The sequence below is a fragment of the Schistocerca cancellata genome, chromosome 8, assembly GCF_023864275.1.
Source record: "Schistocerca cancellata isolate TAMUIC-IGC-003103 chromosome 8, iqSchCanc2.1, whole genome shotgun sequence".
In the NCBI taxonomy this organism is placed as follows: domain Eukaryota; kingdom Metazoa; phylum Arthropoda; class Insecta; order Orthoptera; family Acrididae; genus Schistocerca; species Schistocerca cancellata.
In genome coordinates this window covers 198,914,394-199,058,572 of record NC_064633.1, presented here as the reverse complement: position 1 = coordinate 199,058,572, position 144,179 = coordinate 198,914,394, and the positions used below count along the sequence as shown (strand labels likewise).

The window sequence follows — 144,179 nt, the reverse complement described above, 5'->3', positions numbered from 1 at the left end:
AAACTGCTTCACCTTGTAACATAAATAAAAAACCAATGGTTGATTTTCTCCCCATCCCAGTCAGCATCTGTGTAAACTGTGATGTCATGATCTTCTTTGGAAAATTGTAGCTTGAAGTCTTTAGTTCCATTTATATACCTTAGGATTCGTTTTACAGCTTGCCAGTGGGATATTCCAGGGTTATTATTAAACCGACTCACAACACAAATTGCGTACACTCGATCTGGTCTAGTACCTAGTTGTGCATACATTAAGCTACCTATGGCTTCTTTACATGAGACTTTCGTCATGGCATCTCTTTCTCTCTCTGTTTTTGGGCTCATTTCATTACTTAATACTTCGTTATTGTCAAGCGGAGTGGAAACTGGATTACATGTTATACTTTCGTAAAATGTTGATTTATATAATGACTCTGATCCAACCATAAAAGTCCAAGCTTCCGATCTCTTTGTCACTCGGATCCCTAGCAACTGGATACTTCTCCAAGGTCCTTTAGTTTAAATTGTTCCTTTAGTTGTTCTTTAAATGCAATTTTCGGTTGCATATTGTTTCAAAATATCAGCATGTCATCTACAGCTACAATTAATATATCACTTCCTCGGTTTCTGTGATAAATATGTGGATCAGCGGTGGACCTGCAGAAATTTAAACTTAGCAGAACTTTGTCCAGTTTGAGATTCCAACAGCAACTTCCCTGTTTAAGTCCATACACTGCTTTCTTGAGTCTTTTAATACCTTTATATTTGACTGTTTATGTCACGTAGTTAACTGTGGGAATTTTAACATAAATTTCTTCTTTCAAACCGCCTTGCAAAAAAGCTATCACAACATCACAATGATCAATGTACAAGTCATATTTAGCAGCTAGTCTAAACAAATATCTGAGTGAACTGTATCGTATCACTGGTGAGTATGTTTCTTCATAGTCCAAACCCTTTAACTTCTGAACATCCTTTAACTAAAAGTCGAGCTTTATGGTGAATTTTCGGTCCTTGTAAGTCTCTTTTTATCTTAAAGATCGACCTAGCATCAATCGCTTTTTTGCCTTGAGGCAGGATAGCTGATCCCGAAATTTTATTTTCCGCTTGTGACTTCTATTCTTCTTCCATTGCTTGAAACCATTTCTCTGAATCTTTGGATTGCAAAGCTTCTTCCACAATTGATGGCTCTGATTATTGTGAATCTTCTTTAGTACAATAGGTCACATAATCATCCACCTTCTTCGGTATGGGTATTCTAGGAGATCTTCTGAGCACTTGTTGAGGTGGTTCAGATTCTTTTTCTATTTCGACTGAGCCTGTTTCTTCTGATATTCTGTTATCTGATCTGTTGTCCCTTAAATCATCTTGAATCGTAATGTTCTCCTCCTTAGTTTTGAACGGAATAGATATCTGATTTGGTTCCAGCAAATGATCACATGTTTCTGTCTTGTTATTATTCTCTTGAATTAGTTCATCTTTAAATATCACATCTCTGGATTTAATGATTCTTTGTTGAACCAGATGGAACAACTAGTATGCCTTGCTGTCTTCACAGTATACGACGAGTATGCACTGAACACACTTCTCGTCCCATTTGCGCCTAATGGTTTTTGGTATGTGGACAAATGCCTTACTGTCGAATAATCTTAGATGTCGGATGTCCGGTTTCTTTCCTGAGAAATCTTCCTCTGGCGCTATGTTGTTCAAAGCTTTTTTCGGTGATCTGTTAATGTGATAAACTGCGGTGGAGACTGCTTCTCCCCAAAAATTCGTAGGTAATTTCGCTACAAATAACATACATCTTGCCTTTTCCATGATTGTTCTATTGTACCTATCTGCAACATCATTTTGTTCTGGTGTGTAGGGAACAGTGGTTTCATGTTTAACTTCTTCTTCCCTTAAAAATTTCGTCAGTCTTTCGTTTACATATTCTTTTCCATTATCAGTTCGCAAGATACAAAGAATTTCGCCTGTCTGATTCTTTATGAACTTTTAAAAGTTGCGTATAATGTCAGGTACTTGGTATTCATTGTTGACAATATACAAAAAATCTTTCTAGAGAAATCGTCAATCAGAGTTAGAAAATATTTAGCTCCACCACTCGATGTGGTTTGCATTGGATCACACAAATCTGAATGCACTAACTCCAAAATTCTTTTACCTCTAGAAGTATAGTAAGGAAATGAAAATCTAGTTTGCTTACCTTCTAGGCACGTAACGCACGAAGTCCCGACGACTCCTCTATATTTGATGCCATTAGCCAAGCCGTTTCGTAATTCTTCCGTCGCATCTGAGTGTAGGTAGCCTAATCTTCTGTGTCATAGATTCGCATCAATATACAAGGATGCATATTTTGTTTCTGCACTGCGATCACTTGGTTGGTCCAACCTATACGGTCCGATGACTAACGATGCTGTAGTTATCAATTTCTTCTCCGTATCTCGAATGCGACAGCCTCTATTGCTTACAGAAAGTAAATTTGTAATCAGCTGAGGAACATAAAGTACATCTGTCACCTTAATATTTATTTTCTCTCGGCCTCCCACAGCTTTAATACGAGTGCAACCTGTCGCTTTAACGAATAAATTTTCGTTGTTGGCCACGACCACTTGTGAACTGGGAACTGACGCTACGAACTTCACATCACATGGATGGTTTGACATGTGAGCTGACGCACCAGAATCCACAAACCAGTCATTGTCTATAACTCGTGTTGACGATGGCATCATGAAGAATGTCTTGTAACTGGTTTCTATAATTACTGATTTTTCGCTTGCCTTGTTTTTACTGCGACAATTTTTCGCTATGTGTCCATATTTGTTGCAGTTGTAACATCTCGGACCTCTGGGATTGTGCTGTGAGCTGATTCGCTTTTATTTTTTTATTCGCCTGGAGAGCCACGTCATTAACATACGAGTTGCCACACGCTTCATCCTTTACTTCCTGTAGTAATTTGTTTTTAACGGAATCGCCCGTTATCAGCGTGTTATGAGTTCTCTAAACCCATTATCATTGGTTTGCACTCATTAGGCAGCCCAGCTACCCAATCGCCTTTCACTTAAAAGTTAAAATCATTCAGGTTATTTGAGGTTGAAATTATTTTCGACACATATTCTTCCACAGACGAACAGTTCTCTAATCGTGTTGTTAAAGGCGTTCTCGACAAGGCTATTCTTCGATAAAGTCCTGAATCCTCGTAAGTTTGTTTTAATTTATCCCATGAATCTTTTGCAGATCACGTGCTCTGCAGGTGCACGTAAACAGCAGAATCAACTGATAAGATTGATCTGGCCCGTTATACACTGCCACAATTGTTCGTGCTGTAAATAAGTTTTCATTGCAAATTGCCATTTATTGTAATTTTCTCTTCCTACCGGTTTTTAGTTAACGGCAGCGAATTAGCACTGACTGAACTCATGATATCGGCGTTCTGTATCTGCGTCTTGATGTGACGAAAAAAACGTAATTTTTATTCACTTCAAATAAACCACTGGGTGACTGTGCCTGGGCCCATAACCTGTTGTTATTGAACTTGAAATAAACACGCGGTTATGGTTTGAAAGTGAACATAAATGCTTTTATTAACACGTTCAGAACGAATGTAACACAAGGGTAGGAAAAACACAACCATGTTAATAGGAACGTCTATAAAAAAAGTCGTCCGTAGCAACTGCTGCAAGTAGTTTCTAAATTCCAACAGAAATAAAGTACGCAAAGGAAAAACAGTTCGTATGTCAATCGGAAGTGGCAAAGAAATAAAACACCGGACGCACTAATAAGATTCTTAAGAGTATTTATTAACGACAAGATAAATACACACACATATTTCTTCATATAGTAAATTCAAACATGGCACAAAACTGACTGTTGTAGAAGCATGTACCCTCATTGTTGAGTCTTTAACACTAAAACATGTTACATAACAGGACGACTACACTTCAGTTCATATAAGATGTTAAGAGGAAGAGGAAAAGTAAACACTGTATTATACAGGCAGGCAGCGTGGGGTTCACGCCTGAGCCTCTGGACGTCCGCTAGCAGCGCATGCCGGGTGTTTCAAGCGTCAACTTCGCGTCTTAATATCTCGGGATGTAATGGGAATATTGCGATGCAATCAACACCATTGTGTATGTGCTTTGTCATGCTATGGATTGCTGAAGAAAAAATATAGGAGGTAGATTTAAAAAAGACATAAATTTGTCTTAAAAAACACATATACTTTCGTTTTAGAATGTTTCCAAATATGTACATTCATGGGCCCCAGCCCTACATTGATACCGGTGAAAGTCGTTTTCCAATAGCTGTTATTGTTCCAGAGATATTTTGGGTGGACAAGATAGCTGAGACACCATGTATTTAATTGAAACACATATTAGAACGTTACTGACTTTAGAAATATAAGATAACAGTGTCAAGAGTATCATATATTCAACAGAAGGATGTACTTGTGATAGAAGTAAAGGTACAGTAAATGTGTCTATTAAACCATAACAATTGTCTCTTAACACTATTGCCGTAAATAATTTTTGTGTGAGAGAAGAAAAAAAAACAACCTACACGCATGTACCTATTACTCCACGGTATATGCGCTGTGGACCAAACCATTGTTTTGAACTATTCGACAAGATATTCCTCAAAGAGCACTGGGGGCCGCGACAATGTTCACATCACCTGATGTGGCAATAGGGGCGTGGTCTGGAGCGGTCCGCTGCTGCTGTGATTAGATTAGATTAGTACTTGTTCCATAGACTATGAATATGACACTTCGTAATGATGTGGAACATTTCAGGTTAAGAAAAGGTGTCTATACAAGACATTACATTACACAAAATATTATATGACACATGTGTGGTGCGATTCCTCTAACTCGCACTGCATAGCGAGCGTAGTTGATGAGTGTTGTGGATCTTCTGCTGTGTCCTAGTCCTGCAGTATCCACGCTGTTTTCAGCCTGTGTAATGAAACTGTTGGCCTTCTGGGTAGGCTTATGTCAAACGCGTTATCTACTCAGAGTAGCTCTTTATGTGGAGCCAAATATGGCTGTTGGAGCGATGGGCTCACTTTATCATCACGCAATATTACAGAATTGCAGTGTTTCAGTTCTTTGTGTAGAAGTACTCAGGGAGAACTGTGAGATTTCAGAGGAGGGATTTGAATCTTGACAGTATGCATTTTTACTCATTGGGCTAATTCAGGCAAATCTTTGGAGTCCAGTGAGGCTGCCCGTTTAATGAGTTCTGTCAGCAGGTTTAGTACTTGTCAGTACAGAACTTTCGCCAAGGAATTTGTAAGCCCTACTTGAAAGCTGATCTCATGCCTAATAGACTTCCATGCTACTCCCTCTCCCCTCTCCCCACCCTATCTCATTAATGCTACTTTTAAAGTGCAATGCCGCCACTCTAGCAGCCCATTGCTTCGAGGGCGGCAGTTGGTGGTTCAAAAGCGTTTCACTCTGCACATTTGACAAAGGTCTGAGAGCAGGAATGACTCAAGCTGACGACACAGGTCTGTTGTGATTGGATTGCTGTGGAGCATGTAAAATGTGCTGTCCACATTTCTACAAATACTTTTGCTGTTGATTCCGCCATGATTTCTGGCTGTGGAGTGGCATCAACCCATCTCGAAACTCTGTCAATAGCCAATAAGATATCTTTCAAAATGGTTCAAATGGCTCTGAGCACTATGGGACTTAACTTCTGAGGTCATCAGTCCCCTAGAACTCAGAACTACTTAAACCTAACTAACCTAAGGACATCACACACATCCATGCCCGAGGCAGGATTCGAACCTGTGACTGTAGCAGTCGAGCGGTTCCAGACTGTAGCGCATAGAACCGCTCAGCCACCCTGGACGGCAAGATATGTTTATATCCCCTCCACAGTGGAAGGGGAACAACCAAATCCAGCTGTACATGCCGTAATCATCTGGCTGGAATTTTAGACGTGCCAAAACCAGGGATCAAGAGTCATCCTATTTTACCTCTGACATTCCACACATGCCTGTGTCCAAAGTCAGCCCTGTTTTTTCATAACAGATCTTACAAAACGTTCTGAAACAATGAGTAATGGGCATATGCCTGGGTGAGCCAATCTGTACAAATTGCTAAATATGGTTTTTCTATAGTCCATTGGTACAAACAGGAGGACTCATCCTTGCTATACCATAATCTGGTTACTGTACTGATCATTTGTCAATGCTCTAATTATAGACTTGTTGCACTGTTATTTAATAACACTTGGAATTCCTCATTGTTCTCTTGTGCTGTCACAAGGTTGTTAAAGTTGGAAACTGACATAGAACTGTTTCTGGAAAGGTAACCGGAGACCATTTTATCTGCCACCTTTATGTATACGTCATCTGTGGAGAATTACTGATCAAATCCAAGCGCCTAAAGCGTCATTGTGAAAAATCCTTACAGAGGTTTATGATCGCCTCCAGTAGCGAGCAGTGATCAGTAAATATTATAAATCTTCGTCTTTTAATGTCTTTCTCGAAACATGTAAAGGCGTAATAAACCATTCCTTATCAAATGTGGACCGTTTGTGTTGGGCCGGATTCAGCTTTTATGAAAAGAATCTCTCGGGGTAGTGTTTTCCGCCAGTAATCTGGTGCAATATAGCACCAGTCACCACGTCACTCACACCAGTTATTAACGTTAATGGGAGACACTCTACTAGGTGTGCTAGTGTAACAACCTGATTTAAAATGGGTTTGATCTTTTCAAATGCTTGTTGCATGTCATCTGTCCATTTAAGCACTCTGTTCCTGTGATTAACCTTCCCAGCCATAGCATGTGCCAAAGGAGCCTGAAAGTGTGGTGCTAGAGGGCAAAGTGTGTTTTAAATGTTTAAAGCCCCTAGGAATCGACAAGCTCCTGGAAAGCTGTAGGTCTAGGCACAGAACCCACTGTTTCAAATCGTCCATTTGGGAGTGTTACTGGTGCTACTTAGAGAATGACCCCCAGACTGTTACTTCATTTTTCCAGGTTGGCACTTCTAGTTAATTACATACGATGCCTTGGTTTCGAAGAATATCAAATATTGATTTTAGGTGTCTTTCATACTCTTCAGCAGTTTCTGAAAATAAAACAGGATATCATCCAGATAGCATAAACAGAACGAAAAACCTCTTAATAGTGAATCAATAAAAAGCTGCCAAGTGTGGGCAACACTTTTAAGCCCATAAGGCATTAGTATGAGTGCAAACATATTCATGGTACATCGTTAATATTATCTTAAAGAAGCAACACTGATTTTCTTTGATTTGTGTTATCATTTATTCCTTATATGCTTTGACGTTTGCTGTTTATTCTGTGTGTGTGTGTGTGTCGTTGTCCGCCATTAGTTATAAGCTGTTACATATTTCAATAAACTCTACACAAACAGGCTTATTTTCATGCTTCATATACTGTATAAGGTGGTAGGCCTTCTTACAGTCTATCACGCTAAATGTGTTCATCCCTGCCAGAGCATGTGAAAAATCTTGCAAATTTGGGATACAATCTATCCAGTAATGTACAGGAGTTAAGGGCGTGAAGAATTGTCCACTTTAGGTGCAAAGTGAATGGATGACTCCCATTGGTTTGCTGAGAGCTGTAATACACCTGTCTGCAACAGTTCATCTACGATTTGTTTAGATGCTCTGTGTCTATCTAGTGCCAGTCTATGTGCATTATCATAGTGCTAAGTCCAATTCAAACTGTTCAAATGGTTCAAATGACTCTGAGCACTATGGGACTTAACATGTATGGTCATCAGTCCCCTAGAAGTTAGAACTGCTTAAACCTAACTAACCTAAGGACATCACACAACACCCAGTCATCAATTCATACTGTCTGTCATGTCAAGGTGTGTTCACACTGTCCATCACATCATGGCACCAGGACCATTCAAACTGTCCATCACGGCACCGTCATGTCAAGGTGTATTCACACTGTCCATAACTCCATGGTACGTCAAGTCAATTCAGGTCATGCGATCTCAAATCGCATTGCTGTCCTCTACTGTTCTTTTTGCGGGAATTCCAAACTTCACAAGATAATTTTCAACTGTTTTTAGACGCAAAGTAAACATACACACCACAGTAGCTTATATGCGGGGATGCTGGAGTTCATTAGCACATTAGAGGTGGTGTGGCAATTTATTCCAACCAGTCACTCAATTGTACAATAACCAAACTGGACCTAAATTCCTTGTGTGATGAACAGCACTTTGAAGTTACAGGTATAATCATTAATAGTCATAAGCTAATAGTAGTATCCATGTACAGATCACCAAAGGGAAGCATTAACATATTTTTAGAAAAAATGGACATGCTATTGAGTGAATTAAGTAATATTAAATGGCCACACTATGATATTGCAATAGGAGGTGATTTGAATGCTGATTTTGATGTTACTAAATGTAAGGGTAGTGTTGCAGATCTGGAAAACTTACTAAGACAATACAATTTACATCATGTTAATAACAGGCCCACAAGAAACAAAGCATGTTTAGATAACATCTTTGTAAACTTCAAGACCACTGAAAACACATGCGAAGTTGTAGTGTTCCCATTCTCTGACCATGACTCTGTATCTCTAAATCATGCAAACAGACCTGTCCCAACAGCTGTGATTACCAGACCCGTAACTGAGGATAAAATTAACACATTTCGTAATTCCCTTGCTGACAGAGACTGGTTTGGCCATTGTAGTGTCGATCGACATTACACTTCAAGTAAAGACCTGTCAGCCAAAATAATATTTGATAGATTTTTTAATGCATTCTTGACCCTATTTAACTATAGTATTCCCATAAAGAAAATCAAAATAATGGACAGCAGCCACAAATCCAGATCTCAAAACAGACAAAATATATGGTACACTAAACAGCTGACAGATCTAAAGAAACAAGTTTTGTTACTGTAGAACATATACAATAGTATGAAGTCTGACTGTGCCAAATCAGCCTGTGTGGAATGCAGGAATGAATACAAAAAAGCCATCCTGCAGGCCTAAAAAACCTACAATGCCAACAGCATACATAATCCCACCAATAAATGCAAAACCGCTTGGAAAGTAATTAACAGTGCTGCCACAGATACTAAAAAAGACAAAATTAATATCCCACCACAAACACTCAATGAGTTTTTTATTAATTCAGTGAAAGAAATAGGATACGCAATTATCAAACCAGACATTAGTCCATCTGAGTTACTCTCCCAAAATTGGGGTAGACAGTCACTAAATACAAGCATGCTAACCTTCTCCAAAGTAACACCTAGATATTTACAAGGGGTCATAAAACAACTGAAATCATCTGATAGCTTAGATATATATGGCATATCATGCAACCTGCTAAAAAAAAGTGTGTGATTGGATTCTGTACCCTTTAACCCATTGCATAAACAAGTGCTTACGTGAGGGATATTTTCCTGATGAGTTAAAACTGTCTAGGGTCGTCCCAGTATACAAAAAGGGAGATAAAGACTCTCCATCTAGTTACAGGCCTATTTCAATAGTACCCGCATTCTGCAAGGTAATGGAATGCATCATGTACCAACAATTATCATGTCACTTTGAGAATCTAGGAATAATTAATGCTACACAATACGGGTTTAGGAAGAATCTGTCAACCATTGATGCAATCAACACGGTAGTCAGTTACATCCTCAAAGTTTTTGAGAACAAAGGCTTTGCTCAGGTCTCATTCTGTGACCTAAGCAAGGCCTTCGACTGTGTTGAGCACACGCCACTACTAGAGAAACTAGAATTCTACGGTGTCAAAGGAAACAGTCTCAGACTATTAAAAGCTTACCTCAACAACCATAAACAGGTAGTTTGTGTTGGTAAGGAAATGTCAAACATAGAACATGTTAAAGTAGGTGTGCCTCACGGATCTGTACTGGGGCCCTTCCTGTTTCTGGTAATGATCAATGACCTCTCCTCGTTTATTAGATCCACCACTGTATTGTATGCAGATGATACGACTTTTCTTCATAGCAGTAACAATCTTAATGATCTTAAAACCTGTGCTGCAAATACACTCACCAATGCAGCATTTGGTTCATAGCAAATGATTTCCTGCTAAATGAAAATGAAACTCAGCAGATAATCTTCACTCTAAGAGACAAGCCACTATCTGATGACCCTAGTTCTGTTAAATTCCTGGGAGTTTATTTAGACGATAAGTTATCCTGGGGCCAACATGTAAACTATATTAGTAGTAAGCTATCTAGAGTAATTTATTTATTAAGACAACTCAGAAATTGTGTACCTGAAACATACATCAGATCATCTTATTTTGCATTTTTCCAAAGTATAATATCCTATGGCATTATCTTGTGGGGTAACTGTAGTCATATACATGACATCCTATTATTGCAGAAGAAAGCCATTAGGATAATTACAAATTCTTCACATAAGGCTCACTGCAAACCCTTATTTACCAAACAAAAAATTATGACTGTAATAAACCTCTATGTATACAATGTCTTAACCTTTACAAAGAAGAACCTACAAGATGTGAAACGTAGAGAAAATGTACATTGTCACAACACAAGAAGCATCAAACACAGACTATCAAAATCAATAAATAGCTATGAAGTCACAGTGCACAAACTATTTAATAAGCTCCCACATGCCATACAGGATCTTCCTGAACATACATTCAAAGAAAGACTGCATGAATGGTTTATTGCCCACCCATTCTATGATATCAATGAATTCTTCCACTGTAAAATGCAGTAATCCAACAGATGACCCACTCTACATTTATTGTAATATAAGCTAAAATATTTCAGTAGTCAATACCTTATCACACTGTATTATAAATTGTAACTTCATTTGACGTTGTCAATTGCTGTAATGGCCTAAAGACAATAAAATCTTTATTATTATTATTATTATATCATATTTGTACGAAAATGATATTTATTGATTTGCAACTTGCACGGATAGCTTGCATATTAGAAAAGGGAGACAGAAGTGTAAAACAACACATAGACTGTGTGTGAGTCCACAGAAATGCAGTTACAAGGCACAGAAGAGGAATTTCATACATTGAACAAGGAGCTTGAGGAAGAGGAATCTATATTTTATGTTTTGGAAAGTGGAAGCATCAGATTCTTTCATTTGTTACATCAAATTGCACCCACAATTACTAAAAGGAACGCAGTGTTACAAGCTGCCATCTCATAAATATTGACCAATAATGCTTGCAAAACTGTTTTGCACTTAATTCAGAGAGGTGCTTAACAATAAATAGCCCGTCACAAATACATATCTAAACAAAACATTTGCAGTGTCTGAAGGTTATCAGTGCATTTCTTTATGTAGCACTCAAATGCCTGACAACATACCAACAAATTCCATCTACTTATCAGTCTGACTCTACCTAATGTATTTTTTTTCATTTAATGTTGCAGTCGTGTTGCAATCCATTTCATTATAAAATACCAAGTACAGTACTGGTATTTATCAAAATCAACTTTAAAAATGTAGTAGAAGGTAACTAATTTCGTGCGCCCATGTCATACAATCCAGACCTATGTCTCACTGCTACACTAATTTGTCGTCAGTTATTCTAAATTTTAACAAAAGAAACAATTTATAGTAAATAACGAACAACAAATAAATGATATCAATCATGAAAACCAGAATGAAACGAAATATGGAGATCTGCACATGGTCATGTATTGAGAGGAAACGAGTTTGTGGGTCATGTGATCAGCAATGGACAGATGATGTCAGCTGTCAAAATTTTCCTCCAGAGAAAACTTAACAGTGCCATGATATGACGTGATGGGATGACTGCCAGTGTGTATGCCATTATTTAAAATGCATTGCAAAATGTTTTGACAAGACTGGATGTGACAGGATGTGGTGGCCAATGTGTATTAGCCTTTATTGGTGCATCATTAATGTTGTCGTAAAATAGCAGCCCTGTTTTCTTCTTTGATTTAAAACTTCTGTTTTTCAGATGTTTATCCTTTGTGGCTTTATTGTCATCTGGCATTGAGTGTAAACTATTACACATTTAAATAAACTCTCTACAAACAGACTTTTAGTACAGTGTCATTTACTGCATCTTATTATATGTTATGGGTCCATTTGCATAAGTCTGATCTTAAGTGTAGTGGAAGAGGTTGTTGGTCATATCATAAGTAACAGAAAATTTTATGTTACCAGTGTAGTGTTGGCATGGCACAGTCTACATAGTGTTTGAAGTTGTCTGGAGGGGACGAGAGGGTGATGTGGAAATTCCAAACGGCAGTGATATTCAGATACATACATACATACATACATACATACATACATCAATCTTTGCTCCATAGATCATGAATATGACATTTCGTAATGATGTGGAACATGTCACCTTTACTTAAGTTTTCTTTACACAAAATAATTAATTAATTAATTTTTTTACAGTTACTACTTCATATCTAAGAATTCATCTATTGAGTAGAAGGCCTTGTCATTCGGAAATTCTTTTAATTTGCTTTTAAAGGTTGGTTGGCTATCTGTCAGACTTTTAATACTATTTGGCAAATGGCCAAAGACTTTTTGTGGCAGCATATTTCACCCCTTTCTGTGCCAAAGTGAGATTTAATCCAGAACAGTCAATATCATCCTTTCTTCTAGTGTTGTAGCTATGCACTTCGCTGTTATTTTTGAATTGGAATGGGTTTTTAATTACAAATTTCATAAGTGAATATATGTATTGCGAAGGTACTGTGAATATCCCGAGTTCCTTAAATAAATCTCTGCAAGGTGATCTTGGGTGGGCTCCAGCTATTATTCTGATTGCACCCTTTTGTGCAATGAATACTTTCTCTCTTAATGACGAATTCCCCCAAAATATGATGCCATATGAAAGCAGTGAATGAAAATAGGCATAGTAGGCTAGTTTACTGATATGTTTATCACCAAAATTTGCAATATCCATAATACCACAAGTAGCTTAACCTCACCATTTCAGCAGATCATCAATGTGTTTCTTCCAATTCAGTTTCTCATCAATGCACAACCTTTGAAATTTTGAGTATTCTACCTTAGCAACAGACTTCCGTTCATTGTCTATATTTATCAATGGTGTTATGCCATTTACTGTACAGAATTGTATAACTGTGTTTTCTCAAAATTTAGTCCATTTGCAGAGAACCACTTAATAATTTTCTGAAATACGTTATTTGCAATTTCCTTAACTGATTCTTGCTTCTTGGGTGTAATTACTGTACTTGTATCATCAGCAAAAAGAACTAACTTTGCATCTTCATGAATATAGAGTGGCAAGTCATTAATACATATTAAGAACAATAAGGGACCCAAGACTGAATCCTGTGGGACTACATTCTTGATACCTCGCCAGTTATAGTCTGTCGGTAAACTGAAGAGCGAGCGAGCGAGTCCCCACTCTGCCTACCCATCTACGCCACAAGGCGCTTCTACAGGCTGTTTCACAACGTAGTGCCGACCCTGCCACGGCGCGCGATTTAAATCTGTGGCGACGCCATGTGCAGATATGTTCCGGCTGCGTTTATTTTTAGACAAATGCGTTAAGACTATCAGGAATACAAAAGACGATAGCTTCTTCCGAAACACAACGTTATAGAGCTAATAATATTAACAAAGGACCAGAAGTCAGAATTCTACTACAAACATAGAAGTGAATGCTTGTTCATGTCAATGTGTGTTCCTCTATTGCTATCCGTAAAACAAATCCCATATAGTGCAGTCAATATGTAGAATTTAAGGTTTGTTCGTACTTTGTGTCTCTACTTAACGTTAGAAGTTTCCTTTGAAGGGCTGCATTGAAACTTAAAAATTCTTGCAATACGAAGTGTGTTTAAAAAGCAACCAGAAATTTATAATTTCGTGTGTTGTATTACTTTTTTTGCCTGTCTTCATAGACAAGTCTGAAAAGTGTCTGTACAATGTTATGCATATTGGGTACTTACTCTGTTATCAGTTGTCAAAAAGGTTTATGTGTTTTGATAGCAGCAACGATTATTTGTTTTGTACAAAAATAGATTAGAGAATCTGTATTACAATTTGTTATAAGAATGCCTAGCTCCGTTAAATTCCTCACTTGGATCAGATACTTACATCTCCAGTCAATTATGTCCGTTCTCTCTACCAGAATCTTTCGTTTACTTACAGATCTTTTCTAGGTAAATCCTATTTCACGTAGTGTCTTGTGTAAAACATCTTTCTCCCAAGGAAAATCAATTTTTTGTTTCACTGCAGTAAGCAATTTCCGTAATGTCGGCACTAGTTTTTGGTCCATGTAAGAGTCCTCCATCGTTTGTTGTGTCACCGACTTTGTGAAAATGTCTATAACGATGGGTTTCCTCCCGAAATTATTAGTTTTCTTTCGTGGCGATTCCAGTAAACCATGTGGCTTATTTTCGCGTTCCTTCTTTATGTATCCTAAGTGGCGAGGCTGACGTTTGCATAAATTGCAGGCCTTTGATTGGGACTGGTAAAACTAGCAAACATTTCTTTTTGTGTCGCCTCCTTACACACGCTGTCATAACATTACAGACGACTGAACGCTCGTTACACCGCTGATACCTCATCTTCCTATTCTGCACATTTTCTTGCAATGCAGGGCCATTATCCATCACTTCCGGATACCTAAGTATATCAGTGAGTATACAAATTTAACTGACTGGTACTGGAAACTACGATCCCCGAACGGAAACAATGTATACCTCTACACGCCGATCTACACTGCTGTACAGGTAACGGGTAACTGATTCTGGGTGCCCCTGTAGGCCAGTGAGAGCGTTCTTCAGGGAAAGGGCACTTCCCCCACCAAAAGCGCTGCTCGCTCTTGAGTTTACAGACAGACTATAGACGACTCTGTCGGTTTTTGTAGAGTATCTGTAATGTTAATTTCAACCTTCTGCATTCTTCCACTTAAGTATGAATTAAAGCGTATGAGCACTGTCCCACTCATACCACAATACTTAAGCTTATCTAGAAGAATTTCATGATCCACACAATCAATAGCCTTTGAGAGATCACAAAATATCCCAATGGATTATGTCTGGTTATTCATTGGATTTAATATTTGATCAGTGAAAGCATATCCAGCATTTTCTGTTGAAAAGCCTTTCTGAAAACCAAACTGACATTTTGTTAGTACTTCATTTTTACAACAATGTGATGCTACTCTTGAAACATTACTTTTTCAAGAATTTTGGATAAAGTTGTCAGAACTGAGATTGGGCGGTAGTTGTTAGCATCAGATCTATCCCCTTTTTTATGCAATGGTTTAACAATAGCGTATTTCAGTCTATCTGGAAAAATTCCCTGTTTCAGTGAGCTACTATATATGTGGCTGAGAATTCTACTTATTTGTTGGGAACAAGCTTTTAGTACTCTTTTGAGAGCGCCATCAATTCCTTGTGAGCTTATACTTTTGAGTGAATTTATTATTTTCTTAATTTCAGTAGGAGAGGTGTGTTAAATTTCAATTTTATCAAATTGCGTAGGTACTGTCTCTTCCATATACTGCCTTGCATTTTCTAATGAATAGCTGGAACCTATTTTCTCTACAACACTCAAAAAATGATTATTAAAAATGTTTTCTACTTCTGACTTCTTGTTAGCAAATTTTTCATTGTGTTTGATAGAAATACAGTCTTCCTGAGCTCTCGGTTGTCCTGTTTCCCTTTTCACAGTATTCCAAATTGTTTTAATTTTATTATAAGATGTGCTAATCTCAGACATACTGCACATACTTCTGGACTTTTGAATAACTTTTCTTAATACGTTACAGTAGTTTTTATAATGTTTCATTGTTTTGGGATCATTACTCCTCCTAGCTATAAGATACATTTATCTTTTCTGTTTACAAGATATTTTTATCCCTTTAGTAAACCATGGATTTTTACATGGTTTATTACAATTATATTTCACTGTTTTCTTAGGAAAACTGTTTTCAAATTATACTCACAAAGGTATCATGAAATAGGTTAAATTTTAAATTAGCATCATGTTCCCTGTACACCTCATCCCAGTCTAACTGTTGCAAGCTTTCCATAAAATTTCCATAAAATTTTGAAGTGTTAAATCGTTAATGGAATCCACTATTTCTGGAGGACTGTTTTGTATTACTGTATGCAGCTATATCATGTACTGTAACTAGCTGTGCATTGTGATCAGAGAGACCATTCTTAACAGGAAAAGTTTTTATTTGATTGAATTCATCTTGGTCTATGAAAAAGTTATGTATCAGTGTGCTGCTTTCCTGTACCACTCAAGTAGGAAAATCAATAAATGATGTCAAATTGAAAGAACCAAGTAATACTTCAAGCTCAAGCTTTCTATCTGTCTCTTTCAGAAAATCTATGCTGAAATCCCCACAAACAATAGTTTGCATCTGACAGGTAGCACAACAAAGAATCCAAGTTTTTCAAAACTAGTTGATAATTTCCCACTGTGGATCAATACACGGCTACAATTATAAAAGGCTTTTTAGGTACTGTCAATCGCATAGCTATTACGCCTTCGAAACAGAAAAAATCTGAGGAAGAACGCCTGGAAAAGGATGCAAAAGCACAGGAACGTAATGTGACGTGCATGGAGGTAGTGTCGCCCACTCATTTACTCTCATATATGACATTAGTTGGCATGTGGACTGAACTGAAGACTGTGTATAAGAAAGAGTTGACCTCAAGGATTCACCTACTTTAGCAAAGTTTTACTCACTCCACTTTGGTGATAACGTGATAGCTACAGTTATAGTGAAAATAGACGAAATCGACACTAAAATCAAGAAAGTGTGTGAACCATCTTGAAAGAAAATGGTAATTGATGGAAATTTCATTTAGAATCAATTCCTATGCTGGAACATTTGTCTTTGGCGTCATTTCTATGGGCCTTTTTATATGTGTGCTCTTTTGCATTAGTTTTTCTTTTGAGTCTAATCATGTTACTTTCGTTCTGTGAACTAATGAAAGTTTGTTATTTAGTTTCAATCCGGAACCGCTCAAATTACATCAGGTTATGGGCCCAGACCACCTAGTTCGCCGACATAATAGAAAACAGCGCTTTATTTAAAGCAGGCATGTGCTAGATGTGTGTCAGTTACATTAAGAAAAAATCAAGACACAAATACAGAAGACCCACATCATGAGTTCCAGCACAGCTAACTCGTTACCATTAATCGAAAAACTAAAAGGAAGAGAAAACAATACACAGCAGTTTGCAGTGAAAACTTTTTTTACAACACAGACAATTGCGACTGTGAGTAATGTTAAAGTATGTACCCACAAGGGCTAAAATAATCGTATCCGTTGACCCTGCTATTTATGTCCACCTACAGAACACCTCAACTATGAAAAAAGCTTGGGCTACATTAAAACAAGTTTATGAAGATTAGGGACTTTATCAAGAATAGGTTTGTTGAAAACTGTTTGTCTGTGGAAGAGCATGTGTCGAGAATAATTACAACCTCAAGCAAATTATATGGTCTTAATTTTGAGGTGCAAGACGAATAGGGTAAGATGTATTCTGTTAGCTGGGCTGCCTAATGTGAATACAAACCAATGATAATGGGTTCAGAGAATTCCAGTATGCCGATAACGGGTGATTCCATTCAAAACAAATTACTACAGGAAGCGAAGGTCGACGTGTGCGGCAATTGAAACAAATGAAATGGGTAACCGCAACCCACATTACAGTCCAGCGGTCAGAGGTGCTACAACTACAACAAATATGGAAACATAGCAAAGAACTGTCGCAGTAGAAAACCATAGAGTAAATATCTATTTACTCTATGTAGAAAGCAAGGCAGGAAAATCTGCTGTGAAAGAACGACGTCAGCGTCAGCTAAAGATATAAGCAAAGACTGGTTCGTTGATACTGGTGCATCAGCACCTATGCCAAAGCTCGCATGTGATTTGAATTACACAGCGCCAGCGCCCAGTTTACAAGTGACTGATTAAAGGAGAGGGACACACGCATATTGAAGCACAAGCAGGCAGAGAGACGACAAACATTAGGGTGATACCTGTGCTCTATGTCCCTCAGTTGAGTACAAATTTACTTTCCGTCAGGAAAATAGTGAGACAGAGTAATTTTTGATGATAGAGGCTGACGAATTCGTTATCCAGAAAAGAAACTGATTGCCACAGCATCGTTAATCAACAGAAAGTATAAACTGGATCAATCAAGTGTTTAGAGTGATGAAACACAGTGTGCATTCTTGTCTAATGATGCAAATCTATGGCACAGAAGATTAGGACATCTACACTCAGATGTGATGGAAGAATTACGAAAATGTTTGGCTAATGGCATGAGATACAAAGGTGTCATTGACAATCTGTGCTTTGTGTACCTAGAACGTAAGTAAACTAAATTTTCCTTCCCATGTCTAGAGCTGAAAGGATTTTGGAGTTGGTACATTCAGATTCGTGTAGTCCAGTGCACATCAATTGGGATAGCTAAATATTTTCTAACCTTGACCTATGATTTTTCGAGAAAATTTTTTTTGTATATTGTCAGTAATAAATGCCAAGTACCTGATATTATTCGCATTTTGACAAATTTGTAGAGAAGCAGACAGGTGAAAGTCTCGTATATTACTAACTGGTTATGGAAAGGAATATATAAACGATAGATTGAAGAAATTCTTAACGGATGAGTGAGTCAGACATCAACCCACAGTCCCCTACATCTGAAACAAAATGGTGTAGCAGAAAGATATAACAGAAAGATCGTGGAGAGGGCAAGATGTATGTTATTTGACACGAGAGTACCAGCGATATTTTGGGGAAAATCAGTCTACATGGCGGTTTATTTTATTAACAGATCACCAACAAAAATTGTGGACAATATAACGGCGGAGAAAGCTTCCCCAGGGAAGAAACCTGAACTTCGACGTATGAGATTATTAGGTAGTAAGGCATATGTTCACATACCAAAAGGCAATTGGAGCAAATAGGACAAGAAATGAGTTCAGTGCGTACTTGCCAGATACTGCGAAGATAGTAAGGCACACCAGATGTTCAGTCCTGTTCATCAATGAATTATAAAAGCAAGAGATGTAATTTTTTTTAAAAGATGAAATGATCAGAAGAGTTATGACGACCCATAAATATCTGATCCTGAATGTTTGCAGGACTCAAACCACGTATTTTTTCCATTCAGAAATAAGGAGGAGAACATTGAGGCGCAATACGATTCAAGATATTCCACGCCAAATAACAGTGCTTCAGAAGAATCAGGCTCAGTCAAGGTGCAAGGTGGTTCAAGGGACGCCACAGCAGATAATAGCGTTTCAGAAGAATCATACTCAGTTAAAATAAACGAAGTACTCAGAAGATCTTCTCAAATTCCAAGACCAAAGAAAATGGATGAGTATGTGTCCTGTCATACTAAAGATCAGAACTATCAACTTTGGAAGAAGCATTTCAGTCTAGGGACTCGCAGAAATGGATTCAAGCAATTGAGGAAGAATTAAAGTCACAAGCAGAAAATCAAACCTGGGAGTTAGTAATCCTGCCTCCAGATAAAAAAGCTATCGATGTCAAGTGGGTCTTTAAGACAAAGAGAGGCTTACAAGTACATATAAAACGTCATAAAACTTGCCTGATAGTCAAGGTTGTGCAGAGGTTTGGACTATGAAGAAACTTATGCGCCAGTTTCACTCATTTCTTTATTTAGTGTAGCTGCCAAATATGACTTGGACATTGTTCATTGTGACATAGTGACAGCTTTTTGCAAGGTGACTTAAGTATAAGAAGAAATTTATGTTACAGTTAAAGACGAAGCCATTAAAAGACCTAAGAAAGCAGTCTATGGACTTAAACGAGGAAGTCCCCATTGGAACAAATCTGGACAAAGTTGTACTACTACTGGATTTCAGTAGATCCTCAGCTGAGACTTGTGTTTACTACAAAAATGAAGAAAGCTATATATATTCATTGTAGCAGTTTATGTAGATGATATGCTAATTTTGTGCTACCAGCTCCAACAAAAAATTTCATTTAAAGAGAAAGTAAAGGAACACACTAAATTAAAAGACCACAGAGTTGTATCCAATTGCATAGGATAAATAAATAAATTAAATTTTATTGTCATTCAACTGATTACAGCTATAGACAACGCCAGGATTACAAAAACATGAATAAAGCATCTTACATTAACAGCATTAATTAATTGAGAAAAAGGATTAATCAATAACCAATTGTACAATCTGTGTTTAAATAAGTCGAGTGTAGCTTCTACCGGCCGTTTGTTGAACATTTTTATACCAAAAGCTTCACAGCTCTTCAACGTTTTCGATAACCTACAGTAAGGTATGTCAATATGCCTATTATTTCTAGTGCAGTGGGAGTGTAGATCCTGTCTAAGCTGTTATTCTGATAAGTTATTTGTTGTATATAAGAGAACAGTGTAAATGTATAAGTTTATTATCGTTAATATTTTCGGTCAATAAACAATGGCCTGCAGTGGGCACGATTTTCTGAGTTTGTATTAATCCTAATAAATTTCTTTTGTAGTATCAAAATATCCTGAATGTGCGTACTGTTACCCCAAAATAAAAGTCCATAGGATATGATACTGTGAAAAAAGCAAAATAGGCTGTTCTTAGATAAGCCAAAACAAGTACACCACTCTAGACAACCTTGCACTAACATACTTAATGTGTGGCTCCCAAGACAATTTACTATCAATGACAATACTTAAAAACTTAACACTACCTAGACAGTCTTCTACTGGCAAATCTTTTAAACTAAATACTGTTTGCTGAGTTTTACTCTCACTGAGCAAAAATCCATTAGCTTGGAACCAGATTGCTGCTCACAATACTGTGTCTTTGGTCATGGTTTGAAGGGCATCAAAGTCTGAATCAATTGAAAAAAGTACTATCATCAGCATAGAGGATGGAGTGAGTATTTATATAAAAAGGCAAATCATTTATCATTAGAATGAATAACAAAGGTCCCAAAACTGAACCTTGTGGCACACCGCACTTAATGTCAGCTTTCTGAGATCTCTCGTTCCCAATACACACAATTTGTTTACGGTTATTAAGAGATGATTCAAATATGTTATCTACATTATTGTTAATGATTCCATAATGAACTAATTTGTTGAGAAGTGAACTATGCTCTACACCAGGCTCATCCAAGAATAGCGCCCGTCGGGCGCGCCCGCGCCCTCCGGACGCAAAGCAGTGTAGTTCAGCGCCCCGTACACGACTGTGTGTTGCTAGTGTTGGCATAGGAGCGAGAGTGTATGTGTGTGAGAGAGAGAGAGAGAGAGAGAGAGAGAGCTGCGGAGCAAGTGAGACCGCACAGCACTGCTCTGCATCGGACTGTCCCGTGGTCAGATCAAACGTAAACAAAATATTCTATTTTAGAAATAATTTTATGTAAGGGATATAGAGTCTCATTCTTACTGTTAGTAGTTACAAGTAAATATATTTTGTTATACTTCGTGCTACAGCGTTTTGTATCCCTTTTCAGAGTTTAGAAATCTGATCCTTAGTTTGCTGTGTTGTACGTAATAATTTTAACTGGCCAAGTTTGAAAACATATTAAAAATAGAATTAAGGTTATAAAGCTCTTTAATTCTTACAGTCAAGATTGTTAAAGAAGACAATTAACATTTTACACGTTTTTCAAAGAAACGATTTTGTCTAGGTTTGGTACAATATTCCGTGAGTCTGCAAACCTCAAAAAATTAGTCAAATTTTTATCTCCAAGTAATGGACGGTTCTTAGTTTTAGCAAGTTTTAAAAGAGAGAAAAAGTGCTCACAAATATACGTGGAATCAAACATTGAGAGAACTTTGGCTGTGTGCTTGTGCATAAGAGGATATTTCTCTTGTGGAAGACAGCTGTAAAAGTCATCTAAAGTTTTACATATAAGAAAGCGGTCCTTCAGGTGGATATCGCACTGTAGGTCAATCAGCTCTAGTTGAAGCACTTGTGAGACGTCCAATGCCCGAAGGGAAAACAGGCGAACAAATATATCTAAGGCCAGTTGAAGCTCACTTATCTCAAAAATCAGTTTTCAAACTGTTCTTGTAATTCGCAAATCCTTTGGACATAATCTGAAAAATCCACATCTTCTTTAAAACTGTCTAGTGCAGGATAATGTCCACAATTCTTCTCGCACAACTGTTTTTCCCCACAAAATAAGTTTTTTTTAAATGCTTGAATCGTCTACACTAAATCAACAACAGAGTGATTTTCGCCGTGGAGTGAAATGTATTTAAATGACCAGTGAGGTCACTCAAGAAAGCCAAATTCGCCACCCACTTAGGATCGCAAAGTAATTCTTTTGGACGTCCTTTCATTTCCAAAAAGGTATTTTTTTTCACCCCTCAAGGAGAAAAACCGATGAAGCACCTTTCCTCTTCTCAGACATCTTACTTCGGTTTGGAAGGAGATGTCTGGGTATTCTGCTTCGATACCAGCCAGAAATTCTTTAAATTGGCGATGTTCGAAGAACATTTTTTATGCTGACAATCTTCGCACAAAGTGCCTCCTGGTGTATCAGACAATGAGCTGCCGCAAATAAGGAACAGCCGACTTCAGCCATTTTTGACCTGACTTAACCCAGGAGTCCAGTCCACCTCTTTGCATGGCTAGGAAAATATCCAAACCCGTGGCTGTGTCTTTTAATGGTATAACGTCGAGAAATTCTTCTGTGACATGCAAATTGTCGTGGACACCTCAAATGAATATGACGAGCTGAGATATGTCCGCAACATCCGCGGACTCGTCAAGAACGATAGAAAATGAAATGAAGTTTGCCGCTCTCTCCATTAATTGCTGCTCCCTATCTAAGGCCATATCTTCGACTCGGCAAGCAACTGTTTGAGGCGAAAGAGCTATTTTTTCAAGTTTTTCCGTGAGGTCTGCAGGACAAATACAAGCCGCCTAGTCGACCAGGCAATCCTTGATGAGATTCCCAGCTGTAAAGGGTTTCCCTGCTTTCGCAATTTTCAGCGAACATTTGTAACTTGCGAGCAAACTTGGCCCACCTGTTTCCTGCTCCTACCGCGACAAAAAAAGAACATACAATTAATTTCGTACAATCCTGCTTTTTAAAACACTTTTGTCATTTTAACAATTAATTGTTTCATTCACTGAAATTCAAATAAAAAACTAACTAAAAAAGATACGTTTTAGGTGCGTTTCCCCCAAATTCCTCTGAAAAGCGGCCTTAGACGCTAGCAAGGACAGCGAAATGTGGTCACAAAATAAATTTTTATCTATTCAAATATTTGCATTTTAATTAATTGAAAACATAGATCAAACTACAACATATGTTTTCCCATCCATAAAAACACAAATATACAAAAACAAAGAATGATTCTTAATGACACTTTGCTGTCCGGGAGAGTGTTTGTGACTGCTTTTCAGAAAGTGGCAAAAAATTACTCACATGAAACTTTTTCTTATGTCTGTGCGACGCGCTTTAATGCAGCCCAAATATAAAAATTAACCGAAAAGAAATGTTTCTTGTTGCTGACAATCTGATATTCTATAATTGGCACATTGCTAAATGACATATCAGATTATAAAAGATAGTTTTATTTGTCATCTTTATAAATAATAAAGGGTCATATGATAGGAAACACTTACTTCACTGTAATGCTGCTTGAAATTTTCTTTCAGTTCTTTAAGCTTTGACAGATGTTCCTCTTGCGACTAATTTTCGAACTGATATTTGTGACAGGCATTAAAATGCCGTTCAATCGAGTACTTTTTTTAGATACATGAGGTTTCGATGACATACTAAACATTTGGCATGGTTTTCGATAGCAGTACAAAGGAAATTAATTTCCCACTTGGGTTTAAACAGTGCAGAAGAGCCGCTCCTCTTTCTTTTTGTCTGCTGCAATTTGTCCATCCATCTCGATCCACTGTAGCCTTACATCTGTTGACTAACGGCTTTGTGTCGCTTTTGACTGCTGCAGGCTCGGCGGTCTGTCGTCCTTACGAAGCGCGCTTACATTGGCATGGCGAGGCGCGGCGGTCGGACGGGCGACACGGCTCGGCCACCGCGACAACATACGAATTCGCCCGGGCTGCTGGCCGTGGACGATCGCGGGCGCTAGCGCCCCGGGGGCACAATTGGACGAGCCTGCTCTACACAGTCGAAGGTGACAAAAAGTAGCCTGATCAAATTTCTTCTCCTCATAAGCACTAAGCACCTTTTTTATCAAAGAGTCAATAGCATAAACAGAAGATTTGCCCTTCCTAAAGCCAAATTATGCAGCAGAAAGAATTTTGTTATGTTCCAAATAATCACGTAACTGGTCGTAAATAATGAATTCTAAAACCTTAGCAAAAACTGGTGTCAGAGATACTTGGTGATAACTAGAATGGCAATTTTTCTCTCCCTTCTTATAAACGGGCACAACTCTTGATAATTTTAACACCTCTGGAAATACACCTTCATTTAAACATTTATTTATACAATAAGTGAACGGAAGTACTATACAACTGGCTATGTTTTTTTATAACATATTACTAGAAAGATCATCTATATCTACATTATAAGAAGGCCTAACATTATTTACAATACTTAAAACAATATCTGGTGTTACCTCTGAGAAAAAAAATTTGTCTTTCAATGAACAACTTACGTTATTACATTTTTTTTTAAATATCAGATGGTTTCCTGAAGCCTAACAATACTTTCACAAATTTAATTAACAGACTGCACACAAAAGTTATTAAACTCAGTTGGTGATATGGCTACAACATCTTTTCGTATGCTTTTGGCCACTAAGTTTATTACACTCCATGCTCTCTTACATTTATTTTTGGATGATTCAATACTAAACAAGTTATGTTGTTTCTTAGCCTAATTGATTGCATGTTTATAATCCTTTCTAGCTCTTAAGTATCTTAACTTAGCCTCATCTGTTTTGTGTAGTCAATAAAAATCTAAATACATTAACAATTTGTTTTTCATATTGGCTAGTTCAAAAGTGTACCATGCATTCTTATGCCTATGCTTATTCGTGTTACATGTGTTGGGATAGACTTTACATTTGTACTGAGGAAAGCTTGTCTCAAAAATTGTTAAGAAAACATGAAAAAATTTATCAAAGATTATATTAGCAGAACAATGACTATTATTATTAAACGGTGCTTCTCTTGACAGCAAAAGAAGAGTACGTGGCATTAGCTTCTGCATGTCAGGAAGCACATTGGCTGCAACAGCTGCAAAGAGAAATATCCCCTCTCCCAAAAGAAGGCTCAATTAAATTGTTAAGTGCAATTGGTCTAGCAAAGACGAGGATCCAAAGACTGCACTAAACACATTGACTGCAGACATCACTTCATCAGAGAAAAAACTGATTCATGAGAAATCACAGTGGAGCAGATTACAGGCGTCTAAAGCTAGCGAAATGAGGGATGCTCAACTACCGGACCTACCGATAGATGGCTCTAGCGCGTGCCGGCAAGAGATCATATCATTGAGTGTCCGCCAAATCTGAATTTGGCAGAAAACGAAGTGCGAAAACACGGATGAAAATGTTTTTCGTTCTGCGCCCTCATAAGAATTTTATATTGGATGTTCTAGATATCTACACATCAACATAATGAAGTTTTTCTAATCTAGCGAGAAAAAACAGTGACAGTTCTGCTATGAAATTCCTAAGTTCGAGTGTGTTTTGAAAGTTTGACAAGCTGACCTATAAATTGTTTACTACTTTATGAGTGCTTTACTTATTTGCCCGTTTTAAAACACTATTTAAGATTCAATGGAGGTCAGCAAATTAACTTACTTGCCGAATCTTTTAACGACTGTTATAATTCGGAAAATCAAGTGTGGACAACAGTGAAGACGTCTCTTGAAAAAAAGTTGACATCGTTTGCTTAGGGGTATCTTTACTGGCAACAGAAATTACAACTGAACTATTAAAGTATTACTTACGTATAAACGGAAAAAATCGTTATTTTTTCTTTATCTGAAGTGATGCATTACCGATCTGCATATAATCTGACACTGTAATTGCAACATAAACTTACGAATTTGGCTCTCTCTTTGATCATTAATTTAAATGCTATGATTTTATTAACGCCTGTACATGACACGGTGTATTTGAGTGATATGGTAGAAGCACCAACCAGTTTTTAACAGTGCTTCAGTCTTTGATGCGAGACAAGAAATACATTTAAATGAGACAAACACAAAGCCCAACGTTAAGGCTCCTCTTAAATGCATGACTTGTATCATTTGGAAGTTAAGTCTAGTAATAATATTATATTGGACTGATCCATGATGATGATGTAGGAAGTGAAGGGACTTGTTGGAAATAACCTCGATCACAGCTGTTAATTTTAAGGTTGGGGTGTCTTAAAACTGTAATTTTCCAGTCTGACATCCAAACAATTTTAAAATTGAATTCAAAACATGTCAGTGAGCAAAATTAATTACACTTTGAATTACAACCATAGAATTCTATTTCTGTGAATCTTGGTTCCAGTCTTTGACATGGTGTCAATCACTGAAATGACTGGTTGTCAGTATATGGCCCAAGCAAAAAACAAACCTGAAAGTGAAAGCTGCAGAAGCTGGCCAGACAGGTACCCCAATGGCTGCTACAATCTGTGTGAGACAATGGTGACATTATATTGCAAATTCAGTGTTAAAAGTTCCATATTGTCTGAATTTGTCCTATACTGACAGGACATTCTAGTCCAGTCGATTTTCTTATCTGCAAAAGTACACTAGCCAATACCAGTGGCACAAAGGTAGTGCCACGTGACAAACTATCTGGTAACAACAGAAGTATTGGTGGACAATGTACAGTAAATAATATGTAATAACCTGAGAAATTCAAAATTGGTTTCAAGAAATTGAACAGTATTTGGAAAGAGAGTAACATTTTGAAAATAACAAATGACGCAAGTAGTTTTCAGTTTTTATGAAAGCTCGCTTGAATTTTTTTTTCCCCCTCTCTCTTTTCGATTATCAAGGGAAAAATGTGATAACATAAAAGTGCAAGAAAGTTGTGTACAATGTTGGAAATGATGAAAAAGAAAATCTCACTATGCTTCCTCCTCCATGTGAAGAGTATTCCTGTAATAATAGCTAATAGCATACCAAGAACATGAGGGTGTCACAGTGGAGATTTGTTTTCTGGTACAGACATCTGATACAACTATTCCACAGCAAAATGTACTTTCAAAAGGTGTGGTACCAGTGCACTCCCATAGGAGAACAGAATATTATGTCCTCCAGGAATCACATTGGGTACACCACATACAGCATAAACTGTACAGCAACTACAATGCTTTGTGAGCAAGTAATAACAGTCAGTATCTTTCATTTTAATATAACTCTTGACTCCCATAATTATCCGCTTATACGTGTGCTTGTACTACAGGTTATTGGTAAAGCAAATACTAATTGAATAGCTCTTCACACTTTTAATACTTAGCAGAAATTCTGAAAAAAGTAAATTGTTTTATTACTGTATCACCTCTATGGTGAATTAAGAGGTACTGACTGGTTTCTTTGAACATTTAATAGAAGCCTTCTGTTTTATCTGCTATTGATAGTCAGTCATTCCAAGTTCTGTACAGAACAATCTCTCGCATTTTTCATGAAGTTTGTTATTCTATACACTAATATTTCTTCTTCTAAATGGTAAATAATGCATTCAGACAGTGCTGGTATTAAAGGTAATTCATGAAATAAATTATATTTAAACCAGAAAATTAAAGGTTCCACATGGCATATGAAAAGTACCTTGCTACACACATGTATGTACAGATTCCAGAATGTCTGTGAATTTGGGTTACAAACTTTTTTAAATAGAAATATGAAGATCACAATACTTTGGGTCTGCAATAACTCAAATGTAAAATACTTTAGTTCCCTATGGGAAACTTTGTTCTTTACGTGACTCGTGCAACTGCTTTCACTTGTAATGGAAAACTAAATGGTTTATGTTAAAGTTAACCAGCAAAAAGTGTAACCATTGTTACATTATTTCTGTGAAGTAAGATTCCTTAATGTTATTTCCTTCTTTTGTCATCATAACTTGATAATTTCAGTTCCGTATGGGACATATGAACTAACAAAATGAAATGCTTTTATTACTATGACCAAACAAAATCTTTTTAACACGTAGTACACAGTTCAAATCAGCAAAAAGTGTAACCGTATAATTAAGGTAGGTATTGATGAAAATTAGGCATGTAACATGAATACTGAAATTTCCTAGATTTCCACGTGAACCTGTAATCACTGTATTCTGTACTTTGTAATGCTAGAAAGATAATTCTATATGATTATTTGCATTCTCCCCCCCCCCCCCCCCCCTCAACACAGGAAAATATAATAGAAAGACATCCTAGCAAAATAAAGACAAAATTCAGAAAATTAGGTTTTGCCTGACTCAGGCCCCCTTATTCTAGAATGGTTATAAAGTAATAAGAATGCTTATGATCAACTGGAACAGTGTGTTCATTATAGGAAGTATTAAAACAAGAATTAACAGAGTAACAATTTTATTGCTCTTAAGTTTCAGAGTATCCACAAACATTACTGTTTGAAACATAGGACCACTGCATACTCCATTAGATCACACCCATCCTGTGATTAAACTGTTTTCTTAAAGTGAAAACACTGAAAGCCATCTGTCAAATAAGTCTCGGAACATTTTTTTTTCGTTAATTTCACACAAATCACCCGTTTTTAATGCAAGTGCATATTTTGTACACCAAACATCTTAAAATAAGCTTATATAATAAACAATTATAATTTTCAGAATGAGATTCTCACTCTGCAGCGGAGTGTGCGCTGATATGAAACTTCCTGGCAGATTAAAACTGTGTGCCCGACCGAGACTCGAACTCGGGACCTTTGCCTTTCGCGGGCAAGTGCTCTACCATCTGAGCTACCGAAGCACGACTCACGTCCGGTACTCACAGCTTTACTTCTGCCAGTATTATAATTTTGTTACAATATCTACACAGTACGTAAAGACTTAATTTTACTGCAATGTGATTCATCTTTTGAAGTTCATCATTACACAACAACAAATCTATGGACAAAATAGTTTTAAAAAATCTGTCAAAACATCACACCCATCTGCATGGAATGTCCCATTACATAATTTTTCCAATTTGAGCACTATACATGATTAAACAATATGAGTTTATTTAACTTCTGCCTTATACTTTATTTATTGTTTAAAATTTTCTCAGCAGGCTTTTTTTCCACATGTTTTTAAGCGTATGCAGGAGTATAGGGATGCAATCTTACAAACAAGTTGAGTCTGATGTAAGTCCTCAATCCTAATTTCATAATGGTAATCATGACCAAGAGCAGGAAATGGGTAATCTAAAAAATTTATTTTTAGCACAATGCAAAATCTTGGCCTGTATATATTTCTGTCGCATATCCCCAGCAATCACAAACATCTGAAACAGTTTCTGAGTATTCTACAACAGAGTACACACAGTCACTTGTTTTAGCCAGTTTTCCTCGGTTAACAAAATTTACAAATGCCTTTTTATTGGCCATATTGGGAAAAGCATAGACATAGAGAGAATCACATTCTAATGCAGATTTAACTACTGGTGGCTTCAGTATGTGAAGACAGTCTTTGCATGTGATCTGCCTTGAAAGGTGTAATGACACATACCCTGCAATATAATAAGAGTATGTTTTACTTGTGAAATGAGAACTTAATCTTATCATCAAGAAGTGCACACCACTCCTCTACTTCATTTTCTGCAGCACTTTCATCACTTTCTACTACATGCTTTCATGCATGAGAATCATAAACAGGTGGCAAACAACACATATTAAAATTTGAGCAATTCCCATTCATTGCAGTGACACTGTTACCCAAGAGCAACTTTCTCTTGGCACATTTGAACTGGTATGCATTCGGATTGTTGTTCCAACCACATCTGGACTGAATGCAGGGGGAAAAAAGCTCTATGTGGTCTTGTGACAGTTTATATGTTAGCTAATACTTCAAAGGAGATTCAACACGAAGCATACTTGTCAGAGCTATGTGCCTTACTGATTGCATATTGAAAATTATCCCAGAAGCAAAAGTATTTCTTGCATGGAGCAGCAATGGGAACACCAATGATTTTTAAGCTTTTGATATAATTTTCAGTGTGTCTGAAAATAACAATGTGTTGACTGGGTGTTGTGTGATGTCCTTAAGTTAGTTAGGTTTAAGTAGTTCTAAGTTCTAGGGGAACTGATGACCATAGATGTTAAGTCCCATAGTGCTCAGAGCCATTTGAACCTTTTTTAATTTTTTTTAAATACCAAGCCAAAGATTTGTTGTCAAGTCTCAGGGGGCTCTTATACCCTTTACCTAATGGATTTCTGGAGTTGAGAATATCAAAAATCCTGTCAATATTATACAAAAATTCTACTGTTGCTTCACTTCCTTTAATATTTGGATCACCAACCCTCCTCAAAAACTCTATACTATCTGCCACACTAGAACTCAAAGTCTGTGGAGCTAATGAAACATTCATTTTTCTATTTACATAACTTATATGTTGTCCTGATAGTTTGTTGGCAAATGTCATACCTTCTTCTTGTTGTACCTTGTTCAATTGCTCAATGAAATGTCATCTAATAATGCCAGTTGGAGACTCAATAGCAGATACTTCAAACCTAATAAAACAACTTAAAATTAAACATTCATCTGGCTTGGATGGTGTCACATCACATCTCATAAAGGAATGCAGAGAATGTATATTAAAACCATTGACACACATGCTGAATGCTGCAATAGAAGAAGGTATATTTCCAGATTCACTGAAAGTAAGTAAAGTGAAGCCAATATTTAAGAAAGGGAACAGGGATGAATTAGGAAATTACAGGCCAATATCAATGATATCAACATTTGCTAAAATCTATGAAATTATAATAAAGAATAGAATTGTAAGTTTTATAACAAAGTACAGTATACTGCATTCATCACAACATGGTTTCAGAGAAGGGAAGTCAACAAAAACAGCATCAACAGATATAATTGAGCACATTCTTAATTTACTTGACAGGCAACAAAAGACTTGTGGGATTTTTATGGACCTATCTAAGGCATTTGATTGTGTGAACCACTCAAAATTAATGATGAAATTATATCAGTATGGAATTAGAGGAAAATGCTATGACATACTTAAATCATACATTACAAATAGGAAACAATGTACAGAAATCAGACATACTAGTGGGGGAAATATAACAAACTACAGATCAGAATTACAAACAGTTAAACACGGTGTGCCGCAAGGGTCTGTGCTTGGGCCAATACTATTTATACTCTACGTAAATGACTTCCCTAGCTATATAAATCAGAAACTTATAATGTATGCTGATGACACAACAATCATTTTCACAGCTGAAACAAAGGAGGAGCTTGAGAAGGAAGCACTCCTGACTATCGAAAATGCAAATAAATATTTAACACAAAACAACCTGTTTATGAATCAGTCTAAAACAATGAATGTAGTATTTCAGACCAAGCATAGTGAAAATTACAATATAAATGTTAATATAAATGGAAAGGCTATTAAAGAAGTAATCAGCACAAATTTTCTAGGAACTATAATAGACAAACATTTGGCATGGGGGGAGCACATCGATGCACTGTGTAAAAAGATAAACAAACAGATATTCATCATGCATAAAACAGCTAAAACTGTGGATGGTAAAGTCCTCAGATCAATGTATTATGGACTTGTCTTCCCACATTTGTCTTATTCAGTTCATATATGGGGAAGTGCACAAGCTGGCTACCTAAAAAGAATAAAGAATATTCACAATTCAGAAAAGGGCAGTGAGATGCATTGCAAAAATACCACCAAGACAGACCTGTAGGCAAGCTTTTGTATACTATAATATTATGACAGTATATTCACTGTACATATACCAAAGCATAATGGCGGTAAGGTCAAGTGATAAACACCTCCTAAATAAAGATGTACACAAACACGGTACAAGAAGAAATGAAAATTACTACATGATAAACAGAAATCTAAAACTGTCGACGACTGCCCCAGAAGAAGCAGGCATAAGGTTTTTTAATAAACTCCCCAAAATCATTAAAAAAGAAACAGACCTAAAATGTTTTAAAAATCATTTGAAACTATATCTCACAGAGAAATGTATATACAGTTTGAGTGAATACTAAGATGGTGTTTAATATGTTATATCATTACTGAAACGTATCTTTTAAAATTATCATGTATGTTGTTTGGATTTGTGTGTACATATAATGTGAAACATGTAATACTTTTGTATGATTATGGACTATTTCTGTTTAATCATTTGTTTCATTTATATATAATGAAATCAAGTTTGATGTTAATAGCCTACTGTATGACACAACCAATACTCTCAGCTGGAGTCCATGGGCAAAGAATAAATAAATAAATAAATAAAGCATTTCTGGCAAACTTAATCATATGACATGTCCAAGATACAATAAACAATGTAGCTTTTAAAATAACCCTTGGAAAAATTTAAAGTACAGCCAAGTGTACGTAAAGTGCTTATATTTCCTTGCAGCCATCACATGTAACATACCAAACCCTAATGCCAGAACTATGCAGCCTCTCTGAAGCGGATTTTATCAGTGTGGCCTGATTATTTGCCTGTACACCGTTGATAAAGAAATATGCAATCGGGCATATAAATTTGCCTTTAATAGAGACAAGCATGAAAACCAGAGCCTCAGATGCCTCTATTACTTCTGAGGCACTTCCCCACCAAACTCTAAAAAACCTGTGTATTGCTTAGTTCCTTGGTCCCAAACTACTTGCTTCCTAATTGCCACACTGTCTACAATTAGACATGAATCGCTGAACTGGTCCCTTACAATTGGGTTCGAATCAACGTACTTAAAAACATCTTTTAAGAAGGCAGTTTCACAGCCGACACTTGCCACCAATTTGGAAATCAATGATTTATGGGTCAGAGGCATTCATTTTTGCAGGTATTCATATGCTGCTGGTGAATAAAAGTACACAGTCATCGGAAACAGTTACACATTTGTTGTGTATCTATTACCCTTTGACGAGAGAGAGTTGTCCACTAAATTGCACACTAATTCCACTTGTGTTCCTTTCTGATGATTGAGGAAGTTATGTAACTTCTCAGGAAGATGCCCCTTCTCGTTCAATGAACTTATGATGTCATCCATGGAAAACACTTTCTTCTCTCTTCTTCGAAGTTTTTCACGGACACACTTCGGTTTACGTTTTAATTCGTGTACAATGTCTGAGAAAAAATTGCAAGTTTCGGTCGCCTTGTCTTCCATTTCTACTTTCGACTGTATACCACAATCAATTACTTGAAAACCAACTGCACTCTGAAATAAACAAATAATTTCGTTATGTATGATTGAAATAACTCAAAGCTTGATGAAAAAATATTATAAGAAAACTTTGGGGGTGTGAAAACATCCTTATACTAACGTTTTCGACACAATTCGCGTCTTCTGCATTGGATAAATGGGACATGCTTTCCACGGAAGAATTCTCATTGGCAACATTCTCCACGCAATCAGTAGCTTCTGCAGAGGGCAAATCAAGCACGGATTCGAGGACAGAACGCTAAAAACAAAAATATGGAACTGTATTACAACATTGCTTAGACCTATGTAGCCCATTTGTGTCCGTACGAAATAAATTCACAAAAGTCAAAAGCACACACATAGCAAGGAAATTAATTAGCTACCTCAAATGGAGAAGCATCGTTGTCACTCAAAATCCTAACATGTCGTCGTGGCTATTTATTTGGTGGCATCAAATGTGTCGGAAAGTCAGAAACTGATGGCACTGCTTCGGGTCTGAGACGTTTCTTCCACGTTCCAGGGCTCACTACGTAATCATCTTGTCGGAAAAGGTTTCCGCAAAGAAAACTGCAAAACGTAGGTTTGAAATCTTTCCGCTTCACGGAAGTAATCCACTTCTTTAGCAGCTCTGGGTGCTTTAGAGGAAACCTGTTCAAAAACATCGAATTAGCAAACGCACTAAGTATGTATTGTTGTATTGTATCGGTAGTCCTATTACCTGTGAAATGGTAAGTCACTTTCCTTACTCCATCGCTTCGTACAATTGAAAGCGGAACAAGAAATCACCATTTCGATAATCCTTAATTCCTTATACACCGTACAGACCGAGAGAAACTTCTTGGCAAATTCAAATATGGCGGGCAATACAGACGATAGTAATCAGCTGGTAGAGCCATCTATCGGTAGGTCCGGTAGTTGAGCATCCCTCATTTCGCTAGCTTTAGACGCCTGTGAGCAGATTTCAAAAAGATGAATGCTCATAGACAGGATGACAAAGGCATTGCCAAGAACCACACATCATCAACTAATCCAAGGATTTGGACTACGAAGCTGAAGTACTGAGAGACATCGCTTCTAGTGAGGGTGTTGGAAATTTCATTTAGAATCAATACTTCCGCTAGAACATTCATGTTTGGTGTCATTGCTGTGGAAGCTTTTAGGTTTTGCTCTTTTGCATTCATTTTATTTTGAGTACAATTGTGTGTCTGTGTATGTGCGGTTGGATATGTGTGTGTGCGAGTGTATACCTGTCCTTTTTTCCCCCTAAGGTGTCTTTCCACTCCCGGGATTAGAATGACTCCTTACCCTCTCCCTTATAACCCACATCCTTTCATCTTTCCCTCTCCTTCCCCCTTTCCTGATGAAGCAACCGTTGGTTGCGAAAGCTTGAATTTTGTGTGTATGTGTTTGTTTGTGTATCTATCGACTTGCCAGCACTTTCGTTTGGTAAATCACATCATCTCTGTTTTTAGATATATTTTTCCCACGTGGAATGTTTCCCTCTATTATATTCATATCATTAATTTGAACCCAACAATTACGTTTGTTATTGTCACTGTTGCATTTCGAAATTTTTTCTGTCATCTTATTTTCTCTTTCTGTTTTTGCAAGTAGTTTCACTTTGTATTCACCTTCTCCTTTTTACCGAATCCACCATACAATTTTATCCCGCCTATATATACTCAATAATACGTAACCCACTTCCAAACCATACCCCAAAAAAATTTTTCCGCTTTCAACACTACCGCTGCTATAAAATCCACCGTTTCCAGTTCACAAACAGTTCCTTTCACCTATTAAACAGCCATTTCGGCTAGTTGTAATAACTTTCGCTTTTTTCCATTTCCGTTTTTCCCACATCACTGATCATTGTTAGCCGCTTCCCACAGTTTTTAACGTCATTATTTCTTCGTCAGACAATTGTTAGCCTCATTTTCACAGTCTGCCACCACAAAACCACTCCATTTAATACATTTACACGTAGTTTTTTCGAAATTTTCCCGAATTGCTCCACCCTTTAACGTGTTTTGGCGGCAACACAACCACCTACCCTTTGTGCACAGAACATAATACTATACCAGAGGTGAGATTGTATGACTGCGTAATATACTTACTGAAGAGTGCTGTAGCAGGTACAGTTTTTTAATGTATGAAACACAAAACAAGAAGTACTTAATTTTTTGTTCATTTGCTCAATATCTGCTTTCCATTTCAAGTTGTCTTGTACATGAGGTCCAAGAAATTTGGTACAGGTTGTTGTGGTAATTGTCTGTCCATATAGCTCTAGATTGGGAGATATCAGATTTTTGTTTTGTGTTGTATGTATATCCACAGCTACAGTTTTTCCAATGTTTATTGTTAGGTCATTGTTATCACAGTAAAATGTTAGCCTGTCAGTGGCTTCTCTTATGTTTTCTACAAGGTTTTCTTCTGAGCTTCCTGTAATTAGAATGCTTGTATCATCAGCAAATTAAAATATTTTTCTGCTGTCACTGCTTATGTTTTTAGGTCATTTACATAGAGTAAGATCCTTGCAGCACACCATATTTAATAGTCAGTAGCTCGGAATTATATTTCCTAATGACATTATATCTTTCCTGATCTATTTCCACATATTGTTCCCTGTTCTTAAGATAAGAGCTGAGCCAGTTGTTAGCTGATTCTCTGATGCCAAAATTTTCTAGCTTGTATAGCAATTTGTCGTGATTTATGGTGTCCAATTCCTTTTACAAATCTAAAAATATGCCCTTGGTAAGTTTTTTGTTATCAAATGGTAACTGCACCTCAAATAGAAAGGTGTGAACTGCTGATTTGGTTGAACAGTTTGCTCTAAAGCCATGTTGAGATTCTGACTGAATGCCAGTATCCTCTAAGAAGTTGGTTAGCCTTTCTAATATTTTTGAGAAAACAGACAAAAGTGCCAATGGCCTGGTCACTTTATAGTACAATGGCCTTACTTTTGCTCTTTTCAAATGTGAAAGAAAAGTTCCTGTAGCAAAAGATAGGTTACATAGGTGAGTTAAGGGCTTAGTAATCAGGTCCCAATATTTCTTTGTAATGAAATCAGTTGTATCACCTATCCATGCAGAGTGTTTCATTTTGAGACTTTTTATTATAATCTGCACTTCTTCTATATTTGTTGGGTACAGGAACACTGATTTGCTTGAGACTTTTTTCCCTGTTTCTGTATGCTGTTTTCTATTGGATGTCTGTTGTAGTAGTTTCTCTGTTACATTTATAAAATAGTTATTAAACAAATTAGCTACTTCCTCTGGGTCATTAATATTTTCCAACTCAGCCTTTAATACAATATTATTAACTCTATTTTTGTTTGATTGGGTTTCTTTCTTTACAACTTGCCAGATTGCTTTGGTTCTGTTTGAAGCATTTTCTATGTATTTGTCATTGTCTCATTTCCTTGCATCCTTTATTATTTTTTAAAGATAGATTTATATTTTTCGAAGTAACTATCAAACTCTGGAGTTGGTTGTATCCTCTTGCAAAGCTGTGTAGGTACTGCACAAGATTTCCTTATTCCACTCATGCTCCACTTTTTGCATTTAGTGGTTTAGCAAGATCAAAATAATATTTAAATATATTCATGAATGTCTGGAACTTATCAGAAATATTTTCTGTACTGTACACTAGCGCCCATGATTCTTGTTGGAGATAATTCAGGAATGTTTGTACTGCAGCATTGCTGAAAGTTCTACCCATGTGTGTTGTCTTCCTCATATAATATAGGATGAAGTAGTGTTTACACAAAAGCCTATAGCCTGTGCATGGTGGTCTGCCTGTCCAGCTTTAATTACAACTGATTTATATTTTGTTTTGGAGCTAATTATTATTTGGTCTATAGTAGTACTTGAATGCTTTGATTCACATGTAGGGGAGTGAATATTCTTGGAGACATCATTTAAAACTGGCTCTTGAAACTTCATTAATAAACTTTCTTGGGATAGTTTACATCTATCTGCAAGAGCCTGCCAGATCAGTTTCTTCTGTATCTCTGTGACACTCTCCCATGGATGAAAGAAACCAGTGACATTTCCTGCTACCATTCTAAGTATACATACAATATACCCATTAGTCCTATTTGGTATGGGTTCCACACACTTGAGCAGTATTGTACAACTGGTCACATGAGTTATTTGTAAGCAATTTCCTTTCTAGACTGATTACACTTCTCCAGTATTCTACCGATAAACTGTAGTGTAGCAGCTGCTTTACCCACAACTGCGTCATGTGATCATTCCATTTCATATTCCTAGAAAGCGTTACACCCTGATATTTGTATGAGTTGGCTGATTTCAACCCTGACTCATTGACATTATAGTGATGGAACACTACTTTTTCTTTAATTTTGTGAAGTGCACCATTTTACATTTTTAAACGTAACAAGCAAGTTGCCAATCTTTGCACAACTTTCAAATCTTATCAAGATCTGACTGAATATTTATGCAGCTTCTATCAGATAGTACTTCATTACAGATAACTACACCATCTGCAAAAAGTTACTATTAATATTGTCTGCTAGGTCATTTATGTGTGAAATGATCAGCAATGGTCCAAACATACTTCCCCGGGGCACACCTGAAGTTACTTCTGCATGTTTTGTATTTCATATTTATTCACCTTTAAACATTTTACATATAATCAGTGTCATATAATAAAAGCTAGAGATACATTTTATACATCTGTATGCACATATAGTTGACAAGACAAATTGCCTGCATAATATTATATGTCTAATTTTGTAGTAATGTGGGTGCCAGATACTTATAACTGCAGTGACTCTTTGATAGGCAAATGGGATGTCAAATTTTTTCCCCCCCTCAGTCTTTGTAAGTGGGCAGTTTCCCCATAGCATAATCCCATAAGCGAGATGAAAGTGGAGGCATAGTATGCACATAGTAGGAGTGTGCTACTAACAGGGCCTCTCAGTTTATGTAACAAAAAGATTTGACGTGAGAGGTTTTTGAATAGAATGACTGTGTGTTTCCCAGTTAAATTTTTGGTCAATATGGGACTGTAGTAGTTTTTCAGATTTGTTTTCATGTTTGGGGACATTCAAATTAAATACACTGTCTTCTGTCTAATCATTATTTGTCTGTAATGAATTTGCCAGAAACCAGCTGGTGCATCTGTCCATTGCTACTGTTACATTATTCTGTAATTCATCCAAGTTGTTTCCCTGAGTAATTAGCATTGTATCGTCTGCATACTGTGCTGTGTTACAAGGTAATGAAGAAGGCAAATTGTTACAAGGTAATGAAGAAGGCAAATCATTTATGTAGACTACAAAAAGAAAGGTCCAAGCACAGAGCCCTGTGGTACGCCTTTGGTGACTGGTAAGAAATTGGACCTTTTTTCATTTATAGCCACTGTTTGTTTTCTATTGATTGTAACAGTTGTAATAGTTGAAGAGCACTCTCCCCTATTCCCTAATACTGTAGATTTCTTATAATAATATTGTGGGATACAGTATCAAATGCTTTCTTAAGGTCCAACAGTCTTGCAATAATTATGGGTTTATTCTTAAAGGATACATATACTTTAGTGACAATGCTCTCTGCTGCCTTCACAGTTCAAAGACCAGTTCTGAACCCATACTGTATGGAACATAGCAGTTTAATCAATTCAAAATACTGGCTCATTTGCTGGTGGATACAGTATTCTATTATTTCTGAAATTATGGGAACTAGTGAGAGGTGTCAGTAATTGTCAGGTAAGTCTTTGTCACCTTTCTTATACACAGGTATGATTACAGAAATTTTTAAACAATCTGGCTAAACACCTTCATTTAATATCGTATTTATTACCCTTGTAAAGGGGATTATTATTTCTTCTCTTATATTTTTTATAACATAATTAGATAAACCATAGTAGTCTTCAGCTCTGGAGTTACTGAGCTTGGCTATTGATTCACTGACCTGGCTAGGAGTTACTAATGCCCATTCATATTTATCACTCAGCTTTCTGTGTATTGTAGGTAGCAGTGCTTCTGCTTTCTCGCATCTTCCTCTATCTCAGTGTCAGAGACAGGATTGGCAAAATGTGCATTTAAAATATATGGAGGAATTTGTATACTGTTTCCTTTCTTTTGGTACTTTATTTCTGTTTTTAATGGGTTTCCATGCTGCTTTGCATTTATTTGTTGAACAGAGTATGAATGTGTTACCGGCTTTGCATTTTGCTTACTTGATTTCAGACCTATAGTGTTTTCTGGCTAATTTGTACATATTTTTATTTGCTTCACTACAGTGAGACCTGTCATGATACATGAGAATAGCTATTCTTAAATTGGTTAACTGTGGTGTGTACCATTCTTTCATTCTTTAGGTTTTGTGGTGGATGTTATTCTTGTGGGTTCTTTGTTACTGTTTAGGGCAGTTTTCTTCAAATATTTTAACTACTACATCTAGGAATTTAATGGTTGACTCATTAGCTTTCATAGCTTCTGTGATTACTTCATCCCAGTCTATTTGTTTTAACCTGGATTTCAAACAGAAGAGCTATTTTTTCATTTTCTCTTCTTAATACTCTAGTCAATATTGCAGTTCCAAGAGCTTAGTTTTGATTGACTGGATGTTGTTGTTGTTGTTGTTGTGGTCTTCAGTCCTGAGACTGGTTTGATGCAGCTCTCCATGCTACTCTATCCTGTGCAAGCCTCTTCATCTCCCACTACCTACTGCAGCCTACATATTTCTGAATCTGCTTAGTGTATTCATATCTTGGTCTCCCTGTACGATTTTTACCCTCCACGCTGCCCTCCAGTACTAAATTGGTGATCCCTTGATACCTCAGAACATGTCCTACCAACTGATACCTTCTTCTAGTCAAGTTGTGCCAGAAACTCCTCTTCTCCCCAATTCTATTCAATACCTCCTCATTAGTTATGTGATCTACCCATCTAATCTTCAGCATTCTTCTGTAGCACCACATTTCGAAAGCTTCTATTCTCTTCTTGTCTAAACTATTTATCGTCCATGTTTTGCTTCCATACGTGGCTACACTCCATACAAATACTTTCAGAAATGACTTCCTAACACTTAACTCAATACAGGATGTTAACAAATTTCTCTTCTTCAGAAACACTTTCCTTGCCATTGCCAGTCTACATTTTATATCCTCTCTACTTCGACCATCATCAATTATTTTGCTCCCCAAATAGCAAAACTCCTTTACTACTTTAAGTGTCTCATTTCCTAATCTAATTCCCTCAGCATCACCCGACTTAATTCCATTACATTCCATTATCCTTGTTTTGCTTTTGTTGATGTTCATCTTATAACCTCCTTTCAAGACACTGTTATATTTCTTCTCTATGGATTTTAATACCTACTCCAAATTTTTCTTTTGTTTCCTTTACCGATTGCTCAATATACAGATTGAATAACATTGGGGAGAGGCTACAACCCTGCCTCACCCCCTTCCCAACCACTGCTTCCCTTTCGTGCCCCTCGACTCTTATAACTGCCATCTGGTTTCTGTACAAATTGTAAATAGCCTTTTGCTCCCTGTATTTTTCCCCTGCCACCTTCAGAATTTGAAAGAGAGTATTCCAGTCAACATTGTCAAAAGCTTTCTCTAAGTCTACAAATGCTAGAAACATAGGTTTGCCTTTCCTTAATCTTTCTTCTAAGATAAGTCATAGGGTCAGTATTGCCTCATGTGTTCCAACATTTCTACGGAATCCAAACTGATCTTCCCCGAGGTTGGCTTCTACCATTTTTTCCATTTGTTTGTAAAGAATTCGTGTTAGTATATTGCAGCTGTGACTTATTAAACTGATAGTTCGGTAATTCTCACATCTGTCAACACCTGCTTTCTTTGGGATTGGAATTATTATATTCTTCTTTAAGTCTGAGGGAATTTTGCCTGTCTCATACATCTTGCTCACCAGAGGATAGAGTTTTGTCAGGACTGGGTCTCCCAAGGCTGTCAGTAGTTCTAATGGAATATTGTGTACTCCCGGGGCCTTGTTTCAACTCAGGTCTTTCAGTGCTCTGTCGAACTCTTCACGCAGTATCGTATCTCCCAATTCGTCTTCATCTACATCCTCTTCCATTTCCATAATATTGTCCTCAAGAACATCGCCCTTGTATAGACCCTCTATATACTCCTTCCACCTTTCTGCTTTCACTTCTTTGCTCAGAACTGGGTTTCCATCTGAGCTCTTGATACGCATGCAAGTGGTTCTCTTTTATCCAAAGGTCTCTTTAATTTTCCTGTAGGCAGTATCTATCTTACGCCTTGTGAGATAAGCCTCTACATCCTTACATTTGTCCTCTAGCCATCCCTGCTTAGCCATTTTGCACTTCCTGTCAATCTCATTTTTGAGACGTTTGTATTCCTTTTTGCCTGCTTCATTTAATGCATTTTTGTATTTTCTCCTTTCATCAATTAAATTCAGTATCTCTTCTGTTACCCATGGATTTCTACTAGCCTTCGTCTTTTTACCTACTTGATCTTCTGCTGTCTTCACTATTTCATCCCTCAAAGCTACCCATTCTTCTTCTACTGTATTTCTTTACCCCATTCCTCTCAATTGTTCCCTGATGCTCTCCATGAAACTCTGTACAACCTCTGGTTTAGTCAGTTTATCCAGGTCCCATCTCCTTAAATTCCCACCTTTTTGCAATTTCTTCAGTTTTAATCTACAGTTCATAACCAATAGATTGTGGTCAGAGTCCACATCTGTCCCCGGAAATGTCCTACAATTTAAAACCTGGTTCCTAAATCTCTGTCTTACCATTATATAATCTATCTGATACCTTTTAGTATCTCCAGGATTCTTCCATGTATACAACCTTCTTTCATGATTCTTGAACGAAGTGTTAGCTATGATTAAGTTATGCTCTGTGCAAAATTCTTCCAGGCGGCTTCCTCTTTCATTTCTTAGCCCTAATCCATATTCACCTACTACGTTTCCATCTCTTCCTTTTCCAACTGTCGAATTCCAGTCACCCATGACTATTAAATTTTCGTCTCCCTTCACTACCTGAATAATTTCTTTTATCTCATCATTCATTTCATCAATTTCTTCATCATCTGCAGAGCTAGTTGGCATATAAACTTGTACTACTGTAGTAGGCGTGGGCTTCATGTCTATCTTGGCCACAATAATGCGTTCACTATGCTGTTTGTAGTAGCTTACCCACACTCCTATTTTCCTATTCATTATTAAAACTACTCCTGCATTACCCCTATTTGATTTTGTATTTATAACCCTGTATTCACCTGACCAGAAGTCTTGTTCCTCCTGCCACCGAACTATATCTTGTTCCTCCTGCCACCCACTATATCTAACTTTAACCTATCCATTTCCCTTTTTAAATTTTCTAACATACCTGCCCGATTAAGGGATCTGACATTCCACGCTCCGATCTGTAGAATGCCAGTTTTCTTTCTCCTGATAACGACGTCCTCCTGAGTAGTCCCCACCCGGAGATCTGAATGGGGGACTATTTTACCTCCGGAATATTTTACCCAAGAGGACGCCATCATCATTTAATCATACAGTGAAGCTTCATTCCCTCGGGAAAAATGATGGCTGTAGTTTCCCCTTGCTTTCAGCCATTCACAGTACCAGCACAGCAAGGCCATTTTGGTTAATGTTACAGGGCCAGATCGGTCAATCATCCAGACTGTTGCCCCTGCAACTACTGAAAAGGCTGCTGCCCCTCTTCAGGAACCACACGTTTGTCTGGCCTCTCAACAGATACCCCTCTGTTGTGGTTACACCTACGGTACAGCTATCTGTATCATTGAGGCATGCAAGCCTCCCCACCAATGGCAAGGTCCATGGTTCATGGGGGGGGGGGGGGGGGGGATTGACTGGATATTAATAAGAAAAAATAGTAGAAAATTTTCATTTACAGTTGCCTCTGACTGTCTGTGAGTTTGACACGTCTTCCTCATTTCTGATGCATTACTTACCTTAGGCAACTTCTTCTATTCAGAAGTTTTTGTTTTTTTGGATGAATTTGTTACACTCTCGGTGTCACTTTTTGTATAATCCACTGAATTGATCAGATGCCTAGGCATTATTGTGGAATCATTTTGCTTGTTGGTACTGATATATATGTACAAACATGCTGATGTGTCTGCTGTTTCCGCAGTCACTGAGAGTATGCATCCCCTCTGATGTTGGAGGACAAGTCCTCAGTGGCTGGCAAATGTCAGCTGGTGCCCATGCTGCTGTTGACATGCACTGCATTCCTCCTGGCCTGAACACCAAAGTTGATGCTTCACAATCCAACACAGTGTATCATGACCTGAGCCACAGAGAATGCTTGTTATATGCTATGAAATTTATTAAGAGTATTTACACATCTCTTAGTATCACAGAATCATCCACACAGATCACACTCACAGCAGTAATGATGCCACTACATGCATTCGCTTACGGAAGTCAAACATTAGTGGATTCCATTTTCCACCAGCAATACATAATACAGCAAGAGCAGATACTAACCAATTACTGACACACGGACACATTGCATAACAGGTTCTGTGAACTTGCCTAGTAGTTTAAATGTTGAAAGCCGTTGCTTATGTGAAGTCACATGTTTTGATGCAGCACTATCAATAATGGAAAGATTATCACAGTTCGTAGTCAAAACATGTCTAATTTGTGCACTCAGTTTAGTTCCTTGGCTTTCTTTTTAAAATTTAAACAGACTTTTTTTGCACTGAGCCTTGTAATTACCTTTCCTGTAACAATGATAATGGTCAACACTTCTTGTTCACAGAGCTTTTGCTTAAATTGCTTTGCGAATAGTGACTTTTATCCTTTGTGTGCTTAACCTTAACAGCAATGAATGCACTGCTGTTTCTTCAGTCTGCAACAAATGTTGCTCATGTTTCAGTAATCTTGCTGTTAGATTACTAGATGTATACTTACCTCAGCTCAGTACAGCTGATACATACACATAAAACAGAACCGAAAATTTACGTTCCTAGCTTTCGGAACAAATGTTCCTTCATCGGGGAGGAGAGAGGGGAAAGAAAGGGAAGAAGGGAAAGGAGATTCAGTTACTCACAACCCAGGTTATGAAGCAACAGGGAAAGGAAAATAGGGAGGGTAGCAAGGATGGAGGCATGGTTGTCAGAGGGAAGCCAAAGATATTCTACTGTAATTACTGTGCCAGCTTCAAACTAAAGAGGATGCATACAGAAGTAAAGAGGTATATAGTATAAAGATAAACACAACTATGTAGGATGAAAAGATGCGTGAATGGCTAAAGAGGAAAGGGAAAGAGGAGAAGACTACGTTAAACAACCTCACTCCCATTCACTCTTCACTCTTCAGTCAAGTGTTTGCCATGTTGATTTGGAGAATTTGCACACACTAAGATGATAGTGTGGCTCATTATTGGTGTAGAGGATTGAGTGGTAGTGACTCAATTTGCAACCTATTTGACTGAACGCAGGCACTAGAGAATTTCAGAATAAAGCTATACATTGGTCATATAGTATTGATTGCCTGTAAACTGTCAAGATTTTGATTGTAATGCTAAACATAACCCAATGAACCATTTATGCACACAGTCTTATCATTACTTACAGCTTCTAGATTGTGAGTGACCATTCAATTAGGTAAAAATAGTGGGTCATGATTTGCCAACACCTGAAGAGGCATAATTTTTGTTTTAATTCTATAAATGTAGTGGTGGTAAGGCACAGACTTTTTTTTTTTCTTCAAATTTTAAATCCCTGTTCTGTGAGATATATAATTACTGGCATCAATTTCTTATGCACTAGAAAAAAATCAAATAAAGTTTTGCTACATCAGCCTGAATTATTAAAATAGACTCCAAATATTATTTGAAAAAAATAATGGAATAATCCCCAAAGTAACTCGAGTCCCAAAAACAAAATATGATTGGCCATATATACAAGAACACAGCAACACTCAATTATCTCTGAACTTGCTGAACAGGAATCACTAGTTAGAAAGTATGGAATAATCTAGATCAGTATTCGGCGGTAAATCCAATCACATATCAACAATAACTGCTTGATATCAGTACAGTCCTCACGATGAAATATTTCTGTCATCCAGTAAATTATTTAACCGCTCTCTTCACGCTATTACATAGTCGGATCTCCCTCACTAACAATTCACTCATTCACAGTGGGAACCACTAAACAGTAATTCACCAGCAGAAACTCCCAGAGCTGAGCAGGTCAGCTATCTCGAGCCAGTAATTACTCTGACCTGTAAATAACCAAACTCAATTACTACTGCAAGTTTCACCACTCCACTACAACTGTCCATTCTACAGCTTACTATAATTGTCAGTACATCCCCAACAATGAAAATTCTCCACAGTGAACTTGACTATCCAGTGCAACTCCTTCATGATAACTAACAATAAGGCACATGTTAAACTGTTTTGGAACCACTTACACATGCAAACATCTAGTGATACATTTTACTTTTGACTATTAAACCATTATTTCAGATGGCTACCATATTTTCTTCTCATGCCCAGCTTTCTACATTGTTGCATCTTTGCAACAAAAATCATTAATACAGGTCATTGCTTTTGCACTGGTTCTGTTAAGTAAACATGCATAAGCAAAATTATAATGATAAATGATTAATACCCAACAATATATCATTGTAAATCCAACTGCTGTGCCAATAAGTTATGACAATGAAACTACTGCGATGACAAATATAACATACCAACTCTTTCTTTGACCTGTCACACACTTCACAATCCGTTGGACACAGATGCGCTGACAGAACTCTTTTGGACACTCCTCTCCTTTCCCCTCATTGCATTCCTCCTCATGAGTGCCATCAATGCACATCATGCACTGTGGGGCTCAGTTACCACTCTGTCTCTAGTGAATGAGTTGTCCTCTTGTAAAGTCTCATCAAATACAACTTGAAGCCCAAGATTTCATCTGTTGAGACAAACTTTACAAAGAATTACATGATCAGTTCAATGTAATCTGTAATAGTACATACTCTGTCAATTCTTCACAGTGATCTCTTCATTGTGCCAAAAGCTCTATCAGATGGTAAGAAAGAGTGTCCACTGACAGGAAAGAATACCTCTGTTTTGTTAAATTTCCCAGCACCCATAAAAGCTTGATACATTCTTATTAAACAGTGATTTTTGTTTTGCTCCAAGCAATTATCACAAAACAGATGACAAATTTTTATGTCCTTGGTGATGGTCATGGTGAGGTAGTTACACAAGAAAGTGCACACTTCGTTAGGACCTTGGTAGGTGACACCTTTGTGATAAAGGTAATGAAATACTGTATTGTCTTTCAAATTGTGAATGGCAAAAAAATTAACTGTCAGATACCAGAGATAAAATGGGTCTTTAACAGATAATCTTGGCAGGTCAAAGTTCTGCATGAAAACAAAACTCAGATTCAAATTATGTTTATTTTTTGTGCAATCTTTCACTTATATTCAAGACAGTACAAAATTTCTTGGCTCTTCTCTTGTGCACCATTAAACCACAAACCACACATCATTGATATGCCTCATTCAAACTTTTGTTTTTAATCATCATCATTACTTGCTCACATTCACAACACACCTACCTGTGGTCTGCCGAAATGAAGGTCAAAATCCTGGTTAAATATCTTCGCACAATATTTGTATTTGATCAGACAATGGGGACTGACTTCTTTGAAAAGCTCATACATGATCTCTCTATTCAAATTAGCATGTAAGTAAAGTTATCCTTTACCAGCATAATGAGAATCTTTCATTGGAAATGATAAGTGCTCATGAACTTTGGCAATTTCAAGTTCTGATATTAAATTATCACTCTTTGACTTTCCTCATTCATTTTAGGGCTTTTTCAAAGTAGAAGTCATTGTCTTATTCTTCTCACCCTTTCCTGCCAACTGCAGATAAGTTTAGAAATGCTTGTCTGTAAATATGGATTTCATTTGTCCTCACCATGCTATGATATTTGAAAGAATTTACCTTTGGACTTTTTCCTTCCCTTGGTCTATTTCATTTTACTTTTTCTTCCTGTATCAGGCTCTGAAGGTAAAAATCTTGTTCATCTTTACTGATAAGATCTAGAAAATGTGTGAGGACTAATATCTGATTGTCTTGACTAATGGATTCAAAACACTTAGAAGTGCATGTACAAGGTTATCCAACAGATTTTGCTGGTGTTAGCTTACCTCAGTAACTGGTATCCCTCTAGTTTAGCAGTTTTAATTACATTTCATTCATACTGTTCAGGATGACATACACCTTTCCTTCCCCTTTTTTTATGGATAGGTTCAGCTTCACTCTTATTGATAGAATATAAGATACTATGAGGACACAATATCATGTTCTGCAAAAATGACTTTGAAACAAACCACAGATGCATTATTTATATCATTCTCCTGCCTTTTCTGACAATCACAGCCTATCAATAAGGCCCTTGGGTTATTGTTCAGAATGGTTGAGAGCAAAAGCACCCTATATCCTGAACATAGGACTCTTTTGAAATCAATGAGAACTTCTCCATTTTATATTTTGGCTATTTGATAAAATACAAAGGTCCTTTCCACACTTAATGATGAGTCAATCCCTAAAGAACACAGAAATGAACATAGCACACATTAATACAGTGAAATAAGATAGTGATAAAAATGGACACAGTGGAAATAATTCCTATAGCACACAGTAGCCTCACAGAACTGGAGGTTTCAGTGAGTGACAAGTAATGAATTGTAAATTATGAAAATAATTCATAGCAATTCCATACCCAGGAAATATATGAAAAGAAAACTTGTGGGCAAGCACATGGTAGACTATGGCAATAAGGCAACATGTGGCACACTATCTACTATGATACAATCATTACTAAGAATTCTGTGATGCTGACGTAGCCTATTGATCCCTTGAAACTGCCAGGGACAGCATGAAAAACATCACCCTCAAATTGGTCCATATGAACAAAATTCTAACACTCTGCCACTAGTGATCAGCAAGCTTTTGCAGATGCCAACAATCATTCTTCAGCAGAAGCATGTTGTAAAGCCTCATCAGTGTCAGCTTCTCTGCATCTGTACATATACAGAATACCATCACTACACCTTGTGGCAAGTCCCTTCTTCAAGTTCACACAAGAACAAAAGACACTCACTATAAAACACTATCTCACCCAGGTGAGCATGTCACTTGTTCCGCATTGGCACAGGCAGTGCTAGTCATGGAGCTCTTCCAATTGCAGGTTTCTCTCTGGGAAAGCCCTTGTGCTACCACAAGGGAGTGCATGATGGAGAGAATTCCACTACATCCATCTGCTTTGCTTGCAGCCAATCCATGTTGTTCGCTGTTATCATCTGCTGAAAGAGATAGGTGGCAAGTGTGCATGCACTGTAGTGCAGTAGGGAATGATGTGGCATGGGGGCAGGATTCCGCAAGAGGGGCAGTAGTGTGCTGGCCTGTGGCCAGATCACATGTGATCTGTGGCACACAGTGCGTCCTGTGAATTGTGGTATACTGTGCACCATCCTGTGTTGGTGTCTTTGGTTTCTGCTGTGGACACCCTATGCTGGTAGATTAGGTCATATGTTGCCATGGAGCACCTGGCGGCACTGTGACAGGGGTATGGTGTCTTTTCCTGATGACTCGGGCACGACAGTTGGCGAAATGTTCAGAGGCAAGGCAGGGTGACTGACGTAATCAGTGGCTCTGTCGGGTTGGGCGATGGGCTGAACAAAAGACAGCCTTCACCCTAGGATCCCACAGTCCAGTACTCGAATCAGGGGTGCTGGGTGAAGCACTGTAACTGTTACTTGGTGCAATTTCAAGAGCCAATAGTATGATCAGTAATGTGTGGTGGGGGCACCAGAGACACCATGTGCCGATAAAGGCCTCACCCACTGTGTCCATGGTTATGTTGGGCAGAGGTACTGCATCAGGCCACTGGGTGAACCTACCAATGATAGTAAGGAGATACTGGTGGCTGTTGAAAGATGGCAGGGGGACTGTAATGTCCATACATATGTGGGAGAAGTGATGGTCCACTGGGGTGGAAGGAGTGATGGGAGCAAGCATGTGCTTACCTACTTTAGAGCACTGGCTCATTTGGTGCAGTTGCACTGGATATTGGGCCAAACCTAATGCTCGTGAATGAGCAAGGCAGATGCATGGATGACAGGGTGGGCGAGACCATGTAAGCGCTCAAAGACTGTCTTGAGGAAGTCAAGGAGAAAATGTGGTTCAAGGGGGGGGGGGGGGGGCTGGGTGATCGGTACTGGTGCAGATGTCACATCAGATGGGTTCATGAGCATTTAGTATTGCATACAGTTGCAGGTTGAGATCTGTATTTACATCGTTTGGCTGCTGTAGGAGCTCAGGGTCAGCGGCCTGAGCAGAAGTGACATGCACACAGTTGAGGGCAGTGGTAAGGGCACTAGACAGGCTGAGGTAATTGGCAGCTATGTTGTCCATTCCAGCCACATGCTGGACAATATTGGTGAACTGTGCAATGTACTCCTGCAGTCAGAATTGGTGGTACAAGATCTGTGTGCCCTCTTTGTGGCAGAAATCAGTTGCCATGGGGTATTGGTTGGTAAAAATCGTGAAATGGAACCCCTCCATTGAGGGGCAAAAATATATAATTGCCTCGTACACAGTGCAGAGCTTGCAATCATATGTGGCCCAACACTGCTGCAGCTCCATAACCTTCACTGAGAAAAATGCAAGGAGCTAACAAGTCCCTTCAGTGCGTTGTTGCTGGACTGTGCCTATGGCAGACTAGCTGGCACTGGAAACAACTGTGAATTGGGCAGTTGGGTGGTGGTGTAGTTGGAGGGTAGCTTGCAAGAGGTCGTGCTTTGTTCGTTCAGAACTACTCAACATCTGTGCCCTCTCAGGAAAGGACATTTTCCCTTTTGTGCAATCATCCTGGTGTGAGGTCATGAGCGTTGCTTGCGCACTTGCAGCCTCTTTTAGGTGGCACTTGAAAGAATTCGCCATCCTGAGGAACCTGGAGAGTTTCTTGTATGTAGCAGAATGTGGGAACTTGGACACACTCACGTCTTCTCATCAAAGTGGCGACAGCCCACAGACAATATCCTCTGCCCAGGGAGTCAATCTCTCAAACACCTAAAACTCACTTCACCAAATTGATAATAATGCCAGGCACCTGGAGGTGAGAGAGTACCTCCTGGAGATGACGGCAGTGCTCCAAGAGATTGTGTGAATAAATTAGGCTTGAAGGCAGTCTCGAACAGGCCAAAAGGTGTAATGGTAGCCATCCTCTCTATGTTGTCAGGGTGACTGGTATCTGTGTGAATGCTTTTGTACAGTCCACTTTGCAGAAAATGATTGTGCCACACAAGTCATCGCTATAACTGTGCAAAAGTGGAACAAGGTAATGATTGGGCACTGTTCTGCAGTGAAGCACCCAGAAGTCCCTGTACAGGCACCAGGTATTGTCTTTTTTTGGCATGACATGGAGGTCAGAGCCCCATGGGCGATGCTGCCTCTATCTCAGCACGTGTGGTTCTCCATTTGTCCAGCGGAGAGGGGTGGGGATGGCAGACAGCTCACGGCCCAGTTGTCATGGCAATATAGTGGTGCACCTCACAGAAAGTGCTGGAGGAGTGGGTTAGGAGGCCTGGAGTAAGAGAGGTCTTTGAAGGAGCAAGCTGTGATAGTTCAGGATAGACGTGGGACTGAATGATGGGAAGTGGAGTTGACAGCAGGACAGTTTACCAGGTCAAGGAGGAGGCTCCAAGGATGGGGTCCACAACGACAGCTATGGTAAAGGTCCTTGGGAGGCCTAGGTTGATGGATCAGATGTGAGAGCAGTAGATTCCAATGGCTGAGCTGTCGACTGCAGTGAGGACTGTGGGGGAAGGTGGATGGCAGCCAGAAAAGGGTACTAACTAGTGGGGATAGATAGAAAGGTCCAAACCCTTGTTGAGGAGGGAGGGCAGCAAGGAGTACAAGTTACCACGATAATGTACAAGCAGACACTGTGAAATTGTGGACCAGACAGCATGCTTGCTTTCAGAAATTGGGGCCCATGTACACAGTGCACTGCAGTTTGCAGCATCTCTGTCAAAACACTCACAGCACCAGGAATATTCGCCAGCCACACACATGCCATGGCCATCATTATAAAATGCCACTCTTAAATGTGTGACAGGATGGAAGAATTTTAATTTCCACTGACACTGAGTAGTTCTGTCTCTAACTGGAGAGAGGTAATAGTGAATTCTCAATCGTACCATTGGAGCAACTTAATAGCTTGGGCCTCTGCATTTCACAAGTACAAGGATGAGTGAACACCAGAAAATTTCAATCACAGTTAATGAAAGTTCACATAACAACTTAGCTGCTCTATGTGATGACTTACTCAAGTTTGATATCCTCGGGGGTTGTTGCTTCAGAAAGTTTCAGTGTTTTGCGATGCTTAAGGACTAATTTTTAAATAAAACACAGAGTATATCACTTGTCTTGTCTTATATTGTGACTAATTAGAATGTACATTGATTGATGTTACGTTTTCTTGTCTGACAGACTCCGAAAGAGGCTCACACAAACAGCTTCTGAAAGACAATAATGCAGACAGACTGCCTAACTGACTCTCTCTCCCTCTTTTCATGTCTCTCTTCTCTACTGCCTGTGGCTCATGCATCACTTCCTTTTGTATAAAAGTAACAATCGAATACATTGTTAAATGTAAGATTTACAAAATAACAATTAAAAGTCATTAGATGATTGTCGTTACTTACATCGAAAAAAGGGCCGCATATTGCCCTACATATTCTGATATTCAGTTTGGAAAAGTTTACTTAATTTCATATACAATTTCAATGACTTTTACAACACAACAATTTAAATTACATTTTAGTTAGATAAAAACAAACTCCTTTGAATAAAATATTGTTAATGGTATTTTGGTTAGCTCTCAAGTACAGCTATCATATTTTTTTAATTATTTATCATAATGAATAAAAATCATAGCTTTTCAGAAATAGGGGAGAACAAGAATACGTAGGTGCAACATGGCTGCATAGTTTGTACCATGAAATTTCAAAGTTGGATTATTAACAAATGGCTTACTCCCCTTAGCTGCTAATATAAATTGGGTAACCTATTAATGTGAAATTTAATCTGAGATAGTAAACTCATTTGTATTAATTTTTTAAAAGTCAGTTTACTACTGGAAAAGGGTATAGGCATAACAGTATAAAATCCAGAAAATTAAAAATCCTAGCTAAATTGACCTCTTCAGAGACTGTTGACATGAGGAAGGAATTTCTGATAGGGATGGGACGAGAGTCCCATTCCAGTACTCCCTGAAGAGGTTTTACTAACCAAAGGTTAGTGAAATGCTCATCTAAAATCCTGAAGGTGGAATGTAGACAATTTGGACAAAGAATTACGAGCCAGCACCCAGAGACACATTATCAAATGTAGGTGTAAATACTAAAAATACTGAGATACAGGTGGTGCGAAGAACCGAAACATTAAATCATAAAATTATGTAAGAGAAATCATGAGTAATATGTGTAACACCCAAAACATATAAATTTATAAAGGTATAGCATTATGTGTGTGTAACATTTTAGGAACAAACAATTTGAAATATAAAAATTTTCAGTGGAATGAGGTACCAATTACAACAAAACATCTTGAAAGCACAAGAGATACTCCCAAGGCGTGAATCAAGTCAAAATTTGAAACATGTAACATAGGATTCCTATCTAAGTAATACAAGATACATTTTTACGATCATCTTGAAATTTCATTTTCCTATGTAAGTTATTTTTTCTGGTGAAATCTCCACCCTCTACAGTCCAATGTGGCAGTTCGGGCAACACTGTCTTGTCAGTAACTGAAACCACAAACAGTGTAAGTTTCCATCCTAATGGATGACACCACATATAATAAACAAAAGTTTCTGTCATTTACGTACATTTAAGATATCATTTCTCTATTTAACTCATTTTTCACCTCAGAAAATAGCTCTTGAAATAGGTCATTTCATCAGAATACTAGACAAAACATGTAGCAGAAATTATATATCTAAAATTTCTGCTATATGTTTTGTCTAGTATTGTGTTGAAATGACCTATTTCATGAACTATTCTCTGAAGTGGAAAATGAGTTAAACTGTATGGAGACACCAACTGGTGTTATATAGACAATTCAATTTAATTTATTAGCTTCCTTGTAGAATCCAGTAAGTTCATATACCGTATATTATGATATAAAAGGTATCTTGGCCAAGTATGTCATTCAATTAGCATGTAATTGATCAGTTATGTATTGAAATTAATATTCAAGATGGCTTGAAAATGGATATTTCAAAAATACAACAAGAAAATAGTAAGCTGAACATGCTAAAACTTGCGCGAGATAGTTCATTCGTTACGGAAAAGTGGTCAAATGTGAAGTGCAATAACAGCAAGACCAAGCGCAAAATCGGAAAACCTGTGAAAGTAATGCAAGCTTTGTGCACGAAAACGCATTTCTAGTCCTTTCAACTGCCGATAGTGAAAATGCAACATACAGTTTGCATGACCTATGGGAAAAGCAAAATGGCACTGTGAATAAGGTAGGAGAAGAAAATTTAGCGACGCAAACAAGCGTGAACGAGGTCATGTAAATGTGCTGGCCAAAAACTGTGCCGAAGTGTTTAGTAAAACAATACAAAATGATTCCCACATTGTGAACTACAATAACAGCAAACTGTGCTTTCAGATAATCATGGTCGTGGACTTGTGAGTAAGCTAAAAGAAACAACTAAAACATATTCTTGTGGTATAGTGAAACCTGGAGGTCCACTTGACGAAATTAAAAAAATAACTGCATCCGCAGAGATAAAAAATCTGCACAATAAAAACTTTGTTGTACTTCTGGGAGGCGCAAATGAACATCTACAAAAATGAAACTGTGAGTGCTACGCGTGATCTTAAACATTGGCTGAGAAACCTCACTCATGCAAATGAAGTAATGGTCAACATTACGCATCGCTATTATCTTTTCAGGTGGTCGTGTGTTAATACGAAAATAAAATGTGCCAACAATCAGTTTGCAAAAATTTGCAGACATTTTAAAAACGTGAAGTATGTTGATATAAGCAATATTGGACGTAGATATCACACACAACACGGACTTCACCTAAATGGCTTGGGGAAAGAATATCTGGCAAACATGATAACCAAGGAAATAAGAAACCACCAAAATAAATCCAAAACCAAAATGATAATTGCATCGCCATCGCCAGACTCCATAACGAAAGCACTTCAGAAAGAGGTAAAAGCATTAGAAGTTTAGAACCATCATCAGCACCAGTTAATAAAAAATATAAAAAAAAGAGACGGTGTCTTGACAGAAAGAACAGTGGACAGCGATTTGAATGACAAGGAACTACAGTTCCCCATCATCGAAATATTTTTTTAGTCGAAAACAAGAAAGATGAGAAGATTCCAAGTTCACAAGAAAGCACAGCAGTAGGGCAGAACCAACATTTGAAGTGTCAGAAACAGCGTCAACAACAACAACAGAAATGACAGTATTAAATACATTAGCAGCAGCACCAATAGCAGCAACAAGGCACTCACCACAGCCCAATGTACAGGTACGACGCAAGAGGTGCAGGAAACTTGTCCTTCTCAAGGATTTTTGGCATCTCACCAGGACACGGGAACGAATATGACAGCCCAAAACGTAAATAAAACTGTAACTAGTTCTCATCCTAGACACCTGCAGATTTTAAGGCTAAATATTCAGTGCCTTAGCATTCTGGAGCATTGCTGCACAATTTTTGAGCTGAGTAGCATAAATATTCATCCATGTAAATTGGCAAGTCATATTGTAGAAAAAATGCTAAAAATGGAGGTGTATGTATCCTTGCTAAATAAAGTATCAGGTACAAAAGAAGGTGTGAAGCTGAATTATTGAGTGTGGAAAATCATTTTGAAGCAGCAGCTATACAGTTCTATGAAATACAGGGAAAAGTCATAGTCATAACACTATACAGACCTTCTGCTGGGTATACAAAAACATTCATTAATCAATTAGAAACACTGCTTAACATTATTTTTACTGCAAGAGCTGCTGTAGTTGTCTGTGGGGATTTCAACATAAATCTTATGAATGAAAGTAGGCTAAAAAATCAATTCCTAAATCTATTATGTAGTTTCAATCTGTTTCCGCATATACACGAACCCACAAGAGTAACATATAATACAAACAGTCTTATAGATAATATATTTTCAAATGTACGATCTACTGAAGTAGAAGTGAAAATACTGATTTGAGATTATCAGACCATAATGCTCTTGTCCTCAAAATTACTTGAATGCCACTGCAAGAAAAAAAGTGTACTTCATGTATAAAAGGAAATTTTCCACTCAAAACTGCCTAGAATTGACAAATATCCTAACTAGTGAATCCTTGGCAGAAGCGCTGACCCCAACAAATGTGAATTATGCATATAACATTTTTTCTCCAATTTTCATGGGATATTTTGAAATGTGCTTTCCAAAGAAGCTGTCAAGAATCACATCATATCTCAATACAAAGCCGAGTTCTTGGATCACAGATGGCATCAAAACTTTTTGTGGAACTTCAAACACACTAAATTCAAAACTGAAGACATCTACAAATCCACAACTCATAGAATATGTTAAGAATTACAATATGGTATATAGAAAAGTAACAGGCAGTCAAAATTTATGAGTAATGACAACTTAATAAGACAGTCTGATAACAAAACAAAAGCCATATGGGGTATTGTAAAGACTGAAACAGAAAAGAGATTCTCAAAAACACAGAAAATATCAATATTAAAAAACAAGGTTTGCTAAATTATATCAACAATTATTTCATAAATGCAACAATTTCATTAAGCTCAAAATTTACGAATCAAGAAAAACCAGAATGTCCAAAAGCTGCTTGTAGCATGAGGATAGATCCAAGATGAACATGAAGTGTTCAAAGTAATAAAAAGCTTGAAATCCAAAATGTCAGCAGGAGTAGATGAGGTGCCTGTTTATATCATAACATTGACAGCTGCACAAATTGCAAGGCCCTTGGCTTACACAGTCAACTTATAATTTAGTGAAGGACTCTATTTGGAAAGGATGAAAATGTCAAGAGTGAAGCCATTATTCAAAACTGGCGGCAAGCATAAGGTAGAAAACTATTGGCCAATATCCCTCCTTTGGGCATTTTCCAAAATAATAGAAAAACTAATGAATCACTGAATCAACAAATCTCTAAATGACCATAAATTACTAAATAGAAATCAGCATGGCTTCTAGACAGGTAAAAATACAGAAACAGCACTAAAGTGCTACACTGAACAAATAATCAAAAATTTAGAAAAAGACAATTGTGTAGTAGGAATAAATTTAGATCTCTCTAAAGCATTTGGCACTGTCAATCATCGCATTCTTTTAGAAAAACTGGAAGCATTAGGTATTCATGAGGCTGGGAAAAAGTGGTTTGAATCATACCAACAAAACAGAACACAGATTGTAGGACTGATATCAGATAACTCCAACCACAAAATAAATATACATCTACATCCATACTCCGCAAGCCACCCTACGGTGTGTGGCGGAGGGTACTTTGAGTACCTCTACCGTTCTCCTTCCTATTCCAGTCTTGTATTGTTCGTGGAAAGAAAGATTGTCGGTATGCCTCTACGTGGGCTCTAATCTCTCTGATTTTATCCTCATGGTCTCTTTGCGAGATATACATAGGAGGGTGCAATATACTGCTTGACTCCTCGGTGAAGGTATTTTCTCAAAACTTCAGCAAAAGCCCGTACCGAGCTACTGAGCTTCTCTTCTGCAGAGTCTTCCACTGGAGTTTATCCATCATCTCCGTAACGCTTTTGCGATTACTAAATGATCCTGTAACAAAGCGCGCTGCTCTCCATTGTATCTTCTCTATCTCTTCTATCAACCCTATCTGGTACGGATCCCACACTGGTGACCAATATTCAAGCAGTGGGCGAACAAGTGTACTGTAACTATTTCCTTTGTTTTCGGATTGCATTCCTTTAGGATTCTTCCAATGAATCTCAGTCTGCCACCTGCTTTACCGACAATCAACTTTAGATGATCAGTCCATTTTAAATCACTCCTAATGCCTACTCCCAGATAATTTATGGAATTAACTGCTTCCAGTTGCTGACCTGCTATATTGTAGCTAAATGATAAAGGATCCTTCTTTCTATGTATTCGCAGCACATTACACTTGTCTACATTGAGATTCAATTGCCATCCCCTGCACCATGCGTCAATTAGTTGCAGATCCTCCTGCATTTTGGTACAATTTTCCATTGATACAACCTCTCAATAGACCACAGCATCATCCGCAAAAAGCCTCAGCGAACTTCCAATGTTATCCACAATGTCATTTATGTATATTGTGAATAGCAACGGTCCTACGACACTTCCCTGCAGCACACCTGAAATCGCTCTTACTTCGGAAGACTTCTCTCCATTGAGAATGACATGCTGTGTTCTGTTATCTAGGAACTCTTCAATCCAATCACACAATTGGTCTGATAGTCCATATGCTCTTTCTTTGTTCATTAAACGACTGTGGGGAACTGTATCAAATGCCTTGCGGAAGTCAAGAAACATGGCATCCACTTGGGAACCCACGTCTATGGCCTCTGAGTCTCGTGAACGAATAGCGCGAGCTGGGGTTCACACGGTCGTCTTTTTGGCAACCTATGCTGATTCCTACAGAGTAGATTTCTAGTCTCCAGAAAAGTAATTATACTCGAACATAATACGTGTTCCAAAATTCTACAACTGATCGATGTTAGAGATATAAGTCTATAGTTCTGCACATCTGTTCGACGTCCCTTCTTGAAAACGGGGATGACCTGTGCCCTTTTACAATCCTTCGGAATGCTATGCTCTTCTAGAGACCTACAATACACCGCTGCAAGAAGGGCAAGTTCCTTCGCGTACTCTGTGTAAAATTGAACTGGTATCCCATCAGGTCCAGCGGCCTTTCCTCTTTTGAGCAATTTTAATTGTTTTTCTATCCCTCTGTCAACTATTTCGATATCTACCATTTTGTCATCTGTGCGACAATCTAGAGAAGGAACTACAGTGCAGTCTGCCTCTGTGAAACAGCTTTGGAAAAAGACATTTAGTATTTCGGCCTTTAGTCTGTCATCCTCTGTTTCAGTACCATTTTGGTCACAGAGTGTTTGGACATTTTGTTTTGATCCACCTACCACTTTGACATAAGACCAAAATTTCTTAGGACTTTCTGCCAAGTCAGTACATAGAACTTTATTTTCGAATTCATTGAATGCCTCTTGCATAGCCCTCCTCACACTACATTTCGCTTCGCGTAATTTCTGTTTGTCTGCAAGGCTTTGGCTATGTTTATATTTGCTGTGAAGTTCCCTTTGCTTCCGCAGCAGTTTTCTAATTCGGTTGTTGTACCATGGTGGCTCTTTTCCATCTCTTATCCTCTTGCTTGGCACGTACTCATCTAATGCATATTGTACGATGGTTCTGAACTTTGTCCACTGATCCTCAACACTATCTGTACTTGAGACAAAACCTTTGTGTTGAGCCATCAAGTACTCTGAAATCTGCTTTTTGTCACTTTTGCTAAACAGAGAAATCTTCCTACCTTTTTTAATACTTCTATTTATGGCTGAAATCATCGATGCAGTAACCGCTTTATGATCACTGATTCCCTGTTCTGCGTTAACTGTTTCAAATAGTTTGGGTCTGTTTGTCACCAGAAGGTCTAATATGTTATTGCCACGAGTTGGTTCTCTGTTTAACTGCTCAAGTTAGTTTTCAGATAATGCACTTAAAAAAATTTCACTGGATTCTTTGTCCCTGACACCCGTTTTAAACATTTGAGTCTCCCAGTCTATATCCGGCAAAATTAATATCTCCACCCAGAACTATAACATGGTCGGGAAATCTACTCGTAATATTTTCCAAATTTTCCTTCTGGTGCTCTGCCACAACAGCTGCTGAGCCAGGGGGCCTATAGAGACATCCAATTACCATGTTTGAACCTGTTTTAACCATGATCTTCACCCAAGTTATTTCACATTTCGGATCTCCGTCAATTTCCTTTGATACTATTGCATTTTTTATTGCTATAAACATGCCTCCCCCTTCACTGTCCAGCCTGTCTCTGCGGTATACATTCCAATCTGAGTTTAGAATTTCATTACTGTTTACATCTGATTTCAGCCATCTTTCTGTACCTAGTACTATGTGGGCATTGTGACCATTTATTAATGAGAGCAGTTCTGGGACCTTTCTATAGACACTCCTGCAGTTTACTATTACCACATTGATATTATTATTCCCTGTTGCATTTTGCCTACTACTACCTTGTCGTGTCTCAGGAGGCGTCTTGTTGGGCCCAGGGAGGGCATTCTCTAACCTAAAAAACCCCCATGTGCACTCCACACGTACTCCGCTACCCTTGTAGCCACTTCCAGCGTGTAGTGCTCGCCTGACCTATTCAGGGGGACTCTACATTCCTCCACCTGATAGCGGAGGTCAAGAAATTTGCACCCCAGATCTCCACAGAATCATCTGAGCCTCTGGTTTAAGCCTTCCACTCGGCTCCAAACCAGAGGACCACAATCGGTTCTGAGAACGATACTACAAATAGTTAGGTCAAATTCCACCCCATGAGTGAGGATTTCCACCTTCACCAAATCCGCCAACTGCCTGTATGAACTGAGGATGACCTCTGAACCCAGACGGCAGGAGTCATTGGTGCCGACATGAGCAACAATTTGCAGTCTGGTGCACCCAGTGCTCTCTATCGCCGCCGGCAGGGCCTACTCCACATCTTGGATGAGACCCCCCGGCAAGCAGACAGAGTGAACACTGGCCTTCTTCCCCGACCTTTCCGCTATTTCCCTAAGGGGCTCCATCACCCGCCTAATGGTGGAGCTCCCAATCACTAATAAACCGCTCCCCCCGTGTGCCTGCTCGGACCTTGCTGAAGGAGCGGCCACATGTCCACTCACAGGCAGAGCGGGCAATGCCACACAGCCAGCCTCCACATTGACCCTCCACCTCGTGCGCCGCGAATGCCGCTAAACCTGCCACTCCTCTTGGGGAGAGGGTCGCCCAACCGCACCCGGTACCCGCGAAGATGTCTCGACAGCAGGGGGTGAAGCATGTAACACCTGGGATGTACCTTGCGACGCACCAGACTCCCCACTGGCGCTACACTCTGAGGCAGCAGTCTGAAGATGGCTGACCGCGGCCATCAACACGTTCAGCTGTTCATGAATAGTGGCCAGCTCCTCCTGTGTCCGTACACCGCGGTCACACATCCTATCCATCCTAAGAAATCAATTTACTGTAGAGAGTTAATCAACTTTTAACTAGACTGCTAATTCACTAAAGGTGGCTGATAGTATCAGATGCAAAAAAAGTGGAAATAGGAGTGCCTCAAGGCAGTATTCTAGGTCCCTTATTGTTCCTTGTCTATGTAAATGACATTCACACCTCAGATGCAAAGAGCATACTATTGACAGATGACACTAGTGTGATAAAAGGTGCACCAAAGCAAATGCTGCAAACTACTGATCAAGTAATAAAAGATGTCCACACTTGGTTCAATGCAAACCAGTTGACATTCAATGCAACTAAAACAAATTATATGCAGTTTGGGAAACTATGTCAAAGTGTAAATCTTGATCTGTTGTTGCGTGACAAGGTCATTGACAGAGTGGCATCAACAAAATTGTTGGGGTTCATGTAGATGAAAATCTTAATTTTAATGACCATGTAATGAAACTTGTACAAAAACTTAACTCAGCATGTTTTGCTCTTAGAGTTATTGCAAATGTTTGTACTGCAGATGGTTCCAGGATGGCATATTTTGGCTATTTTAAGTCTCTTGCAATATACAAAATAATATTTTGGAGTTCCACCACTTTCCATCTAAAACAAATCTTTGTGTTACAGAAGAGGACTATCCAAATAATAACACACAGTCATCCACAGACACAATGCAAACCCTTATTTAACAAGCTTGAGCCATATTGGTACAAAACTCTACAACAGACAGCCAACATCAGAAAGTTAGAAGATGAATACAGATTTAAAGAAGAATTTCTACTCGAACAATGTTTTTACTCAGTAAATGACTATTTAGGCCAATAAATAATTCTGATAATGGTTATATTAAGGCAAAACTGAAAACACTGTCTTTCATTCCCTTAAGTTTCTATTAACTTTGTATATCTGATGGAAAGCTTGCGAGGTGCCGGGGCTAGCAGTGTATTTAACACTAAATTCTTCTAGAATCTACATATGTAAATGATGCTCTAAGCCCACCCTATTCTAACTCCGACTTTTGCTGTTGCACAAGGATTAAAAAAAATACGCGAACTGACTGTAATCAACCCTGCCAGTGAAGCAGAAGAGAGTTTGGCACCTGCAATAATTTAATTTGATAAATAAGTTAAATAAACGAAGGTGTCATTAACATAGTGAGGAACGATAGGGTTGCTCTACTGATTAACAGAATGAAAGTTCTGTCCAAAATAACAATATGATTTATTAAGACTAAACACAAAATAATAAACAAAAACACATGAAACATTTACGATACATCAAATTGGCTCAAATTGGATACTCAAACAAACGCTGCAAATGTGAAGTTGTCCCTGAACTAGATTGTGAGGATTATGACGAAGTGGTATGTGGAGCCAATTCCTTGCAACTCAAATCTTAAGAGAAAACACATAGCCAACCCAACATTAATTGCTGCTACCCAAGACAGAACAAAGTTAGAAAAAGACAAACAGGCGCGCTCTGCTGAGCTCTGATTATCACCTAGGAAAATCCGTGTCTGCCGGTGCTGCAGACATACCTTACCAATCTGTCTTCTTAACTGCAAGAACATGATTTGACGTACCGGAGGTGATGGCTGGTTGCTTCGACGTCCTCGACCGAAAGGCGAGAGCCGACTACCCCGAGCACCCGTACAGGCTGAACACACAACATTCCCGCCCCCACGACATTGGCCATGCTTAAACATTCCAATCAGCAACTTGAAAACCGGCGGAAAATTCCACTCTATTGCCGGAGCACTACCATTCCACCAATGGAGATTCTTGGCGCCAATTTCTGCGCTGATTTTGCTACGTCACGGAGCTATGCCCTAAGCAAGCCAATCACAGTTACTATTTTGCAGAAAGCGCGGGAATTTTCCCGTCACAGCTGCCTGGGTACACAAGTCCTTCCCACACTTCGCTGGTAGCCTGCCAGAAAGTGTTTTTGCTAAGTTTCTGCGAAGTAACGGAACCTCTAGCCCAGCCGTTACTTCAGACCCCTCCGGGCGTGTCTTTTGACAATGTCGGCGTCTGCAAAGCATTCACTCGACTTCCTCACACCCGTCGGCTTAACCCTTTCCAGATCAGCAGAGCCCGCCTGTCACTGGACCACCCGGGTGACGAGAGACGCTGCGTGGGAAGTCCACGTGTGAAGGAATAGCGACTTTTCACTGCATGCAATTAGAGAGGAAAATCGTAAGATAGAAATATGAGAGGGGGCTCATGCCACCTCTCATAGCCCCTACGCCATTTTAGATTGTAATTGGTGAGCGGTTGGTTCACTTAAGAGCAAGGTAGTGAGTCAATCGCCCAAGAACAATCTCGCAAACTGGCTGCACATGCCGCACTCTATCAAGAAAATCACTGCAACTGAAAAATGCAGCTCATAGAGGGAGGATTATTTATGATGTAGCTAACTTCACCTTCTTAATATGGAACACTAACACTCACATCACACATCCATACCCAGGGAGCCCCTTCCAAACACCGATTCACACAGACATTCACTCTCTAAATATGGCCCGGGCATGTGAGCCAAATATGGAGCAATTTATTCTTTACAATCAGAGTTGGTGTGCTCCGCAATTAAATGCCCAAGATGTTACAACAATTTTAATCATTAAACTAACCTGAACTCACTCACACATGATACTATTTAAGTTAACAATCTCTTTGTGAGCTTTCAGAATCTAATTACAACCTCCGATTCATTCTGTCTCCCTGCAGCAAGAATAACCTTTACAAAATGTTCCCTGAACTGATGGTCCATTCACAATGGCAGTGGTGGTATTTGCTTCAGTTTATGGGGACTTCAGGCACACTGGTTGCATACACACACACAAAAAAAAAAAAAAAAAAAATGGTGTGGAGAACAGTACAGTAATTTGTAATAAGAATTACTGTGTAAAACACAAACACATACAAGGTATAACATACATTACAAAAACAACACTAGAGGAAGAAATTTAAGAAAAAAAACAAGGTTCATGGGGCATCAAGTTGTGCGTGCACATTGCACAAAGTTCGCGACTGTGCTGAGAATGAGGCACTAAATCACATTGTTAGAAATATTCGAAGCACTTCACAAATTCCACAGTACTGACATCACATAGGGCTAAACGTCGGGTGTTGTTGCTACGTTGTTGCAACGGCAATAGGGTGTGCTGGAGCATCTGCAGTACTCTGTTGAGATTGCACCAAGACCCACGCATATGATCACGGCAGTACGGTAGGAAGACACAGTGATAGGCTCTCCTCACGTCGATTAATTGTCTCTGAGGTCTACTTGTTGGGATACATCACTAGTCTAGGTCTCTTCTCTCACTGGACAATACTTTACATTTCCCAATATTGCAGTTCGACGAGGGATGATGGCACGAGGAGTGACTCCACAAGTGTGTGAGGTCATCCATACAGGATCGAACTATGAACAGCTAAATGTGCGGGCCCACACTAATATTACTATTAATTATATAGATCGACAGTAGACATGCTCAAGAATTAACTACCATTTGCCAACGATCTACATTCTATGTCTTTTAATTAAATTATGTTGTTATGGAGGTCTAAGTTTTACTGTGCTATAAAGAACATGCAACTATTCTATTTTCGCTCGCCCGTTGTCCCTCCATCTACATTCTATGTCTTTTAATTAAATTATGTTGTTATGCAGGTCTAAGTTTTACTGTGCTATAAAGAACATGCAACTATTCTATTTTCGCTCGCCCGTCGTCCCTCCATCTCGGGTCTGTGGTTTGGTGACCTGAAAAATAGAATCCCAACAGGCGCGCGCCAAACACTTGTGGTAGAAAACCACCACAGTATTAAGGATCTTGTTATTGTTAAATCCTAAAGTTTAACTTATCCTAGTATATGGTACTCTCTATTTTTTTATTTATTTATTTATTTTTTTTACCTTATACAACACTCTTACATAATTCCTGTCACACTGAGATGTCTCGCTGCTCGCCGCTATTGACGACAGTGATGTGCGCGCCGTACGACATGGCCTCCGAGTTCTCACTACGCCTTACTGAAACTCCAGAGACTGGGTTAGCCATGGCTATACAAGACAATAAATTTATAGTTGCAACTTCTTTCTCTATGTTATGCGGTTTTTGCGATCAAAGCACACCTTTCCAGAGGCAATGTAATATGACCAAGCCAGGTCTGGTTCCTGTTGAGGATTCTGTCGCCCACCACACACCAGCTACACAGTATGTCACGAATCTTCAAGTATAATTCCTTGGTTATTCATCTGTGACAGTCACAAGCAGCACGCTAAATCCCCAACCAGCACATTGGCATGGTAGGCTTTATGCTCGCATTTCTATCGTCTAGGCCCTAGGGCACCATTGGAGTCAAACGCTCACAGGTTCACCCCGACTTGCAAGACAACGATGTTGGCGCATCACTGTCAAAACTATACTGCCTATGTTCATCCTCGAAATCACGCAATATACCACAATCTTGCAGTGCACTGATGCGTGCCTGCAAGCATTGGTATGAACGTCTCATGAACTGGTTGTGGCCGCTATGGAGGGTATCACGACTTCTCAGAACGCTTCTAAGAGCACGTTCTTGTATGCGCCCGTTTGTGCGACATCTCCTCACTCATCATTATCCCACAACATGGACACCAGACAGGAAAGGACTAAAACATTGCTCATGGAAAGGTAGTGTCTCCTACTCCATCGACATTGGAAGTCGCGAACAGAAAGAAAAAAGGATAGCAGCAGTAAATTCTTATGTGAGACAATGCAGCGTGTTAATAATTTAACAGTCTTAATCTATTAATGCAATGATTATTGTTCCCCGAAGAAAGGTTCATATATTTGCCTATACTACTATGTACACCACTTACACTACTACTATAGCAAGGTTCATGTATTTGCCCATTGTACTATCTACACCACTTACACTACTACTATTCCACGAACTCCTTTATGTGAGAGATGTGGTGGAGTCCTATGGACTTCTTTCCTTTCAGCGTCTCCAATTCATAAGCATTGTGGTGAGCTGCTCTCCTTATACGCTACGGGCCGTTGTAAACAGAATAGAATTTTTGGCATTTCACTTTTTGTTTGTTCGAAAGTCGGAAAGACTTCACGAGCACCCTTTGTCCAATTTGGAAGTGTCGTAGACGAGCTCCCCTGTCGGCACGTCTCTTCCTGACCTCTGCTGCAGCCTGTATCCTCTTGAGAGCCAAATCCACTATGGCTTGGTGCTGCGTTCGCGCCCTTGGTGGGAAGTTTACGACCTCGGTTATCAAGTCCTTAGGAATGCGGTTTTTCAGTACTGTAATGGGTGCCAATTTTGTTATCCCATAGGGTGCCTCATTGATCACCTCCTGGAAGTCTTTAAGGAAAACGTCCCATGTCATGTGCTGTTTGTTACAGTACAACTGGCACAAGTTTCTGAGTTCCTTAATAACCCGTTCTGCAGTATTCGAGCTCGGATGGTGTATAAAAATGGGATCAATTTTACATCCACGCAACATCTCCTTCCATGACTTAAACTGTGGTCCGTTATCAGAAATAATTTTACTCACATGACCAACCTGTGGTAGGAAATCCCGGATTAGGGCTCGTTATACAGTTTGTCCTGTCGCCCTCTTCAGTGGCGTAAAGGTAACGTATTTGGACGTTAGTTCAACAAACACTAATACGTAAGTATATCCTCTTCTTGTTCTTGGCAAAGGTCCCATCAAATCTGTTGCTGCTAATTGTCTTAATTTGGTCGATACGATTGGGTATAATGGTGCCTGCATGCTCACAGTGGTGTGCTTAGCCTTTTGGCAGTCTTTACACACCGACAGTACCCTCCGAATTCGACGCTCCATGTTTCGAAAGTAACACATGGTCCTTAGCTTGAGATTGCACTTGCGTGGTCCGAAGTGTCAATAGCTGAGGTGAGTATGCCATATAACCTTGTTTATTAGGTGTTCAGGGATGCATACCCCCCATTCAGTGTCATTGGCATAATTTCGGTGGAAAATTATGCCTTTCCGCAAGAGGTAGAACTGCCTGATAGTAGCGTGTCTTCTGTCTATCCATTTCTGTTTCAATAACACTAGGGCAGGGTCCTTGTCTTGTTCCTTGTCTTGTTACTATAGGTAATAAAATTTTCAAAGGCTACTTTCTGCATATAGAAAAGGCAGTAGTGATTTTCCTCCAGATCTTCTTCCATGTTGTGCTCAAATCCGATCGGTGACCATGATAAGGCATCTGCAATAATGTTCTGACTGCCGGGGATATATTCTATTGAAAAGTTGTACTGCTGCAGATATGATGCCCACCTAATGAGCCGCCTGTGATTAAGCTTCGCAGTCATCAAGAACTCGAGTGCCTTGTGGTCTGTGTAGACCCTCGTCTTGCGAGCAAACAGAAGGTATCTGAATTTTTCAAACGCCCATACAATAGCCAGCGCCTCTAACTCAGTTACTGAGTAATTCCTCTCACTCTTGGCTAGTACTCTGCTACCAAACGCAGTTGTCTTCCACACCCTGTTTCCTTCATGTACATAGTCTTGGAACACCATGACACCCAGACCTGAGTATGAACTGTCCGTTGCTATGCAAAGCTCTTCTGCTAAATTAGGGTGTGAGAGGATGGGTGCATGTAATAATGCGAATTTTAATGCTTTCCATTCAGATTCGGCCGCCTCATCCCATTCCCAAGGAATCTTCTTTCCTATAAGTTGATGCAACCTAGGACTGCTCTGAGTTTTGACATGTATAAAGTGGTTGTAAAAATTTATGATCCCCAAGAACCCCCTTAACTGCTTCTTTGTTGTAGGAATGGGAAACTTTTCAATCGCTTCGATCTTTTCGGGATTTGGCGCAATGCCCTCACCTGTGATGATATGTCCCAGATATTTGACAGAGGACGTCCCAAAATTCGATTTTTCGATATTGATAGTCACTCCGTATTCCTTGAATGTCGCAAGGAGTTCACCGAGGACCGCATTGTGCTCTCCCCAAGATTTCTCCGCGATCAGCAAATCGTCCACATAGCTGGTGACACGACGTTTCAAATTATCGCTTAGTATGCCGTCCAGCCCCCGAATGAATGCGGCAGATGAAACGTTCAAACCAAATGGTAGACGACGAAACTGGTAACATCTTCCAAATGCTAAAAAGGCTGTGTACTGTCTGCAATTTGGATGGAGCTCGATCTGCCAGAAACTCAATTTTAGATCAACTGATGAGAAGATTGATATTCCATGGAAGTTTTGTAAGAGTTCCTCTAATCGTTCCGGTCTGTCTGTTTCGGGTTCTATTATGGTATTAATTTGTCGCAAGTCCAAGACTAAACAAATTCTACCATCTGCCTTCTCGACTACTCTTAACGGGTTATTATAGGCTGAAGCCGTAGGTTCTATTATTCCTTCACTCAACATTCGCGTAATTTCAGCTGCTACTTTCTGTCGATATGCCAAGGCGATTGGATAGGGTGTCACACGAAACTGAATGTGCGGACATACACGAAATTCATATTGGAAGTTCTTTATTGATCCTGTCTTGGGAATGAAGACCTCCGCATGTTCTACTAGTAATTTATGAAGTTCTTTGCGGTGGCCGCACCTTATATTATTTATTGCTTCCACTTTTTCTCCTATTTTCTCTTTTATTTCTCCCATTATTCCGACTTCATTCTCATCCGTGTCCTCTCCCCTACCCTCAACGTCGACCTGTTCTTCCTTTCTGTCTTTCAGACACGCATAATTTATCCGTACACAGTTAGACAGTAGTTGAGCTGGGATCAGCTGGTCGTCAAACTTAATGTGGATGGGATTCCCTTTCCTCAAAACCACTTCACCTCGTCCTAGATCAACTATTGCTTCATGTTCATTTAGGAAGTCCGTTCCTATTATCATGTCGGTCGCCAGATTTGGCACGATCCAGAAGTTAGACTCTATTTTGTGTCCTTGGCAGGAGAATTCCAGTCTTGTTTGTTGGGTGACCTCCGTACATTTACCCGCTAATGCCCCTTTTATTTTGGTTTTCTTAACCGATAGAACAGGCCAGTCCATCTCCTGAGAGCACCTCTTGTATGCTGCCCCAGATATTGCTGTTATGTAGCTTCCACTATCTATTATCACATTCATACTCTTTTCAGCTATTGCTACTGTGATAAGAGGCTGCCGATCCTGTCGAGGAGTTGTTTTATGTTCTTCGAGCAGGATTTCTGATAAATCTTCATAATGTATCATCCGTAGTTGGCCAGGTCCGAGATTATGTGCGAAATTCCAGCGGCCTGTGTTCGCACTAGTCTGGCGTCAATCCCTTGTTAAGCTCCCCCTCCTCTGACATGCATTAGGATTTGCGGGTCTAGTTTCAATCTCCTGGTTCCACTGTTGTCCTTGGTTTCGCTCTCTCCAATTACGGTCGCTTTGCCGTTCGTTATTCCTCCTATCCCAGATTCCTTGTCTAGATTGACCCTGCTCCCTGACGTTCTGGTTTGCGTGTCTTTGGTTTCCATAACCTTGAATAGCGTAACCTTGTCTTCCGTAACCCTGGTTTCCTAACTGACCAGTGCGATTATGCGATCTGTTGTCGTCTTTCCTTCCTGGCCTGTGGTATTTGTTACTTTGCCCCTTCTTCCTGTCCTTTGCGTCTTGTTTATCAAAGACTACTTTGAGTTTGCGCAATAGACTCTTGAATGCTTCTATGTCAGATCCACACTTCCCGACAAGTGTCTGTTGGTACCTGACTGGCAATTTGGAAAAGCAAAATTTAATGATTTCTACATTGCTATGGACTATCTAAACATTGATTCTTCTTGAGTAAATCATCAAGAAATTTGGTTGCGCTCCTATGCCCGGACACTTCCAGTTCAGGACAAAATATTATTTCCTCTTTAATCCTGTCTTGCGTTTCCTTTGACCAGTAGGTCCGCAGGAATGCACCAACAAATTCCTGATAAGTCCGACACGTCACTGCCACACCTCGCATCTTTTCCGCGGCTTGGCCTTCGATGTGTCCACACATGAATTCTAATTTTGCCTGGGTTGGCCATGATGCCGGTAATGAATTTGTAAACTGCATCACCCAGCTCTTGGGATGCATTGACCCTCCATTTTCTTTGAACTTCTGGAATTTTAGTATCGACAGGAAGTGATTGTGATCAAAATCCTGTCCGATCCTCGCACTGGTGTTGTCACTCGTTTCCGATACTTGCACATCTGCTGAGTGTCCTGTTCTAGCCTGCTGATAACTGTGATGTGCTACCTCTGTATCACAGTGGAAGTGGCACTCAGAATTCACTCTCCTAAGTGGGCTACAATTATTGGAGCTATTACTCGCTGTTTCTGCGTGTGCATTGTTAGTTCCGCACTCGGTCATTGGGCTAGAGCACGGCGGGCTTTTCCTCTGAGACACAATTCTGTGTACTCCATCATTGGTATCCGAACGCGCAGTGCTCGTGTGCCCGTTTTGCTCTAGTTTTGCTATCCAACTCTCTACTTCTTCCATTTGTTTCATGGTGTTCGCAACCGCGATATTACCCTGAGTTTTTAAGAATGCTAGGGATTTTGAGTGGGATTGTGTTGTACGTCGCAAGCGCCCTGCGACTTTAGAAGTTGCTTCCGCGACTTTCATTGCCCCTATTGCCGCCGTTTTGGCCAGGCCTGCTACTTTTTGTGCAGCCAGTGACATTTGTTTTACTTCTCCACATTCTTTCTTTATTGTTAGTAATTCCCCTCGAATTTCTCCTATATGCGAAATTATTGCCTGAGTGTCCTTCTTACGCTGTTCGTCAGCTCCTTCTTTCATTGATCGTAGGAAGCTCAGTATTGGGTTTATGTCATCTTTTTGATCCTCTTCAAACATGGGCGATGTAACTCTGGACACCTGGGCGCTAGGGCTCTGACGTGACCGAGCTGGCCCCTGTCTGCTCTCGTTCGTTTGATTATAAACTTCTGCTGCCGTCTCGACCAGTGTGCCTGTCTCTGTTTCATCCTCTACCTCACTATCATTATCACGGCCGCGACGTTGCCTTAAGATCGCGTCCAAATCACCGTCTTCATCAATGACCCTGTCATCCTGTCCTGCTAAAAATGTACCCATCTCATCTCCGAACCTATCCCTGTCAGTAAATTGCCCCTTATCCATTATGCTATCCTCTTTTGTTTTAGCTTCACTGGATAATAGTCGTGCCTTACTTCTCGTGATCATTCATCAAAAACTAATTTATCTACAATGCACAATAAAAATAATCTACTCCATATATTTTTCCACATAGACATAAAATTTCAACAACGCCGTTCCAACGCTGTAATTACATGCACGATTTGTTGTGGTACAGAAAGTGCACACAAACCCGACAAAATGTGATGTGGTGTGGACACCACATCAAAGAAACACATAAAACAATGAACAAACAAATATATACACTGAAAACTAAAACTGTAATCATGCGCCGCTACTTAAAATTAAACGCGGAACTACCAGAAAAAAAAAACTTGGGTATTAATCAATAAAAAATTAAGCAAAAAAAAATCTGAGTGTCCCTACTACTAATAATACTTGCTTATCAGCGATTCACAGGAAAGATCCGAGGCTAAGGGTCGCCATTTTATGCGAGGTGCCGGGGCTACCAGTGTATTTAACACTAAATTCTTCTAGAATCTACATATGTAAATGATGCTCTAAGCCCACCCTATTCTAACTCCGACTTTTGCTGTTGCACAAGGATTAAAAAAAATACGCGACCTGACTGTAATCAACCCTGCCAGTGGAGTAGAAGAGAATTTGGCACCTGCAATAATTTAATTTGATAAATAAGTTAAATAAACGAAGGTTTCATTAACATAGTGAGGAATGATAGGGTTGCTCTACCCATTAACAGAATGAAAGTTCTGTCCAAAATAACAATATGATTTATTAAGACTAAACACAAAATAATAAACAAAAACACATGAAACATTTACGATACATCAAATTGGCTCAAATTGGATACTCAAACAAACGCTGCAAATGTGAAGTTGTCCCTGAACTAGATTGTGAGGATTATGACGAAGTGGTATGTGGAGCCAATTCCTTGCAACTCAAATCTTAAGAGAAAACACATAGCCAACCCAACATTAATTGCTGCTACCCAAGACAGAACAAAGTTAGAAAAAGACAAACAGGCGCGCTCTGCTGAGCTCTGATTATCACCTAGGAAAATCCGTGTCTGCCGGTGCTGCAGACATACCTTACCAATCTGTCTTCTTAACTGCAAGAACACGATTTGGCGTACCGGAGGCGATGGCTGGTTGCTTCGACGGACTCGACCGAAAGGCGAGAGCCGACTACCCCGAGCACCCGTACAGGCTGAACACACAACATTCCCGCCCCCACGACAGTGGCCGTGGTTAAACATTCCAATCAGCAACTCGAAAACTGGCGGAAAATTCCACTCTATTGCCGGAGCACTACCATTCCACCAATGGAGATTCTTGGCGCCAATTCCTGTGCTGATTTTGCTACGTCACAGAGCTATGCCCTGAGCAAGCCAATCACAGTTACTATTTTGCAGAGAGCGCGGGAATTTTCCCGCCACAACTGCTTAGGTACACAAGTCCTTCCCACGCCTTGCTGGTAGCCCGCCAGAAAGTGTTTTCACTAAGTTTCTGTGAAGTAACGGAACCTCTAGCCCAGCCGCTACTTCAGACCCCTCCGGGCGTGTCTTTTGACAATGTCGGCGTCTGCAAAGCATTCACTCGACTTCCTCACACCCGTCGGCTTAACCCTTTCCAGATCAGCAGAGCCCGCCTGTCACCGGACCACCCGGGTGACGAGAGACGCTGCGTGGGAAGTCCGCGTGTGAAGGAATAGCGACTTTTCACTGCATGCAATTAGAGAGGAAAATCGTAAGATAGAAATATGAGAGGGGGCTCATGCCACCTCTCAAGCTGATAAGTGTGGTAAAATCTTTACTGAATTATTGTAGTGAATACAAAGGCTTCCTGTCTGGGGATGACAAAAGTAAAGCCTTAGGGCAAACAGACTATGCAGGTACAATACTGTTAGTATACCTGTATTAAAAGTTGTATTACTGTGTCTTGTATAACCAAGTATTATTCTTCATATATTTTTTGTACAATTTTGTATGTATTACTCTTTGTACTACTTAATGTAAAATTTTGTACATTCCTTTTTCAAAAATTGTTTCCCATAAATTTACATGTGCTTTTGGGCAACATCCATACAATGTTTATTGTCTACAGATGGATAAATAAATAAATAAAAATAAAACCACAAAAATTTTCACACAGAGTATTCACAAAATAAATAAAACTTAAAGTATTGGTACTTAGTCTAAATGGGTCATGAAACAATTCAAAGATAATCAAGTTGCAGATTTGCTTCTCAGACCATTCCTGAAATCTCAGGTTGAAATCAATGTATGACACAGATAATGAGGAGGATTTCAGTGACAGAAACATATGCATAAGGTTAAGAGATAAACCAATTGGGTGATTATCACATGAATGACACGGTATAAAAGGTAGAAGAAAACTTACAGCATATTATGAATGCAGAAAACAGAAGACAGATTCCCCATATATTTCTGTGAATACCAACCCCCACATCAATGAAGGTGATAGCCAGGTGTAGGTGTTTAAAGCAGACTAGCATAATATAAGATAGACATGATAATGCAACATGAAGTTTAAACAAACTATCCCTAATATGCTACTAAAAATTCAAAAGAAACTTAAATAGTATGTGTGTTTATGCAATAAGAAAACCAAAATTAGAGGTACGGTGGAACATCCAGTTCCAGACCATTATCATTGTCATAATACACAGCGTAAGATACATACATGAAAGTCAAAATTACAAAACAGGATACCAGAATTCAAGAAGGACAAAAGCATGTACATAAGTATATGGAACAATCAGTTTCAGATATCATCATCACTTCATTTGCAGAATGTCACATGAAATATTAACTCAAAATCCCATCTCTCTAAATCATATTTCTGCTATTCAGAATATGACTGGTGAACAAACACCCAAGGTTTATCAACCACATTCAACATGTTCAAAATTGCAAAAGCTTCCCACACCAAAGCTGCAAATAAGGAGAAATTCAAGCAAGACAAGGGTACCATCAGATACAAGAAAACAAGAAAGAAGCAAGTATGTATAAGTGTCCAGTCCAATAGAGTTCAATATAATATTTAATAAAGCAAGTTCATAGACTCATGGGTAAATATTGATAAAGAATGTCAGTAAAGAATGAAATGCAATGCAAGTAAGTAAGTTATCTGTTGTCACACTAGAAAAAAACAGAAAGCAGTTAAGTAAATTGTTTGTTGTCACACTAGGACAAAACAGAAATCAAATAAGTAAATTTTCTGTTGTCACACAAGAACAAAACAGAAAGCTGCAAAGCATGAAGGTCAAGTCAGAGAATAATTAGGTAAATTTTATGTTGTCACACTAGGACAATGCAGAAAGCAATTAAGTATAGTTTTCTGTTGTCACACTATGACTATGCAGAAAGCTGCAAAGCATAAAATCCAAATCAGAGAACACACTACTGAACACTCAGCAGAGTGATGGAGTCAATCATAGAAACAAAACCATTAAATTCATATCCTCATCATAAGTCTTCCACAGAATGACAGAATCCCATGAAATACATCACAGACAACAAAGCACAATTGTATCAAAATCTACAGAATAATGAATTGGTGCATTATCTCCTTTTCAAAGGTGCAAGACATTCTGTATGAAAGTGTATCATGTGTGTAATGACTGTCAATATAAGCATCATAATACTCATTCAAAGGCATCGTATTTATGTATGTGAAAAGTATAAAGGCATATTAGTGAAAAAGCATAATAAGCATGTATCAATCATTAGCATTATTTAAGCATAGGTATCATAAGTATCTCTCAGGAGCATTATAATCATGTATGTGGTATGTTCCCAACAATTGTGTAACAAGTATAAGGTAAGCTTAATTCTGTCTCCACAAATGCAAGTGTACAGTGGTGTATAAACATTCCATGTGACTAGTATTTGTCATTATAGTTACTCTTTGATGTTAGTGATATAGATGATCCCATGCCTCTCTTAACAGTCAGTTGTTCAGCTTCCACACTTGTAAGCTATCCTGTATAGACATGTTTTTTATGTGGAAGTAAATGTTCAGTTCTACCAGATACCACATATTTGGTGACCTCGACGATAGCACAACAACACAAGAGCATCGGCTTCAGTGTTCCACACCACATCATAATGTGAATGTTCATTACTGTTCTGTGTACAGTTACTATTAGTACACTCCTGGAAATTGAAATAAGAACACCGTGAATTCATTGTCCCAGGAAGGGGAAACTTTATTGACACATTCCTGGGGTCAGATACATCACATGATCACACTGACAGAACCACAGGCACATAGACACAGGCAACAGAGCATGCACAATGTCGGCACTAGTACAGTGTATATCCACCTTTCGCAGCAATGCAGGCTGCTATTCTCCCATGGAGACGATCATAGAGATGCTGGATGTAGTCCTGTGGAACGGCTTGCCATGCCATTTCCACCTGGCGCCTCAGTTGGACCAGCGTTCATGCTGGACGTGCAGACCGCGTGAGACGACGCTTCATCCAGTCCCAAACATGCTCAATGGGGGACAGATCCGGAGATCTTGCTGGCCAGGGTAGTTGACTTACACCTTCTAGAGCACGTTGGCTGGCACGGGATACATGCGGACGTGCATTGTCCTGTTGGAACAGCAAGTTCCCTTGCCGGTCTAGGAATGGTAGAACGATGGGTTCGATGACGGTTTGGATGTACCGTGCACTATTCAGTGTCCCCTCGACGATCACCAGTGGTGTACGGCCAGTGTAGGAGATCGCTCCCCACACCATGATGCCGGGTGTTGGCCTTGTGTGCCTCGGTCGTATGTAGTCCTGATTGTGGTGCTCACCTGCACGGCGCCAAACACGCATACGACCATCATTGGCACCAAGGCAGAAGCGACTCTCATCGCTGAAGACGACACGTCTCCATTCGTCCCTCCATTCACGCCTGTCGCGACACCACTGGAGGCGGGCTGCACGATGTTGGGGCGTGAGCGGAAGACGGCCTAACGGTGTGCGGGACCGTAGCCCAGCTTCATGGAGACGGTTGCGAATGGTCCTCGCCGATACCCCAGGAGCAACAGTGTCCCTAATTTGCTGGGAAGTGGCGGTGCGGTCCCCTACGGCACTGCGTAGGATCCTACGGTCTTGGCGTGCATCCGTGCGTCGCTGCGGTCCGGTCCCAGGTCGACGGGCACGTGCACCTTCCGCCGACTACTGGCGACAACATCGATGTACTGTGGAGACCTCACGCCCCACGTGTTGAGCAATTCGGCGGTACGTCCACCCGGCCTCCCGCATGCCCACTATACGCCCTCGCTCAAAGTCCGTCAACTGCACATACGGTTCACTTCCACGCTGTCGCGGCATGCTACCAGTGTTAAAGACTGCGATGGAGCTCCGTATGCCACGGCAAACTGGCTGACACTGACGGCGGCGGTGCACAAATGCTGCGCAGCTAGCGCCATTCGACGGCCAACACCGCGGTTCCTGGTGTGTGCGCTGTGCTGTGCGTGTGATCATTGCTTGTACAGCCCTCTCGCAGTGTCCGGAGCAAGTATGGTGGGTCTGACACACCGGTGTCAATGTGTTCTTTTTTCCATTTCCAGGAGTGTATGTTTGCTTCTAAAAGTCCTGTGTCATATATTGATATTCATGACATGCTCTACACATTTAAGTACAGAAAAATGTAACATTGTATCTTAAACCATTTTGACCCTTATCTGTGAAGATGGTCCATGAATGAAACTGATTGATTTTTGGGCTTAAAATAAAATCAGCTGATGGTCAAATATGCATTCTATACATTAGAAAAATTTACTCTTACCTTTACCCAGTCAAATGTTACATTGGTTTCCAATATGAAATCCATGCTTAGCAATATTTCCTCAGTCAGATCACTGACCACCAATCATCCTTGCTCAAAAACTGCATTGTCAACATGAAATGTGATTAATGTTTGTTTGTTTACAACTTTACTAAACTTACCTGTAGCACCTTTAATACTAACTCCAATTATAGGAGATTCAAAGTACTCAGAACTCTGCTTAACTCTATCCCTGAATTTTTCATATATAATAGAAATTGTACTACCTGTGTCAATCAAGTAAAAACCATGCCAATCACCAACTGTGATTTTGATGTATGGACTACCATATAAACCCTGCTGTGTGTTAATATTAGTTTTTCTAAACAGATCATTCTCTATATCTTCAAAATATAAATCTTTCTGGAAATGGTTCTCATTATCATTAGAGAGCTGTATAGGACAAAGTGGTACCTGTGTGCTTGGTGCTTAACTTCTAATTTTTGACTGAATTTCCAAGATGGACTTGAAGAGGTGTACTCATTACTGTTGCAAGTAAAATCTGGTTAAGAATGAACAATAAACTATCTAAACTGAAATCAGACTCATACTTATTACTGAAATGTTCAATAATCCTCTTATTTATTGCACACTTCTGTTTTCTAATGTCCTGGAATTCACACAAAGTATTACTAATGTCGACTGGAACAAATTGACTCTCCTGAGCCTCACCTCTGGCCCAGTCATGATCACTTTCTTCAATATACCATCCAAATTAAGTGTATCAGCTTCAACTTCAACCACTAAATCATTAGTGCTGACACCACTCACCTGGGTGTCACACACTTCCACCACCGCTGATTCGGGATAAGCCACGCCCTTCTCATCACAAATAGCCACAAAAATCTTGTGCTCAGGCTACATTAAAATACCAGTACCAGAGTAATCACTATCAGCATCAACATCTTCCATAGAACATTCAAAGTTAAATAATTTTACTAAAACACCTTCTTCAAGTTTTTTAGGAGCCACTAAACTTGCTTTCAAAATTAGTTGCTTTAACAGGATAGTAACATACAGTCTCATCATCATACTCCTCTTGATCTGAATTTGTTATTGCCTGGTCATGAAAATTAGTTACCTCCTCCACCTGATGGGCACCAAGTGAATGGGTTAACAGTTTTCCTAGTTCTGGTAATTTTGGTTTCTGTTCTGACTACTACCATTACCATTCCTATTATAATTATTACTATTATTATAGGTACTATGGTTCCTCCTGTTACCATTCTCTCTATTTTGCTGGTTGTCTTGAGATGGCCCCCAATTATAACTGTTGTTTCTGTTGTGAGTTATTAACCCTGTCCTCTTCCTCAAAAGCTTTGTCTACTTTATCAACAAGTTTTAAAAAACTCTCTAAAGAATCATTGGGTAGTCCACCAGGTGTTTTAAAAAACTCCAAGGAAGTATTATTGCAATAAAGACTGTGTGGATGATGTGGCCTATTCTACACCTTATTTTAGATCTATGTGACGATGCTGTGCTGATTATATTTATATGTTTTGACGACGCCGTTATGGCCTTATCACTTTAGGACATGGTGTAACTGGTTATCATCAAAAGAATTGATACTGAGATCAAAGACTGGAATAAAAACATTTAACAATAAAAATTAATTTTAAACAGGTATCTAGTCTTACAGCATGTATGTAATCATTAATTTTTGATAATTATCAGTGTAATCATATAAGTACAAAGTTAGTAGTAATAGAGAAACAGCAGTTGGTTAGTGCAGATGAAGAATCAGCAGTGTATTTAAAAAGTCCCATATGGCAGTTTAATGATAGTTAATTAATGTCTCTGAAAGCTGATTTTGTGATTTTGTGGAACGATTCCACATGCACATAAATTGCCACAAGCCACTACATGGTGCATGGTGGAAGGTACCTCATACCACTCCTACTAGTTTCTTTTCCTGTTCCACTGGCAAATGGAGAGTGGAGAAAACAACTTTTTATATGCTTCCATATGAGTCCTAACTTCTCTTATCTTTTCTTTTCAGTCCTTACAGAAAACATATATTGTCAGCAGTGGAATCATTTTTCAGTCAGCTGCAAAAGTTGATCCTCTAAATTTGTGAATCTTCATCTTCCCTCCAGGGATTCCCATTTGAGTTCATGAAGCATTTCCATAAACTCTGCATATTGATCAAACCTACTGGTAACAATGCTAGCAGCACAGCTCTGAACTGCCTCAATGTCTTCCTTTAATCTGACCTGGCAGTGATCCCAAACAATCAAACAGTACTCAAGAATGGGTCACACTAGTGTTCTATATGCAATCTACACATTCAAAGAATTCTCCCAATAAACCAAAGTCTACCAATCGCCTTCTCTATTACTGATCTTATGGGTTTATTTTACATCACTTTGCAATGTTACACTGAGATATTTAATCAACATCACTGTATCAAGCAGCATGCCACTATTACCATTATTACCAGTTCTATGTCATTCACCAGCCACAGCTGGACAGACATCTCAAGATACAACATTATCAAAATACATGAATACAACTCTACTATAATAGTAATTTAATAGATTACAATAATATCACAACTATTAAACAGATACAAGTATATAATGAAAATAAATGTAACAGTTGCTGTTGGAGTCATGGAACTGAGCGGCAGCTCAGGTAAACACTATGCTATTACTAGAGAAGAATTCTTCAATATTGTAGAAGGGTTGCTCTTTTAACTTACACAAAATAGTAGTTTTAAACTGCTCCCTTGGTAAAGATTGATTGTCATCAGCTAGAGCATTAAACAATTTTAGGGCCACCATTGGGAAGCTGTTTTGTGTCTTTGCTAATCAACACCTTGGCATGTCAATACTGTCTTTGTTACGAGTGCTGTATTTGTGAACTTCATTTCTCTTTCTGTAAACATCATGGTTTCTCTTTATGTGGAATAGGCAGTTCAATATATACTGGCTGTAAAGAGTCAGAACAGCCTGCAGAATGGCCCCACACAACAGCCCATAACTGATGTGGCTGTGGAACAGTGCATAGTACACAGTTAGATTGTACTGTTCTGGTATTATACTTTTCAGTTTCCTCAAGAGGTACAGGACCTGTGAAAGTTTGGAACATACATGTTTGGTGTGTTGTTGCCAGGTTAATTTGGTATCAATGAGAAAGCCCAGAAGTTTAACATCTGCTGTGGTAGCCAGTGCTCCAGTATTTCTAAGGCTGCATATCATCCTCTGAGTTTTTTCTTCATTAATTTTCATTTTGTTCATGATAAACCATGCCTTAGCTTCATTGAACAAGACTTCTGCTTATTGGACTGCCTGTTCAACATTATCTCCTTTTGATAACAAAGTTGTATCATCTGCCTATGTCATTTACAAAGAAAAGGAACAGCAGGAGCCCTATTACCGATCCCTGTGGCACACCATGCTGTAGCTTCTTCTCACCTGAATCAGCTCCTTGCACGGAGACAATCTGTTGCCTGTTTCTCAGGTAGGATTAAAGAGTTTACAGGACAGATCCCCTTATACCGTATGTTTTTAGCTTTCTGAGCAGGGCCGTATGTGGGATGCCTTACTAAGGTCACAGAGTACTAGTGCTATAGACTCTTTGTTTTCAAAACCCTGACTTATGTTTGTAACTAAGTCAAATACAGCTGTTGTTGACCTGCCCTTCAGAAATCCATGTTGTGCATCATAAAAGAGACTATTTCCTTCTAAGTAACTTAATAGTTGTTCTTTTATTATCAATTCCATCACCTTCGCTAGTACTGGTATTATAGATATGGGCCTGTAGCTTGACACTTCATGTGGACTGCCTTTTTTGTAAACAGGCACTGTGCGTGCTACTTTCAGGAAGTCTGGAAATTCCCCTGCACAGAGGCTTTTATTTATTACTACTGCTAATGGCTGTGCAATTTCACTGATTATAGTTTTTAACATAGTACAGGACATGCAATAAATATCAGGGCTCCCTGAAGATTTGTAGCTTTTTACAATTTTTATTGTTTCTTTTGGATACACTCTCTTCCACATTACCATGCTGCATTTATTCTCAAATTTCACAGCAGCTGTAGGATCTATTCTAGAGTCAAGAATTTCATCTACTGTGTTTTCCACTATTTTTATAAAAAAAATCATTAAACTCATCTGGACTGCATGAATTAGAGCAACGGTGGGCTTTTTCCTGTGCTCATTAACCAGGTCCCATGCTGCTTTACAAGGATTGTGAGCTTGCTTTCCTTCTTTGCTTTTTCTACTTCCTTTCTGTAGATCCTTTTGGTCTGTAAATAACTAGAGTACAGCCTACCCTTAATATCTATATCTTTAGCTGCTTTGACCTCGTCATTTAGTATTTGGACAATACATTTTATTCTGGCTAGTCTAGGAGTATACCACCTCTTTACTTTGTTAGTTTTTTGTCTAAATTTTGATTTAGCATATGAATATCTCTTGGGTTTTAATGGGAAATGTTCATTAAATTTCACCTAAAGGGTCTGGAACATGTGATTGAATGCAGAATTTTGTGGCAATTCATCAATTATTTGGTGCCAATCTATAAAAGACACTGTAGTTTTGAAATCATGTAAGCTTTTCTTTGTAATAACTCTGTTTCTGAATACATGATTTGAATGCCTGCTGGGAATTTGTTGTGTACTCACTGAGTTTGTCCATAACTTCATGATTACTGCATGGTGATCTGCTACTATAGGGTCTACCACACGTACTTTGTAGTCCCAACTATTTAGGTTTGTCACAATTGTGTCAAGACAAATAGCTCCTCTTTTTGGTAGAGTGTTTCCTACAAATAGCCCATAGCTGCTTACTAAATTCATGAAAGCTCTTTCTTTATCATTACCTTCTCCAGTATGAATGTTGAAGTCTCCACATAAAGTAATTTTTGTCCTTAAGTGCACTAGGTGATACAGACAGCTTTCCAACTGGTTGAGGAAATTTTCAAAATTTCCATCTGGGGAACGGTAGACAGAAACAACAATTAAGTCTGTATCTGACAGTCCCAAAGCAGCTAATTCTAGGTCTAGATCTACACAAAAGTCACTTAAGTCAATTTTATTGGCACTGAGTTTACTATTTACATACACAGCCACACCACCATGGATAGTAGTTTCTCTACACCATGCATTCACCATTTCTAAATATTCAATGTTTCTGTAGTACTCTGTTTGCGGTTCGGCTAGCCAGTGTTCACATATACATAATACATCGGGTCTCACTTCATCAACAAACAGTGATAATGTATCAAGTTTTGTTCTGAGGCACTGCACATTTACACTCGCTATAAGTAAGACAGCATTTTCTTCAATGATTTCATTTCCTTTTTCACTGGAATGTTCTTGGTCTTAGGAGTTTATCGCATTGGTGCACTGGGCATCCTCCGGAATAAAAAACATTTTATCACAATGTTCTTTGGCCATATACTGTTGTCCATTATTGTATCTTTTAGGTCGAAATCAACACCAATTTTGAAGCTATTATTTATTCCCTTTGTTTCCAGTTTTTCAACTGTAAAATTGTAGTAATTTGGGAAAGTGTTCTGTAAGAAGTTGGTTACAGCTTCATCTGTGGTGCCACCTCTTAGTTTGCTTAGGTGGAACCAGGCTTTTTTGTCACCATACAGCATTCTTTTCTCATCACCAATACCTATAATGGCTTTATTTCTGTTTTTAGTACTGGCATTCAAGAATGTTTGAATAGTGGGCCTCAAACACTGTTCACCAGATTTTCCATTTTGTAGCACAGTCTTGTAAGATGTTTTGTTTACTTCTCCTGTGTCTTCAGTGGTTTTGGCCAGTTCATTTTCTCGTTTTCCTACAGTCGAATTTCTTCTGCCTCCTCGCTTGTTTTTCACTTCTTGCTAGTCTGTATTGATGCCTTCCCAAGAGTTTTCATCCATCAGATTGTTTACGTCTGTATTTGAGTTGTTTTTAATGTGGGGTTGAGTTTCACTGACACACTCATTGTTTACATTTGTACTAGGTGCCACTCTAGCAATGTTTGGGTCTTCAACGTTATTTCTCATTGGAAAATTACCACATGATGAATTTGCAGGCTTTTGGCTGCTGTTGTGACTAGTGAAGCATCTGCTTCTCTGACACACTCCACACCAGTATTTGAACTTTGCCTCAGATTAGCAATGTTTACCTCTGCATTTCTGGCTATAATACATGGCATGTTGTTTTCTACTAATACCTTATTCAAAAATTAGAGGATTGTTTTTCCTACTCATCAGCATTAACTTAAATTTTTCTACACTTAGAACAAGCTGCCATTCATCAAGATAAATAGAAATTATGTCTAAGTCATCCTCTGTCCTCACACATTGCTAATACTTTCCCATATGATGCAGCATCATCAGCAAAAAGCCACAGATTGTTGTTCTCCCTAACTGTCAGATCATTTATGTATATAGAGAATAACAACAATCCTACCACACTTCCCTGGGGCACTCCTGATGATACACTTGTCACCAATGAAAACTCAAAATCACTTTTCTTCTTATCCAGGCAAGCTTCATCATCATTATACGAGTTGTCAGAGGAAGATGCTGTCTTCTCTTTCCATACACTTTTTATTTCTGTTGCCTCCTTTATTTGATTTTTTGTTCTGCTTCATTTGCAGAGCAGAAAAAAAGCAGGTCCTTCTTCCTCTTCGCTGATCTTCCAGTGAAAATGTGACCTTTAGTTTGTATAGTAGTAATGTATTCAAGCAAGCTTTAGCGGCTTTCCAACCTCTGTCGGATCTCTTGGTTCTGATTGTGGGTGGCGGGGAAATTTGATAAGGGCTGACAACAGCTGATGTTCCTGTGTGGGCCTTTGATGTGGGATGGGTGAACAGTTATCTGCAAGTTGTGGCTCACGTAAGCACCAATGAGACAACTCAGTTCATAAAGGTGGCTAGTGGAAGTGGTGAAGTCTGCTGACCTTATGCATGAGGTAAGCAGAGCTTGCAATTTGCAGCACTGTTCGCAGACTTGATCAGGATCCTTTGGTTTGGAACCAAATGAAGGATCTCAAGGAGATGATTTGCTATTTCTGTGACAGTCTTGGCTGCAGGTTTCTAGACCTGCATTATCAGTTGGGGATTTGTAGGATTTCACTTGATAAGTCAGGGGTGCACTACACAAAGGAAGGAGCTGCTTAAATAGCAGAGTATTCATGGAGTGCACATGAGGGTTTTTTAGGCTAGGCAGTAGTTTGAGGTACTCTGATGAACACTCCTCAGTTCATACGGCAGCAAGAGAAGTCAGAGCACATTCAGTGTAAAGACATTTAGATTGTCAAAATTTAATCACTAAATCGTCAAAGTATTTGTAACAAAGTTCCCAGATTTACTGCCCTCCAGGGAAGTTATGGGATCAAGAACTGGATGAAACATGAAGTGGAAAGCTCTGAGATATTTTGTGAGTCATGGAATGCATATTGGAAAGACAGATTAGAGGCCACGCGAAGGGGAGTGTTCATTTCAGTTGACTAAAATATTGTCACTATTTGAGGGCAGAGTTGAATGTGACAGTGAAGTTATCTGATCATGTATAACAGGTCTATGTGAAACCAAGTTAATTGTTGGATGTCGTGCTGTGACAGTTCTAGAGTCATGAAAAGAAAGTCTATGGTAAATTGCATGTAAATACCCAGATCATGAACTTTAACTTACTGAGTATAGGCCAGGTTGTCTATGGATTCCTTGCAGGAGCTACATACACAGTCATGCAAAGTAATTTTGAATGTGTTTTCTGAAAACTATCTTGAGCAGCTAGTTTGGCAGCTCGTACACAATGAAAATATCTTAGACCATGTAGCTACAAATAGGCTGGAGCTTATTCATAGTGTCAGTATAGAAACAGGGATGGACGTAGAGAAATTATGGGCAAAGTTTAAGCAGATCATAAATCATGGGCTGGAGAATTGTGTGCCTAGTAAGTGATTAAGAATGGAAAAGACCCACCATGTTATAATAATGAGATTCGGAAATTGCTGAAGAAGCAGAGGCTGTAGTATTCTCAGTTTAAAAGAGCATGCACAAATAACAACAAGCAAAGGGTAGTAGAGATTTATGCATCTGTGAAAAGATCTGTGCATGAGGCATACAACAACTACCACTGTCATAACTTGGCAAAAAATCTGGCAGAGAAGCCAAGAAAATTCTGGCCCTATGTAAAATTGCTAAGTAGGTCAAGGCTTCCACCTAGTCATTTGTTGGCCAGTTTGATGTGGCAGTTGACAACAATACAATGAAATCAGAAGTTTTAAATTTCACATTTAAGAAATCACTCACACAGGAAAATCATACCAACATACCATTTTTTGACCATCGAGAAGACTATGTATGGAAAACATAGTAATAAGTATCCCTGGTGTAGAGAAAATAGGGAATGAGTTGAAAAGAAATAAATCACCAGGTCCAGATGGACTTCCAATTAAGATTTTCAAAGAGTCCTTTACAGGATTGGCCCCTTGCATTATTTATCATGAATCTCTCAGCCAGTGTGAAGTCCCCAGCGACTGGAAATGACACAGGTGACTTCTGGAAATAACACAGGTGACTCCTGTACACAAGAAGGACAAAACAACAGACCCACAAAATTACAGACCAATATCCCTAACATTGGTTTGCTGCAGAATCCTTAAACACATTCTCAGTTCAAATACAAGGAGCGTTCAAAAAGAAATGAGCCGCAGGCATAATTACAGAAACCAGTACCTGTATGTTAGAAATATTGACCCTGTCTGTTGAGACACTTTTCCCCAAGTGACACAAGGTGGTGAATGGCTGTCTCATAAAATTCCCAGGACTGAGATCTTAACTAGTTCTGCACGTACAGCTGGATGTCGTCGTTTGAGGTGAATCGTTTGCCCCTATGCTGACGTTCTTTTCTGACTAAGATGGCCCACTTCTCATTCACTTCCTGCAGCATGGGACAACAGTGAATGTCCAGCATTGCTCGCAAACCTTGACCACCCTTCACCAAGCAATCAAATCAAAACGACCAGGCAGTCCCACTCGTGGTGTCATTCTGTTCCATGACAATGCAAAGCCTCATAGCCAACATAGTCGCAGAACTCCTGCAGAAATTCAAATGGGAGGTTCTTGGCCACCCTCAATACAGTCTGGACCTTTCTGCCTGTGATTACACCATTTTTGGTCTCCTTAAGAAGGCTCTGAGGAGCAAATGATTCACTTCAGATGATGACGTCCGGCTGTACATGCGGAACTGGTTAACATCACAACACCGGGAATTTTATGAGGCAGCCATTCACCACCTTTTGTCGCAGTGGGACAAGTGACACAGCAGCCAGAGTCAATACTTCTAACATACAGGTACTGGTTGCTGTGATTATGCCTCCGGCTCATTTCTTTTTAAACGCCCCTTATATAATAAATTTTCCTCAGACTGGGAATCTTATATCCATGAATGAGCAGGGTTTCAGAAATCATTGCTCATGTGAAACTTAGCTTGCTATTTTCTCATATGATGTACTGTGAACTACAGATGAAGGGCAACAGGCAGATTCCATATTTCTAGATTTCTGGAAAGCGGCTGACATAGTGGCCAATTGTAGGCTGTTAAAGAAAGTAAGAGCATATGGAATAGGTTCACAGATATGTGAGTGGCTCAAAGACTTCTTAAGTTATAGAACCCAGTTTGTTGTCATTGATGGTGAGTGTTCATCAAATGGCTCAAATGGCTCTGAGCACTATGGGACTTAACATCTGTGGTCATCAGTCCCCTAGAACTTAGAACTACTTAAACCTAACTAACCTAAGGACATCACACACATCCATGCCCGAGGCAGGATTCAAACCTGTGACCGTAGCAGTCGCGCGGTTCTGGACTGAGCGCCTTAACCGCGAGACCACCGCGGCCGGCAGTGTTCATCAGAGATAAGGATATTGTCAGGAGTGCCCCAGGTAAGTGTGACATGGCTGCTATTATTCTCTATATCCAAAAATGATTTGGCAGAAGGAATGGGCAACAATTTGCATTTGTTTGCTGGTGATTCTGTGGTGCATTGTAAGGTGTCAAAGTTGAGTGACTGTACAAGTATACAAGATGACTTACACAAAATTTCTAATTAGTGTGATCAATGGCAGCTAGCTCTAAATGTCAAAGAATATAAGGTAATGTAGATGAGTGAGAAAAACAAACCCATAATGTCCAGATATGGCATTAGCAGTGTCCTGCTTAACACAGTGACATCATTTAAATATCTGGACATAACATTGCAAAATGATATGAAATGAAATGAGCATGTGAGGATTGTGGTAGGGATGGCAAATGGCTGACTTCAGTTTATATGTGTCGAATACTAAACCTTCAGAAACCATCATTAGAAATATGCACAATGTAGGACGAAGAAAATCATGTTTCCCACTCCTAAAAAAATCTGAGTATACTAAGTGTTCCCTCAATATATATATATATATATATATATATATATATATATATATATATATATATATATATATATACCTAAAAACAAAGACGATGTGACTTACCAAATGAAAGTGCTGGCAGGTCGACAGACACACAAACGAACACAAACATACACACAAAATTCAAGCTTTCGCAACAAACTGTTGCCTCATCAGGAAAGAGGGAAGGAGAGGGAAAGACGAAAGGATGTGGGTTTTAAGGGAGAGGGTAAGGAGTCATTCCAGTCCCGGGAGCGGAAAGACTTACCTTAAGGGGAAAAAAGGACGGGTATACACTCGCACACACACACATATCCATCCACACATATACAGACACAAGCAGACATATTTAAAGACAAAGAGTTTGGGCAGAGATGTCAGTCGAGGCAGAAGTGCAGAGGCAAAGATGTTGATGAATGACAGGTGAGGTATGAGTGGAGGAAATTTGAAATTAGCGGAGATTGAGGCCTGGTGGATAACGGGAAGAGAGGATATATTGAAGAGCAAGTTCCCATCTCCGGAGTTCGGATAGGTTGGTGTTAGTAGGAAGTATCCAGATAACCCGGACGGTGTAACACTGCGCCAAGATGTGCTGGTCGTGCACCAAGGCATGTTTAGCCACAGGGTGATCCTCATTACCAACAAACACTGTCTGCCTGTGTCCATTCATGCGAATGGACAGTTTGTTGCTGGTCATTCCCACATAGAATGCATCACAGTGTAGGCAGGTCAGTTGGTAGATCACGTGGGTGCTTTCACACGTGGCTCTGCCTTTGATTGTGTACACCTTCCGGGTTACAGGACTGGAGTAGGTGGTGGTGGGAGGGTGCATGGGACAGGTTTTACACCGGGGGCGGTTACAAGGGTAGGAGCCAGAGGGTAGGGAAGGTGGTTTGGGGATTTCATAGGGATGAACTAAGAGGTTACGAAGGTTAGGTGGACGGCGGAAAGACACTCTTGGTGGAGTGGGGAGGATTTCATGAAGGATGGATCTCATTTCAGGGCAGGATTTGAGGAAGTCGTATCCCTGCTGGAGAGCCACATTCAGAATCTGATCCAGTCCCGGAAAGTATCCTGTCACAAGTGGGGCACTTTTGTGGTTCTTCTGTGAGAGGTTCTGGGTTTGAGAGGATGAGGAAGTGGCTCTGGTTATTTGCTTCTGTACCAGGTCGGGAGGGTAGTTGCGGGATGCGAAAGCTGTTGTCAGGTTGTTGGTGTAATGCTTCAGGGATTCCGGACTGGAGCAGATTCGTTTGCCACGAAGACCTAGGCTGTAGGGAAGGGACCGTTTGATGTGGAATGGGTGGCAGCTGTCGTAATGGAGGTACTGTTGCTTGTTGGTGGGTTTGATGTGGACGGACGTGTGAAGCTGGCCATTGGACAGGTGAAGGTCAACATCAAGGAAAGTGGCATGGGATTTGGAGTAGGACCAGGTGAATCTGATGGAACCAAAGGAGTTGAGGTTGGAGAGGAAATTCTGGAGTTCTTCTTCACTGTGAGTCCAGATCATGAAGATGTCATCAATATATATATATATATATATATATATAGTTTCTCTTTGCCTCTGTATATGTCTGCTTGTGCCTGTATATGTGTGGATGGATATGTGTGTGTGTGCGAGTGTATACCCGTCCTTTTTTCCCCTAAGGTAAGTCATTCTGCTCCCGGGATTGGAATGACTCCTTACCCTCTCCCTTAAAACCCAAAGCTAGAATTTTGTGTGTATGTTTTTTGTGTTTGTTTGTGTGTCTATCGACCTGCCAGCACTTTTGTTTGGTAAGTCTCATCATCTTTCTTTTTAGATATATTTTTCCCACGTGGAATGTTTCCCTCTATATATATATATATATATATATATATATATATATATATATATATATATATATACACCTAAAAACAAAGATGATGTGACTTACCAAATGAAAGTGCTGGCAGGTCGACAGACACACAAACGAACACAAACATACACACAAAATTCAAGCTTTCGCAACAAACTGTTGCCTCATCAGGAAAGAGGGAAGGAGAGGGAAAGACGAAAGGATGTGGGTTTTAAGGGAGAGGGTAAGGAGTCATTCCAGTCCCGGGAGCGGAAAGACTTACCTTAGGGGGAAAAAGGGACGGGTATACACACGCACACACACACACACACATATCCATCCACACATATACAGACACAAGCAGACATATTTAAAGACAAAGAGTTTGGGCAGAGATGTCAGTCGAGGCAGAAGTGCAGAGGCAAAGATATTGTTGAATGACAGGTGAGGTATGAGTGGCGGCAACTTGAAATTAGCGGAGATTGAGGCCTGGTGGATAACGGGAAGAGAGGATTTATTGAAGAGCAAGTTCCCATCTCCGGAGTTCGGATAGGTTGGTGTTGGTGGGAAGTATCCAGATAACCCGGACGGTGTAACACCATGCCAAGATGTGCTGGCTGTGCACCAAGGCATGTTTAGCCACAGGGTGATCCTCATTACCAACAAACACTGTCTGCCTGTGTCCATTCATGCGAATGGACAGTTTGTTGCTGGTCATTCCCACATAGAATGCATCACAGTGTAGGCAGGTCAGTTGGTAGATCACGTGGGTGCTTTCACACGTGGCTCTGCCTTTGATTGTGTACACCTTCCGGATTACAGGACTGGAGTAGGTGGTGGTCGGAGGGTGCATGGGACAGGTTTTACACCGGGGGGCGGTTACAAGGGTAGGAGCCAGAGGGTAGGGAAGGTGGTTTGGGGATTTCATAGGGATGAACCAAGAGGTTACGAAGGTTAGGTGGACGGCGGAAAGACACTCTTGGTGGAGTGGGGAGGATTTCATGAAGGATGGATCTCATTTCAGGGCAGGATTTGAGGAAGTCGTATCCCTGCTGGAGAGCCACATTCAGAATCTGATCCAGTCCCGGAAAGTATCCTGTCACAAGTGGGGCACTTTTGTGGTTCTTCTGTGGGAGGTTCTGGGTTTGAGAGGATGAGGAAGTGGCTCTGGTTATTTGCTTCTGTACCAGGTCGGGAGGGTAGTTGCGGGATGCAAAAGCTGTTGTCAGGTTGTTGGTGTAATGCTTCAGGGATTCCGGACTGGAGCAGATTCGTTTGCCACGAAGACCTAGGCTGTAGGGAAGGGACCGTTTGATGTGGAATGGGTGGCAGCTGTCATAATGGAGGTACTGTTGCTTGTTGGTGGTTTGATGTGGACGGACGTGTGAAGCTGGCCATTGGACAGGTGAAGGTCAACATCAAGGAAAGTGGCATGGGATTTGGAGTAGGACCAGGTGAATCTGATGGAACCAAAGGAATTGAGGTTGGAGAGGAAATTCTGGAGTTCTTCTTCACTGTGAGTCCAGATCATGAAGATGTCATCAATAAATCTGTACCAAACTTTGGGTTGGCAGGCCTGGGTAACCAAGAAGGCTTCCTCTAAGCGACCCATGAATAGGTTGGCGTACGAAGGGGCCATCCTGGTACCCATGGCTGTTCCCTTTAATTGTTGGTATGTCTGGTCTTCAAAAGTGAAGAAGTTGTGGGTCAGGATGAAGCTGGCTAAGGTAATGAGGAAAGAGGTTTTAGGTAGGGTGGCAGGTGATCGGCGTGAAAGGAAGTGCTCCATCGCAGCGAGGCCCTGGACGTGCGGGATATTTGTGTATAAGGAAGTGGCATCAATGGTTACAAGGATGGTTTCTGGGGGTAACTGATTGGGTAAGGCTTCCAGGCGTTTGAGAAAGTGGTTGGTGTCTTTGATGAAGGATGGGAGACTGCATGTAATGGGTTGAAGGTGTTGATCTACGTAGGCAGAGATACGTTCTGTGGGGGCTTGGTAACCAGCTACAATGGGGCGGCCGGGATGATTGGGTTTGTGAATTTTAGGAAGAAGGTAGAAGGTAGGGGTGCGGGGTGTCGGTGGGGTCAGGAGGTTGATGGAGTCAGGTGAAAGGTTTTGTAGGGGGCCTAAGGTTCTGAGGATTCCTTGAAGCTCTGCCTGGACATCAGGAATGGGATTACCTTGGCAAACTTTGTATGTGGTGTTGTCTGAAAGCTGACGCAGTCCCTCAGCCACGTACTCCCGACGATCAAGTACCACGGTCGTGGAACCCTTGTCCGCCGGAAGAATGACAATGGACCGGTCAGCCTTCAGATCACGGATAGCCTGGGCTTCAGCAGTGGTGATGTTGGGAGTAGGATTAAGGTTTTTTAAGAAGGATTGAGATGCAAGGCTGGAGGTCAGAAATTCCTGGAAGGTTTGGAGAGGGTGATTTTGAGGAAGAGGAGGTGGGTCCCGCTGTGACGGAGGACAGAACTGTTGCAGGCAGGGTTCAATTTGGATAGTGTCTTGGGGAGTTGGATCATTAGGGGTAGGATTGAGATTATTTTTCTTCATGGCAAAGTGATATTTCCAGCAGAGAGTACGGGTGTAGGACAGTAAATCTTTGACGAGGGCTGTTTGGTTGAATCTGGGAGTAGGGCTGAAGGTGAGGCCTTTGGATAGGACAGAGGTTTCGAATTGGGAGAGAGGTTTGGAGGAAAGGTTAACTACTGAATTAGGGTGCTGTGGTTCCAGATTGTGTTGATTTGCCAAGGTAATCCCATTCCTGATGTCCAGGTGGAGCTTCAAGGAATCCTCAGAACCTTAGGTCCCCTACAAAACCTTTCACCTGACTCCATCAACCTCCTGACCCCACCGACACCCCGCACCCCTACCTTCTACCTACTTCCTAAAATTCACAAACCCAATCATCCCGTCCGCCCCATTGTAGCTGGTTACCAAGCCCCCACAGAAAGTATCTCTGCCTACGTAGATCAACACCTTCAACCCATTACATGCAGTCTCCCATCCTTCATCAAAGACACCAACCACTTTCTCGAATGCCTGGAATCCTTACCCAATCTGTTACCCCTGAAACTATCCTTGTAACCATTGATGCCACTACCTTATACACAAATATTCCGCATGTCCAGGGCCTCACTGCGATGGAGCACTGCCTTTCACGCCGATCACCTGCCACCCTACCTAAAACCTCTTTCCTCATTACCTTTGCCAGATTCATCCCGACTCACAACTCCTTCACTTTCGAAGGCCAGACATACCAACAATTAAAGGGAACAGCCATGGGTACCAGGATGGCCCCCTCGTACGCCAAACTATTTATGGGTCGCTTAGAGGAAGCCTTCTTGGTTACCCAGGCCTGCCTACCCAAAGTTTGGTACAGATTTATTGATGACATCTTCATGATCTGGACTTACAGTGAAGATGAAATCCAGAATTTCCCCTCCAACCTCAACTCCTTTGGTTCCATCAGATTCACCTGGTCCTACTCCAAATCCCATGCCACTTTCCTTGACGTTGACCTCCATCTGTCCAATGGCCAGCTTCACACATCCGTCCACATCAAACCGACCAACAAGCAACAGTACCTCCATTATGACAGTTGCCACCCATTCCACGTCAAAACAGTCCCTTCCCTATAGCCTAGGTCTTTGTGGCAAACGAATCTGCTCCAGTCCGGAATCCCTGAACCATTACACCAACAACCTGAAAACAGCTTTTGCATCCCGCAACTACCCTCCCGACTTGGTACAGAAGCAAATTACCAGAGCCACTTCCTCATCCCCTCAAACCCAGAACCTCCCACAGAAGAACCCCAAAAGTGCCCCACTTGTGACAGGATACTTTCCAGGACTGGATCAGACTCTGAATGTGGCTCTCCAGCAGGGATACGACTTCCTCAAATCCTGCCCTGAAATGAGATCCATCCTTCATGAAATCCTCCCCACTCCACCAAGAGTGTCTTTCCGCCATCCACCTAACCTTCATAACCTCTTGGTTCATCCCTATGAAATCCCCAAACCACATTCCCTACCCTCTTGGCTCTTACCCTTGTAACCGCCCCCATTGTAAAACCTGTCCCATGCACCCTCCGACCACCACCTACTCCAGTCCTGTAACCCGGAAGGTGTATGCGATCAAAGGCAGAGCCACGTGTGAAAGCACCCACATGATTTACCTACTGACCTGCCTACACTGTGAAGCTTTCGATGTGGGAATGACCAGCAACAAACTGTCCATTCGCATGAATGGACACAGGCAGGCAGTGTTTGTTGGTAATGAGGATCACCCTGTGGCTAAACATGCCTTAGTGCACAGCCAGCACATCTTGGCACTGTGTTACACCATCCAGGTTATCTGGATACTTCCCATTAACACCATCCTGTCAGAACTCCGGAGATGGGAACTTGCCCTTCAGTATATCCTCTCTTCCCATTACCCACCAGGCCTCAACCTCCACTAATTTCAAGTTGCCGCCGCTCATACCTCACCTGTCATTCAACAACATCTTTGCCTCTGTACTTCCGCCTCAACTGACATCTCTGCCCAAACTCTTTGCCTTTACAAATGTCTGCTTGTGTCTTATATGTGCGGATGGATATGTGTGTGTGTGTGTGTGTGTGTGTGTGTGTGTGTGTGTGTGTGTGTGTGTGCGGGTGTATACCTGTCCTTTTTTCCCCCTAAGGTAAGTCTTTCCACTCCCGGGATTGGAATGACTCCTTACCCTCTCCCTTAAAACCCACATCCCTCCGTCTTTCCCTCTCCTTCCCTCTTTCCTGACGAAGCAACCTGGGGTTGCGAAAGCTTGAATTTTGTGTGAGTGTTTGTGTTTGTTTGTGTGTCTATCAACATGCCAACGCTTTCGTTTGGTAAGTTACATCAACTTTGTTTTTAGATATATTTCTCCCGTGTGGAATGTTTCCCTATATATATATATATATATATATGAACAAAAAGACATGCTTGCAAAATACTGTGTTTTGACTTAACTTTTGCCATTAAAAGGGTAGTTAATTATTTGATGAGAAGGATAAGTGCCCGCTATTTATTTCTTGCTGCTCATTGATGAACGTCTTGTTCCCAGATTATTACAGCTCACTGTAGTTAAAATTGCTCTTTTCTAGTGAGTATGATTAGGGAAGGCAAAATAATCTGGCCCTGCTTACATCTGCTTCTTCATCAGTTCTTTTATTTTCTTCATATCATAAACTTCCATTGCAAAATGAACATTAATCAGACTTGCTCTAAACAAAAGCAACAGGTCACACCAACTTCCAACTCATTCCATCATTACATACAGAGAGACCCTAATTAACATATTACAAATTACTCCGTAACTGTCTGACTCCACACTGCCAGTAAATCAACTTGTTTACAATTCCAGGGATATTTTAGGTTACAAAAGTATGTATATGCAATCATTATGTTAAATCTTCAAATTTAACACATATTTCGGACAACACAACAACACATATAAGTCACTGAGTAAGTTGACCTGTGTACAAGTCGGCATTCGATTCAACACTGAGTCTCAGTCTAGCGGCCGCTGCTCGGCTGGCTGCTTAGGTGGCGCAGCTGCTGCATGGCTGGCAGACAGCGCCGCACGTAGAGGACGTGTGTAATTGCGTGGCGGCACTTTGAATAATCGGCGAGTCACAACACTTTTCCCCCCTTTGAAATTGTTGCACTGGTCTTGATGGAGGTGTCCTGGACATGGCTAACATCCATAGGCGTCGTTTGACTCGCCGTAAAGTCTCGAGGAGGCGGCTTCCCGTACGGACGGAAGTGTCCATGATGATAACGGGTCGAGATGACCCATGCACCAATCTGCCCGTTGCGGCAAGTCCAGTTGATATGACAGGAGACATGGGCGATGTGTCGGCATCCGTTGGAGGAGGAGGCGAGTAGATGTACTCTGACAGAGGATGGTTCTCCAGTTCCTGCATGGGCACGTCTCCTGGTGGCGTCCATTCTGGTGCAGGCATCGCGATGACGGTGAGAGGGCTGCGTTGTGAGTATTGAGAGATGCCAAGATCCCGAGCAGCAGGTACAGCCAAAGGTGGTGTGGCGGCATTCGGAACAGGCGTTGCTGGCACCCGAGGCAGAAGCTGCTCCAAATGACGCACTGCAACACCCGTGTCCGTCTGGATTTCATACAGGCATCTGCCATGGTGTCTTAAGATGCGGCCCGGGCTCCATTTTGGCCGCCTGCCATATCCCCCTACCCAGACGAGGTCATTGGCGGTGAACCAGCCAAGTGAAGGCACCCGCGGCCGTGAGGTGGGAGGCCGCAGAAGATGAAGTAGCGTGCAGGGCTGTCGGCCATGTAAGAGCACAGCCGGGCTGTGATCGCCCATGGGGGTGAAACGGTAAGATGCCAGGAACTGGAGAAGCGCATCATCAGCAGCAGAAGAAGTCAGAAGTTTCCGCATCTGAGCCTTAAATGTGCGGACCAGTCGTTCAGCCTCACCGTTGGATTGTGGATGGAACGGCGGGGCCGTGACATGCGTAACGCCGTGACGAGCACAAAAATCCGCAAAGTCGGAAGAGGCAAATTGCGGACCATTATCAGTAACAAGAGTAGAGGGGAGGCCTTCCAAAGAAAAAATGCGGGCGAGAGCACTGGTGGATGCCGTGGTGGTAGGTGACGTGCAACGGACAATGAAAGGAAAGTTAGAGTAGGCGTCAATTACGAGGAGCCAATAAGTACCTAAAAAGGGTCCCGCAAAGTCAGCATGAATGCGCCCAGGGCTTCTCAGGCGAAGGCCACGGTGACAAAGATGACTTCGGGGCAGCGGCCTGTGATGCACAAGGGCCACAGGCAGCGACCATGTGTGCGATTTCAGAGTCGATGCCAGGCCAGTACACATGACGGCACGCCAGAGATTTTGTGCGAGACACACCCCAGTGCCCCTGGTGAAGGAGGCGCAAGACCGAAGCACGCAAAGACGCAGGTACCACAACACACGGCGAAGCATTGTCAGTGGAGAGGAGGATAACACCATCCCTAGCCGTGAGGCGGTAGCGCAAAGTGTAGTAGTTCCGCAACGGATCAGAAGTCTTAGCGGACGGGCGATCTGGCCAACCCTTCTGAATACAGCGTAAAACCCGGGAGAGGGTAGGATCAGAACCCGTAGCAGCCGCCAGCCTGTCCCCAGTGATGGGGAACCTGTCCACAACCCGCTGCTTGGCAACATCCAGGTGGAAACACAGAAGTTCGTCCCTATCGAATGCCTGATCAGGACCCATGGGAAGGCGAGACAAAGCATCAGCATTTGCATGTTGAGCCGTTGGCCAGAAATGAATCTTATAATTGAAACGGGACAAGTAAAGAGCCCAACACTGGAGGCGGTGTGCAGCCTTGTCGGGAAGTGACGTTGATGGATGAAACAAGGAAACAAGTGGTTTGTGATCCGTAACAAGATGAAATTTTGAGCCATAGAGAAAAACACCAAACTTATGAAGAGCATAAATGATGGCCAAAGCTTCTTTCTCAATTTGAGAATACTTCTGTTGGGCATCTGTGAGCGTTTTGGAGGCATAAGTGATGGGTTGTTCCAAACCGTCAGAAAAACGGTGCGCAAGGACTGCACCGACCCCGTATTGAAAGGCGTCTGTGGCAATAACAAGATGTTGGCCAGGTCGATAAGTAGCCAGGCATGGGGCCTGTTTCAGCATAGTCTTTAATTTCCGGAAAGCCGCGTCACATGACGCGGACCAATGAAAAGGCACGTTTTTATGCAACAGGCGATGCAACGGCTGAGCCACCGATGCCGCAGACGGTAAAAACTTGTGATAGTATGCTATTTTCCCCAAGAAGGCCTGCAGTTCCTTAACAGATGTAGGGTGAGGAAGGCCATCGATCGCAGCAACAGTGTGCTGAAGCAGACGAATACCATCCCGAGAGAGTTGAAACCCCAAGTACGTGATAGTTGCCTGAAAAAATTGTGATTTCTGATGATTACACTTAAGACCAGCAGTCTGTAAGACATTAAAAAGTGTGCGGAGATTTTGAAGATGTTCTTCAGTGGTGGAGCCAGTGACAACTATGTCGTCCATGTAATTGATACACCCCGGGACAGGGAGCAATAATTGTTCCAAGAATCGCTGAAAAAGAGCAGGGGCACTAGCAACCCCGAATGGCAAGCGTTGGTATTGATAGAGGCCAAAAGGCGTGTTAAGGACCAGAAACTGCCGGGAAGCAGCGTCGAGAGGAAGTTGATGATAAGCTTCCGACAGGTCAATTTTAGAAAAATACTGTCCTCCAGCGAGTTTAGTGAACAGTTCTTCAGGACGGGGCACAGGGTAAGTGTCGATGAGGCATTGAGCATTTACAGTGGCTTTGAAATCGCCACAGAGACGAATATCACCATTGGGCTTAGCAACTACAATGACAGGAGAGGACCACTCACTGGAAGTGACAGGAAGCAAGACCCCTGAAGCAGTGAGATGATCCAACTCCCGTTTTACCCGATCACGAAGGGCCACAGGAATGGGTCGAGCCCGAAAAAACTTAGGCCGAGCAGTAGGTTTGAGCGTGATGTGAGCTTCAAAGTCGTTTGCACGGCCTAACCCAGGAGAAAAAAGGGACGAAAATTTCGTCAACAAGGAATCCAGTTAAGCATAAGGAATAGCGTCAGAGACAATATTGACAGAGTCATCTATGGAGAACCCAAAAACGCGAAAGGCATCGAAACCAAAAAGATTTTCTGCGTTGCTCTGGTCGACCACAAATATGGGAACAGTGCGAACGACGGATTTGTAAGATACCTCAGCATTAAACTGTCCCAAGAGAGAAATCTTCTGTTTATTGTACGTCCGTAATTGCCGAGTGACAGGGGACAGGAGTGGAGAACCCAGCTGAAGATACGTCTGAGAATTAATTATAGTGGCAGCAGAACCGGTATCCACTTGCATGTGAACATCTCGACCAAGGATCTGGACAGTGAGGAATAACTTCCCTGAAAGGGAAGAAGTGCAATTGACAGACAACACAGAATCAGAATCAGCGTCATGTTCATGAACATCGTGTATGCCGTCGGATTTACAAACAGAAGACACATGACCTTTCTTTTTGCAATTGTGACACACAGCCCAACGTTGGGGACAATCCTCGCGTGAATGTTTCGTAAAACACCGCGGACATGAAGGAAGTTGCCGGGGATTTTGCTGCAGTTTCTTAGTGGGTTGTTTACGGCTAGGCCGAGGCTGCGCGTGGGAGCGTATTGCGGCCACGTCGGCCGGCGGGGATGCGCCGCACGCGTCGTCAACAGCGCACAGAGGTTGTATTTCCCTGTCGTCACCCCACGCTTCTATCTGCGCCCCAGCGGCGCGAGAAATTTCAAAAGACTGCGCAATGGAGAGAACTAGAGTCGGATTCACCAACTGAAGGGCACGTTGCCGAACTTCTTTGTCGGGTGTCGACTGGATAATAGCATCCCGTACCATGGAATCGGCATAGGATTCTTTGTGAATGTCAGTAACAAATTGACACTTTCGACTGAGGCCGTGAAGTTCAGCAGCCCAAGCGCGATAGGACTGATTTGGTTGTTTTTGACAACGATAAAAGGCAACACGAGAGGCTACCACATGCGTTTGCTTTTGAAAATAGACAGACAGAAGGGAGCACATTTCAGCAAAGGGCAAAGACGCAGGATCCTTCAAGGGAGCCAATTGCGACAACAACCGATACATTTGAGGTGAAATCCAGGAAAGGAACAGAGACTTACATGGTTGTTCGTCCGTGACATGAAATGCGAAGAAGTGCTGTCGAAGACGTTTTTCATAATCAGACCAGTCTTCCACCGTCTCGTCATAAGGTGGAAAAGGAGGTACAGCCAATGACGAGAAACGCCCCGCATTTGACGCCGCGACGAAATCGCGAATCGCTGCTGTTAGAAGCGTTTGCTGTTCAAGGAGATTTTGCAAGAGCTGCTCGACAGTAGCCATGGAACCCTGTGAGTCAACGGTGAAAAGGAAAAATCCACTACCTTGTCGCCAGTTGTTAAATCTTCAAATTGAACACATATTTCGGACAACACAACAACACATATAAGTCACTGAGTAAGTTGACCTGTGTACAAGTCGGCATTCGATTCAACACTGAGTCTCAGTCTAGCGGCCGCTGCTCGGCTGGCCGCTTAGGTGGCGCAGCTGCTGCATGGCTGGCAGACAGCGCCGCATGTAGAGGACGTGCGTAACTGCGCGGCGGCACTTTGAATAATCGGCAAGTCACAACACATTATAATCAAGGTTTCTTCTAAAGAGATACAGACAGTTAATATTTCATTAACAAATGCATCTTTTTTATCAGTTTTATTTTTTGAATGATTATAGACAGCAATAGACATATTAACAATGTATCGTAAGACTTATATTAATATTTTTTATTGTATTGTGTACTTCTTTACTTCATGAAAATCGAGGTATGTTGAGCAGTTCCACTACACTGAAACATCTCAAGAAATTTGTGATACATTTATGAAGATATATAAGAAGGATACAGACCAACAGAAGATGCAATTACTTCTAGAGTTCTACAACTCTGAAAATGACAGACATCTAGATATGATTCCCAGTACTGCCAAACCACAACCTTGGCATTTAGACTGAAGCATATAGCGAACTTGGAAATGCACAAGGCAAATGATAGGCTTAAAATAATATGTAATAAATTTCACGTGTCCCTGGTAAATGTGAGCAATCTAGAAAGAGACCTCCACACAAATCATGGTATGCACATGAATAAAAGAGGTAAAAATACTGTCAGCAAATTAATTGTTGAAGAAATTAGACAAAGTTCTCCACAAAGTGGTGTAAATAAGTGCATTGCCATGGAATGCCACAACCCACCAAATCAGAATCTGCCACACATACAGCCATTGCAGGGAAGCCTGGGAAACTTGTAAAGCCTGCTGAACAGTTTGGTAGCCCTAAATCATCCTGCATTGTCCAGCAGGAGAAACCCCAGACTTAATGTCATGCACCAAAATTTCAGTAGTCTTAAAAACAAGCACAATGATATGGATATTATTACATGTCTTGATAAACTTGATATTTTAGTCATAATTGAACATTGGTATATTGAAGACCTAATTAGCATTAGTCAACCACTCTCCATGAAGTTTTGTTCTGCATTTAGTAGAAAAAACAAATACGGGGATGGCGTAGCAATCTTCACTGTTGAAGCAAGTAATTTCAGTGTTATTGTTGTAAGTGAATTCTGCATAGAAGGACTCACAGAATTTGCTGCAATAAACCTAAAATAGGATGGAGAAAATATAGCAATAAACAGAGTGTATAGGCCACCTGGGGCATGCATGGCTACATTTTTCAAAAATCTATTTGACTTGCTGATATATATAGACAGTACATTTTCTGGGTTAAATGGCAACATAAATACTATAATAACAGAGGATATAAATATAGACTTATTAGCAAATGAAGCCAACACCAAAAAGCTACACCACCTACTCGATGAATTCAATCTGACCCCATTTATCCAAGAGCCAACTAGAGAGACTGGCAACGTGAAAAGATGTCTGGATAATATAATAACAAACATGACCCATTTTTCCTACAGTATATCTGTTCTCAAACTAGTCATCTCTGATCACCATGCAGTACAGCTTCAATTGGGAGCAAATGAGATGTCCTTTGTTATTAAAAAGAAACTATATGAAGACAAAAGAATTATGTATAATGGTAACATCAATAGACTAACTGCATGTTAGTACACATACCAATAGAAAATCAAAAAAGTGTGGCTGAAATTTTTAACAAACATTTCCTGTCAGTAACCCAACAAATAGTCTGTAGGCCCGCTGTTGAGGAAGCTATGACTTTATGTCAGGATGCATACTCCAACATAATACCAGAAATGTACATTAATCCTATCACTGTAGAGGAAATTCAAACAGTCATCTGGTCTTTAAAGTGTAAGAACTCTGCAGGAGTAGATAATGTATCCAATAATTTATTGAAATTTTCATGTAAATGGATTAGTGATATTCTGTGCCATATTTTTGATGCTTCATTTCAACAAGGCATTTTTCCTGAAAGACTCAAGTGTGCCATTGTGAAGCCCCTACACAAGAAGGGTGATAGAGCTGAGCTCACTAACTACCGCCCTATTTCACTGTTAACAGCCTTCTCTAAAATTGTAGAAAAATTAATGCACAATAAAATTACTGAACACCTCATAATGAACAGACTTATCAACAAGAGCCAGTTTGGCTTTCAAATGGGTTGTTCAACTGAGGATGCAGTGTTTGCACTTATAAATGAAGTACTTAAATGTCTAAATCAAAAAATGATAGGAATTGGTGTTTTCTGCGATTTATCAAAGGCATTTGATTGTGTACGTCACCACATTCTCATGCAGAAAGCCAAACTACTTGGAATAAGGGGTGTCGCAGGTAACTGGCTGCACTCTTATCTCCAGGAAAGAAAACAGAAAGTAATTTTAAACAGCTCAGATGAGTCAAGGGATACCTCCACTCAGTCTGAATGGACTTCTATTAGTTGTGGTGTGCCTCAAGGCTCAGTTCTAGGGCCACTGTTGTTTTTGATGTTTATAAATGATTTACCATTGTGTGCAAGCCTGCCTTGCAAATTTACTCTTTTTTCTGACGATACCACCATCTTCATGAGTGGAAAATCAGATGTTAATTTCGAGGAGTCAGTTAACAACATACTCTCTGAAGTGATTAACTGGTTCAGTGTTAATGGTCTCTCTCTAAACTCAAGTAAGACAAATTTTATCCAGTTCCATACAAAAACAAAAAAAGTGGGAGAAATAAATGTAACATGTGGAAATCAACCAATAGACAGAATGGATGTGTCTAAATTTCTTGGAGTACATATTGATAGCAAAATGAACTTGTCCTTCCACATACAACAGACCCTAAAAAAAAATTGAGCTTGGCTATGTATGCTAGCAGAATGATGTCTTCCATTGGAGATTTAACGACTATGAAGTCCACATACTATGGGTATTTTCACTCCGTTATGTGTTATGGAGTTATCTTCTGGGGAAATTTAGCTTTGGCAAAGAAAATTTTTGTGGCCCAGAAAAGAGCTATTAGAATTATGTGCAGAGTACCCCCTAGGACATCATGCCGTAACCTTTTCAAAAAGCTGCAAATAATGAGTACTGTATCCCAGTACATATATTCGCTGATGTGTTTTGTAATTAAGAACCCTGCACAATTTCCATCAAATAAGAGCTATCACAAATATAATACAAGAGGGAAAGAAAATCCTCATTGTGAACTTAAGAACCTGGCATTTGTTCAGAGAGGTGTCAAATGGTCAGGAACAAAAATTTTTAACCATCTCCCTGACCAGATAAAATGTTTAAGAGAAAATGAATCTCTTTATAAAGCAAAATTAAAGGAATATTTGTTAAATATGTCTGTTTATACATTAGAAGAGTTTTATGATGCAAAAAGGGAATTAGCATTTAGATAGATTAACAAAGAAATGTGCTCGCAATTTTTCTCCAAATTAAAACATGAAATTTTGTATTAACACTCAAAGAAATCTGCTGTTATATGTACAATATATGTTTTTCCTCTAAACTTTGTATTAACTATATGCAGTTATGTAGAACATTTTTTTATATATTTAATTAAGACTGTTTTGTATCTTTTTGTATGTTTGTTGTTTTGTATGTTTGACTCGTTCCACATCTCATGTGATGTGCTCACAATATGAGATCTACGGAACATGAAATAAATAAATAAATAAATGGTTTGAGAATGATAGCTTTGATGCTGACTTCTAATATTGTTTTGATGTCACATGTCCAGTTGTAACCACAAAAGTTAAGCAAACTAAAAATATAAACAAAAGTATCTGGATAAATAATGATGTCATTGAACCAAAGGAAAAATTAAAGTTATTCCATAGTGCAATTTTCAAAATAGACGAAAATCTCAATCTAACGGTAGCCTTCAAAACTTATCAAGAATACTATACAAATTTATTAATACAGATCAGGAGCAACCATGTTGCAAATAAACTTCAGGCTTCACATTGTGTTAAGAACATTGGAACGGTAGAAAAAGATCAACTTGAAATTGCTAATATATTCAATGAATGTGTTTCTTCCGTAGGGGAAGCTATCAATGACAAACATAATAACCTGCAGTATAATTTTAAATGCAGTCCATCAGAACATAGCATGTATCTAGCCCCCACAAATTGCAAAGAAATAATTAACATCATTAGCTTTCTAAAATTTTTCAGTTCTGTAGGGCACGATTGTCTCAGTATTAATGTATTAAAAGGGTGCAGACAAAATGTTTGTTTACCTCTGTTTGTAGCAGTAAATAATATAACAGAATCAGGCACTTTCCCAGACAAACTAAAAATAGCTCAGGTAACACCAATCTTTAAAAAAGAGACAAACTCCAACTTCCAAAACTACTGACCTATCTCAATACTTCCTGTCTTTTCCAGAAGAGTTGAAAAAGTCATATACAGCAGAGTTATAACCTTTCTCCAGAGGCATAATAAAATGTTTCAAACTCAAAATGGTTTCTTAAAGTGTAAATCAACAAGCACAGCAGCTGCTAAGTAAATTGATGAGATCAAGTAATATGTTGCAGGTGTATACCTCGACCTTGAGAAAGCTTTTGACTGTGTGAATAACCACAATCTTATTAGAAAAGCTAAGGAACATTGGCATCAGAGGCACTGCTCGTGACCTAATAAAATCTTACATGAGAAACTGAAAACGGTTTATACTGCTAAATACTGAAAGTGGTGTTCACAAATCCAAAATCACTAATACAAAATGTGGGGTGGCCCAGGGCTCAATACTGGGTCCTCTTCTCTTTTTGATTTATGTAAACGACATAAGATATTGTACTCAAAGTTCCAAAATAGTTCTGTATGCTGATGATACATCCATTGTGTGTAAAAAGGAATCATTTAACAAACTAGAGACTCACTGTAATAACGTGACAAATGAAACTGTCCAGAACTTTAATGAAAGCCACTTAAATGTAAGCAGTAGCAAAACATGTCTCATGGAGTTTAATTCTGAAATTAAACTATACATAGGCAATGAATTAGTAAAAAAAGAATTTGGTGTAAAATTCCTTGGTTTAACAACTGAAAGCAATCTAAAATAGGACACATATGTTGACACACTAGCACGTAAGTTGTCTAAAAAATATTTGCAATTAATATGATTAGCAAGTTCTGCAAAGACACTTTTGTCTTAAAGACTGCATACTGTGCTCTATTTTCCTCTCTCTTGAATTGCAGAATAGAAATTTGGGAAGCAATAACCAAAGCAAACCTACATAAGCTATTGCTTCTTCAAAAATAAGGCTATAAGAATCGTTTGTGGAGCAAAATATAAGGAATCATGCTATGGCTTGTTTCCAAAAACTGGTGTACTAACCATAGAAAACATGTACATTCTAAAAGTCATATTACTTGTTAAAAGACTTCAGTCCACCATTTGTTCCCATTTGTATCAGTACAATACCAGAAATAAAGAAAAATTTTACATCAGCACCCACAGAACAGCACTCTATGACAAGGGTCCACAATGTGCAGGTTTAAAGTTAGCCAATGTGCTGTCCAGTAAAACTGTGACCCTACCCACAATGAAGCTTAAATTTCAGATAAAGAAATTCCTGTTATAAAATCCATTTGGAAGAATACCATACTTACATGCAGAATAAGAAGTGCTACGAAAAAGCTATGTAAATAGTGTTAAGCAAACCATTTTATTTGTAATTTAATCATTTTGTTAATCAATGATGTATTCAGAAGAATGTATTATTGTGCTATGTATCAAGAATTGTAACCTGATTTTATACACATGCAATGAATCATTTGATATTGAATACAGTATTGTTATTGTTAATGTTGTTATTATTATTATTATTATTATTATCTTCTTTCCTTTCTCAGACCTTAGGTCTGGTTAAAAATGGAAAGTGACGCGGACCTTGATCAAGCGTGACTTCCTTTTAACTGTACGGTATATGTTACATTGCATTTAGGAACTTTCGGGTAATTGAACATGTATCAATAATTACAGATTTCTGTAGTTGTATATATACGTTTGGATGTAGCTGTATTGCGTTGATGTACTGGTGGATATTGTATGGTATGACTCCTGTAGTTGATAATATCATATGTATAATGTCAACTTTATCCTGATGCCACATGTCCTTCACTTTCTCAGCCAGTTGGATGTATTTTTCAATTTTTTCTCCTGTTTTCTTCTGTATATTTGTTGCATTGGGTATGGATATTTCGATTAGTTGTGTTAATTTCTTGTTTTTATTGGTGAGTATGATGTCAGGTTTGTTATGTGGTGTTGTTTTATCTGTTATAATGGTTCTGTTCCAGTATAATTTGTATTCATCATTCTCCAGTACATTTTGTGGTGCATACTTGTATGTGGGAACGTGTTGTTTTATTAGTTTATGTTGTATGGCAAGTTGTTGATGTATTATTTTTGCTACATTGTCATGTCTTCTGGGGTATTCTGTGTTTGCTAGTATTGTACATCCGCTTATGATGTGATCTACTGTTTCTATTTGTTTGCAAAGTCTGCATTTATATGTTGTGGTATTGGGATCTTTAATAACATGCTTGCTGTAATATCTGGTGATTATTGTTTGATCCTGTATTGCAATCATGAATCCTTCCATCTCACTATATATATTGCCTTTTCTTAGCCATGTGTTGGATGCGTCTTGATCGATGTGTGGCTGTGTTAGATGATACGGGTGCTTGCCATCTAGTGTTTTCTTTTTCCAATTTACTTTCTACATATCTGTTGATGTTATGTGATCTAAAGGGTTGTAGAAGTGGTTATGAAATTGAAATGGTGTAGCCGATGTATTTATATGAGTGATTGCTTTGTGTATTTTGCTAGTTTCTGCTCATTCTATAAAGAATTTTCTTAAATTGTCTACCTGTCCATAATGTAGGTTTTTTATGTCGATAAATCCCCTTCCTCCTTCCTTTCTGCTTAATGTGAATCTTTCTGTTGCTGAATGTATGTGATGTATTCTATATTTGTGGCATTGTGATTGTGTAAGTGTATTGAGTGCTTCTAGGTCTGTGTTACTCCATTTCACTACTCCGAATGAGTAGGTCAATATTGGTATAGCATAAGTATTTATAGCTTTTGTCTTGTTTCTTGCTGTCAATTCTGTTTTCAGTATTTTTGTTAGTCTTTGTCTATATTTTTCTTTTAGTTCTTCTTTAATATTTGTATTATCTACTCCTATGTTTTGTCTGTATCCTAGATATTTATAGGCATCTGTTTTTTCCATCGTTTCTAAGGAGTCGCTGTGATTATCCAATATGTAATCTTCTTGTTTAGTGTGTTTTCCCTTGACTATGCTACTTTTCTTACATTTGTCTGTTCCAAAAGCCATATTTATATCATTGCTGAATACTTCTGTTATCTTTAGTAATTGGTTGAGTTGTTGATTTGTTGTTGCCAGTAGTTTTAGATCATCCATGTATAGCAAATGTGTTATTTTGTGTGGGTATGTTCCAGTAATATTATATCCGTAATTTGTATTATTTAGCATGTTGGATAGTGGGTTCAGAGCAAGACAGAACCAGAAAGGACTTAATGAATCTCCTTGGTATATTCCACACTTAATCTGTATTGGCTGTGATGTGATATTATTTGAATTTGTTTGGATATTAAGTGTGGTTTTCCAATTTTTCATTACTATGTTTAGGAACTGTATCAATTTAGGATCTACTTTGTATATTTCCAAGATCTGTAACAACCATGAGTGGGGTACACTATCAAAAGCTTTTTGGTAATCAATGTATGCGTAGTGTAGTGACCTTTGTTTAGTTTTAGCTTGATATGTCACCTCTGCATCTATTATCAGTTGCTCTTTAAATCCTCGTGCTCCTTTACAGCAGCCTTTTTGTTCTTCATTTATAATTTTGTTCTGTGTTGTATGTGTCATTAATTTCTGTGTAATCACTGAAGTTAATATTTTGTATATTGTTGGTAGGCATGTTATGGGGCGATATTTTGCTGGGTTTGCTGTGTCTGCTTGATCTTTAGGTTTCAGATAAGTTATTCCATGTGTAAGTGTATCAGGGAATGTGTATGGGTCTGCAATGTAATTGTTAAATAATTTAGTTAGATGTGAATGTGTTAAGGTGAACTTGTTTAGCCAGAAATTTGCTATTTTATCATTTCCAGGGGCTTTCCAATTGTGCGTAGAATTAATTGCTCAGGTGATTTCATGTTGCAAAATTATCACTTCAGGCATTTGTGGTATCATCTTGTATGTGTATGTTTCTGCTTGTATCCACCGTGCATGTGTATTATGTTGTACCGGGTTTGACCATATGTTGCTCCAAAAGTGTTCCATGTCTGTTATGTTTGGTGGATTGTCTATTTTAATGTGTGTGTGTTATCTATTGTCTGGTAAAATTTCTTTTGGTTTGTTTTGAAAGTTTGGTTTTGTTTCCTTTTATTTTCACTTTTTTTTATCTTCTAAGTCGTTTGGCCAATGCTTGTAATTTCTGCTTCTTTTCATCTAATTGCTCTATTGCTTCTTGCTGTGAGATTTTACCTAACCTTTTTCGTTTTTTATCTGATATTTCATTTCTTATAAATTGTGTTAGCTGTCCGATGTCTTTTCTCAGTTTTTCTGTACTGATCTGTAGCCTGTGTTGCCATGCTGGTTTTGTGGGTTTCTTCTGTGTGTTGGTTGGTTCTGATCTCTGCCTAGTGTGTATATTTAGTGTAGTGAGTGCTCCTACATAAACCAGTAGTTGTAACTTTTCCATAGTTGTATTTTCATTTATTTTGTTGTGTATGATTGTGTTGATAGTTGTTATTGTTGTTTCGACTTGTGGGTTGTTTGGTGGTCTATGCAAGAATGGTCTAATGTCTGTATTTGTGTCTTTGTATTCTTTAGATTAGATTAGCGCTGGCAGGTCGACAGACACACAAACGAACACAAACATACACACAAAATTCAAGCTTTTGCAACAAACTGTTGCCTCATCAGGAAAGAGGGAAGGAGAGGGAAAGACGAAAGGATGTGGGTTTTAAGGGAGAGGGTAAGGAGTCATTCCAGTCCCGGGAGCGGAAAGACTTACCTTAGGGGGAAAAAAGGACGGGTATACACTCGCGCACACACACACATATCCATCCACACATATACAGACACAAGCTAGAATTTTGTGTGTATGTTTGTGTTTGTTTGTGTGTCTATCGACGTGCCAGCGCTTTCGTTTGGTAAGTCACATCATCTTTGTTTTTAGATATACATCTTATCATTGTATGACATAGCAGTTCCTGTCTTATAACAATATAGCTTTTGAGATGGCATGATAATTGGATATCACATGTTAAATGTTTCAAGAGTGCTGCCTCATTGCCAAGGAAAAGTATTGTGATCTGCGGGAACTGAAGGTGTTCTGTGCTGTAGAGCCCCAAGAGTATTTTACAAACATCCCTTTCCAGCAGTAAATTTGTTGTTTTATCAAGCTACTTTGTATCATGTGTGTATACGTAAAAAGTAAAACATGAACAGTGCAGTATATAAAAATTGTGATTTATGTTTAATACCTGAACTTAAATTCCATTAACTATATTTTTATTATATGTGTTGTAACCACTGATTGAAGATTATTGGAAGTTATGTGCCAGGTGATTTAATAAGGATACAGAAATTGAGATACTCAGTATCACATTGACTTATTAATCATCAAAATTCACTGAAGTTTATCAAAATGAAAATAGAAAACTGATAAACAATATTATACCCAAAACCCAATTAGTCATGAAACATGTTGTATGATAGATAACTAGAATCATGTACGATTAGGATTTTGTCATGGGAGCTTCACGGCAGTTGTACTGTGAAATATCATCTCAATATCACACTAGATTCCGATTTTTACAATCTAATTTGAGGTTTATATAAAGAAACTAAAAAACAGACATTTAGCCTAATAGACACATAAGTTGCAATTTTTAAAAATATTTTAATACTTTTAAGAAATACTGAAAATGGTCATTCAATCCACTGTACAAACTACAAAAACATACTTCAATTAACACTGAAGCTGTATCATTTCAAACTTAAAAAAATTGCTCTCCTAAAAAAATCTATAAAATGGACTTAACTTTTCTTTCCTGAGTAGTCTTCTATTACAATTATCTGAAAAAAAAAAATACCAGAGCTGTGTGATGGTGTGGATGAAATTGTGTCAAAATAGGACATGCCTTGTAGTGAAATGTGTATCGTGGCAAAGCAAGTAAGAAAATCAATCAATGCTGTGTAGCACAGACCAACAAGACCTCTTGAGATTATTCATACTGATGATTGTGATAAGGTAAGCCCACCAACTTACGTTGATGAAGAATGTTTTTTAACATGTCTTAATGGCTACACATATTTGTTGCAGACAAAAGATGAAACAGAAGACCACATTGAGAAATGTGTAAATGGAGGTGAAGCTCATTTCAAACTGCATACACAAAAAATAGGATGTGACAGAGGAGGAGAGTACAGAAGAACTGACTTTAAGTAATGGTGCAAAAAGAAGGATATTGTGATTGACTACATAGTTAAAGAATCTCCTCAACTGAATGGTAATACAGAAAGAATAAATCTCACTATCATATTGCTTGATTCAAAATTTGAAAACAAAATGTGGAGGCTATGTAGTCTTGACTGCAGCTTATCTCATGAACAGAAGTCTTACTACAGCAGTTGATATGACTCATGCTCAAATGTGTTATAGAAGAAGGCCAAATTTGTCAGTATAGGGTATTTTTGGATCTGTGGTGTTTACAAAACAACTTGGGTGTTTAAAAGAGCCTGAGTGAAAGAGGTGTTCTTGTAGGGTATACAGGCAATGGGTATGTCATATTTCATGCTAAGAATGAAAAATTTTCTGAATAAGAGATGTTGAGTTCACTCACCAATTTGAAGACAAAAAAGAAGAAACCACAAAAGAAGAAATAAATCCAACTGCAGGAAACAAAATTTTTGAAGAAGAAGAAAGGAGTAATCTTTTGAAGAAGAAAAAGAAAGAAGATTCTGAGGAAGAAAAAAGATAAGAAGAACCAGAAGAAGATAAAAAATATCATAAAACAATATGTCCAGTAAATTTGTCAAAGAGATAGGATGATTTGTCATGCTTACATACAAAGAATACATTGAAGGTGAAGAGATAAAAAATTGCATGACGACTTTAAAATATGAAGAAAAAGAATCATTGAAGAAAAATGAAACATGGACTTTGTTAGATAAAGAAACTGCTTGTGGAAAAGAAATAACCACTGAAAAACGGATTTTTCAAGAAAAAGAATGAACAAAGCTAGGCTAATTGCAAAAGTATGCCAAGGCAATCAAACAAAACTGGGTTTTAAATACAAACTAATTCCTTGTGATACCTATTTGCACTTGCAGCACTAGAAAATTTGATAATTATGAAACTTATGTCAAAACAACCTTCCTTAATGGTGATCTGAAGGAACAAGTTTTTGTGGAAGTTCCAAAGGGATGCAAAGCACCCAGGAAAATTTGCTGCTATTAAAGGCACTGTATGGATAAAAATAAGCACCCTTTCAATGTGTTAAGAAACGGAACAAGTTTCTTAACAATGAAAAACTTATTCAACTGAAATCTGACCACTGTGTTTGTAAATCAGATACTGAGAAGAAAATGTATCTTCCTGTACATGTTGACAATTGGATTCTGTTTGGAGAACACATCTGTTAAATGAAATATCTCCTGCAGCAACTGAAGAAAAATTCAGAAATGTCAATTGACGAACCAGCAACAATGTAACTTGGACTTGAAATCCAACAGACAAGAGAAGATATCATCTGCATTAATCAAGAAAAAGGTATTGAAGAAGCAACAAGAAAAAAAAAAGAATGAAAAAATTCACCACAAAGAGAAATTGAAGAAAGTAACATAGCAAAGCCAGAATTTCCATATTGTGAAGTGACAGGCAGTTTATTGCATTTAACATGTAAAACAAGACTGAACCTGGCATATGAAGTGAACTATGAAAGCAAATCAATCAGCAATCCAAATCACACAGACACCCAAAATCTGAAGAGAAATTTGAGATACGTGAATTCAGTGACACAGAGTGGAATAACCTACTCCTCAGAAAAACTAAAACGGAAATAGTGACTTTCAGTGATGCAGATTCTGCAGTGACTACAAAGATAGAAAAGGTACTAGAGGATACATATTTCTGTACAATAATGCTCCAATTACGTGGTCCTGCAAGAAACAGTCTGCGGTTGCTCTATCTTCTACTGAAGCAGAATCCATGTCTGCAGTGTTGCCGAGAGATGATGGTTCTGAATACTTTCAGAAAAAAAAAATCCTGAATAAAAACATGAAAACATCACTTTGTGTGGATAATTAAAGTGCAATAGAAATGATAAAATAAGGTCAAATGTCAAGAAGAATCAATAAAATTGATGTGAAGTGTCAGTTCATCAGCGATAAATTGAAGCATGGCTAGTTTGACATAAAATACTGTCAAACTCAAGAACAACTTGCTAACATTGTAACTACATCCTTCAAAGTATTGCTTTTTAAAGACTGAAAGAAAAGTTGAGGTTTAATTGAAATTAAAATCTTTTGTTTGTTTAATAGATATATTTTCAGAGACATGGTTCCAAATGTTTTGTTTAAAGGAGTGTGTTGAGATTTAAAGAAAAGGTTCATAACAAACAAAACAATATGTGCTTGTTGATGTAAGGCCACAGTTAGTGTGCACTGCTGGCAATATGAGACGGTTGCTATTTAAAAAAAAATACGTGAAGTCAGTTGTCCCTTATAGCATTGTGCTTTAATGTTCTTTCTTAAGTAAAAGACAATTCCCAGATTTTAAGTGTTACCTTGACACATAGGCTAGGGTGGCACTAAAGCTGTGCCAACTGCCAAAGTGCTTTAAATTTCAGTCTTCCTTGTAGAAGGCATCATTTTGAAGCTAGGAGCACCGCATGTGATTATCTCTCATTGTGGAAAAGTTTTACAGTCAAGACTAGTATTGGAGGTAATTTCATATTGTGACACCATCCACAGGTTGGCAACTGTCTACCACCTGCAGACAAGTGGCCTCACAGAACACTTTTATAAGACATTGACAAATGCACTTTCAATTTGCATTGAAATTGCACAGAAAGCCTGGGATACAATATTATAGTGACCAGAATCAGACAAAATTGATAACAACTCTAGAACAAGCAGAGATTGGCCAACTGGCCCAGTGGCTGAGAGCACTGACAGTGAACCACCAAAGAGTTACAGATGGACAAAATGAGGAAAAGACAAACAATGGAGATGGCACAACAGAATAAAATGTCCATCAAGCAATCCAAGATCAAAAACTAAGATGTAGCAAATTCAGAATGAAGAGAACAATGGGTAGATCAGTACAGTAGTGCAGACAAATCACAACTGCTTGTAGATCCACTGTGCTGCTGGTTTTAAAGGAAAGCTGTGGGCACCAATACTCCAGCAGAGTGGGTGTGTCTAGGTGGTGGTGCTCACTGCAGGCACAGCAGGGACTATAGACACAGATGTGCTGCCTAGCAGCCGTTATTGATTTCCATACTGTTCAGTGAGACTTGGCCCTGAAATGGGCAGAGCTCGGAAGCACACCAGACAATGCTGGAGAAGGCAAACAGGGGGCCCAGGCTGAAGCCCAGCATAGATGCGCACTGACAGGGAGGAAAAAACTGATGCGTCTGGCAACATGCTGGGGCACGGGAATGGCAGCAATGATAACACAGGCAATATTGGCCGAGAGAGTGGAGGTTGCACTGACACATTAACTTTTGTGACCGCATCCTCAGGAACTGCTGCTGGGGCCTGTGCGTATAAGTTGTACCTGTCCAGGTGAGGGAGCAGCAAGGTGCACATTCCAGGACCAATTGAGTTGGTGGTGGCAGTACAGATGATAGGTGCAGTGGGAGCCAGTTGGAATGCTGACCCTCCAAACCCCTCAGACTGTCCACCATTATGAGGCACCACCCATGGGTGGCAACCAGCATGGCCAGTATCCACAAGGGTTTTGCCCCATATGAGCATGGCCACACAGCTGAGCCCAGCAAAAGTACCCAGTGTGTTGGGTCCAGAATCTGTGGTCTGTGAGACCAGGAGGTGGAGGAGAGTACATGGCTGCAACCTGTGGAGGAGCTCTGCCATATTACAGCCATGGCCAGGGGTAGTCATGTAGGTGCTCAGAAACAGTGTCAAGTGCAGCTATAATGGTGTAAGTGCTCACACTTTTGAATGTTTATTGCTTGAATGTATGCACTGTGTGCTTCACTTCACCATTGGAGGAGTGGTGAAACAATGGCCTAAGCAGGTGATTGATGCCATTGGAGGAGCTTTAATATTTGAAAGCTGCTGCCATGAACTGTGGTCCATTGCCAGACACAGTGATGCAGTGAAGCCCTTTGATGGCTAGAATACGGATGAGAACAGTGACAGTTGCATTAATGGTTGTGGATGCCATGCTGACCACATATTGATAGTCAGAATAAGCATGCATGACAATGCGCCACATAGATCTTGAAAAGCAGCCAGCAAAGTCCAGATAAATGCAGTCCCAGGGGTGAAGGGGAGCAGGCAAGGGGGCAAAGACTGGGGTGGAGGTGCTTGGTTCCAGGCACAAGCAGTACAACTGCGGACCACGGCTCCAATGTCCTTCTTTAGTCCCAGCCAGAAAGTATGTGGCCTTGCAATGAGTTTCATCTGCTGCACACCACAACGCCCACAATGGAGTTGCAGACCTTGGAGGTGCAGGGCAGAAAGGACAATTACATGCTGAGTATTCATCTGCGCATCAAGCGGACGAACATCAGAGGCAACCAACAAATGGTGGGAGAGGTGAGCGGTGGTCCAAAGCTCTAGACGCATGGACTTGGAAAGAGAAGTGGGCCACCCATGGAGTACATAGTGTGTGACACACCGCAATCTGTGTCTGCAACTATGTGAACAGCTGTAATGGCAAACCCGTCCAATGTGTGCTATCGTTCCTCATCGATGTGGAAATGTGAGATTTTCTGTTGGTCAAATGCTGACTTGGGCACCAAAGGCAGATGAAAAAGGGTATCTGCATTTGTGTGTTATGCTGTGGGTTTGTACATAATGCCATAAATGTAGGAACTGAGGAAGAGCACTCAGCATTGGAGTCATCATGCAGCCCACTCTGGAAGTTAAGAGTGGGGCCCAAAGAGAGCTACTAGTGGTCTGTGGCCCATAATGAGTGTAAACTTGGTCCTAAGTAGAAGAACATGGAGTTTCTTAATGGCAAAGATGATTGCCAAAGCTTTTTTCTTGATCTGCAAATAGTTTTTAGGAGTTGGTGTCAGGGTCTTTGTCACATAGTCAATTGGCTGCTCAATACAGTTATCATTCCTGTTCACTAGTACTGTGCCAGTGCCATAGGGAGAAACATCTGCGGCCATGCCAGTGGATGCAATGGAACAAAGGTGTGAGGTAGGGTGCTGATCACAACAGATGCTTCAGCTGTAAGAAAGCATGCTCACAGGCAGCTGCCCACCTACACTGAATGCTCTTATTCCAAAGCTGGTTGAGGAGATGCATCATGTTGGCTGCTTGTGAATGGAACTTAGAATAATAATTCACCTTACCCAAAAAAGCCGGGACCGATGACCATAGCAGTCCCTTTAATCGCACAAACCATCCACCATCCAAAAAAGCCTGCAGCTCCTGTAAGTTTTCCAGGCAGGGTAGAGAGTCAGTGCCAGAAACTTTGTGGTCAATGGCATGGATCCCATCTCTGTTGAGCAAGTGCCCAAGGTATTCCACCTGCTGTGAAAAAACTGACATTTGTGTAAGTGGTACCTGAGCCCTACATCACACAATGTAATGTGAGGGTACAAAGGTTGTGCAGGTGGTCCTGATGTGTAGTGCCCATGACAATTATATCACTGAGAAGGACAGTTGTTCCATGTACCTCTGAAAAGTTGCCATAGTGGAAGAGATCCCAAAGGGCAAGTACCTGGATTTGTCTAAGCCAAATAGGATGTTGATGACAAAAATGTGTTGTGATTTCTCATTCAGATAGATCTGCAAATACTCATCAGCAAGGTCTATCTTGGAAAAATATTCACTTCCAACAAGCTTTATGAGGAGGACCTCTGGACACAGGGTGGGATAGGTTTCCACTTGTGCCTGGGCATTAATTGTCAAGTTTAAAATCTCCACATAGCAGGACAGTCATTAGGTTTCTTGAGCACTACCATGGGTATGGCCCAAGCAATAGTATTGACAGGTCCAATCACCTGAGTTTTGTGGAGGCAATTGAGTTCTTCCTTAATGGCCACCTGTAAAGAGGAAGAGGCCATGTTGGGCACAAACAGGCACAGCATCTGGACATAAGGAAATATGGGCCTCGAAATCCAGGCACACCCTGGAACCGGTTCTCATAGAGGTGCAAAGGCAGTACAGAGGTCTTCAAGCTCCTGAAAGGGATCTGTGTCTGTGATGACCCGAATCTAATCAGTGTTGGAGAATCCAAACAGAGAGAAGGCATCGATATCAAAAACATTGCCCACCAAGCAGCTAACAACAATAAACAGAGTTACCAGCTGTACAACCAGCTTGTACATAATATCAACCATGAATTGACCCCAAAGATAAATCAAACTGTCACCATAGGTGACAACATATGGGAGGGTGGGAACAAGTCAGAGGAATCAAGGTGAGCATATGTTTGAAGGTTAATCAAAGAAACGGTAGTGCCTGTGTCCACCTTGAAGTGGGTGTCCTGGTTTCTAATCATGAGATCAATACACAACTTAGTGGTGGAAGGATCACCCTGAGAAACAACGACCGGAAGTTTATTTGCCATCCCGGGATGCACGCAAAGGGGAAGGTGGCAGCCAACTGTCCTGTTGGTTGACGAAGGACAGTGAGGAGGTGACCATCTCTCCCACAATGGGCGCAGTGCTCCCAGCAATCCAGACAGTCTGCACAGTAAAGCAGTCAGGGAAAGATAGGAGACCCCACTGCTTAAATTGATGGAGTGTGAGAGGCTGTTCAGAGGCCATGGAGACATCAAAAATTGATTAATCATGACATCACCAGTGAGAAAAAGACTTATGAGAATTCCACCCCAGAGGCAGTGGCTGAACTGCCACTACATAGGGTCAAGCTATAAGGCATTTGTTTTCTGCCTGTGTAATTTCACAAAATATGTCTATGGAAGGGTTGTTCAGTTTGAGAGATCAGCAGACAACTGGACCACAATATCTCAGGTCAGCTGGGTTCGTACAAGTGAAATTGCAACATCAACCAAACACTTGCAGATCTACCACCCACAAATGGCACAACTGACCAGTATGCTTGTGGTACTGATAGAACTAAGATACATGATGCGACCACATAGAATTGCTGTGAATAATAATAGGACAGCAACAAACACATCTCCTCGAATGTGGGCACAACCATGGTGGTGACAGCAGTGTCCTCAGACACAGATGCAGACGCACCACCTAGTGGCCATCATTGATTTCCGTAGCTTCCATTGGGCCTTCAGACATGCTGCACCAGAATACCAGAAATATTGCCTATCATGACATGTGAATACAATACAGTAATGCATGAAACTGTAGCCTTCATACCTTTCTTTTTGCTCCATGGTCACAACACCAAATTAGCAACTGATACATTTTTCCAATCCACCAGATGATACTCAAAATGACTACGTGAAGCACTTCATCACTGGAATTAGAGAAGCAAGGTGGCTGCTCACAAACAAACACTACGTACCCAGGAGAGTAATTGAGAGTGCTATTACACCAGTGAGCTAAATTCCTGAAGACTTGGTGTGGATTTTTATGTCTCTGCGAAGAGTGGGTCTATCAGAAAGGTAACTAAAGCACTACTTTGGGCTGTATTGTATTCTTCGTCATTTTTTGAACTCAGATATGAAGCTGGAGATTACAATCCATCAATAAGAAAACAAAAAGATAGAAACATTGTCCATGTCCTTTGTATAAAACCCTGCTACAATCCTGAGGTGCAGATCAATTATATGGGCCTCTCATTCAAGGAAACTGAAGACCCACTCGATGACATCCAAACTTTGATGGGATGGTCTACCTTTGATGTTCATCACAGTGAAGAGGATGTGACAGCACAATCAGAGTGCAAGGATCCACCAGTGCTGTCTTACAGAGGACCAGGGATGAGATCTAAATCCAGTATGACGTAGTTGGCTCCAGTGAGAAGATCTGAATCAGCACAAGAAGGAGCTATGCCATGAGCTGTGGTGCATACAGTGTGTTACAGGCATGCTGCATGTCACCAGTTCAAACCTGACCATCAGCAATTATTTGTTGTTTAGTATTAGGTTGACGCCTAAGTTTGAAGCACATTTACTTTGCTTGTTGGTATTCTGGTTCTTCTGAGTTTATTTATTGATTGCCATTTTTTATTTGTAGTTCACTGTTGTGTATTTGAGTTAATGTATTGTTATTTTGTCATCTGGAGATAGTGAGTGGAGCTGTGGGTGCTAGAGAGTGCTGCTTGTGTTCAATAGAGGGCAGCAGCGGAGGCAGCTGATAACATTTGTGTTGTGCATGGAAATAATGCCATTGGACAAGGCATGGCAAGAAAATGGTTTTCTTGTTTTAAGGAGGATCATTTTAATACCAGTGACTCTCCACAGTAAGGAAGAACTTCCAGGTCATTTAAATGCATTAATCAACAATGATCCACATCACTTGAGAACTGGCAAATGTGATGAACTGTGATTATTCCACCATCATGCAACATTTGGCATGCAGTGGGGTAGGTTAAAAAATCAGGTGTACGGGTACAATATGCTCTAACCCAAAATCACAAAAATCAGTGGGTGGCCATATGTGCACCTCTGCTTGATTGTCATCAATTGGCTTGTGAACAACACTGACCATTCCTATCCTGTATGATTATTGCTGATGAGAAATCATGCCTTTATGCTAACACAACAAAAGAAAGGAATGTTTGAGCTCAAAGAAAGCAGCAACTCCTTGTAAAAAGACCTGCACACATCCACAAAAGATAATAGTATGTATCTGGTGGAACAGAGCTGCTGTGGTGTAATTAAAGTGATTCCCCAAAATTTAATCATCACTGCTGATGTTTATTGTCAACAACTGAGACATCTTGCAGATGCAGTCCAAGAACAATGACAGTATGACTGTACGAGATGACGCTACTCCATGACAATGCCCACCTGCATTTTGCTAGTCTAACAAAAAGCACTGAACAGGAGTTGGGTTGGGAAGTCATTCCGCATCTCATCTTGTGATCTCAGATTTTCACCTTTTGCACTTTCAATCAGCCAGTCTTCAAGGAACTTCCTTTCTGGATGAAAATGCGCCCCAAACATAGCTCCATAAGTTCTTCACCTCAAAAACACAAGAGTTCTACAGTCGTGGAATCGAACAAAAACTTACCCAGCACTGGCAGATTGTTGTAAATAGTGAAGGAGACTATATTATTGATGACTAAAAGCTCTGTTCTGTGTATCTGTTGTGTTTATTAAACATATGGAAAAACATTATGAACTTGTGCACCAACCCATTAATTTTCATTTCTGGATGGTTCTTGAAACTTATGTTTGTAATATTTTCATATTCTGGAATACTCGATGTTTGAGCAAATAGCAGCACTCTCTATCCAGTACTTTAGGTCTGATTTGTCTGTATGTTGGAGTTCATAATGAACATGTTTTCAGCACTAAATTTTTTACTTCACTGAGGGTCCTGCTTTTGTAATTGGCCTCATTGTGGTTACTACATGGCAATGTGTTGTTAACCAAGACACAACATAACACCAGTCACAACATGGGGTTTATACATTTCTAACAGCTGCCAGACTTCTAGCAATTTCCTTACCACACTGTGACAGTATACCAACATGAGTCTTAAATTGTGCACATCATTGTAAGTATGTCTGCAATCCTGTTGCCTTGTGTGTACTATAATTTGCTATGTTTCTTAATTAAATGTGTCTGTAATATTATCATCCCCTTTATGTTCTAGTTTGCTTGTGTTATTTCAGAAACATCATTTTAACATTTTGATGAATATTAAAGAGCCATGTCTCTGCAGGCTGTCTTTTGCTAACTAATTGCTCAGGAGTTTATTGTGGATAATCTATATTGCACTAAACATATCACATTCCTCACTTACACTAGTGTTTGTTCTGACTATGTATATTCTGTCGCTGAGCATCTTCTTATGACATGACTAGTCTGCCCCCGGTAGCTGAATGGTCAGTGTGACAGTATGTCAATCCTAAGGGTCCGGGTTCGATTCCCGGCTGGGTCGGAGATTTTCCCCACTCAGGGACTGGGTATTGTGTTGTCCTAATCATCATCATTTCATCCCCATTGATGCGCAAGTCGCCGAAGTGGCGTCAAATCGAAAGACTTGCACCCGGCGAACGGTCTACCCGACGGGAGGCCCTAGTCACATGACACTTTTTTTTATTTATGACATGACTGAGATCCTAAATTTACCCTTTTGTTAATCATTGTTGCCATAAGGAAATAAATGTATTGGCATATTAATGTAAGAATCACTATGTGCGGTGAAGGGGCTCCTGGAAGATGTTTGGTCATCAGTTCTAGATAACACCCTTAAAGGATGCTCATGCAGTATAAATACTTTTGGCCTTAGTTGCATTTTCCTAGAAGAGTATGCCAAAGGAAAGTATTGTAAGTGCAAACAAGGCAGAACTAAGGGTTACTCATTCATGCTCTGATGACACCTCAGTTTTTTGTCCATCTGGGTGCCTAGGAACTTCACACATGAAGCCTCTTTAATGTGTGCTCACACTTCTCTCTACTTCTGATATGTGAAAGTCATTTAGCTTTGTGTATAACTTCATAACATGCAGTTCTGAGGGTAAAACTATTTGCTGTAGTCTAGCTTTAAGCCTATTCCATATCCTGCTAGCTGTTTCTGTTATGGATGTGTTTGGGCCATTTATCATTGTTATCACTGCTTTGTCTGTAGTATAGTGGAGCACAATGTTTCACTGATGGCACTCAGCTGCCCTTCCTGAACTGGTTCAGCTGTTCCTAAGCACATGCTTTTAGGCGTGAGTTGTGGCTGGCCGTGACTATTAACGATCTGAAGTTCTCCTTGGATAGTGAAAACAAATCAAAGGCAGTATCGTCAGTGATCAAAGTTGAAACAGATGCCACAGGTGGAAGCCATGATATTTCTGAAATCAAGATAGAGGATAAAACTATTGTAAATCCTAGTCAAATTTCTGAATTATTTAATGAATTCTTTATAAATGTAAACAAATCAAACATCAGTGTAGAAGATTACCCAGAATATGTAAATTTCTTCAACTGTGAGCAATATAAAGGTGAATTTTTCAGTACATTTACCAAAACTACTGTAAAAGATATAGAAAAGTGATACTATCACTAAAAAGTACTCTGAAGTACACAGTAGTTAAGGCACTATTCAAAAAGGGCACAAAATAACATATGGGAAAAACTATCACCCAGTCTCTCTTCTTCCATCACTATCAAAAATAGTTGAAAGGGTAGTCACCATAAAGATTCAAAATTTCATAGAAAAATTTAAAATAATCTCAAAAAATCAGTATGGATTTCAAAGAGGCAAAACAACAGTATGTGCTATAAATAATTTTGTTGATAAAATTAGCTCATCTCTAGACAACTCACTGCATGCCACAGGAATTTTTTGTTACCTATCAAAGGTCTTTGATAATGTTAATCACTCCTTGCTACTCTGTAAACTGGAAAAGTATGGAATTGGGGGCATGGTGTTAGAAGGGTTAGGCAAAGAGTGGTTATATCATCAGAGAGAGGAACTTATACTTCAAAATGGAAAACCATTTCACGTGGAGTACCTCATACTTAAAAATGGAAAACCTTTTCACATGGGGAACCTCAAGGTTCTGTCTTAGGTCTCATTCTGTTTCTGTTTTGCATAAATGATCTGCCACTTAATAATGAGTGTCATTCAGTTTTATTTGCAAATGACACATCTGTAATCACTGAAAGTAGTGGTACTGATCAAATTGCACAAGCTATATTAAATACTTTAGAAAATTTAGATACCTGGTTTGAATTAAACAGGTTAAAATTAAACATGGAAAAGACTCAGTTAATGCAGTTTAAAACAAAACAAGCAAAATTAAATGATATTCAAGTGAGTCACAGAAACCAGGGTTTGCAGGAAGATAGCTGTGTGAAATTTCTAGGAATGCAACTAGATAAATATCTATCATGGGTATTACATATACAGTACCTTGCAAATAAATTAAATAACCTAGCATTTTCAATGAGGATATTGTACAATGCTACCAGTATGGGCATAAGAAAAGTAGTCTGTCAGTTACTTTGAGTCTGTAATAAGGTGTGGAATTGTATTTTGGGGTAACTCAAACCATTTGTGTTGAATACTTAAATCTCAGAAAACCATCATCAGAAGTATGCACAATGCAGGGTGAAGAAAATCATGTTGCCCTCTCCTAAAAAATCTAAGTATATTAAGTGTTCTCTCACCATACATATATGAGCTGATTATCTTTGTACCAGTAACCCTGATTTGTTTGTAGCGTATCATTTTCAACATGATTATAACACCAGACATCAAAATAATTTTATGCTGCCCACCCACCGTTTAAAACTTTATGCTCAAACTCCACATTATATGGGCATGAAAATTTATAACAAAGTGAAAGGAAGAGAACTGCTCAGCATAAAGTTAGAAACACTGAAAAAAATCTTTATATGAGAAACTAGTGCAGAAATATTACTATTCAGTAGAAGAATTCATAAATGACAACCTGAAAATTTAAACAGGAGAGAACAAGTATTTAGCACTGTTAATTTTTAAAAGTTTGTTACTTTTGAAGAAAAATTATTAATTGTTTAATTAAGTAATTATTCAGTACCATATGTTTTATTACTGATAGTATAAGAAAAATTGGAAACCAGTTTTTGTCTCTTGACAAGTCTCCTGTACATTAAGTCGATGGCTTGAAATTGTATGTAACGAGATAATAAACTTCAATTCTATTCTATTTTACACACCTGCAATGCTTATGACAACACTGGCACTTAGATTTCTTTCAGGGGCCTCAGTAGCTTTTGGCAATCAACAAATGCTTTACTGTTTAATTGAGCATCTTAACTGATGACTGGAATTCATCTAGTTGATGACGGCAGGACAACATCTTTAATGACAAACAGCCTCCCAGAGCAAGTATTGTTATTTGTGCTTGTTGTTATAGCTTCAACAGTCTGGAGTTCTGATCTACCATAGTTCAGAGTGCTAATGATGCCTGCAAGAAGTCTCGTCTAAGAATACAATTATGACTGTGTTCTATTAAAATGAAAAATTTGAAGGGCTGTGTTCTACCACTGAGAGTTGTTTTTGAAACATATGTTCCTGTCAGCTGGATGTATTTCCCATTTATGACTTTCACCACAATCATTTTTGTATCCCAGAACATAGCCTTCTTTAGCTGGCAATGATGAGGATGGGAGAAGCAGCCCCTGCGTCAATTAGCACCCAGATTGGTTGGCCATTGATGATGACACTGAAGAGATTTCATGACGTCTTGGTAACTGTCATCAAAGGAAGATTTTCATCTGTGGTGGTTCCATCTCCATGGATGGTTGCCTAGCATAGTTTTCATGAATCTGGTGGCTAAGTGTGTAGAGTCTTGTATTATAGGAATCAAGGAAGAGGATGTTGTTTGGTGGCCAGCATCCTCTTTCTATAACACAGCTGCACAAAGCTATTAACAGGGTTCTTTATTTATATAAAATAGGAAGCTACTTATCTCAAAGAGAGTCCATGTTTTGTGGTACAAGCCCTTCCATAATCATCCATGCTAACCTCACTGCTGGTGAAGTACAAGCCCCATTATGTGATGAATGAGAAACGCCAAACTGGAGTGTGAGTTGGTGTGTCAGTGACTGAGCTAGTGTCTACCGTATTTACTCGAATCTAAGCCGCACTTTTTTTCCGGTTTTCGTAATCCAAAAAACCGCCTGCGGCTTAGAATCGAGTGCAAAGCAAGCGGAAGTTATGAAAAATGTTGGTACGTGCCGCCACAACTAACTTCTGCCGTCGAATATATGTAGCGCTATGCAGGCATGCCTTGTAGACACAAAGACAAATACTAGCGCCAAAACCTCTCCGTCAGTAAATAAATTAAAAAAAAAAAAGTGGAAGGCGAGCTTTTTTTCTCCGTCGCGAGTTTCGACCACTGCATTTTCATAGATTATTCAGCGAAGTAAATACAAATTCCGTATTGTTCATCTTCGAATGTAGCACAATTTCAGTGTACTACGAAAATCTGACTGGCAAGACTGTTTGAGATGTTTGTCAATATTGCCAACTCTACGTTCTGAATTTTTTCCTATCTGTGAGAAGAGATGGTTGCTAATAGGAACCTGATGAAATTTGAATCACACACAGTATTCTCTTCACCATAAGAATAATACGAATATAAACATTTTGCCATGTATTCTTTCGTGTTTGCTACTATCTCATTTAAATCCTGTCTGCCTAATAAACTACGAAACTAGAGTGAGACAACAGCAAATGCGGAAGGATATACGTATCGTGCCATGTTTATATTCGTATTATTCTTATGCCTAATAGTGATACAGTCAGAAATTAAGCACGGCAAGTGACTAGATTTTTAAATCTAAGATGACTCTAATTTCTGTGCAGAATTTGATGTAATAAAAAGCGGCCGCAAAGATTTTCAAACGGAGAAAAATTTTCGCCTAACTCTCGTTCAGAACACATGCTATCATACGCAGTCTATTATTTGATTCTTGTTGATCATTATCAAAGAAAGCAGCAGTGTAAGTAACAACAAATAGCAGTCTCTTGCCATTGTTTCGCTAATGAGACGATTCCTCTCTTTTTTTTTTCAATTGTACACGGCGGTAGCGCGCACAAAAGCAAGGCATGCCGCGAGCCGTGACAGGCCGTAAACACGCACTATCAGAATGCGACAGACAAACAATGCATGACACGGTGCAGTAATGCATTTTCAGCTTAGAGTGACGCAAACACCTATAACAAAGAAAACGGCACTTGTCAGATCAAAGCAAAATAAGCAATCGATTCAAACCAGACGAAGCACGTGAAAAAGGAAGGGTACCCGTATAAATATGGACGGAGCGCCTGACGCATACCAATGGCTACGTGGTAAAGCTTAACTGCTAAGCTTACGACTCGAACCAAACTACTGCAGCTGTATCGTCATTCATTCGACCTGAATTGTGCCTCATATTACAATGGACCAACTTTGTTTCGATTTGGAGGTGCGGCCTAAAACTTTTTTCTCCCCTTGAATTTCGAATCTCAAATTTCAGGTGCGGCTTAGATTCGAGAAATTTTTTTTTCCTTTATTTCGAGTCTCATTTTTCAGGTGCGGCTTAGATTCGAGTGCGGCTTAGATTCGAGTAAATACGGTAAGCGACTGCACTGGTGGCTGGAACTGAGACTGAGACCGAGACTCTCCGGTCAGCAGCGGTGACCTAAATACTTGCGGTCGACAGGGTGTTGGCAGCGTGTTGCTTGCGAGTCTGTCTTTGGCCTCTCTCCTGATAGGCATGCTTGATCCAGTGCATATCGATCTCCTTGTGACATCTTTGCCAACCGGTGTGCTGCCAACAGCTTACGCCAGCACATTCCACCCCTCCCAAAATGCCACACTGTTGTCATGTAGGGAGGATGCAAATGACAGAAGGGGGGGGGGGGGGGAGGTAGGATGCTGGATGTTGAAATGAGCCAGGAGCCATGACTTGCGAGGATGGCATACTCCCAACTATACCTCGCCATCTGGCTTGTGAGGCAACAGAAACATCTTCCAGAAAACTGCTGCCAGAGCACATGTCCAGGCTGGGGACATGTTCTGGGCAATAATAGTTATGGCAATGGCGAGTCCAGATCAATTGGGTCGGAGAGCAGGGATGGTGGGGCTGAGGGTGAATCATCCATTCTCTCTTCCTAGACTGTCCTGGTGGCACCAGCATTGAACAGATGATGTCACAGTGTCACACATATGTGGAAAATGAATCCACTCTGCCACAGACATTCCCAGCTTGGCATAAGACTCAGTTGCCATGACAACAAGTGCAAATTGACTTTGCAGGTAAATTTTGTGAGGGAAGAAAAGCAACAGAATCACGGGACAAATGATACACATGAATTTGGTTCAGGTGGCCACACTGCAAACCATCGGGGCCTGCAATCAAGTACATAAAGGAGCCAATGCGTTCCTGGATCATGCCTGTTTCCCAGCACCCACGGTTGCCACAAACCATGAAAACAACAAGATCATGCAGTGCAAAGTGATACTTGCAGACCATAGGCAGCGCTGGATGCTGTGCAAGTAGAGCAGCGTCCAATGGCAGCAGCCATGTAGAAGTTCCACTAGTGATGATCCGTCTCGTAAGTGGGAGCAATAGGAGGTGAGAAGGAGTTGCAGAACCTGTTCCCATGTGTGGGTAGCGTGAAGCTTGACCATCTGTTGCTTAAAAGTGCATACAAAGCATCCTGCTTCTCCATTGGACTGTCGGTGAAACAGAGACAGTGAATGCCATTTCATTCACAAAACTGTTCAAAATCATGTGAAGGAACTGTGGTCCATTGTCTGACACAAGTACCTCTGGCAAACCTTCTAAGCAAAATATGGAGGACAACACTTGATGGTGCTACATGATGTGGTAGAAGCCATAGGAACCGCAAATGGAAACTTGCTAGAAGAATCTACCACTATGAGCCAATGAGTGTTCCAAAATTGTCCTGCAAAGTCAATGTGCACTTGCAGTCATGGCAACCGAGTCTTAGGCCAAGCTGAGAATGTCTGTGGCAGAGCAGATTCATTTTCCACACATGTGTGACCGAGGCCAACGAGAAAGACTTGGCCTCGTGCGTGACATCATCTGTTCAATGTAGGCATCCATGCCCTGCCAAGTACAGTGCCGTCACACTAACTGTTCAGTGCAAGCAATTCCACAATGTCCTGGGTGGAGCAATCACAATACATCCTTTTGCAACACTTTGGGAATAAGCACATGTGATTGTCCACTGTCATTTAGAACTAAAATCAGACCCTGTTATACTGAAAGGTTATGCTGACGTGCAAAATATCGGTGCACAACTACTGGCTTGGCAGGGTCAAAATGCACTAAACATCTGTCACTAAGCAAAGCGTTTTTGAGTTCCTGATTTGATCTTGACAGTCTTTAGTCCACACAAAAGACACATTTTTCCAATGCAAGTGATGCAGTGGAGTCGCGATCTGAGTTGCATTCAGTATAAACTGAATGTAGTACGTCATCTTGCCTAGAACTGACTGCAGTTCAGACACATTGCAAAGAACAGGCATGTCAAAGATTGAAAGCAAACATGATTAGAGGGGGTGCACACCCTGACTGTTTATAACATGACCTTAGTACTATAGTTCGTTTGAAAGACGTCACACTTTTCGAGACGACACTTGAGTCCTGCTTCTGAAAACACTTAAAAAAGAGTACGCAAATTGGCAATGTGTTCATCTGGTGTATAACCTGAGATGACAATACCATCAAGGTAGTTTGAACAAAATGGCACTTTTGCAGTTAGCTGTTCCAAATAACATTGAAAAATGGCAGGTGTGGAAGCAATGCCAAAGGGCAAATACAAATACTTGAACAGTCCTAAGAGGGTATTTACAGCAAACACTTTCTGTGATTCTTCATCCAATGCAATTTTTAAGTAGGCATCATGTAAATCTATCTTAGAAAAGTAACGTCCTGCACCAAGCCCATCCATGAGTTCCTCAAGGAGAGGTGATGGATAAGTGTCAACTACTGTTTGTGGGTTGACCGTAGACTTGAAGTCAACATAAATGTGAATACGACCAGAATGTTTCGGCAACACAACAAGAGGGCTTGCCCATTGACAAGCTTGAATGGGAGCAATTACACCATTATCATCCAATTCTTTCAATTCACTGGCTTCTTTGTCTCTTAAAGCAACAGGAATGAAGTGGGTCAAAAAAACAGGCTGCGCATTGTCTTTCAACATAACATGCACTACAAAGTTATTAGCTTTTCCCATTCCTTCTGAAAATAGTTTAGGAAATTCTTTGAGCAAGCTAGCTGCATTGTCTTTTGGGTCAAAAGCTGATACTGAAAATACATTGTCTTGGATGCTAAGGCCACACAAATCAAAGGCATCATAACCAAATATGTTCTCACTGTCTCTTGATTTCAACACAGTAAAATTCATTGTGCTTGTGTGAGATTCGTAAGTGACAGGCAAACTACATTGTCCAAGCACTGGAATTTCCTGTCCATTGTAAGCAGTGAGGTGCTTGCTAGATTTAGAAAGGCATGGTGAGTTTAACTGTTCATACGTGAAACTATTAAACTAAGTTACTGAGGCACCAGTGAAAGTTCACATGACTGCCAGCAAATAGTTAGAAGTCATTGCACAGCACTAGGGTGAGAAGAAGGCTCAACCTTAATGTTACTTTTGTCAGAGCACGTGGTAGGTTTTGAAAACACAATGTTCAGTGCATGTGCATGAGCCTGATTTTTCTGAGAGTGGGCAAAAGTGGCATCTTTGTTGCTTGGACATGGCCTTTTTTCCACACATGTAACACATTACATTATGTGATGGGCAGTCCTGTCTTTTACAGTGAGCAAAACATCTAGGGCAAGGTTTCACTAAATTCACAGGCCTGTTTACATGTCTACATGGCTTTCCATGTGACTGCATATGTGCTCATTGTTGTGACTGCAAGGGGCGGTCGCGAACAAGGGGTGACTTGACCCAACAAATTGGGGCTTGGTCAAACTTATCAGCTGCTATGGCACCTGAATCACATTGCTCTAAGATTTTAAATACTTGGGGATGTGATGGATAAAAGTATTTTAAGATCTGTTTCTGTATTCGACTATCTGCAAAGTTGAATGTTATTGCATCCCTTATCATTAAATCACTGAAAAAGTGGTCACAACTACACTTAAATTTACATTTCCTAGTCATGCCTGTTAATTCTGTGTGCCACTGGCAGTACATCTGTTCCAGGTTTTTCTGCAAACAAAAGAACTGATACCTAGCTGCAGCTACTTGGACTTGCTGGTCATAGTACTTAGTTAATGCAGCAATTACTTGGTCATAGCTGAGTTCATCAGGAGATGCAGCTGGGAATAGTTTTTTTATTACCCTGAACACTGGGGACTCCACAATCAAAAGGAAGCATTGCAACTTTACAGTACCTTCAACATGATGAACTTGACAATGTGCTTGGAACTGAGTCAGGTATTGGAGCCATTCTTCTTCTGTTTCATTAAATTGCCAGAACATTGGTATGCAGGTCGGCAGCACTTGTTGTACTGGTTGGTTGGTTGTGCAGCCGACACAGCTTGTGCAGCCAGTAGTTGTTGTACCATCATCAGTAAGGCAGCAATTTGTTGATTCTGCAACTGAAAAGTTTGTGTTAGATCCTTCACATTGGCCATATGTGGCTGAGGCACAGGGGCAGGCAGTTGGCGGGGGGAGGGGGGGGGGGATGGCCATCGTACACATAAATATGTTATAGCAAAAAGCCAGCAAAGCCTCTGAAAAGAGAAATTGGATAGTTCTGCAGCTACCCCTGCCCCCCTCCCCCCTGGAATATTTGCAAGAACACAAGAATAATTGAGCAAATAGAAATGAGCACCCCTACAAGCTAAAACACAAGAGAAGCAAGCAAAATCTTCAGCCAAGTTGATTAACTTCATCAGAACTGAATTATCCTCATCGCTACTGTTGTGTCCTCGTTGCCACTGTTGAGTCTTGAACCATATGAATCAAGGGAGAGGATGTTGCTTGGCGACTGGTATACTCTTTCTACAACACAACTGCACACATGTATTAACAGGGTTCTTTATTTACTTAAACAGGAAGCTACTTATCTTAAAGAGAGTCCATGTTTAGTGGTACAAGCTCTTCCGTAATCATCCATACTAGTCTCACTGCTAGTTAAGTACAAGTCCTGCTATGCAATGAATGACAGACACCAAACTCGAGTGTGAGTTGGTGCATCACTGACTGAGCTAGTGACTGAGCGATTGTGCTAGTGACTGAGACTGAGACTCTCCGGTCAGCAGCAGCGACCTAAATACTTGCGGTCGAGAGAGCATTGGCTGCATGTTGCTTGTGAGTCTGTCTTTGGCCTCTCTCCTGATAGGCGCACTTGATCCAGTGCCTACTATCGATTTTCTTGCTACATCTTTGTCAGCCAATGTGCTGGCAACAGCTTACACCAGCTCCAAGTGAGCAGCCGGTTCCTCTGCAAAACGATGGAGCATGCCTGTAGTGAGTTTGGGGAATGACCCTGTCCAGGGTATGGCAACGGACTTCATCCCACAGGTCAACAACTAGAACCCCCTGCAGTTGACAGCATGAATAGAACTGTTGTGATGGTCAACATTTGTCAGTGTAGTAGTCATCCATCAAACATCTTGTTTCTCTGCAGTAGCATACAACATGTCCAAGGCAGACACGGTGGAAACATACCAGTGCATTGTCCTCCTTGCTGCAAATGCCTGTTCTTCTGGTGGGTATTATACTTGGAGGAGGAGGAGTTGGTTGAACCTACATTATTCAGACATTGGATTTTCATCTGACAGCTGCGGTAGAAGTCTGAATTTGCCACATCCATTATTCCTAGAATTGCCAACTGGTGGTGGAGATTGGTGCTAAAGATTGATATACATCTTCTTCAACATTCCCCATTATACCTGATATATGTGTTCAATATTCATGGTTATTGTCTCTTGCTTATTCAATCCAACCATTCTGGTTGCCATAAACTACTATATCTCATCTCTCACTACCTGGCAGATGAGAGAAGTGAAGTTACGGTGGTCTTCCACAACTGCCATATGGACCACATTCAAGAGTCAGTCACACTTCTTTCATCCAATTCTTTTCTGTTGCATTTCCTTGATGCACTGGCACAACTTGATGGATTCCTCAGTTGTTGTGACATCCTTTATGAGGAGAATTTGGTATATGCCTTCTGTGACTCCTTTCATCAAATGTGAGATTTTTTTGGCTTCTGTCATATTGAAATTCACAGCGAGGCATAGGGTCAAATCATTTTGTACATGCAACTTGTCATTTTCTCATGATGTGGTGGCCCACTCATCAATTGTTTTCCTGATAATATTACAAAATATTTGTTTTAATTCTTCAGTTCAGCCTGGATTTGTCCCAGCTATCAAGCTTCTCTTTGTTATTCTCCAGTCACTAGTGGACTGTACCATCCAAGTCAAAATACATGTTTGCCAAACATATGTTGTGCAATATTCAGAGCATGAGTTACACCAGGTGTGGGCCGGATTGCATTGAGTTATGCGTACCAGCAGTTGTGAAGGCAAATAGAGGCCATGGGGGTGTAGAACAGCCAGAGAGGGCGCACATAGCAGTTTCTCTGGCACAAGTCACAGGCAGAAGAGGGCCATTGGCCAACCTAAGTGTTATGCATACGTGACGCAAAGCGGTGCATTAGTGAAACGGAGGTGCGAAGTCGAGTATAAATAGGTGTTGTTTTCTAACGAGAGTCATTCAAGTACGGCAGCTGTCCTGGACGGCGGGGCATATCACACCGTCAGGTTACACGCAGCAACAGAAGGGGCGCCTGTGTCCCAGTCCATGGTGGGTCGTTGGTTCAAGTCTCTGAGGCCAATGTGGGGTCCGCAGCCAGCCAGGGCGGGCCACTCCTCGGCTCCCTACCACGGGCAGTCGTCTCAGCTCCCGACACACACCGGAGACTTCCAGAGGTGAGGGCCGCAGACACAGATGCTGGATAGTGGGCACTTGTTGGTCACTGCAATCTCAGCCACGCCGGCTAGAAGGACGCAGCTGGCTGCCCACAGCTCACACCGAGTCAGCTGCTGGTGCAGCCGTCCTGACATAATTGGAACTCTGCAGCTGGCGTACAAGGCCAGCACGACACAGCATTGCATTGCACAGGCCGCTGGGGTGCTTCCTCAGCATTGTGGGGCCTGTGATGCAGACCAAGGTGACTGTAGTGGAAGCAAATAAAACTTCTGCAAAATTCTTGCCGAGTTTTAATACAGCACCTCCTGGCACCCACCCACTACAGGTGGTGTCTTGACGCCACATTTGGCATCTGATGCCACGACACATATAATGTCATCCTACCTATTATATTTGATGACTTGATTGTATAGTTTCAGATATTTCATTGGGTCCTGACCAGATGGATGTCTGATGTGCAGCTGAAATGCTGCTGTTTTGGAATCCATCAGTTACCTGAATATATGGATCTTGGGAATGATGTATGCTCATTTTTTGGTTCCTGTCCATGCAGGCTATGACTTTTACATTGCCTAATTGGAGTCATAGTGATGTAGATGTTTTGTAGTACCCAGTATCTCCACCTGACAGTGTCACATAATAACCACAGTCGACTCCAAACATGAAAGCAGCATCATCAGTGAAGTAGCTGCAAAGCAGGTTAATTACACCAGTGTACAAACGGAGGAGAAAATTCTTGGACAGAGAGGGGTGCTACACAGGGTGTTAAAAAAAGGGTCGAATAATTTGAGAGGTGGTAGTATTCATCAAAATAAGAAAAATAAGGCCAGTAAACATGGGTCCAGAAATGCATACTTTCCAAGATAAACACATGTTTATAGGAAGGGCTGCAAGATGCTTGATTGCAGATTTAGCACAGTCGTTGCACCGGCACTCTGTCAATTGTGTTGGCAGGGTATTATGAAGTCTTACCCACAGTACTTTACATACCATAAGGTGGTCTGCAGTCAGTTGAGTAGTTCGACTCGTGTTATAGGCTACACTAGTTTTTGTCATGTTTGTGTGCCTTATTGTAAATTAGTCAACCCTGGGTACATATCATAGTGTTGTACCTTCTTTCAAACACAGATTCACGTATGTATTTACCATTACTGTGCTGTTTGTGCATACAAATGGTATATTTATATTTACATTTTCTCTCTTCCACCATTTGTCAGCAATGGAAGCCTGCTACTCAACAAGTGAAATGGCGGATATGGTAGTCTGCTATGGTTTAACAAATGGGCATATAGCCTGTAAGTCCATGCCCTCTACACTGTAAAATATCCACAGCACAGAGTGCCCTCTGAAAAGCTATTCAGCAAACTTTTCCAGCCTCTGACAGGCACAGGTGCCCTTGCACCTCAGAAGACTGACAGTAGAAGGCCCCACACAGTCCACACATCTGACATGGAGGAGTGTGTGCTACATTCAGTGGAAGAAATCCCTCAGACCAGTGTGTGACAATAAGTAGCAGCAGAAGGGGTGTATCTTATGTGGGGGAGGAGGTACTTCATTAACAATTGCTGTACTCATACCATCTACAGTGTGTTCTACTTCATTAACAATTGCTGAACTCATACCATCTGCAGTGTGCTCTACTTCATTAACAATTGCTGTACTCATACCATCTACCGTGTGTTCAGGCCCTAAGGTCACAGAATCATCAAAGTGTATGGTGATCCTGTCAATGGCTGTTGCAGAAGTGTGCCACAGATCCAATGTTCACATACAAGATTGTATTTATCAATGAGGCAGGGTTCGTAAGAGATGGTGTTGTGAATTTCCATAACCAGCATGTATGGGCAGATGTAAATCCCAAAGCAATTCAGGAAAGGAGGCATCAAAACCAATCTTCGATCGACATATGAGGAGGCATACTTGGCGATAGATTAATAGGACCATGTGAGCAAACAGATTAATAAGGCCATACATGCTTCCACAAAGATTAACTGGGGCACATTATCTGGACTTTCTCATTAATGTATTGCCTACCTTACTGGAGGCTGTGCCACTGCAGCAATGAATACAAATGTGGTTCATATGAGATGGCACACCAGTACATTTCCAGCAAAATGTGCACGAGCATCTGATGTAGACATTTCAGCACTGCTGGATTGGTTGGGGGGGGGGGGGGGGGGGGGCACTCCTTGGCCAGCTCATTCCCCAGACCTCAATGCCCTACACGTTTGGTTATGGAGACACTTGAAGGAACTGGTCCATGTCACGCCAATCAATGATGTGCGGACACTACACGGTCACATCTTCAATGCATGCCAGCAGGTACAACAACAACCAAGGTGCATTGTCATGAACGGATGCCACATTGAACACCTCCAGTAAACCTGTGTTTATTGCAGAAAGTATGCATTTCTGGGCCCTTATTGGACTTATCTCAGAAAGCATGAATTTTTGGATCCATGTTTATTAGAATTATTCTTTTTGTTTAGATGAGTACTACCATCTCTTTCAATATTGATGCGTGCCTGTATTCGTCACGGCATACTATCCACAAGTTCATCACAGTACTGTTGGTCCAGATTGTCCCACTCCTCAACAGCGATTTGGAGTAGATCCCTCAGAGTTGTTGGTGAGTCACGTCATCCATAAACAGCCCTTTTCAATCTAACTGAGGCATGTTCACTAGGATTCATGTTTGGGGAACATGCTGGTCACTCTAGTCGAGCAATGTCGTTATCCTGAAGGAAGTCATTCACAAGATGTGCACGTTGGGGGTGTGAATTGTTGTCCATGAAGACGAATGTCTTGCCAATATGGTGCTGAAATAGTTGTACTATTGGTTGGAGGATGGCATTCACATATCGTACAGCCGTTATGGCGCCTTCCATGACCACCAGCGGCATACGTCAGCCCCACATATCCCACCCCAAAGCAGCAGGGACCTCTACCTTGCTGCACTTGCTGGACAGTGTGTCTAAGGCGTCCAGCCTGATTGGGTTGCCTCCAAACACATCTCTGATGGTTGTCTGGTTGAAGGCACATGTGACACTCATCAGTGAAGAGAACATGATGCCAATCCTGAGCCGTCTATTCAGCATGTTGTTGGGCGCATCTGTGCTGTGCTGCATGGTGTCATGGTTGCAAAGATGAACCTCGCCATGGTCGTTGGGAGTGAAGTTGTGCATCATGCAGCCTATTGTGCACAGTTTGAGTTGTAACACAATGTCCTGTCGCTGCACGAAAAGCATTATTCAACATGGTGGCATTGCTGTCAGGGTTCCTCTTATCCATAATCCATAGGTAGCAGTCACCCACTGCAGTAGTATCCCTTGGGCAGTTCGAGCGAGACATGTCATAGACAGTTTCTGTGTATCTCCTCCATATCTGAACAACATCACTTTGGTTCACTCCAAGATGCCTGGACACTTCCCTTGTTGAAAGCCCTTCCTGGCACAAAGTAACAATGCAGATGTGATGAAACCATGGTATTGACCGTCTAGGCATGGTTGAACTACAGACAATATGACCCATGTACCTCCTTCCTTGTGGAATGACTGGAACTGATTGGCTGTCAGACCCCCTATGTCAGCAGGTGCTGCTCATGAATGGTTGTTTACATCTTTGGTCAGGGTTTGTGACATCTCTGAACAGTCAAAGGGACTGTGTCTGTGATACAATATCCACAGTCAACATCTATCTTCAGGAGCTCTGGGAACCGGGGTGATGCAAAACTTTTTTTGATTTGTGTACAAAACTGAATATTCTGAACTATGCACACATTACAAATGTAAGATATTTTGAGAGCTTTCCTGAAATGATAAATACTAAATAGAAAATAATTGTTGGTGAAAAAATGTAAGAAAGTGAGGATATAGTGTGATATAGCATGGGAAAGAATATTTAGAAAATCTATTGAAACTGGTGGATAATGGAAACAGATTGACAGGCTATTAGGTACACAAGGGAATCTACACTCACCTGGGATAAAGTGGGAGGGAGGCACCAAAAAGCATTAGTTAGGAAAAACATTGGATGGGATGAAGGTGTTTCAACCAAGCGGTGACATGACTACAAGGAAGAAACAAATTTTGGATCTGTTCTTGGTGAGACATGTGATTTGAAACACTATAAAGAAGAAGTGCAGAGCATTAACAACCACAATAATGGAAATCAAAGGGATAGGTAAAGATTCAGTGGCAACAGGAGAGAAGATGGAAAATTATGGAGAGTGGGTAGAACCCTGGTTACTAATAAATAAAAACTGGAGAAAGTTTGGGAACTGATCAACAGAAGGCAGGAACAGTGGGTACCAGAAAAGAAAAGAAAAGTAAGGTGACACATCCAGCATTCTATAACAAAAAGATAACAAAAAAACAATAAGAAAATGCAGCACAGAACACCTAAGGTAAAAAAAAGAGGTTGGGAACAGAGTTTACTTAAGAGAAAAAAGGAGGCAACTTGTGGGGACAATACAAGAAACTAAAAATGATTTAATGGGGAAAAGATGAAGAGTTTTTATAATTAAATGAGATATACACAAAGAACTAACAGCATTCTGTCACTGAGAGAGAGAGAGAGAGAGAGAGAGAGAGAGAGAGAGATAGTTCCAGTCATTACATGGAAAAACCTTGAGGCATGTGTTTGGAGGAAGAATCAGATAGACATGTAGCAGGTACATACAAAGACATGTACAAAGGAGATCATTAAAAGAGTAAAAAAACAGCCAAACAGTGACATGTGCAAAAGAAAAAAATAAGATAAAATAAAAAAAGTGGTAGACTCAACAGTTGTGATCTCCCGGGCAGAATTGTTCAAGTCAAGCTTAGAGAAACAGTTGGCTAGTGGGTAGCCATTGTGATCTTTGTCCCCAAAGCAGTTGATCCACAGGATGTTAGAAATTACAGACCAGTCATTTTAACATCAGTGGTCACCAAAATTATGGAAAGGCTAGTAGTTAAGCATATCTATACACTAAGCAATGAAGCTCAATGGCTTAAGGATACTCAGTATGGAACAACACTCTTGTAACTCAAAACTTGTAAGATTCACTCAAGATGTAGCAAACACAATAGATGAAGTTGGGGGGAGGGGGAAGGGGGATGGGATGGGGCAACTAGGTTGTATCTCACTAGACTTATGAATGGTATTTGTCATGAACTATTATTACATGAATCATGAAATGCTGGAGAATTAAGGCAGAGTAGTAATTTGTGTAAAGGCATTTTTGCACGGTACAACGCAAATGGTAAGGGATAAGGATAGGAAAAGGTGTCTCAGAGAAGGTGGAGATACTGACAGGAATGTCACTGGGAAATGTGCTGTGGATCCAGTTGGCTTATGACATACATAAATGACTTAGGCACAGGAATCCACTCAAATATTAGAACGTCTGCAGATGATCCGGTGGTATACTGCATAATTATGCAATTACGGGATTTTGAGTCCCTCCAGGATCATCTTGCAACAAGAGAGTAATGAGTAAATGCAAATGGAGTGAGCATCCGTGCAAGCAAGTTTCTGCTCCAGAAAGTTGAAGACAATATTTGAGTTTAGGCTAAAGGGAGAGATACTCTCTGTACCAACTAATTTTAAGTATCTGGGAATGACATCTGGAGCCAAACTGCATTGGAACCCTCATGTGAGAAGTGTAGTTTGCGAGGCAAACAGGGTCTTTTCCCAAGATATGAGAATTTTAAAGGGTTGTTCACGGAAGGGAAAGCAAGAGGCATACTGTTTGTTGATAATACCCAATCTGGAGTCCTGGACTTATACCAATCATGGTTGTTGTAAATTCTTATAAAAAATCTGACCTCAATGTAAAATATGGAGTCCCACAAGGACCTGTGCTGGGACCTTTCTCATTTATTGTCCATGTGACTGACTCGCCCAACTTAGTACCATACAAATCTGTGTTGTACACTGATGACAGAACTTTTATCACATCATATAATGACGTGAATGTTGCCAAACAAATGAACAACTCCATAATGGAAAAGACAGCTCACTATTTCCATGAAATCAAGTTGACATCACATAAAAATAAAACTGAACACATCCTGTTTTCTCTTAAAGATATTAAAAATGCACAAAATGAACTTGAGAATTCTGCAAAATTGTTACCTCAATAGTAAAATATACTGGATTATTTATACAGGAAAACTCTGCAGTAAGTTATCAAGAGTTTTATATTTCCTCAGGAAACTGAAGGATTGTGTGAATAAAGAGCTCATGCTTATGGTCTACACACTTTTGCTATGGAATATTTCTTTGGGGAAACTCTGCTGTTGCAAAAGAGGGTTTCCTCTGGCAGAATAAAGCCATCAGACATATGGAGATAACAATATACAACAAGTTAATGGGCAAAAACATATTTACTATGAAGCCAGAAATTTTAAAAATGAGGCTGCAGCAGATTCTGCAGGAGAAATGGTACTATTCAACAGAAGAATTCATAGAGGATGAAATGTTAACATGAGCAAGGGGTACTTAAGTATTAGATTTTATTGTATGTATGTGTAACAAAATTCTATTATTACTATGCTGTTGTTTGTTAACATCATCTGTACTTTGTTTAAGGTAAAATTTTACCACAACTTGATGTGTCTCCTGTACCTGAATCAAATGATTTAGATTATGTACACTATGAGACAAATAATCCACAATTCACAATGCATTTTTCATTTGAGGAAGTTTTAGTTCTTGCAGACAGTACTCTATTGAGCACGAAATACTTACAGTCCCCAGTCCATAGACACTCAAAGTACTTATGCATGCCAAACAGAATGTCTACATGTATGAAAGTAAATCAGATGTGCACTCATAGAAACCAAAAACAGGAATATACTGGACATTCCTTGCAATCATTTAAGTAGATCCAAAACCATTGTTTTCATGCTGGCAAAATATTTTTCAGCAACATACCACATGACACAAGAGTATTATACAAAAATAAATTTAAAATAGTGGTAGAGACATGGTTGAAAGAAAAAGAATTCTATAACAGAAATTAACTTACATATAAGAAGAAGGATTATCTTTAGTTATACATACGATTGTAACAAACAATATTGTATCTCAGGGCATATAACCTAATTTGTAGTCTATATAATCTATGTAACAAAAATAATTATGTGATGAGTACAAGATAAGCAATATTATGTAATACTGTAATATTTATATACATTAATCATTTGCATAATTACTTAAGCACTGATGATGCCTTATACAACACAACTGTTGTTTACAGGCAATTAGAACAATTCAGTTCAGTTCAGTTCATACTGGAGGATTTACAAAGAAGGACTGAAAGACATATCCACAGAAATGTTGAGCAATATAGTTACGTCACTGCCATGATAAAGGAGCTGAAATGGAACTCACTGGAAAGCTGGAGGCAAATTTACTGATTAGATAAGGCATACAGGGCTATTAGTGGTTGCAGTTTAGTGCTTCTATCAGAAGTAATTTGAATGAGGAGAAATGAAGAAAAAACCAGAGTTCAGATGACTTGCTTAAAATAAATGAGCTACACTGCAATAAGTTTGTGGGCAAATTTATCTTTCATAAATAAAAAGGAAAAGGAATGGAACAGTTTAGCACACAGGATCTTAAATCTTTGGCCTACACTACAGTGTTTCAGGTAAAGAATCAAATTGGGTGTACCGAGGGATTAATGGAAATTCAGCACTCATATATACAAATATAATCAGTTAACTAAAAATATATATTGCCACAGAAGACTGACAGCTTCATTGTAATACAATGTAATAATAATAATAATGATAATACTCTAACTGTACATCAGAAGTAAAGAAAATTTCCATATATAAGGTTTCCCAGGAGGAATGATCAACATTCAGAGGTATTGTATTGTATTGTATTTTTATTGATCCAGGCAATCATACTATTGTACAGCTGTACATATGATATTGGACAGGTCAAGAGAGCTATTTACAAGTAATTTTTACAAATTGATTTTTACATTATTTTGTAGAAAGGAAATTATCTATCTTAAACAAAACAGTTAATACAAATCATAGAATTGTAAGGTTGTACATATGATATTGGACAGTTCAAGAGAATATATTTGCAAGTAATTTTTAATAAATTCATTTTACATTATTTTGTAATGAGGAAGTTAGCTATCTTTAACAAAACAGTAAATACAAATGTATGGTAAAATACAAACAGCCAATACAAATTTAATAGTAAAGTAGTCTAATGTATTTCATAGACATGCACAGTATATAATAATCCAGTATATTTCATAGACATGCATAGTATATAATTACAGGAGTGACTGTACAAAGCAAAATGGTCTAGTAAACATGGGCTCTAAAATATGTAATTTGAGAGTTGTGAGCACTTCTTCATCTTCAATATTGTGAAACATGTCTCGTCTATTGAACAAGACCTTATGGCTCTTAAAGGTATGCATTTTGGAGCTATTTTGGAGCTGAACTTTTCTAAATATTTTTTCCTTGTTTTGTTTTGTACTACCCCCTCCCCATAATGTGGGAAAGCAAAGAGGTTGCATTAGAAGAGATTTACATCACAATTCTGAGATGAAGAAGTGCTCACAGCACTTAAGGTCTGAATTTTTAAGCCCATGTTACTAGACTTTTTTGATTTGAACAACTGTTTCTGTCATATCCATGAGTACTGACCATTCCTACTGTGATACCTTTAGTTTATGCATTCCTATATAGGGTTCAGAGTGGAGTTTCATATACCGGTGCCAAAGTCTATAATGACTTGCCAGTAAATATGAAACAAAAATCTGAAAATCCTCATATATTCAAAAACAAAGTAAAGGAATACAACATTAGCCACACTTTCTGCAGCTTATCACAAACTAGAACCCCGGGATGAAAATTTTACATAACTCTAATATTTATATGAAATCGACTTTGCCAGCTAGCAGTCTGTGTAAAGTAAATGATTCTTTTGAATTATGAGCTACAAACATTTGCTTTTATTTATTTATTTTGATCCATCTTTGAGCATTTTTAAGCCATTAATTTCATCACAGGGAGTTAACATATATTGTACAAATACATTTTGTTGACTTAATTACAGTACACATACAAATAATAATACATGGCACATAAAAGTATACACTAGAGAACAGTTTCTTAATTTTACAGTACATAGAAAATAATATACAGAAGTATCAAATAAGCTATTGACATACTGAGGTAACTATAGTTAGAAACAATTTAGTATCTCAGGGGCTGAGTAGTATAAACTGTTTTCTCCTAAGACACATAAATATACATAAAGTACCAGTACTGTAGAAGTAATTTCTATAATCACCAATGTAACTAGCTTAACACTAGCCATAATTTGATCTTGGCATATCTTACAGAAGTAGCCTACAATGGTTACTTCTGCTGTTGATGTAAATCAAACTCAAAATAAAGTAAATAATACATCAATACTCTTTCATGGTGGGATTTACAGAACATAATGTGTGAATGAATGGATGAATGAATTAACGTTTTTTTTTTTTTTTTTTTTACGTAAGAAGATATAGCAACAGCAAATAGTTGTTAATCTCGTAACAAGTATTAGTCTAGATTGTAAACTAGCCTCTATTTTTAGCTGGTACAATTTAGATAACTACTATTCTTTTAGGAACTACTGAAAAAGCTGCAGAATGTAAACAGTAGGTATTGAGAGGAGAGTCAAAGTATTAAGTTCTCTAAATAAATATTGAAGGGATTGCCTTTGCAACAATTTTACATTTTGAAACTGATAGTTTTAAACAAAAAGGTGCAGTTTGAATGCTCTCTTGTTAAGGATGAGGCAAGAGAAAGATGCACAAAAGAGCAGATAGAAAGCCACAATGAACCATGCAGACACTCTAGGAAATGTTATTTATTGCATAAAGAAATGGCTTGCAGTGCCAACAACACATCTGCAGAGAATGGTAAACCCAAAAGGAGTAACAATCTGAAATGACTGAATTATGGCATGTTTCAGATTAGAGAACTATGCAAAAATAGTGGTTCTGCACCTAATATTTGGTCTATGTGTTCTTTAAGAACCACAAGTAGTAAGAAAGGATCTACATGACACAGTGCTTGATTCTAATATGGTTTCCCCCATTTTTCACAGCAAAAAATGGAACATTATATGGTTCATTCATTTACTTATGGACTAGATATCCCACAAAGGAGTTGTTTCAGATGCTGTACCAGGCATATGAAATGAACCAAGGTATAAATTAACAGACGGAAGTAGTATTGCAGTCTGCCTCTCCATGCTATATAAAGAAGTAAACATCTGTTTGGGATATTCAGGTTGTACTTAAAAATACTGTCAAAGAACCTAATATGAATAGCACAAAAGCTACTAAATGAAAAATATACCTTGCCTCTTTTCATCTGTAGTAAGAAGCTTCTATATATGTGCTACTGTTTGCATAATATTTACATAATTTTCAAAGGATAACAGTACTCTATGAGCAGAGGTCTATTTACATAAAAGCATTGGTGCATACCACATCACAAACAGAAACACTCAATCTTCATACATAAATATTGAGATAAATTGTAGGAATAACTAATAAGGTATGATTTTAACATTAATGTGAATTTACAAAAAGTCCTAATTGCTTGTCTAATGTTTCTCTATTCCTTCTTAAACATGGTTACATCAATTATAGAATCCCACTGTGTGTCACTAGACAAAATGGTGAAGTCTACATGGAAATCACTTTCATCTTTATGTTGTGACAGTGTAAATCACAATTGTTCTGAACTGATTTTTTACAATTACCCACAAAAATCACTTAAGTCCAAAGGTGACTACCATAATGGTACCAAAAAATTGGTCATCAGTTTCCTGTTTTGCAGAATTTTCATATAGTTCCAGTTTTTACATAAAAACAATACTCCAGAGGTTAAAAGTACCAATGCAAAAACTCACGTTTCGTTTGATTAAAGTATTTTGGGTCATCGGCAAATATTACAGTTTTTGAAAAGTCTCTAGAGGTTCCCGTGAATATATCGTTTTACATTTTTTGCTTTGAAGTAATAGGCTACTTTATTTGCGCATTGTTAGCGAAAATAGTGGTCTTTAGGGATTAATGATTGAGTAACACTTTTACGGGAGTATTCTGATGGGCCTACTGGTATTTTAAATTTATCAATCGTAGACCTACTTGCTAGTACCCAGATAAAATTTGTATTTCATTTTATTTCAGACGCCTGGGGGAAAGAGAGAACAGTGACTAGGCCTAAGCCACGTGGACAGTGTAACTTGAAGTAATGCATTTTACAGGAGTATTGCGATACACCTATTTTAAATTTACGTAATACATTTGTAACAGTAATTTTAGTACCCAGATGAAATTTGCAGTAAAAAATTTTATTTTCGCGGCCTCTGAAGGTAAGAGGAAAAACAGACTGATGAAGGTGTGTTGACGCGAATAATATTGCCACGTGGACGATAGGAAAATAAAGGAGTATCATCTGGAATTCTGGATGTGTGCTCATTGAGATATCATCTTGAATATGTAACGGTTTTTGGTATCAAACGTTCGGTTTACTAAATATATAAAAAAAGACAGTAGGCCAAGATGCAAATGCTTTCGTGATTGTAACAGCACAGTCGATTATTATACAGTGATGGGCTGTATTGCTCGGAAAGTTTCGTTCATGCTTTTGAGTGTTTATTCTACTTGCTAAGCGATAATTCCCCGAAAAACGCTGCGCAACAGTCCGCATCTTGCCGTAAGCGACGTTACTAAACGACGTGTTTCTTTCTCGCTGGTTTTCTTTAGTACATCGCAAATCTGTTACCTGTAATAAGCTTTTAATTAATGTTACACGGCTATTTGTCGAAGTACTCTCTCTAATGAATGTTATACAGTACGCTTTGGTATATTATGAAAATATGAATGCTAAAGCGAATTATTTCTAAAATATCAATTATTATCTGCTTCAGTTACGATTTTGCTGTGACCCAAGTGAACTTTATTATTACTACTTGTTGGTGGAGTGGTATCGAAAAATGGAAAGAAATTTGCGTTTTAAAAGAGCCGTAAGCGTCACAATTGCGAAACCGAACCATACAGTTCTAGTGGCGCTCCAAAGATGGCGTGGCTGTTGCTAAGTCGTACACCCACTAGCAACAGAACAGGTGGCGTTGCCCTCATTTTCATACGATGTCCAGTATTTGATGAACGTGATGGCAAGATGGCGGGCAAGGAACAGCTGTTCTTGGATAGTGAGTAGGTCATGGGGAAGGACACAAATTAAGAAAAAAAGAAAACTTCTGATACACGGAATGAAACGTATAGATGTGGAAAATCCAATACACCAAGGGGAGACCAATGCTGAAACACAAAATACCGTATCATCCCTAACTCGAGTAGAAGAAATACACGTGTTGCATCGGCGAGTCACGTATCGTGTTTAAAGCCACTTTCTATTTCCGTTAGAAACCGACAGACGAAGTCATATGTTACATCCAAAGTATGGCATGAACACTTTAAGACACTACTTATTCTAGAGCCACTCCCGTACTCAGATTTTGCAGCAGTTACGAAGTACATTTCTCAGAACGCATCCAAGATCAGGGAAGTGGTGCAAAAGTCTACAACTGAGAAATATATGGGCCAGTTTGCATTTTTAAGCAGAGTAAACGCACAGCAGGAAAGCTACCAATCTTCGCAGTGCAGTACACCAGAATGAGAAAATAACGGCATGTAGACTGCGATATCGGCTTACAAATACGGTATAAATAAAGCATTTATGTCATTTCCTTATAACGCCCCTGTTTTAGCTGCGGAAAGAAAGGCAGACTCTATCATGCAGTTGAATCGTTTCTTAAATTCCAGTTTACCTGTAATATCGTGACCAATTCAGCTATTAAATATTATTGCCTTTCTGGAAAGATGTTGAGAAATCACTTTTGTCTCGTCATACGACTGAGTTCTTGTTGTTGGTGAAAGTTTTCAGATTCCCGAAGAATAAAATAAAGACATTCCTAGGCTGCAGTCTGTAACTTTCTAGAACGTTTACAGATGCCACAGCAATTACGTGTCTGAAACCATTTAATATAAATGAAACCCGGCATCTACACGATCAACACAGACAGGAAATGGAATAGAAGAATGTTCTCTTAATCTAAACAGCAATATTTATATCGTAAAAGGTGCTTTATGACGTGAAGGTGGCAACGTCGAAGTAAACAAATGTTGTAATATTAAAGTAAAAAAAAGAAGTCTGTGATCTTAGCATTCAATGGATTAAACAAAACGCACTGTCAGACGAGAACTGAACATGTCCTCACCACTTCATAAATCTAAATTGTATACAAGACGTTTTACATCAGGAAATCGTCCCACGATCGTAGTTCATTACGACGATTTCGAAATTACAAACATCGTGTGCAACTCATTATCCATCATGTTAGGTTTGAAGTACGTACTGCTAACAGTACAAATGTGTAATTATCAGTCCTCTTACTTCGAAAACCCCTGGCTGAGATAGTAGAGAG

General features: G+C 39.7%; 1 long non-coding RNA gene across 1 annotated transcript; it reads right to left on the bottom strand.

Moving 5' to 3' along the window:
* Positions 1-52,942: 52,942 nt before the first annotated feature.
* On the bottom strand, positions 52,943-138,186 carry LOC126094935 (uncharacterized). Its single transcript, XR_007521899.1, has 3 exons — positions 137,873-138,186; positions 128,120-128,326; positions 52,943-53,138 (listed from the first exon to the last, which is right to left on the bottom strand). It is a non-coding gene; the product is annotated as an uncharacterized LOC126094935 (long non-coding RNA).
* Positions 138,187-144,179: the final 5,993 nt, after the last annotated feature.